At 42.7% G+C, this 142165-nt stretch overlaps 5 protein-coding genes across 14 annotated transcripts in view; 1 reads left to right on the forward strand and 4 right to left on the reverse strand.

Moving 5' to 3' along the window:
- Window positions 1–6200: 6200 nt before the first annotated feature.
- Window positions 6201–22389, forward strand: LOC110978120 (phosphatidylinositol transfer protein alpha isoform-like). 2 transcript variants are annotated; one of them, XM_022232855.2, is made up of 10 exons: window positions 6201–6360; window positions 7477–7507; window positions 8769–8917; window positions 10609–10708; window positions 13213–13293; window positions 15467–15550; window positions 16335–16406; window positions 18823–18915; window positions 20313–20435; window positions 21197–22389. In XM_022232855.2, exons 1-10 carry the CDS (start codon window positions 6287–6289, stop codon window positions 21236–21238), a joined length of 849 nt encoding a protein of 282 aa, XP_022088547.2. In that variant the 5' UTR covers window positions 6201–6286; the 3' UTR covers window positions 21239–22389. The 2 variants fall into 2 exon arrangements, with proteins under 2 accessions (XP_022088547.2, XP_022088548.2); XM_022232856.2 differs by lacking the exon at window positions 18823–18915.
- LOC110978119 (uncharacterized) lies at window positions 20043–29141 on the reverse strand. Its single transcript, XM_022232854.2, has 4 exons — window positions 26322–29141; window positions 25076–25255; window positions 24554–24775; window positions 20043–23536 (listed from the first exon to the last, which is right to left on the reverse strand). The coding sequence occupies exons 1-4, from the start codon at window positions 28328–28330 to the stop codon at window positions 23011–23013; spliced, it is 2937 nt and encodes a 978-aa protein (XP_022088546.2). The 5' UTR covers window positions 28331–29141; the 3' UTR covers window positions 20043–23010.
- Window positions 29142–30258: 1117 nt separating this feature from the next.
- On the reverse strand, window positions 30259–67565 carry LOC110978099 (glucose-6-phosphate exchanger SLC37A2-like). Of its 6 annotated transcripts, XR_002598019.2 has the most exons (19): window positions 67016–67166; window positions 65548–65749; window positions 59428–59509; window positions 55065–55170; window positions 53712–53790; window positions 50837–50972; window positions 49921–49997; window positions 47642–47808; window positions 46106–46149; window positions 45798–45911; window positions 44789–44879; window positions 44246–44394; window positions 43666–43714; window positions 42233–42306; window positions 40965–41150; window positions 39344–39444; window positions 35892–35944; window positions 35513–35555; window positions 30259–33945 (listed from the first exon to the last, which is right to left on the reverse strand). XR_002598019.2 is itself a non-coding variant. In XM_022232805.2 (18 exons), the coding sequence occupies exons 2-17, from the start codon at window positions 65613–65615 to the stop codon at window positions 35905–35907; spliced, it is 1563 nt and encodes a 520-aa protein (XP_022088497.2). In that variant the 5' UTR covers window positions 65616–65749; window positions 67412–67565; the 3' UTR covers window positions 30259–33945; window positions 35892–35904. The 6 variants fall into 6 exon arrangements, 5 of the variants coding, with proteins under 5 accessions (XP_022088497.2, XP_022088500.2, XP_022088495.2 ...); XM_022232805.2 differs by lacking the exons at window positions 35513–35555; window positions 67016–67166 and adding an exon at window positions 67412–67565; XM_022232808.2 differs by lacking the exon at window positions 35892–35944.
- A 6267-nt stretch (window positions 67566–73832) lies between these two features.
- On the reverse strand, window positions 73833–101286 carry LOC110978098 (sodium-dependent phosphate transporter 1-B-like). 4 transcript variants are annotated; one of them, XM_022232801.2, is made up of 11 exons: window positions 101185–101286; window positions 96847–97278; window positions 90070–90210; window positions 89486–89571; window positions 87304–87400; window positions 84959–85078; window positions 83921–84025; window positions 83171–83299; window positions 81120–81435; window positions 80237–80422; window positions 73833–78875 (listed from the first exon to the last, which is right to left on the reverse strand). In XM_022232801.2, the coding sequence occupies exons 2-11, from the start codon at window positions 97214–97216 to the stop codon at window positions 78638–78640; spliced, it is 1788 nt and encodes a 595-aa protein (XP_022088493.2). In that variant the 5' UTR covers window positions 97217–97278; window positions 101185–101286; the 3' UTR covers window positions 73833–78637. The 4 variants fall into 4 exon arrangements, with proteins under 4 accessions (XP_022088493.2, XP_022088492.2, XP_022088494.2 ...); XM_022232800.2 differs by lacking the exon at window positions 101185–101286 and adding an exon at window positions 100878–101173; XM_022232802.2 differs by lacking the exon at window positions 101185–101286 and adding an exon at window positions 100878–101172 and having other exon boundaries at window positions 81120–81432.
- Window positions 101287–127813: 26527 nt separating this feature from the next.
- Window positions 127814–142165, reverse strand: part of LOC147797740 (dynein beta chain, ciliary-like) — a 57890-nt gene continuing 43538 nt past the window's right edge. Inside the window, exon 41 of the mRNA XM_087142477.1 lies at window positions 127814–128185. Coding sequence (XP_086998603.1) covers window positions 127814–128185 — 372 coding nt within the window. The remainder of the gene's footprint in view (window positions 128186–142165) is intronic.

A 142165-nucleotide genomic window follows, 5' to 3' on the forward strand; every position in this document is an offset into this window, starting at 1 on the left:
GTTACATTGCGTTTCGTTGAATGGGATCCTATTGAAAAAGCAGTTGTATACAACTAGTGCAGCTTTCATGTTTTATTAAACAATGAACGTCTACACTTACATAAAAAGGCTTCTCACTTAAATCGCTAGTTGCCGAAATTGCCTTGTCCTCCGTTGTAAGGAAAAATAGCCGACGTGAAGGCACTGGTTTGATACTTATTAATAAACTCTGGCATGCTTGGCCTCGGCTCACCTGCACATGAATGACTAGTTTCCCATTGGCCCTATACACAGGCAATGAGAAGGTCATAAATAAACGGGAGGCGTTGTATCTTCGAAAGATACCACGTTGGAATCGTCGAGCCCAGGTCTATTTTATCTTTTTGAGCGACCGTTTAATCTCCGTCAGTCTTAATTCCTTGCAAGGGTTAGTGGTTTTATTTTTTTTTGGTCACGTTTTAGTTGGATTTTACCCTAGCAGATTTGGATTGCACGAAACAGCCGTCGACTTCCCCGAAAAACGAAGACACGTCGCATAGCTACTTCTTCCAACCAAAACGCCCCATTAACAGGAGACACTACATGATTATATGGCATTATCCAACGTGCCGATGAGATCAAGAACTGTACATTGCTGGTGAGTTCCTGGGCTGCGATCCCCGAAACGTGTTTGGGAATCAGTGCGCTAGAAGGCTCTCAACTTTTTATTGGGCATCCATTCTCAACTGGCGTTTCGCCAAATGTATTACCGAGAGAGAGAGACACTGGAAATAACCATCCATGTGGCTCGTTCATAACAATGCAGTTAAGATTTTTCCAAATTGCTGGATTGAACAAGAACCCATCTGGGGGTTGAGACGTTACTAGGTTTCTGGGTTGCGTCGTCACTCGTCCGAATGGGTGTATTGTTTAACATCTGAAGAAGATACTTTCCTGTCAAAGGCATCACGTGACTGGGCATGGACATCCTCAGCTTCGATTTTGCCTACTTTAGGTGTTTCTTGATCAAAACTTATATACCCAAGGGGCATAAGATATAAACAATTTCTCAATAGACCGTACGGGGATTCCAGGGTCTGTTCCCTGAATGTATCATATTCAATTTAATCTGTTATGTCAAGAGGTTCTGGACGATAAAAATTGGCATTAATTTGTCAGATTTTTTTCATCACTGCTGTCTCTATTGACAGATGACCCCGCGGGATAGCATTACATTAATTTCAGTTTAATTTAAGATTCAGTTTAAGACTTAAGATGACACTTCAATGAAGTCTGCAGGATAGGAACGCGTATACAATGACACAAACCTAACAGTAATGTGGACTCTTCCAAGATATTTGGATGAACCGATATACGTTTGAGCGTTTGTAAGTATGTAGTAACTTTCAGTTTTGTGCTTTTAAAGTATCACATAGATTTGGATAATTCACAGCTAAGTAAAACAACTTTCGCTTACCTTTTCGCCTACCTTCCATTTGAAACACACGCAGTGTATAAATCCGAAGGAGGTCGGGTAAAAGGCATACTTCCGATGATAATAAAGCAATACAATTATATCAAGATTGAGTACAAAAAGAGGAAGTAACCAAACAACTAATCACACCAGACACACTTTATACATGCTTGTGATTGTAACTGTCAGAGCCCTTGGAGTAATATCTCGATCACGTGTTAATCACTTACGCGTGTATCTTGATAATTTCTTCCAGGGTTACCTGTAACGGTGTGTATGTTTGATCTTGATTCATTGTAAGGAACAGAGGATTCTAATTATTTGTTGAAAAAAAACATTACATTAGATTACATTACATTACATTACATTACATTACATTACATTACATTACATTACATTACATTACATTACATTACATTACATTACATTACATTACATTACATTACATTACATTACATTATCTCATTCTGTCAGGCATCTGCTCAGTCCACATCCAGGTGTCCGTAAATGAATGGGATGCTGTTCAGCAGCCGGTCATGACGATTATATTCTGGCTTTTTCGCCGTGAGTTCTCCACGCCATAGCAAGCTAAACAGCATGCACTCACGGTGTTGATACAAGAGGACATCGTCCCTGAATGAAATTCACCTTTTGAACCTATGAAGGAAGTAGCCCTGCACAGATATGAAATGCATGATTTCCAGAAAAGAGAGAAAAAAAAACCAAAGAAAAAACACCAGACTTGTAGGCAAGTGGCAGATAACCTCGTTTAAAATATTATGGTGTTGTCATGTTTGTGCTTACACGCTACCTCCCAGCCACGCAGCCGAAAGAATAACCAGAAATGTGATCGGGGTTGGGTCGACGACTCTTCCAGAAACCAAGAACTCTCTGCACTGCCTGGGAATCTCAGCAGTACCCGAGACGTTTTGGAAGTGCATGAGAAGGATCAAAATGTCGACAACCACAACAGGTGGAATGGAAACGATTTGGGAGGCAGTCCCTCCATCTTCGTGCCTGTGCTACTAACATCCGCGATTACAAAGCTATGGGCCATAGCTTTGTACTCGCGGTGACTAACGATAATTAACATCAAGTTTATTTTTTCCTCCTGTTTGCTACCCAGATGTCTAAATGTCAGCGAATCTGCTTGCTCCATATAACATACTAACTCTTGAATTTTGACAGGCATTTCCCCGTGTCTACCATGCCTGCGGTCCTGGGTAACATTTATTTTCTTCTCTGTTTTGGATTTTTGACTTTTATGAAAAACGAGTCTAACGTCTTTGATACCCCAGCAATGGATCAGTCAGGACTGCTTCATTTTGGAAATCTACCCCTGGCTCATTAAGCGTCGACTGATACTCTGCCTTCAGTCAACACTGCTGGGCTATAGTTATGCTAAGCACATGAAAAACGAAATCTACCACATGACAAAGAAGGGGAGGGTAAAACTATAAAAGTCAAGTGCTAACGTTACCCTGCCATTTTGAGCCTAGAAATTTTTATTATTGTGGGTATGGGCTTGTCATACCAGGCGACAAAATATCAGATCAGTGAAGAACAAAGATAAAAACGGTTTGCTATCAGTGATACTAAATGGAATGGTCCAGATTCAAACAAAGCCCATTAGGCAAGTATGCAGTTTACACATTTCATTGTGCACTGCAAAACTGTGGTGTTAATTTTTAACACCAGTCTTTTTTATTCTTTTGGAATGAAACTTGGTGTTACGGAGGGGTTAAATATTTCCTTAGGCACTGAAATTGAAAAGAGCAACCGGTGTTACTTGATACTGGTGTTGCACTTGTCTCACAGCGCATGCGTCTTTGAAAACAAACCTTCTGATGGGTCGATATAAAATTATGGGATGGTAGCTTGACCATTATGCGCCTGACACCTTGCATTGATTGTTATCCAACTTTAATATTTCACAAATGTGTGACGAAATTTTGCTAAGATGCCCATTGCAGGAGTGGGAGAAATATCAGGACGTTCAAGGGCGACTTTGCAGGAGTTGTGGAACTTGGTAAGTATGAATGATTGATGTTGACTTGAACCGTCCTTCACAAAGTTCAATCCGTCGAACAACAGAAGGTCCTGCAGAAGGTACGCGTTGACATGTGCATGTGTATTGTTATACTGGGGATGAAAATCAAGCGAAACCTGAAATGGAATGAACAGAATACCGGTAGTAGAAGACGCCATAACGGTTGGGCAGGCTACGCATGCAGCAGGACAATAGTTACTCGAACGGGATATACCAAACAGGTGTGAGTTTGGGGCGCTCAGTATTCGACCAATCGACATCTACAGGGTGTCCCAGAAAACCCAAACCCTGAGGAAAGGGGTTAATATGCCCAAACCATGAGATATGATTGTTATGTATAAGGATCTCCGAAAAGTAGAAGCAGTATTCTTTCTAATGATACCTTGATGGTATCCCTCCTGTCATGCATGACTGAACACCATCGTCTTGAAAATGGGACATCAGAACTCAGTTGTAACACTTTGGATAAACTAGTGAATGAGGTTGTCCTCTGTCATGCTTGTCCTGGTTGAAAGTGACAGCAAAAGGTCATGGTAATGAGGGAAGATTGCCTTTTGTCACATTCAAGTTATGCAATAATCTGGTTTAAATGTGTTGACTTGCCTCGAGGTAGGCCAGTGCAGTGTTGAAAAGTGTTCGAAGCGGGACAAGAAGTCTGCAACATGGTGTAACTTACCAAAGAGCAAAGAGTGTTTGTCATGACGAAGTTTCTTGGAAACAAGAGCTTTCAAGCCACCCAAGTTGCATTTAGGGAAGCCTTTCCATTGGGCAATACCCATTTATACACGCCAATGCGCCTGGAGGTTGCGATAGGGGTTGGGGTGATTTTTACCAAGTCAAACCTATGTCAGAAGACAGGATTTTTTGGCGTAAAAACTCCTCCAAAGTACGCAAGCTCGTGTTAATAGCATTAAAAGAGACATGCTTAGGTCAGGAAACCGGATTAAACAAATTGAAATATCCCATGGAATAGTGACGTCATGATTCAGAAAAAATTGCTTTAACAGTAACCGGATTTCGGTGTTTTTCGTTTCATTAATCCTTCCGCCATAGCACTCTGGCACTCTAGTAAGAATGATTGCCCTGAAACTTTGCATATATTGTACTTTAGACCACCACCGAAGGATGGTCCTAAAAGATATTCGTCATGATGACGTCATCACTTGCCACGTGGCAAACCTACGAGGTTGAATTCTTTTCGGACAGGTTTCTCTGAAACCATTTGTCATAGTGATTTGAAATTTTGCACAAAAACAAATGCAAATGTGTTCGGGTTACATCATGATGATGTCACCACCTTATTTTTTGACGACTTTTAAATTTCTGTCATCTTGACATTCATTTTGACCTCTCTCCTGAACAAAACCATTTTCTTTTTCAAAATTCTTTTGGCTAGACCTCCAGCATGTCTGTTAAATATCCATTTGTTTGAAAATCTTGCTACGTCATGATGACGTCACCATAATATACGATCTTTAATTCTGCATATTAGGCAATGTCTGATTATTGCAAAATTCACTCAGTACATTAACAGTCGATCCCTGACTGCATTTTTAAAGTGACCTAATGACGACCTTATACATGGGTTTCTTATTAGTTATTCTCGATTTATATGTATGCAAATTTGCATGCATATTACTACTATCTTTCTGACATAATTTCTAGAGTTTAATCAAGTCCAATTCCTTCAGAATTCTGCAGAAAAACCGTAAATTTCAATTCACCAATTCCAGATGTTTGTGCAGATTAGCAAGTTTTGTATTTAAGAGCCAAGTAGCACCATTTACTAGTTAGATCGTCTGATATAATTTGTGTACACGGTGATCTTTTCCTTAGATTTGGTGCATACTACGCATTCATACACAGACCTATTTACCTTAATTACCTAGTGTGGACATTCCTTTCTTTTCATACAGTTCAGAAAACTCAGTGAAAATACTCATTTTTCTTGAACTGGGGACACGATTTTCAGCTTGATTTTTGTACAAGGTTTCCTTTACTATTCTTCTTCCTTTTACGACACATGACCCCTACCCCCAAATGCCTCTAAACTTGCTTTTCAGAGAAGGAGGAAACGTCCACAACACGTATTCCTTTCCTGCATCGTGTGGACATCTTTTGTTCACAAATCCACACCAGGAATGCACTTTTGGCTGCTACCGGGGCACAAGCGAGGATATGCTCTGTGCCGTGCAGTTCGTGCTCGTTCGAGAATCTGCGATCCAAGAAAAAAGCAAGGACTTTCTAAAAGATTTTTCTTCTCGGAATTAAAATAGCTCACAAAATAGACGAATTATGCTTAGAAAAGGCTCTGAATCCGAAGCAGCTCTGTTGTTTTTCACAACCACACTCCTCTACTTTAATAGATACTGCCTCTATGTAGTTTTCAATGAGTAGGCGGAGGAGGTCTCACAACCGCTAAACCACAAAGGTTACTGGACCATGCAGCTGTTTGACTATGCAGCGTGTGAGACAGCATTCCAGCCTCGACGACTCTGATCTGCCTGAGATTTTTACTTTCAATGGGTTCGTTGTCCCGAACATACTTTTACTTTTTTGTAAGTTCGGTAGTTTCGGTGGGTACTCAACGCTTCAGCTTTTGTGATGGTAATTTGGTCAAGGCTGATTGTCGCGAACTACGTTCATTGTAGTTTTTCTGTAGCACTGCTTTTATGCTGGTTCTCACATTCTGATGGACAAGTAGCTCGTGTGTGGTTCCCCAGTCAGCAGTGGTTTTTGCCCGTCTTCGCACTCACCGCGTACCTGTTTGACACAAGTCAGGTTTTCTGAACCACCTCAGCAAGATGCACTTCAAATTACTGATGTGGTTGGTTGCCATGTGTTTGCCGGGAGGAAACGCCATCATTTTTAAAGAATAGTAAGTACAAAACGACATTCAGTGTATCTGTCGGGGACTGTCACTAGTTAGCACAGGACTATGGCACATCACTGTAGTAATGTATGTCACCGAGAAAGTAGAGAGAATGACTCAACAATGGGCAATACTCCAGGTTGGGTGATGGTTAATGACTCAATTCAGTAGGAGCTCTGCTGACAACTTTGTCTTCTCCGAATTCAATTTATAACGTTACTTCCTGTTGTGCAAAGATCAATTAACGACAAGCCCCAGGGGCCTGAACACGGGCTCCATAAGATTGTTCATAGACCAGGCAAAGTGTCCCCTACCTGCAACTCATCAGCAATTCCAATATATTGTGTACAAAACTGAGAAAAAATTCTCAGAGTCGGTAATTCGATGGTTGATCATCCATTAGTAGGGGACGAGGCAACCAACATCCTCGTGTAAGGGTGTAACGTGTAAATTCCAGCAGTAAATCCGCCTTGAGCAGAAGTATCCCCTCATTTGGTTGACAGGGCCAAACTGGTTGGGAGTGTTCGTTTTGTTGGTAGTGACACACACGCAACACATGTATCTCGTGGTCGTTTGGGAACCAGCGACGTGAAATTCCCACCAAAGGAACTTCCGTTGCTAGGTTAAAGTGTGTCATGTCTTGGTCCAGCTCTGGGCCTGTATCATTGGGGGACCACTTTGTACCAAATCAGTTATCGACTTGGCGCCAAGTCTTATACAGAATAGTGCACTCAACAACCTCAGCATTGGCGAAGCAAATATAACAGTTTGCGACTTGACCTGACTAGGACAAAGAGACTTGTGACTTTCGTTGTTTCTGGACAAAAACGATTTTTTTTTACTTGACTCGTCTTGTGACCAAAATTCTGACTTGTGAAATGAATTGAGTTTAGATTAAATGAAGTGTGAGTTTCATAATCATATTATGTTTCTTTACATGCCAATTGATAAACCTTGTTTTGGCTCAAGAATACCATTTTGACGGCCTTCCTTTTTACATGTTTTACTGCGCTTGTGGAAATCCTGTCGTAGATTCGAACACCATCCACTCGTAGTAGAGATATGTGTCTGTGCTCTGTTCCGTTTCATCATTGGATGCTTTCAATTTTATTTTATTTTCAGTCGTATCCCGCTGCCCTTTTCGCGCGAAGAGGTATTTGTTTGAATTTCTGTATTTCTAATGAATCTTTGGTTTTGTTTTTCTTTGTTTTAGTTGGAACTGTTCGTCTTTTTGTGGCTTACTGATTTAATATAATTTCATTTCGTTACATTCCTTTTCCTTACTTTCAAATTTATTTTTACTTCATTTCATTCTTTTTCATTTCATTTACAGTTCACTTTTATTTCATTTCTTTCTGATTTTGTTTCATTTCATTTCGTTTTGTTTCGTTTTATTGTGTTTCGTTTTATTCCATTTTATTTCGTTTCGTTTCAGTTCTGATGAGTTCAGTTCAGGGGGAGGGAGATCATAGCCCCCAATGTTCCCCTCCACATTTGGCAACATGTGTTCGTCCGTGAAAAATTTGTCATTTCCAAAATTCAAATGAATTTGGAGAGGGCGGGTGAGACAGAAGTGAAATGGGAGGAGATGGGAAATGGAATACGCACATGTTATGTACGGGCACATAATAGAATTTTCGTCCAGGTGGATATTTTATTTTCCAATTGCTTGGTTTCACCCACACACACACACACAAATATTCCAAATTTCTTTTATTGGGATTAGGTTTGCTTAGCCTCGAATGACGTTTTGCATTCCAAAGCCCACTCCCTATTCAAGCATCTACTGAAATAAGGCAACTACGTGTTGCGGCGTGTTCCGCAGAAATTGGGTCAAATCTTCACCCCTTTTCATGACAAGTCACACGTGAATATTTAAGAAAAACTGGTTTTCGAGAAGTCGCCAGAGACAATATTTTTTCAAGTGAAAAAGTTTATTAATTACAAACCCTCATATGATTCTTTGAGAGGTAAAATTTTACCTAACCAAATAATTAAAACAAACACAGCTGTAATCAATAAGTAAAGATGCGCGTCCGTTAGTGAAATCGAAATATCATGTTTTCCTACTTAGGGACCCTTGTGTGCAATGTATTTTTTTTCCATAGGGAAGCTTAAAGGGCACACTTGCACACGCGCGCGTCACAATAAGTGTACAAAACCCATGGAACCCAGTCACTGCAGGCAACAATGGTTTTGTTATACCATGGTCGTAGGTTTCACTGTAACGCTCTCATATCTGTAATATGCATATTTTGTTGCAAGATAAATTAAAACACCGACAAGTAGATGGACGCACAAAACATTGTTCAATAGGTTTGTCTTGTGCAGAAATTGATCAGACTACATGCACAGGTCGGGTGAACCGTTTCTGTTAAGCTTTCACTGCTATTTTGTATTTCAAATCACTATAGTATCGGATTGCTCATCTGTGGTCCACGGCAGAATGGAGCCTTCTAAATACGGGAGGTGGAGACGGAGTTGAAATCATCGTAAATGAAGAGAGGGCGTTTGACAACGGCAAAACGGGTCAATACACGGACAAAATCTTCCATGTTACCAGGTAAACAAGACTGCGGATTATTTTTGGACGCGCAGGGGTGAAACTTTCAGGTGAACATTTGATTGAGGTGGGGTGGATAGGGCTACACCTTCGAGGTGCGGTCTAAAGTTTTGGAACGCCTTCTTAGTGGAGTTAAGAAAATTTGCAGTGATCTACTTACCCAATGATGTTTTCTTCCCCCGCTTTCTAAGAACAAAATTGGTTATCGCTGTTCTGAGTTAGTGGAACAAAATTACTCTGACGGATCTAGCCATTACACAATGTGTTTGTGTGTGTGGGGGGGGGGGAAACTAGTGGAGGTGAGCCAAAAGGAGCAAACAATAGACGGTTTCGGCAAACACATGATGCTCGCCTATCCATACCATTCTTTCGCTAACGACGTCATCACTTTATGCTATCTTGGTACGGAACAGTAGGTGTAACATTTTGGGTTCGTAAACCACATGAGTGTCAAATTGTATTCTGGAAAACAATCTCTCACTTGCAAGACGCTTGGTGTCTCGTTTGTTCGAATGGCAATGCCTTTGCGTTAAGTTGGGGGTGCGTAACTTTTCTTTTGAACAAATGAGCGCCACCAATGTTGCTAGGTTACTGCATCATACGCCAGGGTCAAGCCTAAACTATAAATGTTTTGCAACCTCTATATGTACATTTATACGTGTTGTGTCATGCGGGTACGCGTAGGAACCCAGACCAATAACTTGTACGATGAAACTGCCTCGTGAGAAACAAAAACAAAACAAAACAAAAACCAAACACAGTGGTTGTAAGTTATGCCAACTTCTGCATCGGCACTGGAATACTGTGCAAACTCTTTAGAAGCCCCTTTATACTTTTTTACACGGGTAAACGCATCTTTTACAAAGTTACATTTCATAATTTGCAGTTACCAAAAACGTAAATAATGAAATTATTCTTGAAAGTTACGCTTACCGGGGAATTGTTTGGTTTAAGAGATGATTATGGCGCTGAAGTGACTGTGAAATTTTTCCTTCTGGCAAGTTGCCATTTTGAAGAAAAAAAATGATACTAGATAATTCCCAATGATGCGTGTCAAGATGCATTTTGTTTGGTGGGAAAATGACATTAAAAGCACACGAGGGCGTCGACGCGACAAAGACACACGTACTGTTACTGCAATTCATCTGCGAGACATCGTGTTGCCGCTTTCCAATGAACGCTGATTCAGGCACAATTCAAGACATGACTCAGCAACGTTTGATCTGAAATAAAAATCCTATCATTGGGTCTGTTGTTTTTCTGAAGATTTATGTTCACTGAGTTGAAATTTCTGTGAAGTTCACATATGTATTCCTAAGAAACAATAGGCCTGGCCTAACTTTTTTAATTTGTCGAAGGCGTTGGAATGGAAAACCTGTGGTGTTAAAATCAGCACTTTTTTTCGTGTAATCAGATGACCACACCATAGGGTTTCCCCTAACACCGCTGGTGTTACTTTGCACACCTATAAGTGTTATAGTGCACTGGAGGGTTTTAAAAGTGACACCAAATAAAACCAAATTCTTAACACCAGTGAAAAGTGTTGGTCCTCTGATAACACCAGGGGTGTTAAATTTAACACCCCAGTGTTTGCTGTGTATGAATTGCAAGAGACTGGCAAAGCGAGAGGGGTTGGAACATTTCAAGGAGTAAAAACTGTCAGGTAACATTTTGTGTATCACCTTTTCCAGTAAAGTCCCGCGCATTATTAGGGCTCTTTCACCGAGGGGAAGTTTGGAGGTTCGGGAAATATCAAAGAATGCGTTTACCGAAGTGGAGACGGTGTTAAGCGTGAGTATAGTCAACCCTGTCATCCCGCATTGGTCAAGAGTGGGGAGTTGTTTATTCTGTTTATGTAGTCATTTTTGGTATTGTTTTATGGGGACATTCCTGGGTACTTTGTTTTAATTAAAAGCCGTTCTCCTTGTAATAATTTCCTCCCCTTTTGCTTTTTGTTTTTGTATTTTGTTTTAGTTTTGTTTCGGTTGGTTGGTTGGTTGGTTGGTTGGTCGGTTGGTTGGTTGGTCGGTCGGTTGGTTGGTTGCTTGCTTGCTTGCGTGCTTGTGTGCTTGCGTCCATGCTTGCGTGCTTGCGTGCGTGCTTGCGTGCGTGTGTGCGTGCTTGCTTGCTTGCTTGCTTGCTTGCTTGCCTGCCTGCCTGCCTGCTTGCTTGCTTGCTTGCTTGCTTGCTTGCGTGCGTGCGTGCTTGCTTGCGTGCTTGCTTGCTTGCTTGCTTGCTTGCTTTCTTGCTTGCTTGTGCTGCAATTTCTGTCAAAATTCTATACTACGAGTAACCTAAAAAAATTATTTTGAAAAACTTTGCATTCGATAGAGTTTCTTTTAGCGTTCTTAGCGTTTCTTAGCGTTCGCTGCTCATTGTCATGTTACATTTCGCAGATCAAGAGTGAATTACTTCAGTTTGTATGATCATAAGGTTAACACGTAGGAACGTTTTACTTCTGAAATTCTGTAGTTGCCCTGACGTATAAAGGTGAATTTCATTCCGTTTGCTCTATGGTTTTGCTAATAACGTCTAGTTAAAGGGGATCTGGGGATGTATTGGCGACCATAAAACAGTCGGACTGGTTCAGGCATGACCGGGAACTGACTGGAGATAAGAATCTCCAAGGGGTGACAACACCCTTCGTTTTGGGGGCATCCGGGCTGCCCCGAGGGTTCTTAATCATCTGTTGCTCCAACCAATGACTAGACCTTTACACTTCCCTAATGCACTGCTTCCACAGGGGAGTTTAAAATACGCAATAATGGATAGAGTCCATTCTAGTTGGGAAAAAATAAATGCAAGTCAATTTTACTTGCACCATCAAAGTATGACGTCATTATGGTCGGGAAGGAATTTCTTCGCCAAATGAAAAACAAACAGTTTTCCGAGTGAACGTGATATTGACTTCAAACTGCACATAGTCCTTGAGCCTGTTTGTTTCACAATGATCTGGATCACGATTTCTGATCTGTCGTTGGTTTCCGGACACCAAACCTAGCCTAACAGACGGTGCGAACCAGCGATGGAATCACTGATCGAACTTGCACGAGATCTAGATCTGCGTAAAACAAACTGGCCTCTAGAAGTTATCTGCAAATGAAAAACCAGACCCAAAATCGTACGAAGACTTCATCACAGACCTATAATGGCCGACACGTACTTTATGAATAGACTGTAAATTAGGAGAGTTCCACGTTATAATTCCAACCTTAACATTGCCGACAAGTTCAATCAGACTAAAAAGATAAATATCCAAAAATCCATCGTTCAGAAGTTATTTTCGTGACGTCAACAATATCAGAGGAATTAACGTTTGATCTTGTTCAGTAAGGTCCAGTTTCGCATTGTTAATGATGTCATGATGAATCTCAAAAAAATATGCGATAGTGTTTGTGATAAACCATAATTAACCACAACCATCAGAATAACAGGTTTGCTTCTACAAGCTTTCGCACGGTGGAAATACTGTAGGGAATAATGACGGTGGGGGGGGGGAGTCATGCAATCATAAAAGAAAATAATGAATCATGATGACGTCACCTAAATCACTATATCAAGTTCTGTCTTTATGGGTACAACATTTGAACATAATCGAACCTGGATTTCAGTTTAGCATATGACCTTGGAAATTGTTTATTCGAGAGGGTGTAACACGGACCTCGATGACATCATTGTTTCTTCATCATCTGACATACATCTTTCTGCACTGTAATGTCCTTGGTATAGTGACGAAAAGCTATGTACAACGTTCGAGGGCTCAAGGGATAAAAACTCAAACACGTATACACCAAAACATACAAACACCAACAGACAAACAATAAAAAAATAATAATGTTAACAAGCATGAACTCACCGTAAGACCAGTACAATGTATTGCCCACATATATGGAATAATGCCTCGAATGCAGCAAGACCTAGCATAACCCTAATGACTTAAGGAAAGAACAATAATTGGCCTCGAGCGGGAACAAGAGAGGGCGCTGTTTTCGTAGCGACAGCAGATCCTTTGGTTGCAATTGAACTTCGCTGGTTCACGAACGACTAGGACATGCACACGTCACGGTTGCACCGCTACCAACAAATTGAATACTTCCGACCAAGGCCGTCCTTTTAAACCGATGAGGGGGTGCTTCTCCTCGAGGCGGGTCAGATCAAACGTTACGACACCACGATTATTTTCTCTCTCTCCTAATGGACTCTCTTTGGGAGGTTCTCTCTTGTTTCCTTATGAGGTGTTATAAACTGGCTTATCCGAGTTAACTCTTCTCTTCCATTATTTTCTTTTCGTCTAGAGTCCCCTCTACATGAAAGACAACTTTCACCTTACAACCTACACACGGCTTAAGGAGGCTGATAACTGCCAACAGGACGACGTAAGAACTTGAACTCTCTGCTTCACCACTTAAAAAGAAGACTAATTCCATGCATAAATTTATTGTCAAAGAGCTTGTGGTATAACTTATGTCATGTGGACACCAAAAGATGTAACTGGATGCCTCAATTGGACTCCAAAGAGCAAGAATGACCACGTGGACAAAATTTGAGTTTTTGCAAACAGCTGCCACATTGGGATTTAAAATGACAACTCATGTGAAACCTTTGTAAGTCATCTTAGTGCACGCGCCCCTAGAGCTCAAAGGGCGTGTATAGAATTTGCAAGATCTCAAAACGCAACTGTCAAATTATCTTGAAATGCCTTACTGTAAAGTAACTACATGATAGTGTCAATCTGTAAAATCTTACTGCTAGAAATGCAGTCATTTTCGAGAGAACACAGATTTTATGTTATTTCCAAAGATCGTCCAGACAGTTGGCTCATATTTCACAACCGTTAAGTTAACAGGCGCAGCGAAAACGTGTCTAAAGCATTGAGTCTATATGAACGGGTAATATACAAACTGCCAATACGCCTCCGGTAAGCCTGAACTCATGATTAAGTGTACAAAAAGATACATAACCATAACTAACACGCAAAAGGAGAATTTGGACTGGTTTAAAATTAAAGTTTCTTTATGAAGTGTGGAGGTTTACCCCATGTGAATATAATCATCTCGCTATCACCCGTCAGATAATGGTTTGGTCCAATATCGGAGCTCCCTACCGAAGCCTGGTTTTCTCGGACAAAATCTCCTATTTGGGAACATTTAGCTTTCTGTTTTTGTCCAATAACAGTAACTCCCATGCCCAAAATGCAAGGATCGTTTCCATATCTGTTTATTAATGAAGTCTTTATGATGGGCCGGGCACTGAGGTGTGTGGACGGTTGTTACCGACGTATACGTGTGGAGAGCAAACAATGATTGTGTGGTCGATCGTGCACATGTACATGTAGCCTACATGTGCAGTATGTGTGGTCGCGGTGAGTGCAATCACTTTATCTACAGGTGAAACGTTGTATATTCGATAGATTCTCAGCGTTGCATGGTTAAAGAGAAAACACAAACTCGAATGTAAATTTGCCAACAACTAATACTACGCAAAGCTATGGGAAAAATGCATTTTTGAGGGCCATAATCGGTCTGCAGATCGACCTGGCCTGTGCATTGAACACGCACTCAGAAACGTCTCCCGTGGATTTTTGCGAGACAAGTTACACCAGCTGCGCTTCGAGAGTTAAAAATAAACTGCGTTTTCTTCGATTTTTTCAAAGTAGTGATCTAAAAAAATTGATTAAGCTGGGGAATAGTAGACAAAGTAAATCACAAGCCCCAAATTGGCTAATGTTGACAAATTGCAGTAAATAAAAATCCTATACGCTAAACGAGCGCGTTAGTGTAAGTCCACTGCTGCAAGGGCATCTCTTCGTAAACTAGTCCAGTATCAAAGTAAAGGTTTGCGTAATACATGTTACAAATAATGTGTATCCTGGAATGCAGTGGTGAGGCAAGTTTCCTGAGGTGACAGATGAAATGTTCCATCCCTCGAGGCAAACCTGAGTGGAATGAAACTTTTCATATGTTCCCTCATGAATATATGCTAACCATTGCATGAATATGAAACATCCATTGTTGTTTATAAATGTAAATCTCCGTCGTCATTCCCACTTCTTGTCTGAAGTCCAAACGAGCCTACCGTAATAACATCCGCCATGTAGCGAAAAAGATTCGTGCCCGACGCATGGCCACCTCTCGCCAACTGAGAGTACTGTGCTATGTTAGACTGGTTCATGTCCCCACATTATTTTTCTCTTTCTTTACTGTGTATAATTTTGACTTGGGGCAGGAATTAGTCCGGCAAAGTGAGGTTCTTTTCAATAGGTACTGTTGTATAGTACGAGCAGTTTAATAATATGTGACCAATGCTCCACCAATCAGGTGGCGAGAATTCTTGCAGGTATTGTACGAAGTACATGAAGGCACTGGTTGCGTAGCAACGTGGAAGTGTGTGTGGTAGCACCCCCTTCCCCTTGACGACCAGTTAGAGCAGTTCCCGTAAATATCAAGCACACACGCCGAGTCACGCTTCTGATCATTTGTTATCTATCATTGACCACGCTCATGTTAAATTTCACAATCGATGTACCTGTTTTCTTCTCTCATTTGGTAGGTATTCAACGACATTTATTACGAAGCTAATTACATGCACAGGGAGGTGATCAACATAGACATCACAAGGGACATAGACCCCAGGGTAAGCTGAAACTTTGTCTCCCACGGGGGGTCTTTGCCTAAGCTCCCCGTGGTGACAGTTGGCGTGTCCACATTATTGGAGAGGACGAGGGCTTTTCCTGGTCAATACAACGACGCCTGGTTATTGACTAGCCCCCCCCCAAAAAAATAGATCACGCCTCTGTTGCCCTGAAAATGGTACCCCAATAGTTTTGCATCATGGGGGGCCTCTTGCTGGCACCAAGGATTAGACAGATTGCGTCTTTGCTCTACGGTGTACAATAAACTAACTTTATTTGGTTTTATTTATGTTATCTTTGATGAGGGTAAGCTCTGATCAGTGTCAGTACTGTTGTCCAAAGAGGCCCTCAGATTTACAACGCGAGTCGCAGGCTTAGAAGGCGCCTCAGGTAGCCGCCAAACAGCCCACATCTGTATAAAGAGGGGATGATGAGAAGCAGTTACGGTGTTAGAGGTGGGAGGAAAACCCCAGAGGAATAGTCTGGGTAAAACCCACGGAATCGGGTAGGGACTGAAAATTCAACCCCCAAACCACTACCCCAAACTGGCTCCCAAAACTGTATTTTTTGTGTGTGAATTGCTGTTAGCTAGTGCCTTGCTCGTGACATCTTGATGGATGGGCGAAGAACCAGCGTTAAGAGTTGAACGTTACTGTGTGGTTGAATGTCTTTCTTTAAAAGTATGACAGTTATGTTAAAATCACAGCTAGTGTAATGCTCACGGTGTCTTCAGTCACTGTATCTATTTTTTGGTTTTACTTTCCTTTTGCGTTGTTTATGTTACAGGACTACAAGGAGGACGAGGATCCTACAAAATGTTTCACTTCAGAGAGATTGAATCTCACTCCTGACTGGCAGGTAACGCAATTACGGCCTTTGCACGCTCTGATTTCTTTTGATTAGCCTCATGATTTGAAAGTTCCAGCTACGGTCGGCAGCGAACTAAACTTTGTTTTTAAACTGATCTTTTTTTTTTCTTTTCCTTTTTTGAGGGAATCATTGATAGAATAATATAGAGTAAAGGATAAAAACTTCTGTGTATCACCCGAGGTTTCTGTTGTGGTCAAGCCCCTAGGCCCTACATGGTCTACCACGTTATATAGTTTAAACCATCAGCTCTTTGAACTCTGACAAAATACATTATTTCTTATGGAAGAGCACTGACGAATGAAAATGACGACTACACGAGACAAGACTTCCATTTTTTTCTTGATTGGATACCCATGGACCCCAAAGGTAGTTCTTAAATTCGTACCTTGCAGTTCTAATGAACCAGTTCGATTATGCAATAGCCCATTCGCCCGTAAATGAAGCGTGCCCGTACGCGAGGTCATGAGACGTGCGTGTAGGGTTTGCCACACGTGTGTTCGTGCCCCTCATTTAGTTTGTGTGCATGCGTACTAAACTCCTACCACAGCTACATGCCAGTAAAATGGCTCTTGACTCGGATCGGAGAGGTGGACCCCAAAAGAAATCGATCGACATCAAGCTAAGATGAAGCTGTTTGCCCCTCATTTCCATACTGATTAAAATTTAAACACTCAAAGTCCCTATTGCTAACTTGCGCACTAATAAATAACCATTTTCTCACGTAAACAGAGTCAGAAGTTGGAAGTGAAGTCAACATTTTAGAGGGGATTTTTTTTTCGTTTTACCGGGTTTCCTGGACATTTTTGTACTTGTGAATGGTGAGGAATATCATGCACGCTCCATTGAGAAAGCATCATGCAAGAAGAAAACCGTATGAACGAGAACGGAAAGGTTTTGTTTGTGCCTTTTAGTTGGGCAATTTGAAGTCGTTGTACGTATTAGTGCAATGCAGTAAAAGTTGACTCGTACCGAAACGTACTCGTATCCAGGGGGTGTGCGTGTACGTGTATGCCTTGCCCAAAATCTGGACATCTCATTTTTGACCGCTGTCGGACTAGCTGCGCAAATTTGAATCCGCATGAAAAACGTACCGCATGTCAGACAAACGGCTCCTGATGTTGATGAAATAAACTGATGGATACAAACGATTTATTGGTCTTCCAGAGAGTAACACTGGCGATCTGAGGATAATTTGACAAAAGTGTGAAATTGGGCACTACGTAAGGTGCAAAACACAAAAAATGACGAAAAATAAACGGTCCCAATGAAATACGAAGTGAATTTCCAAAAAGGTTTTCTTCCTAGAGGTAATGAACTTTTTTAATAAGAGTTACTATTCTTCGATGTGGCATAATTGCAATTAGACACAAAATTAGGTTTAAAAAATGATGTTTTTTCATAATTATCCTTAGCCGGAGATCTTTCTTACCAGAAGCATTTGAATATCACCCTTCGATAGACTCTTGTCAATTTATTCACACACGAGGTCTTCAAGGGAAATGGCCGCGCAAATCCCTCACATGGGTCACCACCGATATGCGTCGTCTGCTGGAAAAATCATCAGGCAGACGACCATAATACATATTATGTCACGGTTGCGCATGCGCGGATGCCCAAACTAAATGCACGTGCAGTCTATGGGAACCGAACATACGTGCCCCTATCACTGAGCACGGCCCCTACATGGACTCCAGTGTGAGCTTTGTTTCCAAACGGTTGTGCTTTTTTGAAATACCAAGTTGGCTCATTAGCTGTTGCATCGTCGACCGCTTTCGCAACCTAGTGGTCACCATCAATGGAGTAAATTTGTACTGGGAATTGGGGGTGGGGATGGCGAAAGGTGGGGGGATGACTTGCCCGGTGATGAAATTTGAAAAGCGGGGAACGGGACACCATTTTGACTCTATATAGGTCGATGTCTACGATATTAATGTATATCTGTAATCATGGTTTCAGAGGGGCATATTTATGGATTTGTTTTTGTTTTTCCTTTTGAGTAGTATTAATTACATGCATTTTTCGTTGGAAGTCAGAAAAATTCTTCAAATCCTCTTTAATGTTTTGCTCCCCGTAAAAGAACAAATAAAGGGGGTGAACCAAAAGCCCTTCCCAACTCAAAAGGTTGGGGTGATTTATGTATCCCCCCCCCTGGATTTACGCCCATGGTCACAACATCAAATGCTGTATGTTTCAGATTTCAGGGAAATCCAGAAATCCTTCACAATCCGCTTTAAATTTGTTTGCTCATCATAACACAGTGGGTGGGTGGGGGAAATGATTCAATAGGTGTGGGTATATGCCCCCTCCCCTGGGATTGATGCCCATGATTATAGCTCTAACTACGGCTGAACTAATCCTGGTAATACATTTTGGTCACTGATCGTCGTGTTGTGGTTTCATACAGACCCAAGCTACTCCAATGTGTGTCTACAAGCTGGTGGTGACGGAGTTCAAATGGTGGGGTTTGTCTGAGAAAGTAGAGAAAATGCTGGTCAAGGTGATCAATTTCACTCTAAATCTTTTAAGATAAAGCCTGCGAAATATTTCGGTCCTACGTTGTCTCCGTTCACGATATCAGAAAGGATCTCGTGTAGTGTTCGGGTTACCCCAGCTGGCAAACACTTTAGCTTAATATTATTCCCTGTATCCTTTTGGGTTTGCTCTGCAACGATATTATCAATTTTATTACAGTCTCAAAATAATTTCACAATTTTTATAAAATTATTAGGTCCAACGCCATTTTGCTCCTTGAAAAACCTTAGGCCGTGTCCAAAACGGGCTTCAAGAGCTACGGCTAGGTCTATTGTCTACGCGTCTCCACGCATTTCCAATGGGACGAAAACTTAGACCTAGCTCCAGACAAGATATTCGGGTGCAGCCTTAGTTACATTACCTTTAACAACACTGTATCAAAAATAATGCTGTGAATGTGTTCATTGTGGACGTAAAAATAATGAAATTGATATGGGTTACCTCGAAAAGCGTACCCCACATTTATGACTGGGTCTTAAGTTTTAATTTAAAAAAAAACCATAATTATGCACGAAGGTAATTAATTGGCCATGACAGCGAAAAGCTAGGGCGGCCCAGTAAGGCAGGTGTACAATTTCAATCCGCTTCTCTAGGTTTTCACTAAAGACACATCTCTGGACAATTTCGTAAGATATTCTGGTCCTAAAGTGTTTTGGAGTACAAAAGATAGACTTCCATATTTTGTTTCATCCGAAGCGCGTAAAGTCTACAGAAATTAACAGGGCTCCCTGTTCCCATGGGCTTAAAATAAACGGTGAGATAAGGGGAACGATGCATCATCCTCTAGCCAGCCCACTCTCGGACTCATAGCGTTCGTTGCTCTCGCTGGTTTTTACTCTATCGCCTAAAATGGTTACGCCCAGTAAAGAGTACCATTAGGCCTATATTTTCGTCCCATAAGAAAGCTTATTTTCATTAACCTTCAACGGCATATGTCTACAAGCAGTTTGCATGTCTGAGATGAATTCTGCTACGGCGGTGAGGCTGCCCTGACGTTGGTCTTTCGCGCATGCACAAAAAGTTAACTATGTGTGGTCCATGAAAACCTGAATAACAAATATCACTTACTGGACACGCTCGAAAAAGAGCAGGTTTAACTTCTTTCCACTCAGGGGAGCAAATTTTTATTTTGTGCATCACAATACCATCTTATACACCACACAATTGTCGTGTAGAGGATGGTGATAATTTAGGGTTTCTTGAAGACAAAAATAAATAAACAATCTCAAAAATCCGAGGATTCTCAGAGAAAATGACCATCAAGTTTGCACTGCTATACATCTGCAATGGATAGGTTATGTTCAAAATTGTTCATGTTCAAAACGTATTAGTAAAACGTCTATTGAATATGTCTCTTTCCAGGCTGCTAGGAGATATTTCATGCAGCTACATCGTCAGATGTATTGCTGGGCTGACCAGTGGTTTGACTTCACAATTGAGGATATCCGCGAGATGGAAGAAGAAATGGAGGTTCGCCTGGATAAGGTAAATCACACGACGGCGCATTTGGCTGGATGCATGTGTTGGCCATCTCGAAAGTTAGGTAGAACTTTTTTCATTATTGAAACGAAATAATTGATATAAATTCAATTTCTGAAGAATTTAGTATCTGCAATATATTTGTATTCTCAAAATGTTTTGGCCACATTAAAAATGTGAGGTTTTGAAGTCAAATTAGCCTTGCATCATCCCATTTAATAGATTACATTAGGGAACACAAATTAAATATGGCTTCCCCGTGAATTAGGTTGACTACAGTGGGAATCCTTGGATAATTATAGTGATTATAGGAGGCCTGAGGTGTACCAAAAGCGGGCGCACTATTCCTAGAAACGGAAACTGGAAAGCGCATTTCGCTGGTTCACAAACGACTATGAAATGCATCCGTTAAGGTCACGTCACTGCCAAAGAAATGAACACTTCCTACCGGCATGGCTCTCTTCAGCCGATGAGGGGGTGCTTCTGCTCGAGGCAGACAGCCCTGTTTAGGCTATTGAAATATAGGGCATTTTGTCCAAATGCTAGTGATGCGTTTGTCATGCCAAAACGTGCTCGGTAAAGTTGCGGGGGAAAATCGAGCGCCTATCTTGTGTCAGAGTTCTACACTTGAAGAGCCAAAGTGGCTAGCTTTGTCCCCGCGGGCTGTTGTCAGAGTGTACATAATTATGATCCAAAATGGACTGGAAGCCCAGTTGATCAATCGCTTCCTACGACTGACTGTTTAGTATCGCTGATCCCGTTGACAGAAAAGACACCAAGGGCAAGTGACTGGAATGAGTGAGAATTAGTGAGAATAAAGACGTGTAAATACTCAGCAGTCGGCAGCGGATGCAACAGGATGTCCAGAATTGGCAGACACCTGCACTACCCCTGACTGTGCTTCGACTCTACGCATGACACCATCTTGGTTAGAGAAAATGGTGATGGTAAAGACATGATTTGCTTATATCACAATTTTTGTTCAATTAGCGCGAGATTGCCTTCGGGATTATGATTGATTAGTTCGTTGGTTTTTTTTCTTTCTTTGGGGCTCATGTTTATAATTACACTTTGGGTCTAGTATAAGTAGTTCTAGGTAAAGGGATATTTCCAACTTTTTTTTCTTATACTCATGTAAAGCTTTTGCATTTATAACTATTGAAGAATGATGCTTAATTAATTACAAGATGAAGTTGAGTACATCATTTAGATTTTTAGTTAAGGGCAAAAGTGTACTTTAAAGAAGCCTGTTGTAACTTTAAAGGGTCTGTGTGATAAATATTCTAGAACAGCTCTTGACACATACCCATACGTGTCTCAGTCAACATTATATTTCTTGTTTTCGCTATTAATAAAGTCGCTGTGATGCCTCTTAAGCTATAATGCTAATCGGATTTCCTTATCCATGAAAACACTGTGACGTTCACATTTTGCTGGCTTAAAGTGCCTTTGTTTCCCAGATTTTTTTTTTGCGTAGGTACATGTACCTAGCAAATGAGCAAGCTCTCCTAAGACATGTTTGATTACCAAATTCGTTTTAGTTATTTCAACAGAAAGCACAAACCCCTATAAACAGTGACTAACCCGACTGACACCACGATCCAAAAAGCATGGTCAAGTAACATTCTTTTACATTTCACTTTTGAACACACGTAACCCAAACGGTTGTCAAATAGTGTTCTTTGAAAGTATAGACGAGTTATGTAGTTTCATTTGTAGCTTTGCATTTGTCAGAAAGTTGTACAATTTCATTTTACGCGTGTATTCATGAGGACGTTTCTGCACAGTTACTGTAGAAGATGTTGAGTTTTTTTTCCGTCAGCGTACACCTGTTACATCTACCCAACAACTAGCCTAATATCCAAATCTGGGTCCAAACTGTTGCAAAACGTTTAGCATTGCAGGAAATTATTTAGAGATTGCTGTTGAAATAAATGGTGAATGTGTGTCGTTAACTGCACTACTCTAAGCATCACGTTGTCCTCGTTTTTCAATACTATCGTCAACCGGAGTAACTTTGGCAGGTTACAAGCCTGATCGTTTATGCTTCTCAAAAAAATCATTGTATATTGCTTTTTTGTTACATGAAGCCTTACGTCTTATCTGGTAGCAGCAAACATCCATCCACTTCTTTTACTTACCATATGGTTTGGGGCAACGTTGGCAGGTTCCTGGAATTTAATTGTTTGAAAAGCATTAAAAAGGATTATAACAAAGTTTTACACATGAAAAACCTTTCAGACCAAGCCTTCAACAGTATATTTTATGATAAAATTACTTTCATGGAATCAATTGAGAGAATCTTCTCTCATTCATGTAACGCGTTGCCAATAGGTATGACGACTACAACCAAGGGGTGTGATTTGTGTAATACCAAAACTTTCCTCCCTACTCAGGTATTATTCGACAAAAAAAAGCCGTCGGGGGGATGCTCCAATTCCCACCACCACCCCGCTCGAAACCCCGCTGGTCTCCTTGTATGTGCATTTCTTACGAGAGTGGAAGCCTGCATGCAAACCCTTAACCTTTCTTCAAATCTGATGTTTTGTCAGGGAATTTGGTGTTTGTTGTGTGGATTTCATTAGCTGGCGGTAAAGTAACTGTATTTAACCAGGTGCTTTCCAGTCGGGTTGAAAGCAGCGAAGCATCTGTCCCCAGTCACGGCCAGTCTTGTGTACGTGTGGCGCGTCTGAAACTCCTTCACGACCGAAACCCCATCGCTCTGGGGAGTGAACGCCAGGACCAGGAGCCTTCCCTCTACGCTGACGATGAGGACGCCCTCTGGTGCTGACACTGCGGCCAGTTGAGCGGTTGTGGCGGGAGAGTCAATCTTGCTGACCAGAGCCCCGTTGATGGTGTACCTTAGGATGTGATACGGCTCAGAATGCATGACCACAATGATGCTGCTCTCCTCGTGAGAGCGGTCGAGGCAGACGTTGTGCGCTCCGACGGCCAATGATCCTTTCGGCAGCTCAATGCGAGCAAAGATTTCCCCCTTGTTTTGATGGACGTAGAGCCTCTGTGAATGGCTATCTCCGATGATCACGTGGTCTGTTGGAGTGAGGATGATGCTGACAGGTTTGATGTTGTCCTCAGTACAAGACCACCTGTTTGGATTACATAATAATACAATAATAACTGGTTTTATTTATACAGGGTAACCTTATTAGGAAACTGCTTTGCATAAATGGCACTGATCCAATTTGAAACATACATTGATTAATATACGGTAATCTAATATTATAAAAATAGTAAAATAAATAAAACGGGTAAAGTTTAAAATAAGAGGAATAAACACTGTAAAGCACAGGGCACAACTAAATCTAGCAAGTAAAATGTTAAAGGCAATACATTAAAATGAAGTAAAATGGAATAAAAGTGGGTTAACAATATGGAGTAAGACCTGGAAATCAAAAACGAAAGTTTCTCACTGAAGAAAAAAACAGTAAATATCTTCAAATACCACGTGACGAAAATAACTCAGAAGAAACTGTTAAATATGTCAGAACTCAATGAAATAACGGCCAGATCACGTCACAACTTGACATTTTACGTTGAAGTGGGAAGGTGCAGGATTTCGAAGAACACCGCAAAACCCCGTTTTCATAGACATTTTCTGGGTAGTATCTTCAACGTGATTAGACCAAGGCATAAATAAATATTCCTCAAGAGTAACTCCAAGATATTTATACAAATAAACTCGTTCAATGGGCGTGTTACCTAAGACAACCTGCACGTGGGAAAATGTTGGTAATCTTGGACGAGAAACAAAAGTCATAAATTTAGCAAACTTGTTACTTGTAGCACATTCATAAGACATTGACTATTGACATTTTACCTGTATGATGTTAAAAGGGCTCAAATTTGTACTGTGGTTGCTTCATTGCGTACGCGGCAGCATTCGAAAAGCAGTAAATAAACCAACCAACTGTGGCGAGTGAAAAGCAAGGTCCCTAGATACACAGGGGGCGCTGCACGGAATCTTGTCCCACGCTGTGGTTTCACCACGAAGTGACGTGTCGTGGAATGCTGCCGCACCACGGGCTGACGTATCGTGGGTACAAACTCCATGGACGGTACGTCACTTCATGGTGAACCCGACACTTTGAGCGATGTGCGCTTACCTGTCTTCCAACTTCCCGTGGGCGTCGCAGGTTACCACGCGTTTGTAGTACGGCACCAGCACCGCCAGCTTTCCTTCCTTCGTCACCGCCATCTCCAGAACCATCTTCTTGCGCAGTTGAAGGTCCAGATCGAGCGATCTTACTAACTCAAAGTTACCGTCGGGCTCCAGCCGATAAACTTGGCATCCTAGCCGTCCACAGTCGGCAACCAAGATGGAGTTGCTGTATTCGAAAGAGGGCCTGCAAAATCAGTTCGGAGCTGAGACTTTCCAGAAATATATATGAAAGTCGTTGAAAGTGAATGCAAGAAGTGGGTTTCTTGATGTGGGTGGTAGAGGTGGTGGTTGTTGTTGTGGTGGTGGAAAATTAACAGTTTCGATCCACGGTGCTGGTTTTTTGTTATTATTATTATTTATTTATTTGTTCTGGGGGAGTACAATTTTTTTTTTAAAAAATCAGGAAATTGCTGAGTACTCCTCCCACCCAAAACGTTACTGATGAAGAGATTAGACATGTACGTACCGGTGCGATATGTCTACGGCCATTCCAGAAGGGGCCTTGTACCCACCCGGTGGATCTTCAAATGGTAGGCTCTCCTGGACTGATATCACCAGCGGCATAGCAGCCTTCATCGGGATGCCGCAGATTTTGATCCTGACGTGGTGGCACTTGGCTACACGGGGTTTAATCGTTACCGTGTAACTGGGAAAAAATGTGATGATTTGGATTTGTTTAACAAATTTAAAAGCGAACACAAATTTGAAGGCATGGCAAAGAAGGGTATCGCCTTCATTTTAAATTCCTTCAAAGTCCGAGGACAAAATTCAGTACTTAGTCACTGAGTGGGGAGTGTATGTGCTTGCCACGTGTTTGTTGGTGTTGAAAGATTCATGTAGATTTTCAAACGACAAAATTGGGCTTTTGACAGTTCAGCAATTGGTGTCAATCATAATCACGAGTGACGTAAATCTGTGTCTAAGGTTATGGGTGGATGACGTCGAAAATGCCGAGATTGAATGTCTAAAAGCAGCCGAGTGGTGCTCTCTAAGTCCCAGAGATTAAAACTAGGGACAAAGACGTTTTAAAATGAAAATCGTTCTCAATTTAGATTGAAATACTCTGTCAAAATAATCTCTTCAGTCGGAGTTCGAGTGAAAACTGGATCTCATCGATTGAAGAAATACGTCTGGTCCCCAGTTCCCGACTGAATTTTCGATCAAAAAGTTTTAGTTTTCACTCTTTTGAATACGAACGATTCACAATAGTGCGCCACCAAGAGTTTGCAACGCACTGGCCAATCAGAACGCGCGAAATTTGTCGACCCTTTCCAAACGCGCAATGGGTCGACAAATTCCGCGCATTGTGATTAGCCAACGCGTTGCAAACTCTTGGTGGCGCACTAGTGTGAAACGGCCGTATTAAGAGAGTGGCTGTGGGACAACATACATGTATAACATTTTGCAAGGCTTATTATGCTATGTATTGTATGCTTTCATGCTTCATGGAAGACACAATACGTGAAATTTATGTCCAAACGGTGCATTTACAGTTCATAGTTTTCATTTTTTTTCAAAGTGTGCCCAGAATGACCTACCCAGTCAAAAGGGTGGGGGTTATAATATTAAGCCCCTTGCTTGGGAGTTTACGCTCCTGAATCACAGTGTTAAGCGGGGTATTGAATTAGCCTGAGTAAGCCCACTTGTACAAGAGGGAACGATTGCAGAAATACCGGTGAGACTTATGCTTCCTTTAAATGACCAACTCTCACCTGCCGTCCTGGTTATCTTCGACGTCGTATGTTCTCAGTAATTCGCTGGAGCTCGATAATTGAACTTCAGCTGTAACACTATAGCCTCCGGAAGTCAGTGGTTTCCCAAGATGATCATGGGTTTTTAGGTTAAGCGCATACGGCATGTCCAGGACTGCGGTGTTTAGAGGGCACTTCCCCAAGCTACGCGTTGAAACAACCGTGGAGTCTGGATGTAAGGGGTCGACCTTGATGACGAAGGGGCTGTTGGGGATGGGAACCCCGTCCGTGAAGACCGACATATTCAGCTTCCCTGCAAATGGGGGAGTGTAGACGATCCGAAAGGACCCATTCTCGTCAATTGGCGTCACCTGTGCTTCCGTGGACGGGAGTTGTTTTGCCTCGTCTGTGGAGGTCCTAGGGTCATGGGTTGCTCGGGAACTATCGCCCATGGAAAACAGCGCAGTCACAACAGGCGGGGCTGGAAGACTCCCAAGGCCAGATAGTTTGACGACGACGTCGTGTTCACATTTGGCAAATGCGTCCTTCCACGTCACGTCGGTAACCAGTTTGGTATCACTCTGAGGAGGGTCATCACGGGTGACGGTCGACATCAAGGGTGGACTTTCTTCGATATTGACTGGAAAGGGACTACCTTTAATGGGCACTCCAGAGATGCTGATGTTCAGCTGATGAAGTCCCGCCTTCAAAGTTCGGAACTCGAACTCGTAAGAGCCACCACACTTCTGGCCACCCGTGCACTCGGTGGTACTTCCGTCTGGTAATCGAAGGTATGCAAGCAGACAGTCAAATGAGCACGCAGGATCGCCTGACGAAAGACGGACTTTATGTGTGGCATTGGCGGGCAAGGGTGATGACCCCACTCTCCCGGGGAAATCCAGCTTAAATGGCAACGCAGCGTCATCAGAGCGTTCCTTGAGCCACCTAAGGCGCAACAGGAGATCATTGAAGTCGGACACGATCTGATGACGGTCTTCGCCGAAGGACAGAAAGGTGTCGCTCGCCGACTGGAAAGGCAGGTAACTGTTGACATCTATAGCGTCGAGCTCGCGGAGCCGTGCAACAGTCTGTCCGCTGGCCTTCACGAGGTTGACAGGGTGGCCAATTTTGCAGGCTGTCTCAGCTAACTTGCAGGCCGAGTCGAATTGGGCGGCTAGTGACTCAGCACGGTCGGCAAGATGCTTCAGATAGCCCATCCTGCCGACACACATGACCTTCATTTCTGCAATGACCGCGCTCTGTCTATTCTGAAGCAGTTTGTTGAGGCTGCCGAAGAGTGCCAACGCCTCGGCGGATCTCTCTTCAAACAGATCATTCGTTCGGCCGATCTCGGTTTGGATTTGTCCGGAGATAAGACACACAGGAGCTCGTTTACCCCGGACAGCAGAAGCAAGACTCTGCAACTCGGCTTTCACATCAGATAAGGTCTTCTCCAGATCGACGACATTATGAGAGGAGTGGTTAGGACCTAAGCAAGACGAGCAGACCTCCTGGCACTTTTCTCCCTCCAGGGACAGACTTTCCTGCCCGTGTTTCTCCGTCCGCTTCTGCAGGTCTTCCATGGACCAAACGATATGGTCCTTGAATTTACGCATCTTACGATGTGCCTCATCGCACACCTGGCAAAGGAAGCAAAGGCAGTCGGCATCTGAGCAGAAACTGATGGCGGGGCCTTCGTCTGCGATGCACGAACCGCAGTAAAGGTCACTAGACCCGGTCAGATCCACATTCGGACAATTTTCCGTCAGCGTCTTCGCGGTGAAGTTGTCTGGCAGACCATGCACGCCACCCGCCGGGAGATGAGTCGTCAGCCGACAGACAGGGCATTTCAACTCAGGCGAGTTCCGCACCAACTCGGCCAGACACCCAAGGCAGAACCCGTGCAGGCACGTGAGCAATTTTGCTCTCCTCTCAGACTCGCCATATCTCTTCAAGCAACGCGGACACGTCAGTTGGTCAACCAGCGGTTGTCTTGTCACTTCTGACAACAAACGGTTCTCGGCAGCCATGCTAAACGAAAATTAGCTACCCCAGTAGGCTGGCTCACACAATATTATGCTCGAATAGTCGCGACTACGAACCTATAAATAAACAACTGAGATTTTGAGCAGTGCACTTAAATGGGTACATGTTCTTTCCCTGATAAAAACGACCTTCAAAGTATCGTACACATTCCAAAACTCAATGTTCATTTAAAAACCATTCAACAGCTTGTTGACAAAATAAGCAAGCTGACCTCAGGTCAGCGATGAATACCCAACACCGGGTGCAGTCGTCACTTCTTCTGGACTTTATAACAATAGGTTTAAAAATAGCAATGTACTTTCCTCGGGCACGTAGGTCTACCAATGCTATATAATGCAGCCTTTGCGGAACTACTGTGAATTAAGGCTAGCCAAAACTTCAACTGCGACTGGAAAAGAGCTGGCCGTCACCTATCACATCTTTGTTCACGTCATCTATACCTTGCAACTTCTCCACGCACCGAATCAAAATTAGCATGGTAATCCAGCACAAACTATGGTGTTTCTAATGTATAGTTTGGAAAGACCAGCGTATTCAAGACAGCACGCAAGTGTGACATTATAACTTATAACATTTACATTAAAGCACCGGCTCCTGGCCTTGTCAGTTGTTTGCGGGAGTAATGGTTGGACCAAAATAAATCTAGGCCCTTTTCCAATACTTGACTTGGGCTCCGTCTCAGGCTTCGTTCCCAAAACCAATCCCCGATTGTGGGCCTGAAGCGTTTGAATTAAATTGGATTACTGTAATTTCTGAATTTCTTACATCTTATTTGATGTTTTGTGGCACTATTAGACTAATTACTGCGCTTACAGCTTCAACGTCAGCTAGTTAAACAACAGTTGAAGCCTGACACGGAGCCGAAGTTGAGTATTAGAAAACGGCCCTTATTTCCCCAAGGCAGAAAGTGAGAAGATGCAAATGCTTGAAAAACGCCTATCCGTACAGTATCTACTCCGAGAGTGAACAAGAGAGGGCGTCACCTGCATTGAAACGACTGTCCTTTGATTGGGGTGGGAACTCACTGCGTTTGCGAAAGTTTATGTACGGTTTGCTAAACCATGGATATTGGAATTAAAAATAAAGTACACTCGATCGCTGGCTTGTGCCGACGCACGGGTTTTGCCTTCATGAAAGCCCCCAAAGATCATGTGCTGGGAGAAAAAATTGAAATAATGCACGTCGTGACTTCACGAACAGAACGCATAGCTTGCACATACATTTTTTTTCACTGCATGAGCTAATGTGAACGATATCGCATTGCACCCTTTAGACATCATCCGATATTTAATTTGAGAAGAGATGCAAAATGATTCGTAGTTGCCTGCTGCGAAAATAACACCTCGAAACAAGAGTTTTTGGGACCAACTTCCCTTTTAATATGCAATTATGCATCTGGAGAGTGATTCTTTAATATCAATTTAAAAAAATTAGGAAAGTGAGTTGTTATGCAAGATATTCTTGAGATATGATAATCATATGCTTACAGGCCGGCAGGTGAAGCATCTGGTCAGGCATCGCTCTGTAAAAATGCAGCACTTAAAATGATTTATAACGCGTACACTCGATACAAGTGCACTGAATGCTTATTTCATTTTCCCTGCTGCGTGGATTCTCACGGCCTTAAGAGGTCAGAAAAATGGCTCAAATTCACGGTACTGTGGTACTGTGAAGTGGAACGTCCGAACGCGCTGACAATCTAGTCTTTTCTTTCCAATGGGCACAACCCAGAACCAACGGCTTCCGCGTGAGCGCACGTGTGCACCAAGCCAATTTTAAGAAACCTGCCAGTCCTTTGCCGGTGAAGGCACACTTCAACTCTGGCCGTTAAAAAGAATAGCAAACAGCACGCCAACAGGCTCTTAATAAAACACTATAATTCTAGAATAACATATTCTGAGACTATTGGCCATATTTGACAAGAGTAAAAAGTGTATTTATTTGACTTTTTCCGTACTTTCAAAATTAATATTAAAAAATACCCCGTCTAAAACTGTTGCCCCACTGGTGGATTACAAATGATTTCATTCAGATATATAAATCTGAAAAGAATAATTTGAACAAAGAACACGTTCTACACGATAGCAAACCTTGGCATGGGTACTGCAATAAATCTTCAGAAGTCTCCTCGTGTCTATTCAGTTTATCACACCTTTCCTCCAGCCATTGGGGCAAGACCAACTCGACACGACATTATTAGTACATTTAAACTGGGGGAAACACTTGTCGGGAATCGTGTCATGTTTGTTATTACACAGCAACATCTGAACGCATTGGTGGTTCTAACAGAATACAGGTCATACGGTGCAACATTTTAAGATTACCAATGAGAAATTTTAGTATGAGAGAATAAGACAAAGCTTGGATATTTATCCTCTTTTCTTTTGGTGTTTCATCGTAAAATCGGGAATTTTAAAGGAATGATGTGTGCACATCAAAAGTAGTCGATTTCGACTTTCGAATGAACGCACGAGGGTGAATGTACCCGACGTCTACGGAGAAACAGTGGTTACCAAAATTAATCAACAATTTTTCCCATGAACCACTAACAAGATAAAAATAAGTTTTCCGAAAGTAAACTTCTGCATGTTGTACTCAGGAACTTCGGTATATAGACGCAGACATATAAACACATAGACGGGCAGCTCCTATCCAAAGCAACGGTGGGGTAATGTAGCCAAGACGACAACCGACCAAATCCAAAAGCGTGGGCAAATTTACACCTCGGTATATAGGGAATTTACAGATGAAGAATTCCAGCCCCAAAATTCTACGAAACCATTTTCCGATTGTGAAAAAATCCTCTGTTTACTTCATCTGGTCCATGCAGATTCGAAACAGTGCGGCTGTAACATCTGAACAGAAGAGATAGCAGTACAAACGAGCAAAAAAGAGATTGTCTCTTTAGAGCCAATTTAAACAAAATATGCATTTCTAGCACGTCATGTGCAAATCGCAATGAACGCACTGCCATTCGTCGTTTCGCCCATTGTTTGTTCACGCTTTTTTAAATCACGGTTATACGCACAAGACTAGTGGTCTATGTGTTTATGTCTGTGGATATCCGGTTCGTAAGTGACTTCGTCACAATGGCGGACGCGCCACAATTTGCAGGCTCTCATTGGACAATCGCTGAAGTTGCGCGTTAACTTCCGGTTCCATGGCTCCACGTAAGCGGTGATCAATGCATGTAACCCTATGTGCAGTGCACGTGTGCGGTGAATTTGGTTTAAACTGGACTGACGTCACTTACGAACCGGATAGATTACCGAAGTGAATACGTCACGCCCAGTTATATGTGTAAAATGTATTACAGTGAGAACCAGCGCGTGAACCAACACGCGCCCGTTCTCCATTCGTTCGCACTACACTTTCCGGTTCACGGTGACGTCACACCTCGGTACTCTATAGAGAACCGAAGTGAATACGTCACTCGCACAATTAGTGTGTAAAAGGCATGACCGCGTGAACCAACACGCGCGCGTACTCCATTCGTTTGCATTGCACTTTCTGGTTCACAGTGACGTCACACTTCGGTACTCTATACTGTATGATCGAGGTTATCAAGTTTTAGATGCGCGTGTGCAAATAGGATACTGTCGGTGATAGTAAACTGCAAGTAGTCGAAATACTCCAGCGTTTAATACCAGTTTATACTTCACGCAATTCAACATTTGCCAGAAAGAGTAGGATTTGTTCAACGTGGGCGCAAGTAGACACGCAGAACGAGCAAAATCTGGAGTGCCTTCATTTTCCTCTTCGTTAAATTCTAAACTTCCCTTTTCCCACAATATTATTTCTGGATGAATATTTAAAGTCTGTTAAATGAGTTTTGGACTTTTTAAACATGTAAAAATAAAAAATACATTCGTTTTTTCCAAATTAAAAAAAAAATAAAATCTGTACAGCAGATTACAGTAATCAACCTTTGGAAACTGATCATGTTGTGGTAACAATGTATGCTATGGCTCCAAATTCAATAGGGAAATACATATAAATGTACATAGACATCGTACTGTTGCATCCCAACTAAAGCGCTGGTCCCTACTGTAGATGGGGTGCCCCAATAACAGTGCTGTGGTTGGCCTGGCCCGTGTCAGCAAAGTATCTACAGAAAATCCATTAAGCTTCTCCACGTTTTTGCAGCTTGCACCAGAGGGAATTCCTGAAATCGTTATCCATTTTATGAACCAATAAAAACTAAAACTCTCCAGGCATTTGTTATAGAAATGAACATGTATACATATTAACAGGGACACTTGTTACGGACCATGTAATTATTAACACACTGGTCAGCAAGCAGTGTTGTATTTGAGTCCATCACAAGGTGTCCTTTCACAAAGCCAGTCATAAGTAACCGAGTGAACAATGACAAAAGAATGCTTTTGTCACTGCTCATTTGAATAGCTTGTGAACTGGGGTAAGGCTGAATGACTTGTGATATGGACTTACAGGGACATTTTATGCGCGGTATGTAGCAAAGGGGACCCCTCTATTGTGTCGTCTTTTGTGTTCATGGAATCTTTGGAAACCCTTTCAGATTTTCAGGGGGGTTGTAGGCACAATAGCTTGAGCGTCACATGGGGGGGTCCCTCTTTGCCACATGCTGGACTCTTAATACAAACACTGCTAGGCAGGCCCGACTACTGCACAAAGAATCATCGTTGAGATGGTCCAAACTGTACATGTAGTTGGCACAGATCCTATAGCTTAGGTGCAACAGTACAAATTTCAGGCAACCAACGAAAACGAGCATTCCCTAAGGGTGTCACAGAAAAATAATGAATTGAACACAAGAGAACAAAACAAGAGGAGAACACCAAAATAGAAAACAATTTTTGGCAGATATGTATTACAAAGAGGCAGCATGACATGATATGCTAAACGTCCTTTCACGTTTTAGCTAAAACCAGAGTTAAAATCTAGTCACTTGATGAGCCAGTATTCGGTCAAATCAAAGGGCAGGTCACATGAAAACTGAAATGTTACACAGTTGGTGACACCTCCAAGAGATATGCCTTTTCCCTCCCATTTTGTGTTCGACTGAACAACCGAAGTGCTATACGATATCATTTTGAGATGAAATCCTTCACTTTCTTCAGTGTGCAATTTTGTGTTCCGGTCGACCTAATATAATTTCAAAGCTTTGTTTGCCAAAGTATGCCTTGCCGCTTTTTAGGCTGAGCAAATTTCTGCATATTCATGAGCAAAACTGTGATGTCATTCCAGGAAGAAAAACCGAATGTCACACTGATTCCTTTACAGGAGACTACTGCATTTTTGGATACTACCCTGTTCTAAATTTTCTTTCATTTCAATGTCAACAACTGGTCGCATCGCCCGTGGCACAGGGTCACCCTTGAATGACTTGATTGCAACTCTGTCCAAACTGCTTCCGTTTCAGCCTGGCAGACTCGGCTGGGTTTTTGTCCTGCATCGATGGCAGGCTCCCACTCAGCTGGCATCATGAGAGGTTTAAACAAAAGTCAGTTTGAGCCGCCGCACAGCAGCGTCTCTCCAAGGAGGCATTTCAGAGGTCAACGTGACATGTCCGTAGCTGACAACCTCCGACTGAGATGGATGGCTTCCTGTCTATTTCCTGGAAAGAAAAGGCGGCAGATTAATCATGGACAAAAGCTCCAGACACGAGGCAAAATGCAGCCTGGTTGCCTTCATCAGTGGTGAACAGAGCTCTGCTCTTTCTCATTTTTTTCTCAGTCTTTCCTTGAAGTTGGAAGGCACGTTTTGTGACAACTGGACAAATCTGTGGACGGACATATAAACCGAACTGTTATCTAGAATGCTGGTAGCAACTTCTCCAGCTACCCAGGGGGTATATTGGAGCATTTTGAAGTTACATGGCCTTAGCAGGCAATCTTTCGGACAAACTGGTATCATCAATAAATGTTGCTGAAACCTTGTGTTTTGGGCACCGGTGTCCCACCAATGAACAAAAGACTGTTCACAGATTGTGGCTGGTAAATTTGATTTGATGTCTTCGGACAATTCCATAAAAACTTAAAATGATTATTTCTTGACATACCACAAAGAGCTTTCCATCAAATTGCCCCAAAAATACATGTAGTTCGGTAATGTTGCGTTGTGATCTTTGCTTTTTATTAATTCACATGTTGCAAGAAAAAAACCCCTTTCTGCAAGACATCATACTGAACAAATTCTAAAAAGTCTGAAACAGTCTAGAACAACCAAGATTAAAATTGCAGTTTGGCAACTCTGACTAGTCTGAGGGACCCTTATGAATATGCAAAATTATTGCACTTTAGTTATGCATCCAACTTCAAGGAAGGGCCAATACACACGGTTCAACTTTTGAACGCAATCAAAATTTCAAATTCTTGAGACTCGACGGATAGTTTTGTGGTTAAAGAATGATTCACCAAAGCAGGGAAATAGCCCATCCCACTTCTGACACTAAATTCTGGATCCTGTGGGAACATGACCTCACTCTTGTCCCCACAAGGCAATCTTTGCTTGACACGTTCCTGGGTGCCATTTAAATCATGTCCGACATGATGATTAATAATAAAACCCCATTCAGCAAAACTTTCAAAGTCGGCCATAACATGTAGGAAGCCAGCTAATAACAAAATCAAAGCGTGCACAGAGAAGGAAAGCACATGAGCAAGGTAGCTTGCGAATGGGCATGTAACCATGCTGGTGGACCGGGCAGGCAACCATGCAATAAAAAATGCATGCAGCTATGTGTTTTCACAAGTGATGCATGGAAATGACCTGTGACCTAGACTCGCTACTGAAATCGTCTAAATGAAAGGCGTGCATGGCCCTGTAACTTTTGTGTAATCTACATGTAGCATGCATATATTAATGTAGTTTTTTGCCACAAGCCAGTGTGGTCCATCAGAGAGTGGAAATGACAGTGACCTAGACTCGCTACTGAAATTTTCTGAATGAAAGGCGTGCATGACCCCGTAACTATTGTGTAATCTACATGTAGCATGCATATATTAATGTAGTTTTTGCCACAAGCCAGGGTGGTCCATCAGAGTTGCATTTATGCCATGCGTAAGTGGCAAGAAATGACAGCCAAAAAAAGGTCTGGTTCCATGCCGATTTGAATGCCTTCCACCACCAAAGGTTTTGATCACAAGTCCCCTTTTTATACCGTGTCTCTCTAACTGCTTTACCTAGTGCAGTGGAGTTCATATGAAGGATAGTGGCAGATGGTCTCTGTTAATATGGCAGAACGAACACAAAATAAAGTGGGATTTAAAAAAGCAATAACGCCTGTTAGGCTGGTTACTTCGTTTCATGAATCCAAGATAAAATGACCAACTTGTCAAAGCAGGGCATTGTACATGTGTCATGAACCTATGGGGTTGCATGTTTGTCCGATGTCAGAAACATTTATCTATGCCAGATGTACCATGAGTGAGTCTGATTGTGCATGACAATCAAATAATGACTACATAAAGTAAAAGACGTGCCTCTGGCCCGCAGTCACTGTCACGACTGTGGCACTAGGGAGCGCACTGGTTTTTTTCTGTTGGAATTTCCTTGGCTTACCATTCAACATCTCTCACTCACGGAATGGTACTTCGGTAGGGTATGTGTGTACACTGTGAAGCAAGTCCAAATGACAGGAAAAAAATGGGTAAAATGTTGAGGGCCACAAAACAAAAAGCAAAAAAAAAAAACAAAAAAACACACACAGACACTTTCTGCAGCTTTTAAGAAGGACCATTTTTCAAGTTGTGGTCAAAAATGCACACATATGAGACTGAAGGTCCCAGGAATTTCATAGCACATTTAAGTTTGCGAGGAATGCTTACTTCGTGACTTTCAATTCATTCTCAGTCCTCTAAGTACAACGTTACATGTATTCTCCCTTCTGGTAGGACAGACTTTTCTGCACTCGTCAACATTCTGTGTATTGACAGACGTTCACCGTTTCTTTACGTATTCTTTACAGTTGGAATTTCACTTAATCGTTTCTGTGCATTCTGCTGCTGCAGGAAATTCCGGCATTCAGGTCTGTTTGAAATCGTAAATGTGTCAGGTTGGGGGGGGGGGTTGTCTAACACCCAACTCCATCCGTGTCTCACTCTTCATCTCTGAAATCAATACCCACTTTTAGGATAGCAGCGCTCAAGTCAAACAGAACACGTCAATACAGGTAAGTTGGGTCACTAACATACAAAGCTTGACATGCAGAGCTCTGATTTATTATTGAAATAACGACTGCAAAGCCTGGGGATTTAAGATCAGAAAAAGCCTGAGACAGAGACGAAGCCGAGTAGCCTACTGGAGAACTCTCATGTACATGAAAATACCAAAGGGCATACAAGCAACAAGTACAGTGTTAATGGAAGATCAGACAAGAGTCAAAGCTTCAGATAGGGAGTGTATCAAAATAAACGCAACAATATATCTGTTACATTTTTGGGAGATTGTGTTGGTTTTACACCAACATGTCTAGTAGCACCTTTCAAACCAGGGATCCCCTCTTTTCAATGATATGCTACTTATTCACACAGAGTCTTGGCTGAACAATCATTCTTTATGGACAATGAGACAAAGATGGCTTGGGACCTAATTTCAGTTGAAACGCCATTTCTCCCTCTCTCCTGTGAAACGTTCGTAATGAACGGGCCAGGTGTGTTCACAACGCTAGTCAGGTGTATTATTTCATAATATCTAAAAGGCTGGCTGGAGGACCGTGGTCAGGTTTTCTTTCTTGTAATAATTCTTGCGCTATCTTAAATTGTATTGGGTATGAGCATACTCAGTCACCACGAAGACGCTCTTCTCTGTACTCAACCAAACCATCTTGGACAATGATGGTATTACACTACATGAGCTTTTTGTGACCTAACTAACCTATGCAAAGTAAAATAAATCATTGCAACCATTATAGATACATAATGTTTCACCTGACTGCATTGTGAACACATCTGGCCTATTCATTACAAACATTTTACAGGAGAGAGAGGGAGAACTGAATAGGCTTTAGGTTTCAAATGAAGCTTGGCCCCAAGCCCTCTTTGTCTGATTGTCCAAAATGAATGATTGTTCAGCCATCCATGGCCGTGTACGAATAAATAACACATCATTGGAAAGAGGAAATCTGTGGCTTTCAGGTGCTTTCAGGTACCAGGCACTTTAGTGTAAAACTAACAATTTCCAGAAAAAATCAAAAGACATTCCACTGTGTTTTTTCATACGACCTGTATAGAGCATAGTACTAGCTTCAGATTTTGGAAAGAAATGACTGTTCAGCGCACATATCTGTACAGTAGAGTCTGCAGCTATTGTATACTAACTGTTGGCGTCAACTGGCACATACACCTGCCAGCTTGTTTCCAACAACAACGATGCTGCTCTCTCTATCTTTATAAAAGGCTCAGACACGAGTGAGTGAACTCCCATACACTTGCACACAGCTCACCCACCACCACAGGTGATGCATGTACATGTTCAAATACCATTCCGCATGGCACACATGTTTGTGTTGAAGACTACAGGCTTCGTGCCAGACGTAATGCAGTGCACCGCCCATGTCCAAGCATGCTACTACCCGTGTGGGCTCGGGAACAGAAAATGTCCGCACAAGGCAAGAAGCAAATATACTGTGAGGACTTGGCCACAAGTATCCCCCCCCCCCATAAAAAAAAAGGTTTTACAGATAATTCACTGTCGGGACTGTCCGTCAAGAGAAAGATGAACAGTCAAGGAAGTCATCAACAAAAAATAAAACAGCTGAGAAAAGTTCACAGTTCAGACAGTTTTTGAGAAAAATGAGTATTTTCACTATAAACTTTTCTAGACTACACGCAACACGCAGGAATGTCCATACTACAATGTAGCTATCCAACCCAAACGTGTGTGATTTCGCCCCGGGCATGAAGTAAAGCGAGCTTTGTGTTAGTTTGCCAACCACACTGGAGTTTGGTTATTGCAGACAGGTATTTTTCAGCACAGGACAATTATTGTACCGAACTCTACATTTATATTTCAATTACCCTAGGTCAATTGCATGCTGCATGGAAACCAAGGAGGGAAGACGTTTCTACATAACATATACTTCATAAAGATAAAGCGACAACATCTTGTTTTGTGGAAAATGTTCGCGTCCGTTATCTTGATCTTTAAGTCTTTGGTAAATCCGTCCCACGGTGCACTGCCAGACTGAAAAGAAGATTGCGCGTGTGTCTTCATGACAGATACACTCCTACCCTGACAAGTGTGATTTTTGCCGACCTTCTGTTATGTAAAAATAATTTTACAAAACTTTAAATTGTCTCCGGCTTTGTAAGCCATATCTCTACTTTTTGCAGTTGTTCAAAAATCAAAATCTCAAGAGTTTTTCCGTGTGTTCCTATAAAACCCTGACGAGGAGGTGGTGTGTGATCCTGTTCTGGGAACAGTGTTCTTGAGTCGTGTTCCCACCGTTCGAGCGCGAGAACACTAACCCCGTGTCAAGAGCAGGCCACCTGAACTCGACCTACATGTATGTTTGCATGCAGCATGGCTTTCTTTATTGATCCAGGGTAATCAAAAACATTCAAATCAATGACAATAATTGCTCCCAAAAATTGTCACAAGCACGTTCGGCCCAAAACAAAATGAGATAGGGCGTTTACAGCCTTTTCACAAAACAATAAGTATCACGGCCACTTCAGGATACCCTCTGCCCTGATGACCTTTCATCAAATGAAATAGGAATGCGCTGTTATGCCGCAATCTAAAGCTAACAGAATGTAAACTGTAGTGGTTTGGAAATTCAAACAAAACAAATCAAAACCAACAAAAAATGCAAAATTGCAGATTCAAAGACATGCTGGATCGGACGCAACTTTTTGTTCACTTAGAATGACATATGGTGGACAGCTGCAGTAGTGGGTAATTGTTCATAATGCGCTGGCTCAGGGGCCAACCCGACCAGCCGATTAGCTAATGCTTCAGGGTACGGCACTTGTACATGTATCTCAGTGTGAATTTGTTAATAGCGCTCTCACCCAACTTCGCCTTCGGCTCTTGGGCCGGTACCCGAGATTAGCTGGTAATCGCTCTGACAGCAGGCTTTCTTCATCTCCTTAAACACCAGCCTAAGTAAACACTGCAAGTAAAAACAAAACGGTTTATGAATACATACTAGTATTTACAGAAAAAAGAACCTAAAAGAGATCTAAGTCTCAGCTGAACAGAAATCTCAACCTGTATAGGATCTGCTACTGGTATTTCCACTGTATGTCAGTGTCATAGTTCTCTCCATAAGTGGGTGGTAAAACTACTTCTGGCCATCAGTACAAAGTAAATGTTTAAAAAAAATCACTTAGCAATAAAATGCCAAACAATACAATGCACCTGCACACGTACTACTGATTACTACACACATGTACATACATGCTTCTATAAAGGTAAAGGGACAAATCTACAGTTTTATGTAAAACCTTACATCAACCAAGGCTGCTTCTTGTATTCTGTCAAGTTTGGCTGCCCACAGGAATGGTAGGCAATATGACAGTATTCTGGGTTTACTCTACTATTGTCACTGGCAGAGATCCAGTCTGCGCTTTCTCAAATCTGAATTTCTATGGAAGCTTTGGGAAAAAGTTAAAATTTTTTCAAACAGGTCAGTGAAATAATGCTCCAACGACAAAGGACGCAAGATGCAAATTTGTTTGAACACTGGGCTGGTAATTCTGTGGCTATTTTGAAGAAGGCACGGCACTTCGCATCATCTCCTCAACTAGCTGACTGTCGCAGGTTAGGCTTGTCAACCATGAGCTGCTTTGATCAAAATCAAACGGTCACACCCTGGTCATTTACGCCATAGCATCCCTGGACAGTCCATCACATCACACAAAGTGTTGCAAGGTAGAAACCGATAAATGATGTTTGTTTGGTTTTTTTTGCAAAAAAATGAACTTGAAACAGAAAAGCCACTTTTTTATGCACATGCTTTGTGCTCATTTATGGCAACTGTCCATTCCATCATGGGAGTACATGTACCTTGAGACCTGTTGAAAATTTTTAGTCCAAAATCAACAGAAATTCTTCTCTAAAAATTTAACTCAAACAGGTTGTCCCTTTTCTTGTAAAACTGGGTACACGTGTAAACTCTTCAAATTTCCCTGAGTCTAACCCTTAACCATTAAAATGAAGAGGATTCAGGCCTGTTACTAGGGTCAACTTTCAAGGAAATGGAGATTCCTTTCAAATAAACACGTCCAGAGTTTGGACTTCCTTCGTCCGATACAAAAACCTCCCAATTTTCTTGCAGAGTTTCAAGGAATACAGAGAGTTGGAGATTACGATGGCTTAGGCTTTATATTTTTTAATGAATTGCAGGGATCAGAGTGGGGGATGAAGCAGAACCTGCGAAATATCCGGCGGATAGGTGGAAACAAATAAAAAACATCACGTGGACCTTCCACTCTTTTAATAGCTACAAAAGGCCTGAGTTCCCTCCCCATATAGTCATGGCGTGAATCTTGGGCCTACCTTTTCGTCCAGAAGACAAAAATGAGCAAACTTACCCTCTATAATTCCAGAATTTGGGGTTAAAATCCTGAAATTCACAAGACAAAAAACCCTGAGAAACCGTGCCCCTTGAGCCCGGCGCATCATCCTTACCAAAGCAGAGGCAACCTCCGCCCCGGCCAGCATGAGGAAGACGTCACTCCAGCCGTGACTGTTTGTTGGATTGATGATACCTGTCAAGAGAGGGCCGATGGCAGCGCCAATGGTGCCCGTCCCGTCGATGATGGCGGACACCGTCGCCAAGGCTTTGGCATTACCGTGGAGGGTCGGGTGGGTACCCTGTGGGAAAAGAGTGGGAAAATCCAGACACAAATATGAAAAGCACTGACAATACAAAGTCACGTTTAAATTGCGGGGACAATCGTACATGTAGGTCCTACGTCTTCTGTTTTCTTTGTTTTCTGTTACTGACAATAAGAGGTACCCAAACTAGGTAATTTGGAAATTCCAAAGGACCTTGATATAACAGTCTTTACATGTACATATACTCCTTGTAATATGTCAACCAACTCTCCCAATCAAAAAATTTTAATGTCACACAATGACACTGCAGGAGTTGTCTGCAGTAGGAATACAGATCCAAGAACAGGTTCACTGATTAAGCTTTCACTGTTTCTGATCCCACACTTTTGGACGATATTTCACTCTTTACAAAAGCAGCCGAAAACGTTTAATTTAATTGTGGTTTATTCTCCTTTGACTCTGCTATCTATTGTTCTTAGGCGCCATAATCTGCATGATTTGTTGTTGTTGTTGTTGTTGATGGAACGGCACCATGAGAATCCCGCAAGCTTTACTTTTTATTTGGACAAAATCAGCAGAGACCACGTCGAAGGTGATGTATATCAAGTGGCAGTTCAGCCAAACGCCCTGTTTTTGCTGGGCATTTTTTTTTTCAGTGTTTAGATGAATTCTGCCCTCAGCTGCTCTCCTGCTTACTGCTGCCCTTTCCTTTCACATTCTGAGAGAAGGTATTATTTCAGCCGGCTACATGTAAAAACAGATTTGGGGAAGACATGATCACTTCATCTTGGAGTCGACACCCCCCCCCCCAAAAAAGCCTGCTAGTTCTCTGCCCATCTAACCAGTGGTTAACCAAACTTCAACCTTTGATTCTCGGTTGATCGGAACAGTGGCATTCCATAGGCGTAACGGACATCTGAAAAACGCCCAACCAATGACTGAAACGATCAAACGCACTCCAGGTGATATTGTCAAGCTCTGAGGGATCTGACTCCCCGCCCCCCGCTTCTTCATTTCTCTCGGGGGGGGGGGGACTTTTACGCAGAAGCAGTTACGTGCACATAGCGGTTTTTCGGGGCCATCAAGAAGTCCGAAGGTCGTCTGAAATGCCTACTCACCAAATCAGCAGACACGGCAGTGGTAATGAGAGCATAGGGGGCATTGGTGAAAAACGCTGTCAGCATCATCAGACCTGGGCAAGTTACAAAGACAGAGAGCGGGAATATCAGCACTGAAGTGTGTCGTCTTCACAGGTTAATAGAGCAACGGCAAGGGCAGCTGCAACCCTCGCATACCAAGAAACACAATTGATAAGTCACCGACACTGAGGCCTACTAACAAAATAACCCACTCAGGTCTTTGGTTTTAATACTATTTCCACACATCACCCACAGATTCTGATCTTGATAGGCAAAGAGCTGGTATGTATAGCTTTTCAAGGCCAAAAGAACCGTATCTACAGCAACCAAAATATCTGTAGCAACCAAAGGGACCATATGCTTGACCACCAGCATGGTATTTAAGAAAGAATGCTAATGTGCATGCTGTGCATATTTTGAAATGCTACTCTTACAGAGTTGGATTCAAGCATTTCATGACAAGGGTGAAATGAATATTGACAGCGGCAGTCAATATTTGTATATTATATGCCAAAATATGGATGGAATATATTTGTCTTAACCCTTTGACAGCATTACTCTCCACAATGCATACATATACCAGGGTGTAAATTCATCTTTGCATGTCTATTTTGTGAGGACAAGACATGGAATGTTGATGACTTGCCACAATAACAACTGGTACGGCCCATGGCAAGAATTGACGGCACAAAAAATGTCTGTGCACTCTTTCACCAGCAGTCACTCTCTTTAAATTGTTTTGCCGGCTTCTTGGTTAGGGAGCAGACCATAATTAGAGCGCGACTTCACCACTGAAAAGCCTGCCTGGCTCTCCAATTCATCTCTATTTCCACTTTGCCTTCAAGCTCAAGGGTATCAAATAAAACAAAGTTTGGACTCGCCATGCCCTTAATAATCCACCCATGTAGGTCATAAAAGCGACCGGTGCCATCTAGGCCAAATACAAAGGAATATGAAGGACTGGTCATCATAGTTACCTAAATCACTTGTGACCAAAACAAGTTCACGACACGTGAGCCAATGATCACTTTGTACCGGTATTTGGCACGGTAAGATGGCCACTGGTGGCCTCAGTCAGTACAAGAGCATTGAGTCCACGCCTAAGCTTCTGAGGATTTGCCACATGACGACTAAAATGACCATCTAGCTCCTGATGTTTCTTTCATATGGCGCCATATTTATTTGTGAGACTGTGCTGGCGAGTCCACAACTTCAAACCTTATCCATGTGCATCTGCTGACAGGCCAGAACGACCTGTCTCAGTGGGGTATCCATGAAAATTTGCTCACTCTTAAAATCAATCGCAAGGAATACAATGGCATTCTATACGTTTTGAAGGTTCAGAATTCCAATGTGGTCCAGTTGTGTATAAAATGAGGCTTTTGAAACAAAGAAAAAACATGTCCTCTTACCTATACTTTTGGCTAGGCTGAGGTAGCCGTACGCATTGTAGATATACACCTGAGATGAATGGACAGAACAAACGATTCAAGGCGTGAAGGTCTACTGGCAGCCTGTTTGCGCTGTTATCGATAGATAAATACGTGTACCATAAACGGCAACACTGATTGGAAATAAGTGCGGCGCAGAAGACAAACTAATCGAAGTAACAAATCCTTGAATATTTCAGGACCTTGAAACAGCATGGAGAGTTCATTTGATGAAAACGAAAATTAGAAGACAATGCCATTCTGACAACGCATCAACACTCTTTGTGTGAATTTTACACTCGCACCATGCAACCCCCGTAGAAAAAGTCTTCAAAATTTTAGAAATGAAGTAGGCTTGGTTGGCCTATGGTATGTCCGTATGCTAACACTCATGGCCAAGGGTTTGTCTACCAGAAAGGCTTGACGACAGCAAACCTTGACCGTTAACAGAACAAGAGGAGGGCCTCTGCCGTTGCGACAGAGTTTTTGACTGAGAAAAGAGTGACCTCAACAGACTTTTCAGGGAGAGTACAAAGAGAGCCGACCTTAAGAGCCTGCTCACCAGAGGCGCAGACACGACTAGGGCCACAAACGACACCGTGGCACTGGCTCCGCTCAGGTCCGACAGGAGCCCTATGACGATGCCCCCCAGCACCCCGCCCACGTCAAAGAGGGTGGAGAAGTATGCAGACTGCTCGTCCGACAGTTTCGCTACAAAAATCATTATCAGAAAGACAAAGCGAAATGTTCGCCAGTATGCAAGGCACATGTAGCTTTCACATGTAGCACACGTAGCTTTCGATTTTAATCAAAGACAAGCTGCAATGAAGTTAACATTTGAATATTGCAATCTCTGGCAATTGAAGATTTGACATTTTCTGATAGACTGCCATCAACAAACAAGAGTGGAGGCCGACAGTGTGATACATTTGGACAAGAGTTAGGCCCAAATGTTCATGTACATGTCCATGGGTGGAACACAATCAAATAAATCAAAGAAATGAAAACCAAATCTAATACTACAACCTTGAGGCCAACCCTTCAGAGTAATCAACCCTTATGCAGAATGGACGAGAGGACGATCAAAACCTGCGCATGTACTCACTGGTGCGGCTGATGTAGTACGGAAGCCAAAAGAGGAATGTGTAGCTGACTAGCTTGCAGAAGAACAGGGAAAGGGAGAATTCGATGACACCCTGACAAACAAGGAGAGACGAAACAACTTGAAAACTCAGCAAGGGCCGTTTTCCGAATTCCAAGTCAGAAATTAGTCGGGCATGATCGAATTTTGCAGTCAGTCAAACTACACCAACTAATCATACTGTACAGTACGTGGATGTCAACATCCTCTGTTTTCAAAAAATGTTCACCCCGATCTTTCTGAAACTCTGCGTGCATGTGAAGACACTAACCCTAACACTCCTCAGTCCTCCAACAGGTGAAAGGTTGAGGAGTGTTAGGGTTATCTGTGAGTTCCACTAGGATTCAATTCAATCACTTCAATTTCCTGAGACCATGTCGGCCTGCTTCCTTTAAGCACACGCCAGTGGGAAAGGTTAACATGAAACAGATGTGTCTCAGAAAAATCACCATTTCTCAAGAACAGCACGTCTGAAATTAATGTCAAGAATGACCGTGACAAACCAATGATAATGAACAAAATGCCTCCGGGAGTGGTTATTAGGAGTCTTGACAACAACGTTACATTTCTCTCGGCTTTTCCTACAATTGTGGTCAAAAGGTCCTATAAAATTGTACTGAAAGTACAAATCATACAATTATTACGACTTCATTCCTGGTGACCAGATTATCTCCTCTAATAAATACATGTACTTCAGGTGCGACATATTTGCTAGGTGTCACCTTCCAGTACAAGCAAAACACTTGGCAACAACTGTGTAGAGAACCGAGGTGAGTATGTCACACACACACAATCATGAGTGTAAAAGGCATTAATGCGAGAACCAGCGCGCGAACCAACACGGGCGCGTACTTCATTCGTTTGCACTGAACTTCCAGGTTCAAAATGAGATCAACTTCTGTGCTGCATATCGTTCTCACTGACCACTGTCTGATGGGGGAGGGATGGGGGGAACATTATCATATTGACTCACCGGAATCATGAGGGCTCTCCATGTGGTGATGGCAGGCTGCTCAGATAGGACTTTCCTCTCACCAAAGTGCCCATTCTCGTCGTCTGAAAAGTTAACACCGACTGACTTTGTCTCCTGTGACCAAACACATGCAGGGAAAAATCAATCAACAAACGAGCAGATAGACCAGGTTCGAGAAACTAAATTAGCCAGCATGATGGACTGCATGTATATTCACTCCTGATACTGAGGATATCACATGATTTTTACATTGCAAGAAGACTGAGTACGCGTAATCATAGAAACTAACATTACTACAACAAGTTTACCTCTTCTTGATTTTTAGGTGGATCGCAGCCAACATCAGTTGGATCTGGAACACAAGGAAGAAACCTGGTTAATAGGGTACTGCATCTCTTTTACAATAAAAGTGTATCAACTCCGCTGCAGGGAGGGTTACAAAATTAAAATCATAATACGGCTGTCAAACATTCCACCCAACATGTACTCCGGTGATCTGGTGTGTAACACAACGCTGGCATTTCTGAGGGCCTAACAGTTTGCTCCTAGCCAGAGCCGTTTATAGAGAGAGTTGAGACATGAGTGTCTCAATGGTTGGAACCAAAATGGACAGCCATTTGGGTTCCAAAGTCTGCATAATGGACAGCCATTTGGACAGCCATTTGGACACATAATGGACAGCCATTTGGGTTCCAAAGTCTGCAGTTGGCGCAACTCTCCCTATATACAGCTCTGCTTGGAGCACACGCTTTTCCCAAATAAGTCTGTGGTTCAGTGAGGCTCCGCATGGCATGCACAACACTTGTCTACTCATGCTTTCGCTGTGACTAACTTTCCAGTGGCCGTGTACAGCATGCATGTATTTTCAAGATGTATTTTTGCGTTGGGGAGATGTTAATTTATATAACGGGTTTTGCCCTTACCCAACGTATATATTAATAAACATTGTATGCTCAGTGCTTGTCCGAGAGCTTGCGAAAAAAGTCACAAGCTTACTCAGGTGGGACTCGAACCCACGACCTCCTGCTTACTAGTGCAGGCGTCTTAACCACTCGACCACCGAGCTCGCCGGGGTCAGCTGGCCGGTCCGAGTCAGGTGAAGCAGCGGGTACTGCAAACTTTTTTCAAGATGTATTTTGCATTGGGGAGATGTTAATTTATATAACGGGTTTTGCCCTTACCCAACGAATATATATATATAAAAAAACATATCTTGAAAATACATTCATAAATACCTTAGTCTCCCTATTCAACAACTTGACCTTGAATAAACTTTTGATCATGCCCGATAAGAAATGATAATGCCCACTGCGTAAATCACGCGCCGGCACCTGGATACAAGTCGGTTTAATCGATTCTGATTGGTCAAGAGTCTGTGTGCATGTGGCTCGCCAAGCTCATGCCAATTAAACAATTTGCACAAGGAATATTCCATAAAATGGACGGGGGTGTTCGAAAAAATGAAAGCAAAAATCTAAAAGAAATCGCTAGAAATCCATCACACATGTATAATGACATCTTTTGACTCTGATGAATAAAAAGGTATTTACAAATGGGAATACATATGTGGAGATTGAACACTGATAATGCCTTTGACTGCGGCTCAGGCATTAATCAGTCACGTCCATTCTCTTGAGCTGGTCTTAAAAGCACATTTAAGACCGGCCAACCACATATTTATTCACTTATTCACTGTCAAAAAGCACTTCTCTGAGCTCTTAGCCCGTGTCCAAAACGGACTTCCAGAGCTACGGCTAGGTCTATTGTCTACACGTCTCCACACGTTTCCAATGGAGTGAAGACCTAGACCTAGCTCTAGGCAACAGATTCAGATCCAGCCTTACATTCAATGAGGAACAAGAGGACTATCACTCCCATGGACGCGATGATGCCTCCAGGGACGATGAACGACCACGCCCAATAGTAGTCGACAAACGCCCCTGCGATGACTGCACCTAGGATGTTGCCCAGGCTGGTGTGGGTGTTCCACACGCCCATGATAAGGCCACGCCTACAAGATACATGTAAGACAATTCCATGGGTTTAGTACAGCCATACGCGTACAATATGGCCATCAAAAATTATCAGGACCCAAATGAAATTGGGAAAAAACAGAACGTGGATGGTGCTTTTCAGAAGTCATGCACAGGTACATGCATGAGCACCAGGCATCAGAACTTCCATTTGGGACAGTTTGGTTGTATACAAGTAAAACATGGTTTGAGGTTGGACAGCTGATGTCAGTTCCCCTCGGTACTGGGAGTTGACAAACTAGGTCTAGTTCCTGAGGCCAAACCGAGGGAACTAGTGTGTCAACTCCCAAATACCGAGGGCAGCTAACATCGACTGTCCAACCCAAATAAACCATGTTATACCACGTACATATTTTATTTAATAACCTCTGAAAGTAAAAACATCATCGTTAATCTATTCCCACAAACTTTTATTTTGTTACCAAGACAAACATTAAATTTATTTTACACACAAGAATATCTGCAGATGAAACCAAGAGTAGACAGTACATCCACGCATTAGTTCCTGGATTTTCTGCTACTGCGCATTTGTTTTTAACTGTCACCAGGGTAAGCTGGAAGACAGTTAAAAACTTATGTGTATTTATGCATGAACGATCGCGTGTGCGCTTGGCAAACAGCAAAAAAGTGCGGCTGGCACGTGACCATGAATGCACCAATGAGAGTTTGGCGATCCGTCATGAATATGTATGAGGTACACTGATACAGGTCGAACATGTACACGGACCTATACACTACTGTGTGACCATACGATTCTCTGAGATTGGTTACCGATGCAATACGGGCAATTCACAGTAGTGCACCTCCCAGAGTTTGCAATGTGCAAACAGATTTCATGCATTGTGATTGGCCAACGCGTTCAAACTCTTGGAGGCGCACTATTGTGAGTCACCCGTATTGGCAACCAAAATATGATTGGCAAACCAATACTTCTTTCCAAAAAAAATATCTGTGATGTACCCACAAATACACCCTTCGTTAAACATCTATGTAATTAAAGCATTTCTGGGCACTGCAGAGCCAATAACGTTTTGGTACTCTGTTGTTTGTTGACAAGCAACAAAACGGACCAAGAGGACTGTGTCCGCCAGGGTGCCTTAAGAGTGGGCAAATTTATGATACTCTGTGCCGGCTGGACTACAACTGAACCATACAACATGAAAATGACCGCATTACAAACATTGCTTATCTGCTTCGCATGGAACGCAACAAGGCTCCTCTGGGTGGGAGCTCTCCTCGTGTGTGCACCTGCTTGTGCGTGCTTTTTTTGCAGGATACACTGAGCACTGGCGGCAAATCTATGCCGGAGAGTGCAGTCTCCAAGTGTGCACGGGGTACCCAGATGAAATGATTACCACAAACCAACATGTACGTGTATACATGTCAATCTTCTCTTTTGGTGGCATGGCACTTCATGTCCAGGCAGACAGTGAATCCCCAAACATGAAATGGGTCCCAAAGATGTGCATGGGGAGGTAACGGTGAACAATCGGTACATGTACGGTACATATCCGCCCCGAGCTGAAGTGCACCCCCAATCGGCAAAAAGAAAGTCAGGTGGTTACAAGCGGGTTCTTGCACGTGGTCTGCGTGCACGCAAAGATCATACACGCCGCAATAAATTACTTACGCGTACTCAGCGTGCTCCGAGTCAAATGCGCATATAATTGCACGCCTACGTGGTGAGTACCCCAAACCAAAAAAAATGCCCTCTTTTGTTCCGCTCGGAGCAGATACATGTACATGCAGTCGTAGGCAATATGAAGCAATAGACCCGGTGCTTCTATCTTCATGTATAGTCAGAGCGGGATACGGCATGCACAGTGTAAATTCACCTACATTCAACACACGAAGCCAATAATCTGCGCAACAGACGAGCACGTGTTGCTCTCTGGTTTATCATTACTGTGTGTCCATCCTTTCCTAGTGTCACTTGTTTCGATGTGGCCCCTTGTCAGAATCGGACCCTTCTACGCGCCGTCACCCCATGACTGACATTCGTTGAGTGCAGCGTTGTTGCACCTATGCTCTGCCCATCCCCCAAAAAACAAAACAAATGCCCAAAAATCTGACGGTTATTTTTGACTCACTTTCCTTTTCCGTACCAGTTGGCTACCACGGCAACCACTGCTGGCCAACCTGTTGCTTGGAAGAAACCCCCGACAATCTACGTGTAAGATTGAAAACGAAAAAGAAGCATCATGTTAGGAGGGCCTGGTGGAAAAATGGCACTAAAAGCTCCTTGACTCAAACTATTGCTGTCAACACGAAATAAGGTGTTTGGGTGAAATCTAAAAATATTGGCCGCTACAAAATAAATAAAACAGTCTAGATCATAGGCTGTTTCGATGAATATACATGTACATGTATCTTTCATACCTAGAGAGCCACCCAAACAGTGTTTTCAAAAATTATATTGCTGTCGTAGGGACTTTTTAGAACTCAGCCAACAAGATTGTCTTCACTGCTCCGACAAACAGAAGGAAAGACACACAGGGAATTGTACATATAAAAAAAGGACTGTTTTAAGCTACTCGCATCCTCCACACACACAGCAAGGGCGTTTTGGCGGATGCAACGCACAGTGATGGTGAAGGGGGGCACTGCCAAGCCGACATTTCACCTTAAAACAGCCAGGCAGAGTTGGATTACATGTATCTCCCCACAGCTGGGGAGGGGGAAAAGTTCACTGAAAAACCATCTGAAGGCTTAGTTTTCTGATAACAGACAAAATAAAATGTGAAGGGGGGGTACAATCCCTCCTGGTTCTTTCACGGTTTAAAACTCAAAAAAATATGAGGATTCCACCAATTCTTTGATTTGGGCTGTAAGACCAAATGAGCCCAAGTCATTCACCAAGAACCAGAATTAGGGGACATCATGGCTGCCCAACTTATTGGTCAAACAATCACTGCGTCAGTTCAGCGGTTACTCGACTGCAACACTGGTCAGACGTTGAGAACTCTTTTCAGGAAGCCTGGAGGTCTCCAGCATCTTAATACCTACCATCATTGTGATGAAGAAAGCATAGTTGTGAATCTGAAAGAACTGGGCCAGGCCCACCACGGCTGTGAAGAGACCGCTCAGGAACATGCCGCCGAACAGAAAGTAGCGTAGACTCATCCGCTCAGCAATGTGACCGCTGCGATGTGAACAAACACATTTTTAAAAAGTCGGTCAAACCACTTTTAAGGATCTTTTGGGAAATGTGATGTACCACGATAAAAATGGTGTGGTCTACAATTTAAAGAAAGTTGAACAAATGAAATGACGACACATTTCACAAAAGTTACAAACTATGTAAGTCCCCAACTTGCATGACAAGGTTCTGAACTAATTACATGTAGAGGGCAAAAGCTGTGCCAAACAAATCCGAGATAAATACTCATCTAACTAATTAAGTTGGGTTAAGGCACTTACTGTATGCTTATTAAACCTAATTTTATATGAGAAATGAACAGCTTTGCTTTTGGGAGAAATGAAACGCTAGTTAGGCTGAGAGAAACATCAAGATTTCTGCCTCGTTCCGATGAGGAAAAGAGCTTTCATTCTTGTTTGTGTTTTGTTAAATGGTGGGCAAAGCCATAAATCTAAAGACTCGTTAATTATTGATGTACAAGTAACACTTAATCAGCCCTGATAAAAACCACAGTCAGCCTTACCAAAGACATTTAACAAAATTTGAATATTGCGCAAATGTGCAACAGAACAGTATGCCGCATGGTGTGAAGTTATGCCACGTTCTGTAAAATCTGCTGCGAGGACTATCGTGGAGGTTCCACGCTCTTCATTGCCTTTTCCTGCACCAACTCCTTTCATGCAAGTATTTTAAATGTTGGAATGCTACACATGTATACATGTAAATCAAGACACATTAATGATTACAAGACACTGGTTCCATGTACTAGTATGCTCAGGATGTCATCATTTTGACACAACATGTACATGTACACATGTATCTCACATGTCTCATGTTGAAGAACATGAACTAAGAATCAAGTGCACTTTACATACCGGTAGATCATTGGCCACAGGCAGAGATTAGCATAGACTTATCCGATAAGACACCCTACATGTAACTGCGGTGGCGCCGCACTCACACGCACATTCTTCAGCTTGACGCGGCGCGTGCACATGTATTTGGCAAATCACGACACCCTATTGGTCGAAGAGGCATGTAAAGCGCGAGTGTATGTACCACCTGTCCACTGGCCTTGTGCCACCGCAGTAATGGCTTCTAATTCTGCTGGTCGAATTAGAGTATAGAGGCAAGTAACGGTAGTTCAAAGCTTTTTTCCAAATTTCAGAGACACAGAGATGTACATGTATGCAAGCATCATCGCACAAACTGGTTCTCATCTTATTCAATTACAGTGCCGTGCCAGATGTTGCAGATTTATGTAAATTTTCCAAATTTATGTACATGTACCGGTATGAATCCTGCCGGTACATGAATATTTCAAACCTTGAGTTAATCTCCGCTCCAATCAAATCAAGGTCAGATAAATCACCATTTGAAAATGACACAAAGTACCAGTCAATGGGAGACTTTTGGGTGCTGGTGGCAGGAGACACACCGGTCCTTCACAGTATAGTGCATGCTCAGGGCTGTACACGCCAGCTCAGAACAACGCACGCATGCTCAGGACTGGTAAAAAAGGGCCGGTATGTTTGCTGCCACCAAGGGTCTCAAAGTCTCCCACTGGCAGGGAAATAAAGACTTGTCCATCCGATAATACGTTTTTCCCTCATAATGAATGAAATGTGTAAACCCAAGATCCCGACACCTATAGTCTTCGTGCACTGCGTTCTTCATTTTCTGTTAACTGCCTGCGTGTATATATTTGGTATACAATCAGCCAAATGGTACAGGGGTATGCTGCAAGCATCGCTTGGACTATTTTTATGACTGAGCACTCAGCACATACATGTAGTGAAGGCACCTGCATAAAACAGTGGCGGCCAAGCGCACAGATGTTCATCCTTAAAGTAACATTTAAAAAAGAGACAATAAAATAAGGGGAGGGGGAAGAGATGGGGGAGGCACACCATCTAACACGGCATTTCATTAGCTACACGTATCTTCAGTCAGTCATAAATCAGTCTCTGTGTTTGATGTTTCCTTCATTCTTGCTACATGTACACTCTATGTAAGTTAGGGCTGTGCTGAATATCCAAATAACTGAATATTCGATCGAGTATTCGAATATTATTCTCTGAATTTGAATATTTGAATGCAGAATTCATGAAAAGGAAGGGAACATTTTCTTTTGTTTTAAATGAGAAAAATTGCACTATGGAGGCTTGTTTCAAGCAGATTTAAATGAAGTGACAGAAATCTTTCAACGCTTCATATTTAAAGTAAATTATTCATTAAACAATTTAAAAAGAAGTCATTCAAATTACCAGCACAGATGTTGTTTTGGCTTTTTTTCCAAAGCAACTTCTGAGATTTAAAACATTTTTGGACACACCATAATTTGACCAAACAGAGGTGGACTAAACATCAATAGATATTTGGAAAGAAGAAATGTACTTTTTTTCCAAAGCAACTTCTGAGATTTAAAACATTTTTGGACAAACTACAATTTGACCAAACAGAGGTGGACTAAACATCAATAGATATTTGGAAAGAAGAAATGTACAGGTTGTATAATTTTAGCCCTTTTCAACCTGGAACAAAAAAGCTGCACAAGTACAGTGTACGTGTAATTTATGTATGGTTGATTGTAATGTGCTCAAATGCCCATGAATGTGACTTCAGAACGACTTGCAATTTGGCAGAAATGTGTCACGTGCTCACTAAGGTGCTCTGTCGGTAGACCCACAAACTTGGTGGACGAGAAGGGGGAAAAACGTAACATTTGTGCGAGTCATTCACCTGAAAAACATTCCTACTGCATAGGCAAATAGATACCCGGTGTCTAGCCATCCTAGCAGGACCTCAGCATCAGAGGTGTCTACAAAACATGAACGGAAGAAATGGCATTATCAGAACAGGAAAAAGTAGAACATTTCCAACAAAAAAGAAAAAGAAAACACAGAAAAACTACCATGCAGAACACAGTGTTTCCTTACATGTAAATCCATTTGAAAATCCAGACAATTTTGCCAGGAGTCTCAATCAATCCTCTTAAAATTCCTGAAATATTACTTGCATTCGCCCAACTGGCACATTCTTTATTGTATTTGAAAGCACTTCTTTAAAAGACCTTTTTCTTGTGCTCCTGTAAAAACACTGTAATGTTAAACTCAGGATTTTCCAGATTTTAAAGGAGACTTTTTTTAAAAGATCCTGAAATCAGAAAAACTCTGGACAAATTTCACCTCTGGTTCACTCAGCGTGCTCAATCAAGAGAAAACGTCTTTTTTTTAATTTTTCACAAAACCCTAGGAAAACCCTTTATCAGGGCAAAAAAGATGGGACTTATCTAGTTCTCATTACATTGCTTTGTTTAGAGTCTGCAAATCTGTAATCCTACAAACCCTGGCAAAGCAATTGCTGGCATGGAAGATTTACATGTATGTTACCAGTATGCCCTAAGACAGAATGCGTACATCCCAAGGAAATCAAAAGTGAAACCTAGACAAAGAAAGCTAGCCATGGAGGCATTTCCTGTTTTTCTGTCTCATCAATTGGAACTGTTGACAGCATGTACACACGTAAGGAATGTTTACTTTTGGGTCATTCCATGAGGTTGGGGCACAATCTGTGACGGTGTCAATTGTTACATGGGTTCCGTGAAAATGAACAGCTATTTCCCTGCATGTGGATTCCAAATTGACAGTGTGATACATCTTGTAAGGCTGAATACAGGGGCGTGTGTTATTTTTACAGAGTAAATGACCTACTCTACTGGTCATGACAGCAGGATTCTAGCCATGGTGGACCACCCCGTACTACAAATTTCCGCCGGCACTCAGGGTTGAAATTGGCTGTGCCACCCAGCACGGATTTTCCAAAAAATGAACTGAAATATTACTGAAAAGCATCAGAAAGCATTAAGAACTGCGCTCACTATGCTTTGTAATCCAAAAAATTACCCGGCACTAAAATGGTCCTAGCTACTGTAGAACACTGCATGACAGGTGTTAAAAGTTACCCACATAACACGGACACAGTCACAAATTGCACCCAACCTCACGGAATGACCCTTTTACACAAAATTACAGGTATTTGATTCTTTGGGGCATTTTGGCTGTGTTTTGTTTGTATTTTTTGGAAGTAACTTACCAAAAGGTTTCCAGTCACACCAGTTGGGGTTTCCGGCGTCGGAAATATTGAAAATGGGGAACTGAAGGTCATTGATGGGTATGGAGCAGTTACGGTGCCACACACCCTAAAAATGAAACAGGAACTTATTAATTTCATTATGATGCAAATTATGCAAATAAATTTGTCGGTTTGTCGCTAGACTTGACTCAAGTCACAATCTCTGTGATGTCTTCTTTTCTGCTTTGGCTAAACACAGAATTGAGACCGCCATTTTGCTTCGTACCCTCTTGTGTCATATTACAATGATTCAGTTCAGAAATCCCAACTTGACGAATCTGCCAACCATTTGTACACAGTGAATGGGCTCATGAAATCTATCGAAAGTGGTAGCAGCCAATCACATTGCTGGGCTTGTTTTTACGTCATTCATACCTGCATTATAATGAACGAGTCTACAAGTCTGACTGCTTTGATTGGTGGAAATTCCATACATTATGCAAGATCATGTCGTTCATATGCAATTATGAATAACTACACACATGTATATCACCGCAGCGGGTCCGATAGGTCCAGTCAGTATGGTAAGTCGGACTTACTGACTGGTGACATACATATATGACACACATTGTACTGTACAATAAAGGCTATCAAATGAGGGCGCCTTATAAGGGTTACGCAAGATGCCGGGCCGAGCGCGACGGCTGTGTAGTGCGTACTGGCGCGGCTGAAGGGATGGCTGACTAGGAAAGAGCAACCTATGTCTGACTTGATTCAAGTCTAGTTTGTCATAAACACCACGCTATACTGTGCAAAGACTGGCTACATGTACTTGTAATGCCTTGTCAACCTGTTTTTCACCTGCCCTCTGTTTGCTCTATGGTCCATGTCGATCCCAACACACTGCCCCCAGAAACCTCTGGTAACATACCAAAATATTTTTTATATTTTAAAAATTTCTTTGATTTCTTTTTGGTTTCGTTTTCTATCCGTCTGTTTGTGTACAGCATGAGAGAGTTTGCACGTGCTCAAATAAATTTGCATTTAAATTATGGACATCTGTTGAGCTAATGAAGATCCACGGTTGACAAGCTCGCATGTGAAACAGAATGGTAATCTCCCCCAAAAAGGTCAATGCAATGCAACCAGTCCAGCCACCGGCACGCTCACAGTGCAGCTGCGTGTATACGGCCAGGAATTTCCTGACAATAATTTACAAAACTTAACTTTATCAGGGCACATACAATTAAAAGCAAAGTAAGCTCCTAATCTGTTCACACTACGGTACACAGATCAGCATCTACGGCAGTCTGCCGGTAATGCATTTAATTTCATTTTTGAGTAACAGCAGGCTTTCACTCAGACACCTGTCAACATGTACACTTGTACCAGTAGGTCGGGGTGAAAGTGGCAAAAAGGATATTTTTTTCTGAAAAAAAAGTTGAGCAATTTGTTTTATCCATTAAAGGTTCCTGACTCCTTCATTCCTCAAAGCAAGATGGCACATGTACCGTAGATGCATATTGTACATACATGTTCATGCTGCACTGTACAAGGTATATAGAATAATGCAGTATTTATCGCCAGACAAGTGCTGTGAAAGAGTGGACTTTTTATTTTATTATTTTTATATTTTTCTTGGGGGTTGGAGGGGATGGTACATGTACATGTATCTGATTCTGGTATGTCGTATTATTAGTGTGAAATGTGTTAAATGGAACGCATTGTTTGGTTTAGTCCGGGAAAACAGCATTCGGGTACAGCAGCATGATGGTGCAGGCAGATAATGCAAAGTGGATAATGTACAGTACATGTATTCTTTTATGGCGGCATACCTGTACATGTCGGCCGGAAAGATGAATTTACGGTGCAATGAAACCAGTCAGCCATTTAAGCAACAGTGCAGTGGCAATATGGTCGAGCTATTACCATAAAATAAAAACCCTCCTTTTGCTCTAATAGTCACAGACAGTCAAAAAAATACCCTCCACTTGATCTGACCCAGCATACAGACACACAGGGGTAATTGGGACTGATTTTGACTGACAGAGATAGGACAACTTTGTCAAGAATGAAGTTGCATATCTTTATAAACGTAGGAGGGTTAATGACAAAAGATTTGTGACTAAATCTCATCTTATGATAACCATTTCTTACAGCGCATGTGCAGGTACCGATATGCTGTAAAGGTTTCCCTTCGGCCATGTTGGATGTGATTGTAACTGTCTTGTTAAAACCTAAGGTGTTGCAAATAGGTTTTGACATATGGCACCATTCTCAAGCAATGGTGCTCAGTGAAGCACGGCGGAATTCAATCGCTGTGTCATTTGAAAACATTTCTCTCCCACTTTATACAATAATATGATTTACACATGTACATACATGTACATACATGTACATGTAGTCCTACAACACACAACCCGGTCAAATCAACCCTTTATTTCAGAATTTGTTTTTCCTGGGGCACCCTACATGTACATGTATTCTGTCCACAGATGCTGTAGTTAAAAATGGAGCAACATGTACCGGTACATGTATAAGGTATAAATACCAGGGCACATGCATATTCACCGTGCAATACATGTATAGAGCATGTACATGTATTGGTCCTCAAGTCATGTACTGGTCCCTAAGTACCGGTACATGTACAATCGTGTATGTTTAGGCAATGAAAGTCCAACAGACATGACAGAAGTCAGTTGCCTGTGTTCACCTAAACAGTAATTACAACGTAACCTGGCTTCCACATGTACCAGGTATAAATGTGACAAACAATGACCGAAGAGCTTGCCCAACTCTGACTGGAGCCATTATTAATGAGCCATTCATTACATGTACATAGTCAGCGGGTCAGGGGAGTGAGTGACCACTTAAAATTAGAGCTGAAAAACAGCTGGCCAGATGCCGAAGCGTAAAAAGTTCCCATACTTTTGTGCACACCGGGCGTACAAAAAAGCTGCAATTCGGGGTCGACATCCAAACAAAAAAAGGTGAAATCAAAAAAGGCTGAATGCTCACACCCCTGATAGTACATGGGTGAATGAAGGCCTGACCTTCAGGGTGCTGCTCTGCCATCAGAGCACTGCAGGGCCTTACAAAGCTACAATGTACATGTACATACATGTATCAACATGTACTATATACGCACTGTGGAGGCATCCTGATCATGCCCATGGATAGCGGCTGAGCAGTACCAGCTGAAATAAAGTACATGTACATGTACATGTTGTTTTCAGCATTGCTCATGGTGGAATACTACATGTACACGCCTAGTTTGTTATGAATTAAAGAGATCCTCCACTTTCATTTTTAGGACCTTAAAGTACCTGTATATTTGCACATATGCAAGTACATATACAATGTACACCGGTCCTTGTCATACATTCGGGGTCCAAAAGAGTGACACCTTCGTATCCCTGTTACACCCGACTTGTGTGATTTGACATGGCAATATCACTGACAATGATTTCAACCTATTTCTATCTGTTTGGCAGGAAACGTGCATTAATTCACCACTCTTGGGAATTAAAAAGTGTGTTCTGTGCTTACAAAATCATACGTCAGATGTGACAGGGACACACACCAAAACTTGGACAGTCCCAGAATGGCCGACATGCACGCACATGGTACATGTACATTACATGTATCAGTACCGGAACATGAAGAGAACTTTCTATGAATTGTTGAGTTGATCAGAACGGAACATGGACAAAGTCTGTGTTTAATTTTATATTCTCCATTAACGTTTGTCATGTACAACGCTGAAAACGAAGAATTGTTTAGTGTAAAAAGGCCAACACCAACAAACGTGAGAAAGAGTCATCAGCTAATTGAAATTATTTTCCTCTCTATCCGGATAAACTCACAAGTACTGCACTAGTGTACAGCATGTACACATACACGTATTGTGCAATCAGTCAAGTCAGAAGAACACTGTACCCCCTGGTACAAGTAACTACATGTATTGGGCATGATCGACCCATCTGGACATCCGTCTGATCACTCTGCACTAATGGTCAATCCCGTACGAAATCGTCTAATTACGTCTTGTTTTCAAACAATTTTCCACAACCACAAACTACAAAGAGACAATTGGCCAATGGCCAAATTATTGGCAAATCGTGGGCAAATCGACAAAGATCACATAAAGATCAAGTGAAAGCACAGATAGATTGCGGCCAATGTAACCACAGGACAACTACGCACACACACGTACACGTATATAACTACCGGTACATGTATGTATGTCGGATGAAATATCTGGGGCACATGTACATGTAGTGCACACATTTATTCATTTCGCCAATTTTTTAGTAAAACTGAATCGTGGTTAAAAACACTAGCAAAGGGATCGGGGTGAGGACATTAGGCTCCGCCCACTTACCTTGGCAATGCTGATTGGCCTTCTAGACAAATGGTAGGTCATGTAGGTGAAGAAAGTGATTATTAACACCAAGATCTTGTGGCTGCAGGTTTACAAAGAAAAAAGGAAAGTATCGTAAGAATAACAAAATGAATGCACGTACATCTACCGCAATATCACAATTACATTTGTAAAGAGCGGACAAAAAAGTGAATCATTGCCTACACACGTGCACATCATTAGGGCTGAGTTATATCAAGTAAATTTTTCTCACAATTTGAATATTTGACCTTCAATTTGATCGAATATCCGAATATTCGGTTGTACCCATTGGCAGATTGTTGATGAACAAACCACATACAAAATCAGTTGTAATAATGCACACTTGTACATTATGATCAATATAACATGTTGCACCTCTGGGAGTAGAGATCTCCAGCCACGATTTGTAAAGCAAGATTTTAGAGACGAGCGATAGTTCTTGCCCTGTTGAAAATTTCTATTCCTTTAAGTTGGTTAATGAATAATTTACTTTTTCTATCATAACATGAATGAATCTGCATTGAAACAAGCCTCCATAGTGCAATTTTTCTCATTTAAAACAAAAGAAGATTTCCCCTCCCTTTTCATGAATTTTGCATTTGAATATTCAAATTCGGAAAATAATATTTGAATATTTGATCAAATATTTGGTTATTCGGATATTCGGCACAACCCTATACCCATGTACATGTAAATGTACCCTACATAAAAACAATGTGTCAATCTGGGTATATTTATGATACGCTCTACTGCACTGTCCATGAGACCAGGACACATGTGCACCGTTGACAGCCATTTTTTAACACTTTTGTTTGTGTGTCGACAATTTCCTTCCTTACAGCATAAAATTACACTGGAAAAAATAATGGATTCCAGACTGTTCGTGTAACTTCACAGATGTTTTGCAATGATTGTGTATAATGTCCATGTCACCCACGTCCCTTCAGCGTAATGTCCATGATGCTCGTTTGTAATTCAACTACTTCATTAAAACCCTAACACTCCTCAGTCCTCCAACAGGTGAAGGATTGAGGAGGGTTAGGGTTAAGTGATTACCATTTATCAGTTTATTTCAATGCATAGTGCTGGTATACATCATGTGAGGTACTGCATCAAACAAACAAATGGGTACTTCTAAGTTTCGGTAGCTAAAACAATTTCAAAACCAGGATTGGTCCTCAAATGTCTGTACATGTATGTAATGCCCATGATGGTGGAATTACCCAGTTATTATAGGAATGTGAACCAAACTTAAAGTTGCCTTGGAACCAATCACAGCTTAGGGAATGACCTTGAGCAGGCCACATCAGCAGAAGACCAGACAAACCGTGGACAAGAAAGAGACCTGCGTAGGGATGGCACCAGGAACAGGGGAAGGCAGCACATTAAGTCAGGGAAAAGAATTCCCTAAATTTACACGGATGCCACTTGACACCCTGTGCACGAACCCAACATGCAAGACTCAGGTCTAAGAATTCTTAAGTGTTTTCTAAGTAAATATCTCAATATGTTCACTGCTAACATGCCTAAATTTGACTTTCGAGGGCACTTTATTGCTTTCAGGTGGCTAATTAATACATACATGTACATGTACTTGTAGGCCACTGCAGGGAATGTTAGTGGTGTCCGTCAATGGAATTCTTTTCCAAGTTGGAGATGGGAAACCCACAAGTACTGGGGTCAATTCAAGTTTGGCACCAGTATAAGTAGGCCTACCGTACAACATAGCCAGACAGAGAGAAATGTGGTGCAGCCGTGCTTTCGGCCAGCAGTGGACCGACGATATATACATGTACATGGGTAATTCCCGAAATTAGCGGTCCATTTTTGGGATGTCCCTGTCACATCTGACATATGATTTTGTAAACTTGCTTAGAACACATTTTGCAATTTCCAAGAGTAATGAATTAATGCAAATTACCTGCCAAACAAATACTAATAGTTTGAAATAAATTCCGGTGATATTTCCATGTTAAATAACAAAGGTCAGATGAAACTGGGACACACTTTGGGACCCCAATTTCCGAAATTACGGCACCAACCTACCGGTACATGTACATAATGTAAACATGGTGTTTTTTGGAAGCCTCTGAAAAGGCGTAAAAAAAATCCAGAGGATATAGAGGACACTTTGGACTGGTTGCTGCCTCTTTCTACTGAACTCATCCGCAACTTTGGACAGGAAACCAAACCAGTCTGTACCTGCATGTAATAGATCTCAGACTTCATTTCCCTTTTTAAAAATTCTCTGCAGCAAAAATCTCCACTAAGAAAGAAACCAGAAAAGAAAAACTTACAGAAAAATAAAGAAAAGAGAGAACCTTAAAAAAAAATGACAGGATGGGGGTGGAATGATGAGTCACTGAAGGGGTTGAACCCAGGTCCACCTGCTGGCTTGACAACTTGAGAGTTAAATAAGCCAACAGAGAAATTGATGGCCAGATGGAATTTACAAGCATACAGGTTGATCTACATGTACATGTACAACAGCCCTTGTGATTTGGAAATTGCAGGCGTGTAAAAAAAACACTCCAGGCGTGCAATGTTTCTAGGCGTGTGATTTTGAAAAATGAATCAAAACCTTGAGTCAATCAAGAAATACATGTAGTAAAATAGAAAGATAAAATTGGGTCAACATTACATATAAACAATCAACAAAACCAACTAAAAAATGGTGCAACAGTTTCAGATCACACTGCTTACTTCAAGTAAACTCGAAGAGATATGTCCAATACATGTAAAAAGATTCAAAGTTTTATGACGGTCACAAAATCATGCCCTTTCCAAACTAGCAGCCTCGACGGACCATGCAGAACTCCTCTGAGTCACAAGTTCACTCCAATTCTCCATTAAATTTTTCAAATAAATCTTCCGCTTTTCCAGAGGTTTCCCTTTGCCAGATCTCCTTCCTAGGAGTTATTTCCGTTCATAATGCTAAAAAAGTTTATTGGGCAACATCAGGTGCGATCCACACCGGCATGATCTCTCCATGGCTTTCATGCAGTAATTTGTGCATCATGATTGACTGGTCTGGTCCCAGTCTCGACTTCCAAGGAATTCGTTGTTTCACGGCGCATAGGGTGCGGGAGCCTGCAAGCATGTCGACTTCTGGAGATCGTTTTGTGCAGATGCGAGTAAAAGCCCAAATTTTTTTTTCCAAAAATGCCGTTGTTGTGATCAGAACAACTTACAGGACAGACACCTCCACGAAAAACTTGGGATAATCAGGGAATTCGTTGGGAAAATTTGACTGAAAAGTGGTGTGATCTCGTGGCACTGCATTTGACGTGTAGAAGCATGTAAAGCCATGTACATGTACAGTCTGGTGCATGTACATGTAGCATTACGCATGTAGCAACGGTTGCTCAACTGTTTCGCAGGGAGAATAAAACATGATTAGTTATTACTAACTGTTAGGTACATGTAGGCCTACTGTTTGATTCTTTTCGTTTATACAGTATAATTATAAAGTAAACTCCTGCGGAGGAGTGCTGTATGGATGGTTTCAGAAATGCAATTATTTGCACTTCTCAGGAAGCTTTTAGGCATCTGATGGTACATGTACAAAGTATGCATGGGGTTGCATGACAGCTGTTGTACATAGCCACTACATCCTAGAAATTCAGATGGTGCGAACAGAAAAATATAAAAATTTCCACTTCAGATGGGGAAAAAAAATTGAAACGTACATGTACATGTACATGTACAGTATCAGGGATACAGTTGAACACAGACAAAGGTACATGTACATATGTAAGAAGAGTACATGTATTAATTACATGTACATGTACAGTACAAGGTCACATCTTTAACAAAGACAATTTTACATGTAGGTCCCAAGTCTTTGCTTTCCCATCACTGCTAATACAAGGTAACTACATGTACATGTACATGTACATGTTCATGAGTACAATGTACATGTACTACAGTACAAAAAGGTAATTTTTAAAGTCCCAAAGGTACATTTGTACATTGTAAATTTTAAAGTCCCAAGGATTCTGTTTCAACAGTGTTCCATTAAGCATGTATCTATTTAAATACAGTATACATGTACATGTAATGGACATGTACATACTGTAGTACAAGATGAGGTAATTAAACACATTAAAAATACATACATCCTCAAAACAAATCAATTTCATTTTATTGGAGGGATTACATGTATCTACATGTAGTTTTATTTTCTAATACTGTAGCTTACAGGACTATTTTTTTTCCTGAACCAAATCAGGCACTGGTATACGGGTAGGGCCTACAGGTACATATACATGTAGTATATGTATGAAGCATGTTCACGCACGTACCCCTACACCTGTACAGTGTATCTGTACATGTACCCAGTGTGCGCCTCTGGGTTGTGAAGGTAACTGCTGCAGAAATACCATTGCTGCAAGTCAATCCATGTTTGAGAGCATTTTATGTAGTTTCACTCTTACTGAAGTTACTCATTTCTACACAAACGTTTATACACACATACATGTACAGTATCTGCCGCAGGCCTCAGGCTCATAGTAGGGCATTTTTACAGCTCATGTGATCTTGCTAATCAGATAACACGTGATAATAACTGTCAGAGTACAATTTCCTGCCTTGTACACATAAACAGTTTCTCTTCCTGGTTTTGGGGAAATATATTCAGGAGGTGCTTGCTTTTTTATCACTTGACGAAGTTGACGTTCTTGACTCGTTTAACGCTGCTGTGGCTTCAGAAGTAAATGATCGCCAAAAAGCAGGGCATCATCAGGCCATTTAAAGTCAGTATTTATTTTGGGGGGTTCACATCACTCTGACTGGACCAAAATTGGACAAGAGGAGAATGTTCATTGTATATTTTATGAATTTGACATCTTCCCATCCAAAGTGAACTGAGGGTTGAGACGTCCAACAAATGGTACATTGTAGAACACGTACGGTAAAAGAGTCAGATACGACAAACAGGACAGATACCAACTGTCAGCTGCTTAATCTGTTAATTGACGTCAGATAGAGTTTTGAAAGGGTATCGAATGAACCTCATGGCAGACTGGAAGTAAGTTCATGGGAGACGGCATCATCCGAAGCCACAATGGCTATAGCGCACTACAAGTAGGGGCATGCACCACACACGTCAGTCTACTCCACATATGTATCTTAAGGCAAACTTGAATTTTCAATTCTGATTGGTTGATTCATGGCAACCAACATTGTGACATTTTTGCTGAGTCCATGTTAAACTAATGTCTGCATCACTCTACATGTAACTCAATGCACTGCACTATTTTTACACCAAAAGCAAACGCACTTCTGCGTGACTGTAAATTCAAAAGTGGCAAATTTAACAACTTCTATTCTTTGTGTTTATAAGCCCTGTTGTTATTGAAATAAACTAAAACATAAACAATTCCAATGCTCACGAGAGGAAATTGCAAAATTGTGGTACACCGGTGTTACTTCTTTTGCGGTGCGCGGGTATGGTACCCTTTTGTCTTCTACAGGTATTTTACGTAAAATGCACAAAGGGCCCCTTACCATCTTTACTGCGCGTCAAGTTTGCTTGAAGATAAATTCGTTATCACCACCGCGCTCACGGGAACACGGATTAATGCAGTGCGTCTGTGCTCCGCACACCACGAGGCTAAAGGTGGAGTGGTATATGGGACACAGATGCACAACGTGCACATCATTCCCGCCTCGTGGTATATCTGGGACATACACACGCTACATTATTCCATGTTCCAGTCCCGCTCGTATGATAAACTAATACATTTACATTTTTTTGTACACACAAAACGTTTTGCTGTTTGTGCCTGTTGATCCGGTGAGAAACTTTGTCCGGACAATACATTTTGAAGAAAAAGAACACAGATAAAGAAGTATAAAACTTAAAAGCAAAAATGGTGCGGGCGTGAAAATCAGGGCGAACCTAAAAATCAATTTCACTTTGCTTTTAAACTTTGAATAAGTCAAAATGGGTTACACATTTAATACACAAAAAGGGGAAAAAATTCAAAGGGGGTGCCAGGCAGGGAAAAGAAAGGGGTAGTAGAAAATTAATCCTTGCTTTCTTTTTTGAACCGGGCCCACAGTAACTGAGCCATCTCTCCCCATGTCTATACTTACAGTAATGTCCGGTACCTCCCACGAAAGCAGGCATTCAGCAGAGGGGTCATCAATGGGGTCCCCGCCATGGTCAGTATAGATAGCCTGGTGTTGGCTGCAGCCTGGTGGGCCAATGACTAGGAGAATACTTCACTGCTGCTGGATCTAAGCGCTTCTGTGCACACTTAAAAGTTCTAGGTATGATTTACTGTACCAACCAAACCTGAAAAGAAAGTTGAGAACAATACAATAATAGTACAAGGTCACGAGATAAATAGGACTAAGAACTCTACGTGTACATGCGCAATGTTTAGCACTTTGTACTTAGGTTAAGTGATTTCAAACACTTCAATTTTTTTTCCTCTTTGATTTTTTATTACAGGTAGAGGTATCAGAGTTCAGTTAGTGATGACCTGGTTAAAAGCCAAACCGTGTACTGTACACAAGCCAGTTTGACACCATAAAATAGTCACATGAAGAGAGTACTTTCAGAAATTTTTCTGAAGCATTTCTGGAGCACTTTAAAGTTGTCTTGGCTATGGCAGAAACGATGGCTTTCTTTTCCTCACACTTTTGAGAAAGGAACGTGGATACTGTTGCCTCGAGTCTCCTTTGCTGCTTACAGCTTTGTGTAGTGCATCTATGGATGACAAACCCAAGAGCTCTGTTACACCCAAACTAAAGCGTCTCTCCTAACTACAGTTGGGACAGTCCCAACTGTAGTGCTGCAGTTAGGCTGGCCCAACTTTGTTGACCAATTCCTTAAAAAATTCTCAACCTTCACCTAGTTTATGCATCTCACTCTTGATACAATTCATCTAAAATACGGCACATCGTCTGTGACATGACAACATGACATGTAAACAATATCCATTTGACTTGGCTCCACTGCAGAGTACCCCACCATTCCACACCCCACACGATCAAACCTCATAGCCAGGTACATGTACAGGTCAAAGTGTCACACTCTTCTCAAGGGATTTTCACCTTGTACCCACGTAAGCAGTCATTCCAGGGGTCAACTGGTCCCCTGTATTCAACAATCATTTACTGTATAAGGTAATCTAGAATTTGGCTTCATGTCACCCTACATGATCACCGATCACACTTTTTAACTACAAAAATGTAGGCCTTACGTTACTGCCATCGTGCCCAGCTACATCATACATGTACATGTATCTAACACTACTCGCAGAACTGTGACTTGTGAAGCATATAATCGTACACCATGGACACGGAGTGTGCCTCGCAGTTCTGGGTGTAGCTAAACCCAATCTCGTTTTCAAGGCAGTCGCTACCCCCCAGAGCGGAGTGTACGACAAACCACACACCGGCCACAGCGCGCGACGAACCCTATGATGTAGGCCCTGCATGGCCACTGTCGCCCGTCCGCTCGCGCTTTGTCAACCATAGTGAGATTTGTCACGTTTGTCTGCCACATTACAACCACTTTTTTGGACCTAAAATACACTCAATACAAAATAAATACCTCAATCGTTACGTCTGAAGCAAATCCATCTGTGGTTTATCAACAAAACAGCATTTTTTCAAAGTGAAAAGTAAGAGATCGGGAGGATAAACAACTGATGCCACTGCCTCTGGGTTTTATCAGATGCTACGCCATATGACAGGCTGCTCTCGTAATAATACACGTGGCATAGTCGACGTATAATCTGGGAACAAGACCTTTCACTGGAAGGTCCGGGCTGTGGCTGCGACTAGGCTGAAAGTGTAAGCTTTGATGAAACAGCTGCACCGGTCCGTAACGCGTAATGGTACCTCACATGCGGAACCCCCCTCCCCCGTAAGGCTCGGCCCACAGCCTGGGCGCAAAGTTTCGACCCAGAATACCTACCAGTTGCCTACCTAACTACCATTTGCTTACCACAATATGGAGGGCTTGTGCTGGTGTTACTTCTTGGCGGGACTCCTGTCGCCTGTGCAGTGTTCACCCTCATTCATGAAGTTTATGTACATGTACATAATATAGCCTACTCTTGCCGTTCAGCATCACATGATTGCCACGTGATGATCTCACCCGACCCATGGCCCACAGCGAAGTCCTGCTCATCAGGGCCTGTGGTGTCCATTGCCTGTGGCGTTATCTGAATTGTTACAGTACACAGAAGCACTGTGACATGTGAAGCAAATCACCCCTACGCCAATAGAGTCATTATGATACACGGTATAGGCAATGGAAAATGCGCTAGAAATATGTGTGCGTGATCACTCCCCCCCCCGGCCAAGCATCGCCAGACACTGCCCCCCCCCCATAAACCTTTTGAGGGGGACGGGCTGAAATACAAACACTCGTACTCAGTAGTGGTGGGAAAAAACATTCAAGCCATTGAACTTCTCAACAACCAAAATTTAATAGCACTTGGGACACTTGAAACGTTCAACCATTGAGGTATAAAACTCCATGGTTCAACAGAGCCACAATATGCCGTGCAGTGCACGAGGTTGTCCTCGGAGGGCAAGAGGGTTGTACCATCATGCGAGTAGCCTAAACCAAATTTTGTGCATTCATTGTAGCTAAATTGACATTAAAAACAGCCTCAGAGACACCATGACTCGAGACGGTACACCACCAACGCATAATCTCTATTCACATTGTACAGAACATCGCCGTCCCGGCCGAGTCGTACGTCTCTAGTGCATGGCCAGGGAATATGAACATGGGGGTGGGGGAAAGTTCCGGGCACGTGTCCCCCCCCCCCCCCGTTTTGTCATGGGAGTGGGCTTTTTAATCATCCTTCTCACCCACTGTTGGTGAGGAAAAAAAATAAAGTGAGAGTCAAGAAGTTTTCATACTCGGCAAACAAAATGTATTCAATACTACGGAGGCGTACAAGGACCACATATCTCGTTGCGGTGATCACTATGAAACTCGAGTTTTTTTGCAAATGGCCCTTATACGCTTCCGTATAATACCATTTACGGAGGGAAAATAAAAAAGGCCATGAATATGGCGTCCTGGTGTAAAAATCTGTATCTGTATTTTGAAATCGCCCCTTATTATGATGTCATAATGATGTACTCATTCTCCCATTTTCAAATTCCCCGGTGGCTGAGCAATTGCCTCCCACAATTCCACATCCCCCAACCCCACCCCAATTTCCGGTACAATTGACGACATTGTACCTTGTCTATGGTCATGATGGTCTACCAACCTGGTCCATAATTATGGCGTGAAATATGTGTGCAAAGTATTCTTCCTACAGTGCGGGGTGAGGGACCTCCAAATTAAACAGAAATTCGACTGGATGAACATTGGGTAGAAAGAGCGCCACCCTGTGACGCACTTGAACAGAGCGGCACTTAACGTGTGTTCATGATTTTATTATTTTTTTTTTTACAAAAGATAACCTAATCATTTTTATGCGCCGCCCTGCAACCCAATTCACCAGGAACATTTTTTCCCCTCAAAAATCCTTTGCCATGTTTTCTTTCGGGGATTTTTAAACCGTACACGTGCAGGTCTCTCACGGAGGGAACAGCAGTGATCTATTTACGCTCTCAACCTTCAAGATTGTTTGTGTGCAACACGCGCGACCGCCTTCACGCTTCCTGCTGCGGAGATAAGAGAGAACAGGGGGTCCAGATCACTTATTGTTAGAGCGCACTCGTTAACTTGCAGCTCGTCCAGGGAAAGAACTTCAGAAATCTGAACAGGCTGTAATCCCTGCAAATTGTTCTCTGTCAAATTCACGATCCTTATGCTTCCTGCGTCAGAAATGAGCTTAAAAAAGTGGCCCATTGTCACTATTTCTCTGACCACATTAACATAAATGGAATTCATTTTAAGGAATCAACGGGTTTTATTTTAGACGGAATACTGAATGGAGCGTTGTTAGTTATGAATAATTTATTAATCGCGTAGTATTTCTCTGATATAATTTCAAACAGTTGATCGAGGTGCTCACCCTCTAAACCACACGAAGACATATGCAATGACGTCAAAGACCTGAAAATATCTATGTTATAATCAAGAAGGGTCTCCCAGCTGATGCCGTTGATTGTTAGAGCTGCTTTGTACTTTGTAGCATTGAAAAAATCTTGCAACAGAGTCAAGTCGTCCACGTGTTGACATGCAGCCACCACAGTCTTTTCTTTAGGAATACTTTCAGGCCGGGAGCATGTCTGAACGAAATAGCGAGCAGCCCGAAGTTCTTCACCTTGGAGAATGTGAGGAAATTTGACTCTTCCTGCATCCACAAACTCTTCCACTGGTGCTTTTGACTGTACTTCAAACAGGAGGGTCATGACTATTCTCTGGAAGGATTCGCTCGCTTGATATTCCTCCTTAAGTTTTTCGCTGATCCTCTTGGCAACGCAATCATTCATTTCACAGCAAAAGCGTAGGACATACTCAACGCTTTCCACGTCACTCTGTAGAATCTTTGACAGGTCGCTGCTGAACTGATCTGGGATTTTAGGGAGTGAGTCCACCATGTGCGTAGCAGTGCAATACTCTTGGAATGTTTTGTGAAGAAATGAGAAGTATATCACTTCATCGAATCCTATTGTGGCCTTCCTTCGTGACAAGAAGCCCACGTCACATCCTCATCTGAAATACTCCAGGTATTCCTCATCGATCTCGTTCTTCCGGAAGTGGGGCTGCAAACCCTTCTGATCCAGTAGACCTTTGAGAGCCAACCGACCAAGAGGCGCAATGTAATTTTGGGATTCACAAGGCAAGGTGCCCTCGCTACCAGTCTGCTTGCTCATTTTGTGTTGATAAAGAACTTTGATGTTGTCACGAAACAGGTCTGTCATTCGATCTGGTAACTTGAACGGGTCTCTCTTTTGAACAGATGTCTCGTCTAAAGGGAACCCATATGTAGCTCATTATCCAGAGAAACGAGTATTTCTACCAGGCTAAGACCCTGGGGATTCGTTAATTTTCTCTAGAAACTCCTTTCGTTTTTGAGAGTCAAAGTTTATCATGTACTTCTCGACATACTCGTCCCTGTGTTTCTCATCAAAGCCAGCCACATTTACTTTGGTGTAGTACGCATACATGTTGAGTATTTTTTTAGCCACGTGTTGTCTGCTCGTCACAATCACCTTGCACGATTTGAGAGTTTTGTAGGACAAGACGTCGTGCAAGTTGATTTTGCCGCTTCGTTTTTTTTTCTCTCTAAATTCTGTAAATACATTTCATCCGCCCCACCCAGAAGAACGAGAACGTCATGTTGATTATCGCTGATGATTTTTTCTAAATTGCCCCTTTCGACTTCCAGCTGAGGTCCGTCAGGATCTGTGAAATAATGGCGTCAACAATGTCAGACTTTTGACCCATACGATTAACATCGAGTAGAAAGACGAGTTTGTAGCTCATCAGAATTGATTCAGACTCAAGCTCCGTTTCTTTAGCAGAGGATTCAGCTTTCCTTTTCAAATCAGCCCAATCATAAACGATCTTTTGCAGAAGTGTCGTTTTGCCGAAACCAGTCTCAGCCTTGATTAAAATCCGTTTTGTGTCTATCTTCAGCATTTCTCGATAAGAGCTGAGGGGGATCTTTTGGACAAGAACCTTGATCTCCTCCGTTTCAGATCCTGGTGAGGAAACATGCTCACGAATGTTTCCTGGCCGGCTTATTAAGTCCAGGTCATGGAATTCTAGGTATTGTGCGGGCTTTTTCCTAAACCTGAACGACTGGCCCCAGGACCTTTCTGGGACCGGCCACATGTTTTTGGATACAGATCAGGTTCTTGGGAGGATTTATCCTGGACCTGTGTCGTAGCAGCCGTGATTGTGTCTCTCTGGAGGAGGTTACCGGCTGTGGCAGGTTGGTTTCCTTTAGAAACTGAGGGTTGACGTAGAGTTGTTCCATCGTCGCAGACTTGTCCGCCTGTAGTGGGAGTGTGGTGACTTTAATAGTTTCCAGACAATGGGTTGCTAGTTCTCGGGCACATTCTTCAACATCAAAAATCTTTTCCGCAGAAGCCATGTAACCTGGGAAGAAAGTTAAGCTCTATTCAGCCAAGCCAGATTCAGTTACGCGTTGTGTTTCGTTGTGATATGCCGGGTTGGATACATTCAGAATGAGTTTGGACGTTTGACTGTGATTTTCACTGTTTCCCGTGATGATATTTAAGTTGTCCAGTTGTTCGCTCACTTTTCTTTCTCCTTTTCTGTTGCTATATTTAAAGAGTGTGGACGACTGCTCCTTAGACCTTACCCTCCCCAAAATCTGATCTTACGAGAGCGTCGAAGAAATGACTTGTTTTCAAAATGTTTGGAATGAGCCACACTGTGAGTTATAACAAAATGGGCTTTGGAGCTGAAAAGAGTACTTTTTTGATGTCTGGCTTTGCTGAAGTACGCCACCATACGATTCTGTCAGATAAATTCCTTGAACCTTTTTGTTTCCATCTTGCGTGTTACCTGAATTATCCAGGAGTCAGAGTTCTCGCTCTGCCGCGATAATTGCAAAACAAACCATCCGATGCACCGCCTAGCAAACCTCCAGCATGGAGTTCAATGTTCTGATGTTGTTTTATGCCATGATCGCCAACAGACAATAAGTCACAAAGCTGTCAAAGAACCCTGATGGGAAAAACACGTTAACTTGGTCAAACATTCCAGGATGCGAGCAGTAATGTTCCAAGCTGACATTAAACCCGCAGGCACTTTAACAATTCACAAATTGAAACGAAACAATAATTGAATTTGTTTTGGTGCAGTTTCATGAATTGACATGATAGAGTTGGGGCACATACCACTAATTTATTTGACCCCATCCTCACCTCACCCCAAATACTCTGGTCACGGAAACTTTGGTTTACAAAAGTCTAAAAACACGGTCATTTCTTTCTCTGAGAATTTGCACAACCAGTGGAGTATCCGGGGGACCCCCCCCCCGACGGAATTGTTTATTTTATTTTCTTATTTTTTATTTGGCAAATGATTCTTCTTAAGTGGGTAGGAAGGATGGTCATCATTATATCTATTTATTATTACATTAGCACCAAAACCCCAAGAAAACAACACCAGCAAATAGAAGCAAGGATGTCTGGACCGTGATGAAGGCTTTTGACTTTTTCCTTCCCCAACTTCATGTTGACTAAGCCCGAAGCCGCTTCGGAATCCCCCCCCCCCACCACCACCACCACCAAAAGCTGGATAAGCCAGTCGTGTACAACTTAATCTCAACTTTCCTTCACTAATTGTTTTCCCAAAGGACGACCCACCGAAACATTGTACATGGTCATAATATTTATAATAAGCCGATGAGGATTTTATACCAGAACGTTTCTCTCTGTGTAGAGATGCTGATCTCGAGGCTTTCGGTCCGACTCTGAATCAACTCCTTCAAGGTCGACATGGTCGTCTCTGGATCGAGTTGGGGACAGAGTCTTTGGTAGAAGCGAGCTGATGTATACGGGTGGTGTTAAGCTTTACCATTCAGTTTGCTACAGATACCTCTCCAATGTCAAGCTGCAAACCATCAACCGCCGAGTCACTTCGCAGTCGCAAGACTGGGGATAGGTCGGATTCAAATAACATTCTTTTTCTTACTGAAGAACCCTGTATCGCAACTTGAACGTGAATATCATGTGTACTCTTGTTTTTATCTAAATCTTCAGCAATCGAAAAATAAAACCCAAATGTCCAAATCCAACGCATGTAATTGCTACAAATGCTTAGCTATGTTCTCTGTACACACGGGGCGTTGCCTCCAGACCCTGAACCTTGAACTTGAATGCACAGCACATTCTTTTGTTGTTGGGTTAATTATTAAACTTGACGGTGTAAAGCGATGAGACAAGGTATTTGGCACATTCATACCGTACCAACCAGTCATGATGCACTTCCGACGGGCGCAGACACTCATGCCCAAGCAAATCTGCGTACATTTTGAAGAACAGTCTACACAGTTTGAGTTTTGAAGTCAGGATATACATGTACATGTACGTAGTTCTGAGGCCGTGTCCAAAACGGGCTTCCAGAGCTACGGCTAGGTATTTTGTCTGCGCGTCTCCACGTACTTTCAATGGAGTGAAGACCCAGACCTAGCTCTAGGCAACAGATTCGGAGGCAGCCTATGAGAGGTCCTTTCCTGACACGGCTAAGATCGACATGCTGATGTGACAGCCGCTCACAAGAAAGGTTGTACGTCTAATTAAGTCCACGAATACAGTTTAGCTCGCTCAGTTGTAAGTCCCAATCAAGTTTATATACATATAGTCAACAATGCCAATGAAGACCCATAATTATACAAAGGCTTGAACTATGGAATGCAGGTCACAAACGACATTCTAAAACTCGTTACAGAAACGCAGTCACAAGCAATGCCTGAGGTTCTTGCACACTTGTCAGATTTATTCTGCATCCATCATAGTTAACTTACGAAATGCTTTTTCAGAGTGAACAATTTACTGCTCGCTTTATGAGCTCGAACTTACTGGTTTTCAGCTTTGCCCAACAGAACACAAAACTCGATTTAGTACATTCTGATAACAAATTTAACCTACAAGTAGTTTTAAATTCCCAGGACCCATTGTGATTGCAAATTACAGATTACATTCCAAACAGGGAAATTCACCAGAGGGTGTGAATGCCACATTCAGCAATCATGTAAACAAGTACTTTTCTTTTTTTCAGCAGCAACACACTGTATGTACAGAACACACGACAATCTTGAGTAAGAGAGGAACTCCCTACTTTCGTAATGGAGGAGGCAATCCACACACCTTCCAACAAAATTTAGGCCGATACATGTAAAGCCCTTCCATAAACAGAATTAAGCATGGCCGAAAAACGGCTTTTCAGTACAAGCACAGGTATGTGCAGGATAAATTATTGGCAATAAAATTATCCAATTACTTTACTTGGCCAGTCACCTGCCATCAACCCTGAGATAAACCAAGGTGTCGCAAATCTGTTATTAACACACCTCATATCGAAAACAACATGAAACTTTACAATAAATTAGGGCAATTTATCAGAAATGACTCGGTCTGTCAATGTACATAAAAACCAATTTTACATGAACACACGACAGTCAATAGTCGGAGGGTCTGCTCGCGCCAACCGGCTCCGAGGCCCCCCCCCCCGACAAGGTACTGGAATGAGTTTTTAAATATTCTTCTTGTATAGCACGTTGCCAATAATTCAAACAAGTCCTCACTGAGTAGAAGTGACCCCAAACCAGGCTGAAGTAGGTAACGTCATAACCTCGAAGTAGTGGAAATTCAATTATTTATGATAATGAAGTTCCACGACTGTCACTGTCAAAGCTTTCTGCAGACCAGATTAAGACTTTGGATAGTGCTGAGAATCGTAAACCATTTATCCACTTCAACCTGGTTTTGCAAATTGTGGGTCACGTCTGATTAAAAGCCAACATTTCCATGCGTGCAAGGAACAGGACAGCTTACTGTGCACCCCACAGATGTAGATGCATTTATTACAGTAAACCAACTGTAATTTTTCGCCCCCTTTGTGAGAAAACCGATAAGCCCATCCCAGCACCCTGTACAGGAGACACGACAAGCCCGATCGCGAGGTTTTCCCTCCTGTGACCTCTCCCACAAAACCCAACTAAAACCAGGCGTACTCGATACATTGTATTTACAAGTTAATTAAAACACCACTAGAGGGTTCACGGCTGTACTTCACTCCACGCAAGGATTTCCTGCTCCTGGCAACATAGAATTTGTTCTTTGGTTTGTTCAGCACACTTCACTGATCAGGAAGAATTTCGAGCTTTTTTCGAATTTAGTGTCACGGCTACATGTGTATTTACGAGGGGATTTTCTGCTTCCAGTAACAGAAAATTTGTTCTTTCCCACTTTACCGGTCAGGAAGAATAAACTTGTATCCAATATAATATTTAATGTCCAACTAGTTTAGAATTCTGTGCTGAACTTGGTTTCGTTGCAGAAATTGTCAGGGTAAGTCGCAGTGTGTATAATACTACATGTGTGTAGCAAATGACCAATGGTCTAACCACAGTTTGGGCACCAACGTGCCCGTTGTGAATTGCAACAACAGAATACTCGGAACACTAGAGCCAGAAAATTCTTCCCTGGTGTGCTGTAACAAATAACTGTAACTGTTACTTTGTTATCAAAAGTAACAAATTTGCCACCATTAGCAATCAATAATTCTTTGCAACATCATTCTTTCAAAACAATTTATACCGTGGCCTGTTTTTAATGTCACCCAGGATTGTCGCAATGACAATTTTTCATTGTTTATTTTGATTTTCTTGGTGGTTTGTTTTTTTAATTGGGTTTTGATCTTTTTATATACATGTAGTGCTAAGCCCAGATATCCACAGGGAAGACATTTCGTCACTTCGATCTTCTCCAAATCCCTTCTTTTTCTAGTATATTTCTGCTCACGTATGTACACAATGATGTGGACATATGGGTAACGGTCAACAGAAAAATGGTAATAACCATTTTCATTTGGTTTTTGTTTAGTTCTTTCTAATTTCGTTTTTCTCTTTCTATAGTACAAAGCCCAAAACATCCACAAAGAAGTCTTTTTTATTACTTTGATCTTCTCTGAACCACTTTTTCCAATGACAATTTTTGCTGCTCACGTATGAACACAACAATGTTGACTTTCATGGGTAGCTTTTAGAAATTGGTATTTTACATGAACTGACACTCACCACAAGGGGTCAATCAGTTCTTAAAAATCAATTTTCAAGAGTAAACCAGATACACTACACCCCTCCCCCTCAAAAACGACTGCCACAAAATTTGCGATGACCTCAGGTTTCAGTTGAAGACAAGCGAACAGGCAGTATAAAGCCTTCCCTTGGCGTGCATCTTGTAATCTTGAGGGAAAATGTCGGGGAAGGAAAACGCCCAGAACAACCTATTTACATGTTTTGGCACCTTTGCTTTGGGAGGACTTACCACTATGACTTATTCTGTAGACAGTAAGCAAACTCCTGGTTCCAATAAGCCTGCAAGTTATACCTGAATCCGATCAAATTGACAGGGATTTGATATGCAGTTCGATATTGCTCCTGAGCAATAGTCTAGTTCAGTAATAACAGGTGGGCCAATTTATTGTTCGCAACTCAGTTGCATCCTCAGATGCAATTTTTTTTTTTACTTTAAATTTAAAGTTTTTTTTTTTTTTTTTTTTTATTTTGTATCCTTTTAACCCAAAGCATATATATAATGCTTGCAATGATTTCTCATATCCCCATTTATTTTCTTTCACCAAAATGCAACTCGGTCTTTGGGCTGAAGAGTTGTGAAGGATTATTTTATCAATAAAGTGCAATACGTGTTGACCCATTATTCCCAGAAAGGTGGAGAAAACTACCAGTTTTATTCCAAAGCAGGTGTGTACACTACATCGTAGGTAAGACGGTCAAACAATTGAAGAGTACTTTCAAGATGAACAATTGCATTTCAAGGTGTGTTCATTCAAGCCGCACAAAATGCAAGCATGGTGCATGTACATGTACAATGTATGTACATCATTGAACTGTATCTGACTGAGTGAATACATGTACTTGGCTGCGGCTGGTAAGTCCACAGGCCCATGTGTTATTTCCAGCCGTAGCCATGTCATTTGGACCAAGTCTCAGTTTGTTTCGTGACTTCGGCACTGCATGTACATACCCCTTTTTTGCATTCTATGGACATAACTATAAATGCAGAATACGTGTACATGTGCACTGATATCGTACACCTCGGTGTACCACACACATTCTACACCGCTACGGGGACTGTCAATCGTTCCTTGTCAAGTTAAGCACCGGTGCAAGTTTTATAGTTTCATTAGGACTTTGTACCCCATTTCCAGGGTGTCCTGGGGGAAAAAAAGGAAACCTGGCGAGATTTCCAGGTGAACTGTTCAGTACCTAATGAACATTTTCCAAACGTTTACAATTTGTTGGAAAGGTCCTTGGCCCTCTTCCAATTTGAAACCAGAAAAATGATGCTGCAGTCGCCACGGCTGATCACAGAAAGGCCGAGTTAGTGGTGCCCAAACTTGCTTTGAGCACGGGATGGGTCGGCTGTGTTGCACACTCTAACGCTAATTCAAGGGAAGGTCTTTGACTTGGCCAATTGTTTCTGATCAGTCACACCTGAGCCAAATGCCATTTTGCTGGTATCAAACAAAAGAGGAACTTTCAAAGTATAAACACTTAGAAACCTTCATCGGTTCCCGAGTTCATCCCAAAATCAAGGTTTCCTTTGTTTTTTTAGGACAGCCTGTAAAGAAACGGCTGCTAGGCAAAGCACCTTATATCTTAACCGATACCAGGAACTGACATTCAGTCGTGCTCAGTGTGCTCATTTCCGCGCATTTTAGAGAATCAATTTATTTTTGTTTCCATGTACTGACAACCAGTACAGTGCGTCGCTTTTAGCTGGTACTCCGTGCATTTTTGTCTTCACAGACTGAAATTGATCTTAATTCCACCAATCAAGACGACTGAACTAAAGTTTTGTGTGAGACATCAAGTCTACGGATGGATGAAATTCATGTCGAACCTTTCAAAGCACCTTTCTCTGTCCTGTTTTGCCAAAGCAAATAGTGAAAACAAAAGTGTCAGTTCATGAAAACAAATGTCAGTCTATTTCGCATCGGTGCCCGATGCGCGCCTGTTCGTCAAACCGAAGTCGACGATTATGCATTTTTCACAACCTGGCAACCACTTGCCACTGAGTGTCAGTTCGTGGAATCGGTGGCGATATCGTCCGGTCAGCTGCAGTTGGCCTGGTCGGCATGCATTTGTCTACTCAGAGCCAGCACGGCTGACCCCATCACAGACTTCCAATAACTACGGGTAGACTATAGAATACAAAGTAAGGATTGCAAGGTTCTGCGGTCACACATAACTCAAGCTTGCCTTCCACCTTAGTTTATTGGTGTTATGGACTAGCCAAGGGTTATAATAACCAGTCTGTTGTCACCCCGAGGTAGACATTGTTTAGACTTGTGAATACCGCCCCAACGGGTTGCGCACACAGCAAATAATAGCAATATCACATAATGTACAAATATTTCATTGAAATAATACAGTACTTACAGGTACGTTCTCCATTTCAAGAAACTTTATAAAATAAAAAAACAGAAATCTGCCGGACCAATTTGAAGTTAAAAGAAAAGGGGCCTTCATCATACAACGTTCTGCAGTATCAACATGATTATTGCGCTGATGCCGCCGGTGATGGGCAGCGTGACAACCCAGGCCAGGATGATGTTGCGGAAGACCTTCCACTCCAGCGAGGCGCGGGAGCGCACCAGGCCCAGCATGAAGACCGAGCCCACCTTGCAGTGGGTGGTACTGATGGGGATGCCCAGCTTGGAGGCAGCCAGCACGGTGGTGGCCGCGCCCAGCTCCATGGTGAAACCGCTGCAGGCGGGCAAACGGGGGGGGGGGAGAAGAAATATCGACAAGGTTAGCATGACGGTGGCAAAAGGAAACTTGTACGCAGGCTTCGGAAAGTTAAGTTGTGCGGAGAAAAAACTGAGAAGCAAGAGGGACTGGAGAACAGTGAACAAACAAATCTACTTGGTTACCAGCAAAATGCAACTTGCGACTTGCATATGGAGCTAAACAGAAGAGGCAGAAGATTGGGGAAGGAGGAACATGCGGTGCATGAACACTTCTTCAAAAGCCACTTTTCAGAAGCGTATTTCCACCACTGTGGTTGCAAAAATCATCACACAGTGCAAAATGGGCCCAAAGTCTGATGTCGATATGTGTGCGTTACACACCAAACAGATCAACTCAATAAAGGCAAATCGCAGGCACTGTGTATGGCTTGCCAGGAAAATCAGTTAAAGGCAAAAGAATGAAAGAACCTTTTGAGGTGCAAGCAACTGCATGGACAGTCTGGGAGAGGCTCTGATGTTTGCTCAGGGTGGGGGCTATATTAATGCAAATCTCAACAGTTTAACAGACCCGTGTACTGAGGTCGACACGTTTTGATTAAACGAACACTTTTCCTTTGAAGCTCGGTATCTATCATCCTCTCCTGGCTCTCGTAAGTAAAGCCCTCACATAAACAGAGGTAATGTCATCAGTGCAGTGTCTCGTTTCCATAGAGAAACTGCCACAGAAATGAATAAAACCTAGACCAGACTGGTCTTTACAAAGGTGAGAGAAGCCACTTCTGTGCAAAGACTCCAATAATAGACACTTGTGGTCAAAGTTTCATACGTTTGGACTGTCAGTGTTCAGTTACAAATTTTAAGGCTTTATTCCTAGTAACCGTTCTTCATCTGTAGCTGACCACAAAGTGCATCTACAGTTTTGCAATTCAATACTTTATTTTCAGGCTCGTGTACGAGTAAATGAAGTGGTTGAGCTGGCTGATCAGCTGGGCCCATTTGTCAAAAAAGAGAAAGTCATTTGATAACAGACCACACACGAGTTGGTGTATAGCCAAGCTGATGAGGCAGACCTCGCGCAAGTGTACCGTTGTTCCCAGATGACCTCTGACATGTTTCAATCGGGCCATTTTGGAATGTTAAACTGGCTCACTGTTACCACAAATCTGTCTGGGAAATGTTACCAAACACCTCCAGTCAAAGTGAACGTAAAACGACTCTAACTGTACAGGTCCACGCCACGTCTAGTTTGTTGGGTCCATGCAGACACACTCCTGGAGAATGTGAATCACACGCAAAGCAGGCCTCACCTTTGCTTGCAAGCAAGGAAGTGGGAGAGTGTCTAGCCTAGGTTTTCAACAGGATGTCTAAGGAACCCACCTTGAAGGAGTGATAGGGGTCAACCTGTTGCCAACTGTCTCGATGACGCGGCGTCCCAGCACCCACAGCCCGACCGTGATGCCCAGCCCGCCGTAGAACAGGATCCACACTGGCGTGCTCTGCTTCTGGCCCACTCCGCCAGTTTGGTAGATGGACCACAGCGCTACCAGGGGGCCGACGGCATTACTGCAAGATGACAGATTGCAAAATGCACCAATATCCCGAACGATCACCCAAGTTTAAATACAGAACATCAGAAACTAATGCATGCTCTACCTTCCAACGTGCTTTGCAAATTTTCTGATGTCCTGTGAGCGAGATTTACGCGTAATTTCTGAACGATGGCGTCATTTCACGGTGAGACAAAAAACGGTACTTGCAAAATTTGTGAAAGCTGGGATGATGATCTGAACGAAGACAAGGATGGATGATGATTTTGGATAAATAACGAAATCGTTACCAGGGGCGAGATTGGAGGAAAACTAAAAATCCTCGAAATAACTGCCACATGTTTTCAGGGCCCCGGGGCAGTGTGGGGTCTACGGTACACGTATAAAGTTGCCTTTACCTAAAGGCAACCCTTCAAATACCCATTTCTTATGTTCTATATAAACTCTTATACGTAAAAAGAGTACGATGGGAAACTTGAAAGAAAACCTGAAATCAGGAAAATCCGTATGAAAAAATCCTGACAAATATCACCTCTGGTTACATACCAGAATTACACAATATTGACTTTTTCCACACAAAGCATTGTACATCTTTAGATTTGAGCCTACTCACGACGGTTCAGTGAAACTTATCGAAAAGAGGCAACTTTAAGTTGAACAAACAACTGACATGCATGCTAGCATAGACAATTGGGACTGATATCAATGCTCACCACACATCATTTCCGCCGTGGGCAAACGAGGCGAAGACGGCAGACAGAATCTGCAGAGGCCCGCACAGCTTGGCCACCTCGGGCGGGTCCACCACACTCTGCCAAGCTTCCAGGTTCCTCCGCGGGGTGCCGGCGCTGTCGGAGGAGCGCAGCGAGTCCGGCGTGGCACTGCCGGGCGTGGCGCTGCTGGGCGTGGTGTGGCCGCTCTCCATCCTGCGCCAGCCTGCGCGCATCAGGAGGCGCTGGAAGATGTTCAGGTCCGACGTGGACTGGACGGAGGTATCGGCAGTATCGCAGGAGACGTCCAGCTTGTCTGCTTTCACGGATAAGACGAAGAAAGAGATTCCAGAATGATTCTTCAGAGTGCTTGAACACCCCCTACAAGTACAAGTACATGGTGCAATTTGTACAAAATAAAAACACTATGCAGCTTGTTTTAGGGGTCGGCGGAGTTGTAATGTCTCGAGTCAATGTTTGAAATCAGATTCAACTTGAGTCACTATTTTTTGCAACTAAGCTTGAGCCCCAACAAATAACTGACTCACCTTGACTCAATTTACTGTGAGCAATGAGTCAAGCCGAGTCTCCTATCAGAAGGTTCCACTCAACTCAAGTCACTTCGAGAGAAATTAACTCAAGTCACGCAGAGACTCCTTACAACACTGAGTGCATGAGAATGCACGCACAGTAGCAAAATAAAAACCACTCTATTATTCTAATGAAAATTAACACATGCAAATTTTCCTTCAAACATGTAGATGCATGTACATGTCTCCAGGCTACTGAATGACAAAGTTGGTAACCACTGGACAAGAACAAGTCTACTCTTCAAAGTGAAATCAATTGGCTTTCGCTGTAAGGTGCAAAATCTTGGAACACCACTTCTTTGCAATCAGGGAGACACTGAAGAACGAGCCAAAGTTTGGTAGGCCGTGTTTCTTTCACACAGATCTGAATCAGGATCAGGGATCCGTCGGTGGTTATGTGGATACAAAACTGGCCCAATGGATGGTGCCAACCAGCGTAATGATCATTAACTGAGATCCAAATCAATGTGAAACAAACAGGCCAAAAGTCAAACGGTCCATATTAGGGCTGTGCCAAATATCTGAATAACTGAATATTTGATCGATTGTTGAATATTCAAAATTATTTTTTTAATTTGAATATTTGAAGGCAAAATTCATTAAAAGGATTAAAATGTCTTTTGTTTTAACCCTTTTGCGCCAGTAATTCTGTTGACGGTGACTGCTGGGCTGAGGCATGCCCTGAATGGAGGGCTTTGTCCAGCAGCAGGCCCCATTGAACCAGCAGCTGCATGGTGAATAGACTGTACGTGAGGTATGCACTAATCCTCACACAAAGCCACGGCTCTTGCTGTCTCCCGGAGCGAAGGGGTTAAATGAGAAAAACTGCACTATGGAGGCTTGTTTCCAGCAGATTCAAATGAAAAGCGTCAGAAATCATACAGCAATTGAAAAAGTAATCAATTCATTACACAATTTAAAGGGATAGAAATTTTCAACAGGGCAAGAAGTATTGTTTATCTCTTAAATCTTGCTAAATCATGGCCGCAGATACTCCTAGATGTGGGAAGCGATTATATTGATCATAATGTACAACTGTGTGTGTTATTGCAACTGATTTTGTACATGGTTTGTTCATCAACAATCTGGCAGTGGTACGACCGAACATTCGGATATTCGATCAAATTGAAGGTCGAATATGTGAATAGTGAATCATTCGAATTGACTCAGCCCTAGTCCATATGGTTCACCTAATTTAAAGAGTTACCTTGGGCTGCCCGGGTGCAGCTACACACACGAGCAAGGTCTCGCCTATCAGAGCGGCCATACACCATCTTGCATACGTGGTTTGCTCTCCAATGACACCACCTTTCGAAATGCGGACCTGGCTCACAGTTTTCAGGTGTGAGGTGATCAAAGACAGCCTGATTTTGGTCTGCCGGTTTTTCTGCCCGCGAAGTACTGGTCTCAGTATAGGGATGAGCTTCATCAGAAAGTAAAAAACCAACACACAGTGAGACTTACTCATAATCATCATGGGTTCTTTCTCCCTGGTCTCAGCAGCAGTCTTCTCAATATCCTGGACTCGCAGCTTCTGGTCGAGTTCAGCAATATCCCTCTTCTCCGAGGTGACAGATTCATCCAGGGATTTTTCTTGCGTGAGTAAATGACAAGGGAGAAATGAAGACATGAAGTCAGAGATGACGATCCTTTTTCAAAGAACGTAAGGCATAACATGCAATAAAGGGAAAAAGTGGCATTAAAGGCATTTCTACAATGAGAAATGTTTGCCAGTGTCCTATCGCCCCACGACAAGTTTTACACAATTGTCAGAATGCGTTGGGGAGTGCTCGAGACTAAAATGTAAAACCACTCATGGCTTCAGTCCCTGTGTTAAACAAGGACTATGCATGGTACATCTTGGGACTTTGGCTTCCAAATATTAGCAAAACCTCCTAGTGAAAACTCTTGCAGTTCCTGCTTGACTCCTACAGTGGCCACGACTTCTTCCGCTGAGACTTGCCCAAACGAACTTCCCGGAGCCAGAAGCAGCACGCACGTCTGTGGGACGTGACTGCAGCTGCTTAAGGCCTGTGGTTCTCACATCAGACAGGCTTTTTCTCGTAAGCCAAAGCCACAGCCACAGGACTCTTCAGTCGCAGCCTGACTAGATACCTGCCCTAATAAGCTTTGGTGCCGCCTGCAAAAGAAAGAGCCCGACGACCTGGCTCTGCATCGTTTGTGAAATGACAACCTCTCTCGGAGATTTATTACCTTTATCGATGTTGCTCTCTCTCATGTCGATGGTTACATCAGCCGGCTCGATTTTCCCATCATCCTCGCCAACAGTTGGCAGCGCAGAGAAGCTCTTGTCACCCTCTGGCAGGTTTAGGAAAAGAGGACCACTGATTTCTGAGAAATGGACTTTATGCCAAGCCGTCTATGAGCTGTGCAGCCAATGGAATATCTCTGAGCTCTTCGATTCCTAAGCCTTGCCCTAGCCTCTGGCACTTCAATGCTGTTCTACTCATCAGGGAACAGGGGTTACTATCAAAAATGGACAATCGTGTACCCAATTGCAAATCACTGCTAGAGCATGTCGGAAGGAGCATCAGAATTTGTCTGCTGGTCAGGGATTAAATTAATGGAGATTTCTCTCATTCACTCACAATCACAGTTTCAACAAAATGCCATTTGTTCATCCTAAAACTCCTCAGTCTTGTAATTTTGAAAAAAGTTCTTTGGGCACCCTGCGTGTTAGGATTAAATTGCTTATGGATGGAATTATTCCACAGTGAACACCTCCCGGGGACAGAATTAATCTTAGCTGAAAATATCAACTTCTTAAAACTACAAGTTATCAGAGAGCATAGTCTTTCACAAAACTGAGCTTCAGAAATGACAACCCCAGGTGGTCAAGATTCGTGAGACATTTTATATCTTGTGAAACTCTGAGGCAATGTTGCAGAGCGATATTTGCGACATCACCCAGCATAGGCACATGGACACATCAGAGTTTGACGCACTTGACTCAACCTCAATCACTGAGCTGTTTAGTGCAAAGACTATGGCAATTACTCAAGCATGGGGACAAGGATAACACAGACATCACCCTGCAGTACATGGAGAATTTGCCGGTATGTGTTTAAACATCCTCCGCGTTTCAGGCAAAAAGAGTCCTTATGTGCCAGCATGTCCTTTGAAGCAGAGTGGTTAATGTGACAGTTGTTTCTTTCTTGAATTTTCTTTTTCAAAGAATCATTCTGAATGTCATTTGGATATTTCACACAGAGGCTCTTTCTCTGCACCAACCTTTTAACTTCCTCCGCAGTCGAGGGACAACCAGGAACCACACAGTCAGACCAGTGATGAGACCAACGCCCAGACTGATGATGACTGTTCCCCACACAGGAACTTTATTCAACCCCAACACTGCAGGTGAAATAAAGAGCGGGAAAACTTGAAATATCTACTTCATAGATATGCGGTCAGTTTGGCTAGGAAGAGCGTGGTGTGTAGAGGGGTTACAAATTGAAGTTGTTTAAAAGTGGCAACTCAAATTGACTCAATGGTTTGGAAGGATTTGGAAAGGCTGATCTGGGTTTGAGTTGGGTGATGTTGGGTTACAAAATGCAGTTGTGGGGGGGAGGGTCTGGATTTGGTTTAGTAGTATTGGAGGGTACCAGTAAGGCTGATCTGGGTTTGGGTTGGGTGGTGTTGGGTTACAAGATGGAGTTGTTTGGGGGAGGGGCTGGGTTTGGTTTAGTAGTATTGGTGGGTATCAGTAAGGCTGATCTGGGTTTGGGTTGGGTGGTGTTGGGTTACAAAATGCAGTTGTTTGGGGGGCTGGATTTGGTTTAGTAGTATTGGTGGGTATCAGTAAGGCTGATTTGGGTTTGGTTTGGGTGGTGTTGGGTTACAGAATGCAGTTGTTTAGGGGGCTGGATTTGGTTTAGTAGTATTGGTGGGTATCAGTATGGCTGATCTGGGTTTGGTTTGGGTATTGTAGGGTTACAAAATTTAGTTGTTTGTGTGTGTAGATTGGGTTTAGTAGGATTGGTGGTTATCAGTTTGGTTGATCTGGGTTTGGGATGGGTGGTGTTGGGTTACAAAATGCAGTTGTTTGGGGGGCTAGATTTGGTTTAGTAGTATTGGTGGGTATCAAAAAGGCTGATCTGGGTTTGGGTGGTGTTGGGTGACAAAATGAAGTCAATCAGTGGGGGTTGGATTTGTTCCAGTGGTAACACTGGCTTCGGGTAAGCTGATCTGGGCTTGGGTTGGGTGGCACGGTTATGTACAAAATGCAGGTTCCTGCATGTAGGTGGGAGTTGGTATGGGTTATAAAAATGTGTGGATGTACATGTTTTGAGCATGTTGGGCGAGGCTGATCTGGGCTAGGGTTGGGTCAGGGTTGTAGGGGAGGGGCTGGGTTTGCACTGATCAGGTTTGGTTAGGCGAGATGCCTGGAGATGAGCCCATAATATGCAATATTACATGGGGAAAGGCTGGGTTAGCAGTGCGTGAACATAAGCAAGAAAAAGTAGGGCAGAAACCGATGTACATGTGCATTGTACATGTAGTACAAAGGAGCAATTTCATGGAGCTGCTTAAGCACAGAATTTGCTTAAGCACAAAAAAACCTTGCTTAATAAGCAAAGGTTACCAGCTCAAACTCTATTTGATTGTCATGCTAACCCAAACCACAGGTATGCTAACCAAAGGTATTAAAATATCATTCCAAAAATATACATCACAAGAAGGTTTGGCTGGTAACCTGATGTTTGCCAAGCATGGTTTTTTCATGCTTACAAAAATTTTTCGCTCACATGTAAGCAGCGCTATGAAATTGGCCCCCGTTTTGTTCTGTTGTCAGCTATCAATCAAGCATACCGGTGACAAGAACGCACTCTCATGCAAGTCGTCATCAGGCACAGAAGTCAAACCACCAACAGTGTTCTGCTTTCGGGACTTTTACATTTGGTTCAATCTATGAATTTAGGGTGACCCAAGAGTGACCTTTTTTCGTCCCTGTTACCTCTGACATGTACATGTACATGTATACTATCTGACATGTTTGACGAGGGATGTATCACTGAAATTGATTTCAAACTATTTTAATCACCTTAACAGGTAATTTGCAGTACTTATTCAGTCTTGGAAAATAAACAATTGAGTTCTAAACATTAAAAACCAAATGCCAGACGTGACAGGGACGGGAAAAAATTGGACCCCAAATTTATAGAATGACCCATTTCCTTGGGAAATTCACGTTTTGTCCAGCCACATCTATTTCTGGTCCAACGCCAGAAGTGGTCGAAGAATGACTTACACGTAGGCATGTCAAACTGAAATGCCACGCTCTAAGTTAGGATGGGTTGGGCTGGGCAGGACGATTGGAAATGGTTGGGTTGGAATAGGGTCAGGCAGATTGCATGCAGGTCTGTAGCCTCGAGTAAACATACATGTACAATGCATGTATTCAGTCAGTTATGGTGGTCAAGCTCCTTGGGTACACAAATTTCCATTTAGTGTGAATAAATGTGGACAGCAGCTTCACTACTAATCAGCAAACTACGCGTGAATGCACGGGAACAGATCACGAAGGTCGAATGCCCGGGGCGGGGGGACTAACACTGAGACGTTGTTTTCCTACTCACACTCGGGTCCATCAAAGGTGATGGAAATCATGTTGACCAGCATCACCAGTGTGTAGCAAATGGGAAGAACCTTCAGACCTGGCTCCAAGGGCTCGTCCTACATGCAAGCAGAAAAATAAACTTTTAGCATCGTTGCCGTCGTGCAGTGATCCAAATACATGTAATTCATTTCACATGATCTGCCTTTCCCCAATCAGATGAGAAGATTGTATTCATGACATTTTTAAATCTGTGCATTGGTACAGAAACTCCCCAAAATGACTAATTCCGAAACAGTTAAACATGAGTACAGGCACATATACATGGGCAAGCCCTATCAATGCCTCTACCAATGTGGGAAACCCCTCCAAAAAGTGCAAACATATCGGGGAATGAAAGACAACTTGTTCATCTAGTTCCCTTCCCTTCCAAGGCATTCAAAAAGCGCGGAATGTAGCCCCACCCGTCAGAAAGGCCAAATAAGGTATAACAAAAATTATTCGAATTTTGGCCCCCTCAAAACAATTTTGGCCCTGCCCCCCCCAAAAAAACAATCTGGTTCCGGCTATACCCTTATGAGTTGATACAAGCTGTGACACCTCACTCTGTGCAGCATTAACATCAATACTGACTACCACCGAAATAACCCTGAAATTCCAATTCACAGCAGTTTTAATTAATTTTATAGCTCTGGCAACTACAAACATCATTGGATTTGCAAAACTGTCCGTGAGGACCAGTAAACGTGGCCACTTGACAATTGTTGTGTGTGTGGTTTGGGGGGGGGTGGCTTTTTTTGCTGACATACATTAAACCAAACTGTATAAATGCACAAGCGAATACTTTTGACTTTTTCACTTTATTGTTGCCTGAACCTGAACAGATGCTCAGGAAAAAAAATCCCAAACTGTGAAGGCAACGACGCCAAACAAAACTTGGAAGCATACATGTACATGTACCAGCAAATGTGTCAACTATAAAAATTACAATGGCATGTTGAGGACATCTCCATGTTTTATGTGCCGTCACCAACAAAATGCACATGCCAATTTTTCTAAACAAGCACTCCGTACGGACAGCATCTTTGTCGCATCCTTACTAGTAGGTTTTGTTAAAGATGGAGCCAGCTAATGGGGAACAAACGCACATGCATTCTAAGAAACTCCAAGTCCGGTTATCTGAAATAACCATGAGGCAATATTGATTGGTTGAAATGTGGCACCTCAGGCTAATTAACTTGGGAACACTGAACCCCCAACGAGTGTGTGTTGGTGATTGACAAGTACATGATGCCCAGCTCAGTGTACATACATGTATACATGCAGGCTGCGGCTGGACCCCATGTCCATGCGTACATTTGAAGTACATGTAGGAATGCCAGCATCTACCACGAACTCTGACTGAACTGCACGTGCAAACACGTTCGGGTCCATAATGAAAATCTACATCCATGTATGTACAGTGCACTCAATCACCCCATCACATGTATGTACAGTGCACTCAATCACCCCATCACATGTACAGTGCATGTTCGTGCTCTGTACGGTACATGTCCCGGGCGAGACACACTGAACATTCCGTGACCTTGATTTGTACACGTGGCTTTTTGCCACTTTGATTTCTTGAACTTGTTGCGGGGCATGAGCTACAGCTGTAGAAAGAGATTTGTGGATATTGGACGGTGCTGGCACACAGGCCTGCAACACCACGGATGGGTGGTCACGGCATCACTTTACCCTGCTCTTTTGCCTAGACGTCCCTCATATGCACAAGTCAGTCACAGTGTATTTTCCAATAGATGTGCTTGCTTGTTTACCCTTTAAGAATGTGACTTTTGGGGGGTACTGCCAAGAACATTAATGTCATAAAAAAATATTTAATACACACATCCAAACTAAGGAAAGTAAGAAATTAAGTCATATATTTCATTTTGCCAATGAGAAAGATTCAGCTAGGATCAAAGCATCACAGCTCTTACGTTATTGCTTTGAATATTTCAGGTCTAAGCACAGGAAGCAAGCTGCTCGCAGCAGTTCGTATTTAAATTTTCAATTGCAAAATTTTTTTTTCCAAAATTTAAGAGACAGGCCCCTCCTTTCAACTCATGTAGTGGTATTACTTTGTCACAGACCGAAGGAAATAATGAAAAGAAAACCATTTCTACGTCTACGGTGCTAGACTAGCCCTGAAAAAAAGAAATTACCTTGTTCAAAACAAACTTCTTGTAGAGAAGGAAAATGATGGCCGACATGACTCCAGACAGCAGCGGAGAGATGAACCAAGACGCAACTACAAATTAAAAATGGACAGAGTTTCAAAGTAAATCAACGACTACACAGTTCAGGGCACGTGAACGTGGGTTCACCTTGCACGCATTGAACACATGATCCATGGTGGACGATGGATGCCGTTCTTGCAGGACAAGATTTGAAGATAGTGTGAACGCTCCAAAGCAGTGTATTGCACTACTCGGAGAGAGTGCCAATCAATCAGATGCTATATGTTAAATTTGTCTGGACTTTTGCTACAGCCCAACGAAATCGCAGAGCAGCACTTCTGGCTGAATGTTCTCTTAACAGTTGACCTCAACCTCAAATAGTGTACATACATGTAAAATGTGACCGCGCTTAGCATATCTGAAGTCAAAGCTCACAATTCCTTCTTTTATGATTGATTCTGACGGATGACTTCTTATCTTTCTGAATTGCAGCTCAGTTTTCTTAACCCTAACAGTCCTCAACCCTACAATTTCAATATGATTTCACATACACCCCGTAAAGAACTTACTGATGAGTCCAAACTTGGTCCAATTCACTCCTTCCGTCTGAAACACAACCAGATGAAAGCCGATCATCGCCCCCACAATGCTGTGCGTTCCCGAAACAGGCAGCCTGAAATACGTTGCCACCAGCAACCACACACATGCGCCTAGAGAGAAAAAGGGGGGGGGCAGAACAATAAAACAAACAACGTTTAATGGATGAATGTTAAATCATATATTTCCGGTGATGAACGCAAGGTTACCTCGAAAGTGATCACTGTCACCAGTAAGCCTAAAGAAACCCGTAGAGAGGAGACAACGAGAACTACGATTGTCAGAGGTGGGAGAAAAATCGCAGGAGAATGGTTCTGGGCCAAATCCAAGGAGTCGGGTAGTGACTGCAAAAACCCAAGCCGCGTGGACCAAGCCAGGAATCGAACCTGGGCCGCAGAGGTAAGAATTGCAAGGAAGGAGCCACTAAGCCAACTTCCAAATTTTTTTAGACATTTTAATGACAATGTAGTTGTGGAACCCTCAAATTGTTTTTCCTGCACTGAAGTTGAGGGGTTGATTTATCCTCAAATTGTCGGTTGACTTTTGACTCTATGCACTGGAGAGAGTTGGCGAACAGATGTGTTTTGAGTTGACATTTAAATCATTCCAGAAAAGGGCAGTTTTTGATGTGGTATGGAAGACTGCTCCGAGGTTCAGGTGCAAAGAACTGGAAGGCACCCTATGATTTGGTGACTACTGGACATGAAGTCAGTGAGAAGATGTTTACTGCTTGAGCAAAAGTTCTTGATGATTAAAATTTGGTAATTAATTCTGGCGATAAACCAAGGCCGTTGCATGTGTGCATCTGTGTATCAAAACCAAGGTTCAGAAAAGTCATTGCATACATGTACTAACGAAGGAAATACGACGTCTCTTTTTTTATGTGTGGACTGTGCAACGTTTTTCCCACGGCCTTTTATTGCTTGTCTGCACGTCTTTGTACACGTGCACCTGAGACAAGTGCACAACAAATAAATTTACTACACGTGACGAGTGGCAACCAGTTGCCCACAATGCTCTTCGGGGTTAGTCTGGCTGAAGTACATCCAACCCATGTCGGCCTGGGCAGGGTTTGGACCCAGGCCTCAGGGTGAGAAAAGCAACCTAACCATGATCACCCTGGGCAGGGTTTGGACCCAGGCCTCAGGGTGAGAGGTGAGGAGAGCAACATCACCCACCATGCCAACTTGGCTCCTAGCCCTCACGTGTAGACACCCAGCTCTTCCACTGCTACATGTCGCTTCCATGAAAGCCCCCTCCCCTCCGAATCACGGGCCATAGTTTTGAAAGTCAACTGGCGGCACAGTTGGGAACAAAAGTGTTGGATTTTGCAAGAAGTCCTTCGAGTTTCTGGCGAGGACTGTGCGGCTTTTCATACTGCACCACCATTTTCAAGAAGAGAAACTTTGGCCCTAAATCATGATTTTTTCAAACTTCTGTTTTTTGGCAAAATTAAAAAGGCTCTGTAATACCTACAATTTGGTGTAATTATATTTTACCACGTCTACTGAAATCAGCAAAATCACGAAGATCTACATGTACCTAGGGTGAATTTCAACTACCAAACTGCATTTTGTGTTTAAAATTTTCACAAAGAGGTAAGTTTGTTTTCCATAAATCGACAAGTAGAATTAGCAATAAAGGGCAAATTCATGGGCAAACTTGTTTTACTGTTTTCAGGAAGAGGCAAATTTGATGCTGGAAATGTATACAAATGTAACAATTTTGCACCCGGCAAGTGCTCCAGCAAAAAAGCATGTGTTTTCACAAATTGACAAAAGTCGCCTGAATAGCGTTTTTCCAAAGAGGCAAATTTGTTTGTTTACAAAATAAACAATTATTTATTGACTTCTACATGTACACGCATTCTTTTTCAGTTCTGTGTCATTTAAGATTCCCTCTTCCATGCAGTAGCATTGGTTGAAGTCAAAAACATCTTAATACTGGGGGAATATACATTTACATGTGAGCGTTTGCAAAAAGAAATCAAGTTCAGATGCGATTTTCTCAAAACCTAAATGTAGGTTTTACAATCCGGTGAGACATTCGCCTCTTCGTGAAAACGTTCACGACTGTTGCCCAGTCCACTTTGCAAGTGTGAGGAGTACCATGCAAGTTTTGTGCATTTCCATGAACACAACTACAAGGTAGAGCTTACAGGTTGCAAGTAAATCTGGAATCAGTCATTCGATATCTTTCCCACATCAATATCAGACCAATACACCTTTTTAACGAGTCCTTTGACAGACTGCATGTGTGATCACGGGCACACGATCACTCGGTGAACATGTGACAGTCATGTGCAGGGCTGAGCATGTACATGTAGTACTGCAGCACCTGTGGCCATCCACACTTTGCACATGTACCATGCCATTGGCACAGCCCCATTCCCACTTACCTACAGGTGCACATGTAAAAATTCACATTTCTGACCATCTGGTGAAAAGGGTCAACTGTCAACACTTTGTATTTGTTTGCGAGTAAATATTTTGCTGTTCAGTGACGTCCCAAAATGACATTTACGGAAAATATGGTACATGTACATGTAATTTTCCTGTTCAGTGATGTCCAAAGATAACCTGCAAAAAAACAGATCAGTTCGGCAACCACACACATGTACTGGACAGAAGTCCAGCCTTCGGAATATTAACCTGTTTTCTGGAATGGTTAAATATTTAGATAATGTACATGTACACAGACCAACCGCTATTCAGGTTCAGATTGCTGGGTTATAAAACACGTGTCAGAAAATGACTGTAAGGACTACACACTCTGGCAAGGTTGAGCCAGCTAATGCACATAGCCGGCCCAGCCTTGCCAGCTACTTTTTCTTGTTTTCTTGCCCTGTCTGTTTTTTCCTTTCTTTTTTTTTTGTCAATGTTGTTTTATTCGTTCAATATTATATCAATATTCAATATTGAGTGAAAATGATGTTCTTTTGCCGCCTCGTGGTTGGCCCGAATCACGGTTTTTGGACACAGCCTCATGCGTATGGTATTTTGCTTTTTGAAAACACATACAGTAGACACGAGGTCAAGTTCTGCGAATTAACTTGCAGAAACCTTCTTGTAACATTGATTTTTTTTTCAAGTTCAACATGCAGTTGTTGAACTGCCCGGGCTAATTTAAATGACAGTTTTCTTTTCCTTTTAAGGTTGGAAATTACGTTTAATCAGAAAACTTTCCCATACCATTTTAATCAAATGATTAAATGTTTTGCTAACCCTTTACAGAGGCTGCCACTGCCAATCTCGGTGTTTTTTGCATAATTACACGTACATGTATATAATTTAACAACGCACACAGTCAAACCTATCTAAAAATGTACAAATGTAGATTGATGTTGGGGTACTTAACAAAACAAGCAATGTTTAGTGTTTTGGAATTCACTTTTTTTCTCCAAAAGTACACGGATGCTGAAAGGGAAAAGGTGTACCGAAAATTGGATCCCATTTACAGGCATTGTTTACGATAAAAATGAATGCCAGATTCCATCAATCAAAACGTCAAACCTCTGGAAGGGTCAGGTCAACCATTTGGAAGAATGTGTAAACATATTTGGAACTTTTATTAATTTAAACGTGTACATGTAGACGTTTCACCCTTTAATATTCACTAGTAGTAGAAAACCATTTTTTGTCCCCCCCTTCATAGATTCCCTGAGCAGAGAGCGGAATGCTCAGAAAACAGGAAATGTGCCCCTCAGCTGACTTGGCCAGCTCAAGGTTGCAGGAGATGAAAGGGAGACGCGATCAGGCGCTAATGTAGTGCGAGTGTATGCCTATCAGTGATGATCAGTGTGCGGTTTGTGAAGAAAATTGCAATCATTACACCTGAGTTATCCCCAAATGTCCTGAAGGTACCACCAGGCACACATACATGTCCATACCGTATATACGCCGACAAACACTTTTTTGGTTTTTTTTTTGCATCATTACAGGCACTGGAAGAAAATCTCACTGAAAGAAAATCCAGACAAATGCGATGCATGCACGAGCATGAATCAGTTGTGTCCCTCGGAGACACGAGTATCGATCTCCAGAATACACATTACTGTACAAGCATTAATTTATAAAATGCACATTGCAAATGGTGGAAAAATGTCCCTGTACAAAACGACGCACGATATCAGTAAAACATTTTGTAGAAGAAACACACATATGAGGGTGATTCTATAAATCAGGGGTCCAACTTGGGGACAGTTTGGTGTCCTGTTACATGTGAAGTCGTTCAACTTTTCTTCATGTAAAATTGTAACCACATTATCAAATAATTAGCAGATTGAACTGTATGTTTGATCTACAGAATGTGAACAGTACTAATATTAGTTCCATCCTGAAAAGCTGAATGGTTTCACCCGTAACCGAACACCAAAATGTCTCCAAGGTGGACCTCTAATCTACATGATCACCCGTAAGTGTTCAATCAGTCTTTTTTTTAATGAGAATAGTCTTTCAATTTATTTTATTTCACCCCTTAACTTGGAGTTTTTAGTTATTTTACATTGGTTTTCTCTCTTTACAAAGGAACCATGGTACATGTTCATGTGCCTTTAAAAGGGCATCAGAATAATTTTGCTAAGTTTTTTTTTTCTTTTTTTCTGGGATGTGACCGTGAATTATTTCATCCAAGAGAAAATAAGAAAAAGAGAGAAAACCATGGTTGTGGACAACCACGGAGCTGCTTCAGTTTCAAAGGGTTTTCAAAAAAATCATTGAATAAACTTGTTAGATAATGGCCAGAAGTGGAAATACAGCAATAGAAAGTTTATTACCCATGTCATCTTGCTACATGTCACATGAGTTGTCATGTGACAATACCAGCATCAGGTAAAATCAATTTCCATCACGAACCCTTCCCTTTCTACATATAGCTATAGATCTGCGAAGTTCAATCCGACGAGACATGTACTTCACTGGTATCAGGCTTTAAAAATTGCACTTTTAATGTCATGTGACTTGTCACCCGAGGATATCATTATCACATCAGGTCAATTTTGGTCTGAAACCCTTCCCCTTTGAGTTATACACAAAATTTCAACCCAGTCGGACATGTACATGTACTTCACAAGATATACAGTGTAGTACTTTCAAGAGTGCTCTTTAAATGTCACGTGACTAGTTACAAGATGACATTAAAATCACATGAGGTCAATTTGGATCTAAAACGCTTCCCCTTCGAACTATACACAACATGTACTTCACGAGATATAGTGCTTTGAAGAGTGTCTCTTTGATGTCACGTGACTTGGCAGCTGATGTCATAATGAGAACTTGTACAGGAACCTTTTCTAGCTTGTGGCCTTATTGTGTGCCCCTAACACGAACTCAGTCAATCGATAATGGTGCAAAAGCAGTCTTCCTGTTGAAAAACATGTAAAAAAAACCTATACATACACGTATCTGGGGCAAATTAAATACTCAAAATTAAAAAAAAAATCAAGTGATGACGTCCTCATGACAATTATGGTGTTCGACTATTTGTAAGTAACTGTCAGAAGGTTTGCTAAGTATGAAGTCAATCAGATTGTTTAAAAAGATACCAAATTCAAGTACCTCGATGATTTAGTAGAAAGACATGTACAAACCCTATGGAAAAAAACTGAATACATCAAAATTCAAAAATAAATCACGTGATGACGTCATCATCACAAATTTCTTTTAGGACCTGTACATGTACCTGACATGATTATCTAAATATCTACCAAGATTGAAATTAAACAGATAAATAAAACCATCAAAGTCCCCCATCACAAAACAGAGTCAGAAAAAGGAAAAGAAAAAAAAAATAAACAACAAAAGAAAAAGCAAAGCAGTAGCTGCTTCGGCAGTACACCTAAGCAGCTTAAAAACAAAAAAAAAGTTGACTTTTTACTGAAAAAACAAATTTGAGTTTAGGCAGTGAGGGATTTCATTCCAAAATTTTTCCAACAAATTTGCTACACAATTGGGGACTGGGCATATTGGCGGGTCAGGTAGCGCAAGACAATCGTGGGACAATCAACAATTTTCTTTTATGCGGCCTAAGAATTAAAGAGAAGTACCGGTACGTGTACATACAGCCAGAAGCTGACCAAATCCGGTGACCTTCCAACAAATTTGCTACACAATTTTCTTTTTGTACACGTATAGTAAAAAATTGATTTCATGCAGCATTCAGTCAGTTATACGAAACAGATGCATAAAATGTAAAAACAGGGGAATGGGCATATTGGCGGGTCAGGTGGCGCAAGACAATCGTGGGACAATAAACAATTTTCTTTTATGCGGCCTAAGAATTAAAAAGAAGTACCGGTACGCGTACATACAGCCAGAAGCTGACCAAATCCGGTGACCTTCACCGTACGTGTACATGTATGTATGGCCTTAAATTAAAATACCCATATTTGTGTTTTGTACGGGGGTGTGAGTGGCCATTTCAAATTAAACCTGAAAACAGCAAATACATGTAGCTAAAATGTAACAAGTCCCATAAGTTTGTACACAGTAGGTACACAAACAAAACTGAAATTGAGGGTGAACATCAGAAACAAATCAGCTGAAATCAGTTAAAAAGCTGAATGTTCACACCTCTCTTTGTATCAACTTTTATCAGCAAACCCACCAGAATGGAGATCTCAGCATTTTCCTAATTGCTTGAGGAATCCTGAAAACCTGAAAAATCCTGACTAAAAAGATCCCGAAATCAGGAGAAATCCTGACAAAATCACACTCCCGCAATTTTAAAAAAAAAGGACAGGAACCTCTCACCTCCTAATGCAGCTATCTGGCCCACGATCAAAATCTCGGTCATGCCCTCGTAGAGAGTCACGTCAAAGATGCCTTTGCGGATGGTGTCCGACACCTTGGCCCCCAGCAGCACCGCCCCTGCCGTCTCAAAGAACGAGGCCAGGATGCAGGCCATGCGCAGGGTCAGCACCCGTGCCCCTACTGAGGTGGCGAAGGAGTTGGCCACGTCGTTGGCGCCCAGGCCGAAGGCCAGGACAAAGGAGATGGCGAAGCCCACCACCAGCGTCCAGACGTAGGGGCTCATGTCCATCGGGGCCATGGTTCCAGTGCCTGTCGGAAACCAGTCAGAGGTCGCCCAAGAGGGAGTGGGGATGGCCGTCGAGAAATCCATCGTCACTTGCAGATTAATAGCTACTAAGAGAGCAACTACCTCTTGACTTTAACGAGTATGATCTAAAACAGAAACACAAACAAAAAGTGTACCATACATTGTTTGTATTTGAGTCAATGCATGGTGAAGCTGGCTACATGTGCATCTAGAGAGAAAGAATCGCTTGCTTCCAATACTGGCATCTGGCTCACGACTAACGGACTACACAGCTAAGCAGAGTTCCACTCACTTTAAGAACTTAAATTGCTTTACAAAGTGCAGTCTTGTAATTCATACTTTGCACCCCAGACATTTGTTAACACGAACAGCATCTTTGAAATCGAAACGTCATCTTGCCCTTAGGATTAGCAAATATTCTTATCAGAGAAATGTCTGACAAAAGCTGCGTGGTCACGTTGCTGCTTTTTTAGTTTTACATCTTATTGTTACTGTTTGTCAAATGTGGGTCAGAGGAGAATTGATTATGGTTTACACAGTATGTACATGTGCATTGTAAGAACCTAGTTTACAAGCATGACTTTGGCCTTGGCCGAGTGTTTACAGGTACATGCAACATGCTTTAAAATGACAGAATTTAAAGAATCACTACAGACAAGTTTTGTCTCCCCTTATGAAATAACAGATCCCCACCTGTAGCTTGGTGCTGCCTACAGACCTACATGTGCATGTGTAAAGTACAATGACGTAACGCAAAGTATTGTGGGTGAAAAAAGGAGACAGAAATCAATTGAAGATGGAAACGCTCGTCAGTCAGGCGAGCCTTTGTGCGACTTTAGACGGAGCGAACTTGCAGTCTTCGTGAAAGATTGAAAACAACAATGCTAATCTGGCATTTGTCGTGTGCTTGATGCACGCAATGGCACACAACAGTTAACACGAACCATTTTGGAAAATATACGTGTAGGCCTTCTCAATCTCAGGATCTTTTGGACACTTTTCCATGCACATGAAGTTCTAAAAACAGCACACTTGCTGTCGTCCCCTACCTTTCACCCACAATGCACCACGGTAAACATCGCGTTACATCATGTTTTAAGCCAATTGTATGTCAGTGCACTGGACCATAGAATGACAATCTTTTCTTCTGGGACACATCCCTACAGTACAATGTTTTAATACACTTTTTTTGACTTCTTATGAGGTGTTAATATTCTAAAATTACGTTTGCATCCCTGGGAATTCAAGTCTTCCTTCAACACAATTGAACCCCCCTCCCCGACATCAAACCCTGGGCAACCCTTGAGGGCAGGGGATCTTAATGTACGGACATGACTGACTATGTGCTACACGTAGGTTAATTAGAACTTTAGGCTTAGCAAAAAATGTACTAGGGTGTTTCCTTGAAATAAGGTGCTAATGTGCGACACTGAAGGCAAATTTTCAACTGAAATAAACTTAAATAATAAACCTGAAAATGTTACTCTTGGAAAGTCTCATACATGTATGTTTATTTTGTAGAAATGAATAGAAATACATGTAGACTGTTTTCCAGGAGTATGCATAATCAAGTAACAGTTGGCATTTCTCCAGTCAAGTTGAGCGAGGCCAACATGTCCAGATGGCTGATACTATTTCAAGCAGAAAGGATTTTTGGCAATGCCAAAAGGAATCCACATGTAACTCCATAGTAAAATGTTGATATTGAAAAATGTAACACAAAAAGTCATATCCTTGAGAGATTTGGCAGTCGCAAGGTTGGGCTTACGGATCATACATGTACAAGGCATTAATGCCCCAACAACATCAACTCTGCAAATTGGATGCTCTCAAATACCAGTAGCTGCCTACACATTATTGCTTGATAGCAAAATGTGGCATGGTTATATTGAAAAATGGATGAACCCCTCCTCAAAACATTGTAATTTACATGTACACAATGTGCCGGTAGTTGAAAAGAAAAGTTGTCATGAATGCAATCAGTTGATTTATTAGGCCATGAGAATGATTATCCAGGATTTCCGTCCTCTGCCCGCATACCGCTGAAACAGCCGCCCAAAAATATCATTATTTTCCAGAAGTTATTATTTCAGAAAAAATGTTGTTTTCCCCGTCGGGAATAGCTGAAAAAGGGCTGCCAAGACAAATCAGGAGTTTGTAGAAAGCTCGCGTACAAATGGCGTGATGCAAGACGGACTGAGAGCTAGTCTTCTTGTCAAGGTTGGTTCCCTTTGCACGGACGCGTACTGGCTATCGACGTGCGGTATGTATACCAACTAATGAATAATGAAAAAAAAAGCCTGATGGGTTTTCAAAATCCGGGATGTTCATTCTCATGGCCCTCCAAAAGCCCAGACCTTGATTTTCCTTGAAAACAAAAACTCAAGATGAAAAGTGCTGAATGAGTGGGTAATTCCTCGATATCCTGCATACAACATACACTCATACAGGTGTACACCAGTAGCTGGGCCTGCTGTGTTCGTTTGGAAATCCTGCCAGACTGCAATGTTATAATGCCTTTTGTAATCACTCGGATTACAGGTTGTGATAGTGAGGTAACAACTACTGTATTTCGAGTGTGATTCAAACACCTTTGCTAAAAACTAAACACCTGGCACAGTGGCAGCAAACTATTGGAACAAGGCTTTTTCTGGGCCAAGCAGTTTCTTGGCTCTTAAAATGAACTGATTTCAGAATTCCAAACCCTGTGCTTCTGTAGTTGAGGGTGAATTGTAAACCTTGTCTGCACTCTGCAGTGCTTTCTTTTGAGGTTCATTTATCATTTTTAATTTCCCTTCTTAAATTCTGAACACAAATCTTTCAGTAACTCATTAAGCAGCTGACCAATGACCAAGTCAATTTCATTTACATTTGCTGTGTACATGTACACTGATGCCACAGCCCTCAACATGCTCAATTCACCTGAGAAGTTGAATTTAGGCCTAAAGAATATAAATATAAAATATGAAATCCCCTCTCAATGGATTTTATTTCAGTCTGAGTAATTTATAGCCTATACAAGTACAATGTTCTATTTTGTTAGCCAGGGCGCAAGGCTTAGGCCTAATTTTAGAGTGGATATTGCAGGAGGGAGCTTGGGGGCCCATTTTCTGGAGGACACGTTTAAATAGGCCTAGGCATGCTAGGGGCCGGCTAGTACTAATATTAATAGTAGTAGGCCTAGGCCTACTTGGTATCTTAAGTTCTTAACGACATCCGGAGTTAAAGGTGGAACACTGACTGATCAAGAGTAAAGACACCACATTTTTTGGTTTCTTCTCTAACGGGTTATTTTCCGAATGGGACAGGGAAACAAAGAAGGCATAGCCGCAGACCTGAGCGGAGACTGTGCCCCCATTTAGCCATCTTCTAGGCCTATGCCCCACTTTGTACCTGCACCACTTCGCTGCTGAGGCCCTTCTCAGCTCAGGCTTCTTTGGAAAAAAACAACAAAACAAAACAAGCAAACAAACCTAGCCTAATAAACCTCCACCACACTGGCCTACATGCAGATGTCTCCCCAAGACAGCACACTTAAGTTAAACTAAAGCGAGGTAGGCCAAGTTCATCAGGTTTTTTCTCCGGATCAGAATTCTCCTGTCACAGTTGGAAATCAGAATTTGCTGGTTATTTTTGATGTTGATTAATTACCCCTCCACTTTCGACCCAAAATTTAGAGGGAAAAAATGTACACCCAGCCCAAATTCACAAACATAACGCTTACCTGCACGACCAGATTTTCACAAGGAAGAGCGGCAACAATGATGGGGGTGAAACTCAGCGAAAAATGGATTCAAAGTGGTAAAATTGAACACAAATGTCCCACGTGGAAAAATTATCCTGATCGAAGAAACTGACCACACGTACACATGTACACTAATGGACCGCGAGACTGCACCGGAGCCAGGTTGGCGCGAATTCACATTTCGAGCGCCGAAATTACGCGCGAAAATTCCACAAATTCTTTCCCTTCTGGCTGCATTTTTACTACCCAGAAACAGTTGTTTCGTCCGTTTGTAGACAAATTTTACCTCCTGAGGCATTAAATGTCAATGTTGCCCGGGTTTCGACGGAAAATGGAAGCTGTGAGTTCTATTTCCTCGTATTTTTTCCCGTTTGCTTTCAGGCAGAAAAGGAAACCCCTACGATTCAGAAATGGACGTGTCCATTTTCACTTATGAATGGAATGAAGGTGTGCATGTGATCACCATGTGCCCATCTTGTGTACATGTTCGTCGTGGCCTGATCGCCGGCCTCGTCGAGGAAGAGGGGACCAAAATAAATTTATGTTACCAGGAAAGGCAGCGAACAGTTTTGTTTCAATCTATTCCTCCCTTGCAAGGTTAGGAATATGCACTAAAAGTATTATATTTTAAAAATCAGTTCAATGTTTTTTTCAAAAACTGCACACAGTATTTTTAAGTGGACACAATTGAAGCCACAAGAATATACAAATGTATCCCAATATTGTGTCTTGATAACAAGACTTTTTAAATTTGTTTCATCAAAATCACTTTCTCGCAGCGCTGCGTGAAGGCTTCGTGAGGTGACGAGGTTGAGATTAGAAGATGGTTGCCTCGTTCCAGTCTCGGCCAAGACGTTAACAATATAATATCAAATCAGTGCTCTGAAATATGTGATTGCCGAGCTTTTGGTTACTCAGTTACCGAAAGCTCGGCAATCACATATTTCAGAAAACTGATTTGGTATTATATTCTTGTCGTTATTCTGACCACGGTGCTACGCAGCCCTTCCATATTTCTCGGTCAAGACATTGTTGTGTTGTTGATACGCGAGAGGGCGCTCACAAGACGACTACCTGGAACCACAGATAAACACGTAGACCACCAGTCTTGCGCTTGATTTTAAATAGCGTGGGCAAGCAGAGAGCGAAACGCGACGGTGAATGGCAGTGAGTTCAGATCAGTGCGAATTAATTGCGCGTACGTGACGCACTTAGATGCATGCACAGTACATGTATTTTTCTATGTGTGCTCTAAAATGACGCTCCTTTTTTTACTCTTTTGTACTGCTTAACTGAACAGATTGACTGAACACAGAGCGGAGGATTTTTTTCACAATCGGGAAATGGCTTCATAGTATTTTATGGCTGGAATTCTTCAACTGTGTGTAAATTCCCTATACCGTGGGGTGAATTTGCCCACGCTTTTGGATTTAATCAGGTGGCTTCTCGGCTACAGTACCCTGCCGTTGTTTCGAATAGGAGCTGCCCTTCTATGTGTTTATATGTCTGTGGCTGGAACGCACGAACCACAACTAGCCACGCCAGCAACAATGTCTTGGGAAGTTGTTCAAACCCCCCCCCCCGAAATGGGAAAAACTCAGTGCACATGCGTTACTTACTTGCGAATTCAGGCGTGTCCCTTTTTTTGTTCGCGCACGTGCATTGAATTGGACTGACTTATACACACACTACTGTTTCATTCCGAAGAATTATTTACTTTCTTAATTTATTTATCTGCTCCATATTTATAATGAGCTAATGCTACTAGTAAGGCTGGATATTACTCAAGTACTGCTCGTCCAAGTCTGAGCTAAGTTTATTTGGGAGTGATAGAAAGGTTGTTCATATCGGAGCTATACACTCACGAACGGTCAGGGAAGTATTTCTCCAAAGCTGCCCACTTGGGAAGCTGGACGGTTAATATAGACTTTTGGGGCCGCGCCTTAGCCAATGGGAGCGCTGGATTGGTGGTTATGAATAATTCATACATATAGAAAATCTATGATAGAAAAGTCTATGGGGATTTTGTACAGTTTCTTGAGAGCGATAAGGTCCTAGAGGTTTGGGAGCTTAGGGTGAAAGGCTGTTCTTGAATGAGCTACGGGAGAATTGGTCCACGAGGGAAAGGAAAGGGTGAGCCTTTCTCGGTGCATTGGTTTGTGTACGACACTTATCTCGGGATGGCTAGGAAATCAACGGGTAATTCTTACGGAGTAAAACTTAGGGTGAGCGGAGGTAATTGACCTCGCTGTGCCGTGAGCGGACACGGGCTTTCGGTGTGTAGTTTGGCGGGACACATACGGTATGAGTTGGGGGTCTGTGTGGATCGAATGTACGGGTTATATGTGCGACTGAAAGTAGGATCGACTCCGACGTAAGATTTGGGGGAAAATGACTAAGTTGGAAGTGTGCTTCGGAGTTGCGGTTCAAGAGCGTGTTGCAGCATAGAGCAACGGGGTCGCGCGTGGAATGCAATAGATGGTTTCACATTAGCGCCTCTGCGCATATCCGCATCGAAACCGAGGCTCTCTGTGTTGAACTTTGTCGCGCGCGCCCGCGGAGTCGACACAGTACATGCAGTATCCGGTTCATGCATAAGTGTGGTGCCACTTCAGTTTAAACCACGCCCACTGCACAAGATAAATGACCATCGCAGGTATGAGTTCGCGGTAAATTGCCATTATTTTTTCTTTTGATTACACGTGTCGAGTCATCCTGAAAAGACTCTTCCACAAAAGTTTGCAGCCTGAAAAGTCTGAATTTAACATACCTTTATGTATTTTGTGTCTTGACTCCTTAATTTCACTCGTCTGATCGAATTAAGAATTAAAGCGGACACATACAGCCTCGTTTTCAAACGCAGAAGTGCGCAGATCGACGCTAAAAGCGTCGTGTTGGGATCCCTCCATTGGTGCGTGACTTCAAAGCTGTCGACGATTTCATGGCGCCAATTTCATGGCGCCGCCTGGCAAGCAATTTAGGCTAATAAGCTCCGTGTATTTCATGAAGAGCGTAAGCTGCAATCCCAGCAAAGGGTACGCTATAACCTCCCAGGAAAAAAGACGGTGACAAGACGGTGAAAATCTCTATTCGCGCGCAATCATGAGCAAACTGGGCCTAAATGGCATAACGGTCCCACACCCAACCAAAGATGCAGAGGACTCCATCACAGTATATTTCCACTGATTTGCTATGTCTGTCATTTTCCCCCAACGTGTGGCCTGTTAAATAAAAAATAAGTCGTGACTCCTTTTCACTGCAATACTGGACTGCTTGTTTTCAGATTATTCGAAATATTGTAGTGTACTAACTCAATATTATGACAACTCCAAAAAGACTTGTATTGATTCGATACCTTGTTCTTCATTCATAACATTAGAATAGAGAAAGAAATACAGGGTCAAACATGGCTAATATTAGTCTTTTTGCAGTCTGCATACTTAAGTGTGTAATTGTCGTTATATATCGACAAAAGATACAATACCTCTCGGGCTGGCTCGGCTTTTTTTGATGTAAATCTAAGAGATACTTCACAAAAGCAAAGGACTAAAGGTCAGCTCCTTTATTTTGATACATCACGTTTTGGACTAGCTCGGCCTGATGGAGGTATCACGTATGTTCGGTCTCCGTAGACTGTGCGTGCATTTAGTTTGCGTACTGGCGCGTGCGCAATAGTGACATATGGTCGTCGGCCTGACAAAATTATTCGAGCAGACGACGCATATCGGTGGTGACCCCTGTGAGGGATTTGTACTGCCATTTCCCTTGAAGACCTCGTGTGTGAATCAACTGACAAGAACCTATCAAATGGTGATATTCAAAGCTTCTAGTAAAAAAACATCTCCTAAAAATAACCAAAGAGGTCAAATATCGATTCTACGTTATAGGTTCGTGATGAAAAAATATCGTTTTTACCTTACCTTCAAATAACTTTGATGCCGCATGAAAGGTTATTAACTCTTATGAATAAAAAAAGCTCTAGGTAGAAAACCTTTTTTTAAATTCACTTCGTTTTTCATTGGGAACCAATTTTCGTCATTCTCCGCATTTTTTCACCGTACTTAGTGCCCAAGTCTGACAGTTCCCTCAGATCATTGGTGATACTCTCTGGAAGACTGATGAATCGTTTGTATCGATCAGTTCATTTCTTCGAGATCGAGAGCCGTTTGTCAGAAATGAGGTTTGTTTTTCGTGCGGATTCAAATCTCCGCACTGAGTCCTGCAGCGGTCAAACTTTGAAAATGAGATGTCTGGATTTGGGGCATGGTATACACGCACACACACTTGGAGACGAGTGAATCGGGGTACGAGTTGACTTTTACTACATTGCACTGGTACGTGAGAATGCCCGAATAAAAGGCATAAACATAAACCTTTATTTAAGGAAAGGAAAATTCTCACCCATGCAGTCTCCTTCTTGCATGATACTTTCTCATCAGCGCGTTCATGGTATTCCTCACCATTCACAAGCACAGAAATGTCAGAGAAAACCCGGCAAAACTGGGAAAAAAATCCCCCCTAAAATGTTGGCTTCACTTCCAACGTCTGCCTCTGTTACTTTGGAGATACGTGACAAAGACGGGCCAAAAATTGGCAGAAAGTGGATATGTATGGTGTGCCGAGTTAGCAAAAGGAACTTTGAGTGTTTAAATTCGAATCGGTGTGGAAATGAGGGGTAAACAACTTTATCTGACCTTGATTACTTTGGTGTCCACCTGCCACAGTCAAGAGCCATTTTACTGGCTTCTGGCGCTGGACTGGGATTCATTGCGCATGCGCACTAACTAAGTGAGGGTATGAATATTATACGTGAGGTGTAGACCTAATATAGATGCGTAACATAGAACGGCAAAGGGCTTAAATTGGCTCCTTTGTTTTTGTGTTACAGAGACGTGGCAAAGATTGGTACAATTAGGCCCTAACCAAGATTGTCTATTCAGCAACAACTTGTTTTCCCCAAGTCAAGACACGCATTGTTTCGGAATGACAATGAATCTCATTGTCCAAAATAAAGAAGATATCGCCGTTTATTTCACCGTTTGCTGAACCATAATTTTGATAACACCCCTCCGTTTGTTTTGACGATCCCTAGCGGAAATAGCATATTTAGGCCACATTTCAACTGCCCAACAACAACAAAATAGCGACGGAAAGGACAAAAGAGCAGGAAAGGACAAAGGTTCCGTTTGTAGTTAAGTCTGGCCTCCGAAATCAAGCATATCGGGAAGAGTACCGGTCGCCCTTCCCACTTTTCCCGAGTTCCATGGCCGGATGATTTAGGATTCCATCATCCCCCTTCCCCCAAATCACTGTCATGGAGTTGCAGCTCTGCTTCCATTCCCCTAGCGATCCTCCATTCGCCTCTAAAATAATGATCTCCAAACGAAAAATAATTTTAAGGGGGATAAAATAAAATGCCACTAAACCTTAAGTGTATCCAGCGATGGTCTAATTTATTGTTTGAAAATAATCAACGTGCGTGTAGAATTCGGTGATTCTCCACAACGTGTTGCGGCAAGAAGCTATTTAAAGCCGCTTTATCTACCTCACCCTTTGCAGTGTAGTCACCTGCTTAGACCGTTAAATGTCGTAGAGGAACTGACGTCACTTGTGAAAGCTGTTTGTGCTAATTACATGTACTTAGTTACTGAACTGTTGTCACATTTTTACGTCACTGTAAAAAGAAAAGAAAACATAGGATGCATTTTCGTACATGGACTCATGTTCCTTTCCAATATCTTTCTTTGGAAAACCTTTCGCAAAGAACTTGCTATAAGTACTCATATTTTCCATAATTATCGTTATTATATATTATAGACTTCATTGAAGAGACCCCATATTTACTCCAGTCGCACTTCAATTATACGCGCGTCCCTAAGCTTGACCTCCGCGTACATTTTGACAAATCAGAAGACCCGTACCACCAAGAGCTTTCAATGGAGAGAGTTGGGACATGAGTGTCCTAATTGTTGAAACCGAAATCTGTCAGTGCGCACAGAAAATTAACAAATAATTGCTGCACTGCACACATAACAAATAGCCATTTTGGTTCCAAAGTCTGAAGCTGGCGTTTCACTGTCTTTATACAACTCCGGTACCACCTGTCTGCGGGACGGGCATTGCGCCACCGCAAGGATGACTTCTTCTTCGAAACGTATTGGCTGTGGTAATGTATGCGTAGCGCCCTCTCTAGACATACCTTAATTAAGTTGATTCCCCTTGGCCGTATTGCGTTTGAGCTGGTTACTCGACTCGTGGAAGTATCCCACAGTGCGGTGTCATCACGTTGCAGCTTAATACCAGACCGATGCGAAGCAAGGTTATGCCCTTGTAGTAAAATGTTTCGGGGAAAGAATGTTGCATGTAGAGGCAAATGAGCTCTAGTCAAGCAAATTTTATGAAGGCCAGACGTGTGTGTGGATAGAACTTGCTTTCGACATTTCGAATTATTCATGTTGCAAATGCAATCTCTGCATGACTCCATGCATGGGGTACCCAATAACCCAAGATCGTTTGTCTATTGCCTGTTAGTCTATCCATGTGACGACACCATGGACCATGGATATGAAGTGGGGCAGAAACGCGCTGCAAATATTTGACGGCAGGTTTTCGTCGACCGCAAAAATAGAACCGGAAATTCTGCTAGGATGCCTCCACTGTGAGTTAGGGGCAGGTGTCATAATTGAGAGTTGGGATTACTGTGCAAACAAAACTAAAAAACCAAAACAAATAAAGGAAAGAAAAACTAAGGAACTCTTTTCGAATCTGTGGTGCATGTTGAGGAATGTAAAGAGAAAGCATTTATACACGATCCTGAGATATCACGAATGTTGACGGCACTGCCCAAGAAATATACGAAAGTTTCGGAAAAGCTAGGCAGATTTAGGGGTAGTGTTAGAAACCGAACGAATTCCTCCTGTTTTGTCAGAAGATCTTGGCGGCTACCGGCACCGAATCTGAAGATCTCTCATCGCAGTCGGAATCTTTTGGTATAGGAACCAGACTCGCAGTCCAGGCCAGGAAGGTGGTAGTCTGCTACGATCTAGACTGGTTTGAAGTATATTCATGTTGAAGTCACGTGATTAATCATTTCCCCATTTCCATCAAAATTCCAAACCTATAGCCAAAGTTTTCCGAACCAGTTCTGTATAATGTCGCCGGTATCGGTGAATGTTAATATTTTGTAAATTGCTTATCTTTGTATTTCACTCAAGCATTACAATTTGTAAAACTTCCTTTAGTTGTCTTGTTTTTTTGTGGTTTTTTTTTGGATACTTATCTCTCCGTGATTGTCCCAAAACTATGACGGACCTGTGCGCGCTGTAGGCCTACTTGGACATCCTTATTCAACGTACAGAAGACCCTTTTTCACCCACGTGACTGGATTGCGCTAATTGTAAACAATACTACCACGTGCGAAACGCCTTCGCCATGGTGATTGCATATATTCCTACGGGCAGCTTCAACCACGTGCAAGCGCATGTGCAGACGCTGCATGCTTGACTAGTTTATCTTAAGTAGATTACTATCACAACACTATGCACTTATTACCATCACGACACATAGAGGTTCAGCACGATTGTGACATCACAGGGAAAAGGTTTGTAGGCCCTTTTCGATCGAGTCAATTTGAATAAAATCTGGTTCACTGAGTTTTCTGCTTGTGCACGAACGTAGCAATTTGAATTACCCAGACTAAAGACACTGTTGCCATACCTCGTGATTCGGGGCAAGCTTTTGCATAGCGACCACCATCTCCGGAACTGACTGGATGCCCTTCTAATCCATTGACAACAGCGTATTTGGTGCCTGGCGTCTCTTAGGCCTATGTATCTAAGCGAAAGCTTGCCCCAAATCACGAGGTAAGTCAACAGTGCCTTTAGTTTGGAGAATGTAACTTGTTATGTTCACGTGAATTGAAAACACTCAGTGTACCAGATATTTAGTCACAAAAGGCTTAGTATGGAAGCTTAAAATCTATCTTCTTCTTGGACATCTTCCTGTCGTCATTATTTTCACTACGGAAAGGAGCCAACCTTGCAAGGCAGTTGGCCTTTGCACGCGGGCCGAACCACACACACCGTGACCGTATGACTCATGATCTCAACAATTATTTTAGAGATAACCCGCACTGACGTCGATCATTAAAAACGGGAAGTAAAGAGCATAGTGAGCGATGAGGTGTGATCTCACCATGACATTTAGTTTACTGCCTGTCATACGGTGGAAGCGCAGTCACTGTTCCTGTATTCATTGTCCGAAAAAAAAATAAAATTTTCATTTCGTTCACTCCCAAACTGTTACATAATTCACAAGCTGACATCGATTCATAAGTCCCAGTCTAGTGTATCCCTCATATGTTGCAGTGCAGATCGTTTAGCTGGTGTCCGCGACGCTCCGCAGGCCTACACCTTTCGCTGATCCCGAGAGCAAGCGGGCCTACCCGAGCGACGTGGTATGTGGCAGGCGAGTGATGCGTTGCCATGGCAACCACTGCATCCGTTCTCAACATCTCCATCCCCGTGCTTCATATGAGTCGAGGTCTTCTAATGTTGGAGTCTGCGGACAATATATATGTATATGGGCACTTTATCATGGTCTGATATTAATCTACATCTTGCTGGAGGCTAGCAGGGTTGGACCTTTGGGCTGTTCTACGCGTGTACCGGCAGTCGGGGGAATTGTATTGGCTTGAAATTGCTTTGTACCGCGCTACAGTCATGCCTCGTTTTATTAGCCAAGCGTGGTTGCTGCAGACATCCACGATGCTCTGGCGTGCGAGATGCACTGAAGTTAAATGCCAGTGAGATCATGCCTGTGGACACGCAAATTACTATCAACGACCACAGGTCTTAACGACGAGCGATGGTTCACTGGCCGTCATTACGTGCAACGTGAACTGTGTTGCCTCAGTCAGAGTGTGACGATGTGTGTCACGTTATACATAGGCTAGCTCTCGCCCGCTTTGGGGGATATTGGCCGATTCCAAAGGGGGCCTTTGCAACGAGAGACAGCAATGCGTGAATGGTGGCCGCCGTTATCTTTCACGATTCACCAAAACGAGACCACCTCCGTCTTGGGGAGGCGAAGAGGTGAGAGGCCGACCAATCCGGCTTCGGCCGGCAATCTCGTGGCTCTACCGATCCTGCTGCTGGTCCTGGGCATGCCGTCCCACCACCGCGAGGGATACCTGTGGCTGTGCGCTGCGGGCACGGTGAGCGAGTACCTCCAGGAGAACTCCACCCGGGGGAGCGAGCTGGACGGTTACGCCCCACCGCCCCAAGTCGCCACCAGCAGGGGCAGGCTTCTCCCGACCAATTTGGTAGGGGATGTTTCCAAGGTGCCTTCGGTACGCGACTCCAACAGTGCGATTTACCATAACGCTGATAATATGCAAGACGCCTTACGGGGCAGCAGCGCGCGACACGGCGCTAATGACGGTTCAAAGATACATATTTTCAGGAGAAAATCTCCAAGTAAGACACGGAGGAATCGCAGAGGGGCGGCCGACCCCGCTATGCCCACAGTATCACCCACCTATTGGACAGCACAGCCCACACAAGTTTCTTCGGAGCAAAGTCTGTTTTTCCGAACCGTTGATTCTTTCACCCTTGTGCCTGATGCACGCAAGGCAAGTATGCAGTTTCATTCCGATTCCGGAACAAGTTATGCAAGAACTAGCGGCAGTCTACCGCCGACTACGCCCATCCTCGAGGAAGCCACATCACACCCATGGCAGGGGGGTCTTTCTAGCCGGCCAAATTATTCCGCCTCCCCTTCCCTCCCAGCCGGCATGTCCTCTGCACACCCATCAAAACCCAGCCATACCCCTACGCGTTGGTCAACCCCAGCCACCCTGCCGACCCCGGCGACGGATCTCGCCGACGTCACGCCAGCTCCCCAGGAGACCATGGAGGAGACGACCGTCGCTACTCAGCATGACTCGAAAATGCCGGGAACGAGTACATCAAGCCCGTTGTCCACGGTCGGAAATGTCGTCTCGGGCTCTTTTCAGCCCGGGACGAACCTCACCAGAGCTCCCGCGACCCAGGGGGAATTGTCAGCGGAAACGCAAGCTACAATGACTCCGCACGCGCCTTCCACCGAGGTGCTTTTTAACAACTCCGTTACATCAACGACACGAGCGGGAGTCGACCTCGAGGGTCCTCAAGGAGGTAAGTACGCAATATTTTCATCTTTGTCAAAAGGATGCATGAACGTCACAAAGATAATTCCCTGAGCTACGTAATATGTCACCCACTGTGTGTTTCAGTAAATTATGAATATGCCACCCGCTTTGAAGAAATTCAGTGGTTGGTTGCCCTTCGCTGAGACAGGCAGGTACTAAAGCTGCGAGTCTAGTCGTGGTCAAAAGTTGTAAGGACGCTGAAATTGTTTTGATGCTACATAACTCACTGGTTTTTAAATGCATAAAGATCTGCCAAATCTATCTTGTATACTTTTAAATACTGTGTATTGTAGATAATATGTACATGTATTATTTTGTGCAAAATCCCTCACGAGGTTTTCGTGAGATTCATACTTTTGAAGTGTAACATAAACATTTGCTATTCTCGCCATAACGCCGGATTTCCCAAATCTGAAATGCTCTCCATTCACAAACAGGTAAAAAGAAATAATTCATGATTGGTGATGAAAACTTCCAAAGACTACAAAATGATGTTTCTTGTTTGCACAATCAGAATCTGGATAATTTTTTTCGTTTTACCGCGTTTCCCTCGGGTGCAATTTCGATGAACGCTCTCCGCACCTTGAGAACACGGACAAGAAATGCGTTAATGGCAAGGCAGTTTAGTTCATTATGTTACAGCCGTGTAAGGGCGGACCAGTTGAAAGATGGTAGGGGAATTAAAGAGCGATTACATGGGGGGAGGCAGGGAGGAAACATTTGGTGGGGGACTTCCTAGAATGTCTAGCAGAACGTTTATGAACGTAGATTAATGCCCAACAGGCTGTGTTTTTAAGGTTTTTGCGCCGATTTGGTATCGCACAAGATTTACTTTGTTCTGCACAGTTGCTTGTGTCGAATTTCTAAGGCAGGAGGAATGAAGAGCAACAGCCAGATTTTGGTGTTTTATTTTTCTGGAAAGGTCCAGATGTGAACAGCGACCTTGTGCTTTTTTGTTGTCAACCACCCTACGTCTTGTTCCGTTGGATGATAAAACGTGTACACTGCAGAAACTCGGGTGTTATCACCCCCCATATCATCGGAGGACTAACATCAACATTTTTCACCGTTGTTAAAATGCTGGTGTACACTGCAAAAACTCGGGTGTTATCACCCCCGATGTTATTAGAGGAATTACACCAACATTTTTAACTGTTGCTAAAATTTGTGTGTTATTTGGTGCTAACCTTTAACACCTTCCAGTGCATTGTAACACTTATAAGTGTGCAAAGTAACACCAGTGGTGTTAAAGGAGCACCCTGTTGTGTTTTCATCCGATAGCTCCAAAAAGTGTTGATTTAATACTACAGTTTTTGCAGCGTAGGCTGTGTTTGAAGACATCAGACTCAACCTACATCATATATGAAACGCAACCTAGGAGGAATTCACAAAATCCACAAGTTGTTTGAGGGACGGAGGTCAAAAAAAAACTATTTGAGGGGCCAGAAAAGCATGGGAAAATTATCTTGCAAATCTGTTATGGCATTTCTTCGGGATTGGGCCTTTTTACACAATATATCGAAATCCGAAAGTCCCCCAAATCACTTTTCTCGCATTATTTTTTCCGACTGAAGTGCCACCTCCTCCCCCTTTGTAGGAATGGGACATGACCTCAGATGCCCCCCCAGCCCTGCCAGTGAGGACAACAGACATGTAGCTCTCCACTGCATTTGAAATTTCCTTCAAACTATAACGCAGGATGCTGTGCAGAATCACGTTGCTTGGCAACGTGATTGATGTACACGTACATCTCATAATCAATTAGCTTCTCGTTTTCTCTCGAGGTCACCAGGCCACAACCTTTCTCAACGAATCAAGGTTTGTCATCCTTGAGTAACTGTATGATATAAGCCTTGTCTCCCTCGTTTCTGACGAGAAGAAAGTATCCGAGTTTGGATTCTTGTCGGGAAACGTTTTGTGGAAAATTAGGCAAAATATTTGGCATTTTGATTGGAGAACAGCATTGTTCCAGTTCCATGTGAACCGAGGTACAGCGAGGATAGTATAGCCCAGCGGCCTCTGAGAAACGGAAGGTTTTGTTTGAGCGTTCTTGAAATAGCAAGTGGACAAAGTCGCATTACTTGGTCCAAAATTTATTGTCACAGAGGCTGTAGTGAACCCCCATCTATACATCGTATACTGGTATGCTTTGGGCGATCCGGAAAGGGTATAACTACAAGGGGCTGATGGGCTCTGCGTCCCCCCCCCCTTTTGGAAATTTTATTTCCATTCTTTCCCAAAGTGTGAAAAGACAGTCTAATTTTACCTGAACCCTAAGATCATGTGAAGGAATTTTTCCAGTATTTGACCCGACCCCCCCCCCAAAAAAGGGTTATGGATCCGCCCTTGTCTGCAGGCATCCTCTGCAGTTATTCCAGCAGCGCGGAGAGCGATACTCAAAATTTATGCCAAACCCACGAGTAATTGCCTCCTTTCTGATACCCCCCCCAAAAAATAGATAAATAAATAAAGAAGAAGAGAGTCAGTGTGGACATTCTAATGCTGCTTTGTCACCACGGAGTCGCATTGCCGGTTTGTCTGAGATGTGCGATGATTTCCCTCACAGTTTGAATGTCTGCACTTTAACTGGAACTGTGAAAGATATACCGTTACGTGGCTACAGTTTTGAGCTCTCGGGATAATCTTTTCCTCAAAGAATTCACCAACGCAGTTAGGTTTAGGCATGAAAAGTGGACAGCAATAAAAAGGCAATTTCACCTGGCCAGACCTTCCATATATTTTTTCGTGTTGCCTTTATTTCAGTATTAGTCGAGTCGGATCGGGTCAGATTTGGGGGGCTGAGATCGGTTTGGAGTTGGCTTTGGATTTGTAATCCGTAATGTTTTGGGTCGGTCTGGCCTGTTGAACTCAACCCAATACACAGCATTAGTCCACTACGGATCAAACGATTCTGAAATAACGGAGCGGGGAGCAGCTCCTTATTGGTGTGTTCAAAAGGTGCAGCTCGTGTAAGCCGTACAGGTGTGATAATGGCGAGACCACTTGGTGGCCACCGTGTGTTTTGATCTGGTGATCGCCAATTATATAGGCGCGGCCGAACGGCGTAAAAGCTCCTTAGCAGCGCTCGAGAAAGTAGCGAGCGCTTCAGGGAAACCTTGTAAAAACGAGCAAATGATGGCTCATGAACGGCTCGTATAATGCCGCTGGTGGCTCTTAAGTGTGGCGTTTTGAGTCATTTGATGCCTGGAATAATACAGCCTTTTTATTGCCATTATCGATCGTGTGGTGCGCGGTGTACATAGGAGCAATGCTGTTTTATACTAGACGAGTTCGCCGTCGTCTCTTGGCCTCGCATGTGAACGGGGCAGGTGTTGCAAAACCTTTTTCGTTTCCCTAGCGCGAGGACACATTTCTGAAAGCGGATCCTCACAATTCACACGCGCGCATTTATTTTTACACTTACAGTAACGTCATAAATGGTGAGTGCGTCAAGAATGTCAGCCGTACAATGACCAGATAAGAGATGGGCGTATATGGGGCGACTTCTTCATGAATCCATGTCTTGCAATCCTCTACACGCCCCAGAAAGACTAACTCTTTGTATGAGCTATACCAATTCAGTTTTTCCTGAAGTGATGACGCCTGACAAAAGACGTCTCGTTTCCAACGTTTGAGCAATGTTCTGTTCAAGTTGAAGCATTGGTCGTGCATTCTATTAATACCATGGTAGTGTTAAATGCCGTCATCATTTCATTACATATATCGTCGTCATAGCAACACCAGCCTCCTTTAGTCACAGTGACCGCTCTAAGTCACCAGCATCCTCAACACGCGTTCATTGCACGGTAAAATGTTTTCGCCAACAAAATCCTGATAACCACTGTCATCGCCAATAATAACATCTATATGTTCCACCTTTTTGGAGAAAAGGGGGAAGGGAACTATGTAACTGGTGCATCTATGTTACTGATGCTTCTAATTTCGTTTCCACTCACTCGTTCCATTTAAATGAACGGAAATGAAATAATGAGATAAAGGCATTTGTGCGCATTATTTCCTTTTCTTCTATATGCGTGTAAAAGAGAAATAAATTTTGTTTCAACCCCCAGGAAGTCCGGTAAATGTTATACATAATATCAAACTTTATCCCCCCCACCGAAAACTTGTTCTGGATCCGCCTTGCCGTGGTACCCATAACATTGGGGTTTGAGCCCTCAAACCACAGCAGACGTGGATAGGGCACGCGAACCACTGGATCACGGCGATTTATATTCGTTTTTCTCTGTTCCATCAACTTTACTTACCCATGTTTCGTCTAGTTTCATTTTGTTTCATTTATTTGTATTTCGTTGGACATAAATCTAAACGTTATTAGTTTTATTCTTACATGTAGGTAACACCCTTTTCGTGAAATCGCAAAAATTCTAAAAGAAAGCAAATATTAGGGTCTGGCACACCATAGCACATTTTCCGCCCAGAATGTTTTAGGTGTTGGAGAAATCAAAAAGTTGGTTCTGTTGCTTAATGATTGCTGGTCGGCCATCGTTTGAAAGCGTTTCGTTAAAATACCACATTTTTTCCCAAAAGAGTTAACTCAAAACAGTAATGGAATGAATACTGCAGTAAATATGTAGACCTCTAAATCTTGTAAATCTTGTAAACTTGCAACTAATTGTGCCACCGACCTACAAACGGCAGTCTTTCCAGCAAATAAAGTCCAGTTCGGATTGTGAATCCGAGCATGTTTTTCCTGTTATTTGCGGCATGCAACCATTAATTTTTTACAAGGACAAGTCTGCGGCGAAATGTCATCTTCCCCCAACCAAAACAATCCCAAAACTCCAAGCTCGATAATGTCAGGAGGCAACAATCTATTAAGGATTGCACGTCGATTTTAAATATGGTCAAAGGTTACGCAACTAATTGGATCAACCTTCTTACTATGGAGAAATGATGGTTTCAAGGGTTTAAATGATACTGAGTAGAATGCACCTACACACAATTATTGCACTCACCCTCCGTATACTGATTAATTGGCGCTTATAGGGCCACTGTAATTAGTTTTGCCTGCTTGTTGCCTTCGAGGTTATCAGATGATGAACCACTGCTATCAATTCTGTCATGATTTATTCTGGTGTTAACCTATTGGTTTCATCTGAATCTGATTTCGAAGCTGAGACTGTCACTCTTTTCACAAGTTCGCTTTTCGGTGCGTTTGGTATACCTGCATCGAATTTTCACGTTTTCTCCTGTACAATTTCAATGCACACGATCCTCAACCTACACATAAAGACACGACGTGCACGGATGACGTATTTGTGGAAAGGTGCATTTAATCACCCTTAATGAGGGCGAATGCGACGTTGACTTATACAGCCTATTTTAAAGATTCGTCTATTGTATATGCAACCTCTGGTGCTGAAAATGATCACGCTATTCATTTACATGACTTGAAGGTAGCTTTACATAATGCTTTCAAACTCCTGGTTCATTCTTACCCGGAATGCAGGTCCTGTGAATCCAAATCCCTTTCAGGGTCAAAAGGGATACTTTTCTGAGTTGGCGATGGCATATTATGTGCTACGGGTGTTCAGTTTGAAAGTCGGTTTGATTTTGCCAAATAAAATCAAAGCTTAATTCTCATCAGTTTTGTCTGCGTTTGTCCTTATAAATGTATATGCTCTGGTCACATACATTGTGTATAAGGGGAAATTCTCTAACCCCTTTTCCCATTGAAGCGGGGACAGATCGAGGTTCTTGTTAATCAACACCAAAAAGAGGTCAGTATCGGGAATTCCGCGAGGCTTTACATTTGCCATGGTCCTATTTGAGACAAAATATCAATCTTATGCCCAGACATTCTCACTCCTGGCCCAGCGCCAATCCCGCTTCCTTGCCATTGCGTGAGTAGGCACTCCACAAATACAAAACAAAACCACCAAATATCAGTTTCAAATATCAGTTTCGTGAAATTCTTGTGGGGTACCAATTTTGGTACCCCACAAGGTAAAAACTGGCCTTGTGGGGTACTTCCCATTGTTCCGGTTCACAAGGCCCCACGTATGAGCCCATCCAAATGTGTATTTGCCTGCAACCGGGGACCCCCTATTGTTCCTCTTTTGTTTGTACTTTAACTTTTTAGATGTTTTGTACACAGTTGTCAATCGGGGACCCTCTGTCAATCAGGGACCTTCTTGTCCTCTATTGTTCAGGGTACCCAATTGAATGCAGAAACAAACTCACCCACACAAGTGTGTATTTGCCTGCAACTGGGGACCCCCTATTGTTCCTCTTTTGTTTGTACCTCTACTTTTTTACAAGACCACCCATATGTTTTGTACACAGTTGTCAATCGGGGACCCTCTGTCAATCGGGGACCTTATTTTCCTCTATTGTTCAGGGTCCCCAGTTGAATGCAGAAACAAACTCACACCCACACACACTCGTTGCAATATATGGGTCGTCGGTTGTCATGAGTGTGCTTTCGAATGTTGAACACGTCTCCTCGAAAGTGGCCAAGCAGACACGCACTAATTTCATTTCCTTCAGCAGGGGCAGTCATTGTGAACGGGCACATTTCTCACTGGCGGAAAAACACACATTATTGCAATATCGGTCCTCACCATTATCCATTTTGTAGGTTAAATGGATAAAAGCATGTCTGGTTGGAGCAGACGTGGCTCAACGTGGTTAAAGTTTAAACTGAAAGAGGCTCCTGGTAATGCTCTCAATTTGTTATTTTGAACTGAACAACGTGCTGCAGGAGTACTTTTTTCCGTTTGCTTTGCTCTGCTTTGGTTTGGTCTCTGCTTTGCTAAACTTTGCTGTGCTGGGCTGTGCTCTGTTATACTGTGCTTGTTTTTCTGTTTTGGAGGGAGGGGGGGTTGATGTTGGTTTGGTTTGGTGTTACAAAAATGTTTCATATCTGAGATTTGAAAGAGCGCTGGCACAGTCTTTCACCACTAATCAGAGTCGTTGCAAAGGTTAAGTGTCCTCATTGTTGGAAACGAACCGGCATGGTGTACTATACACATAATGAACGGGCGTTTTGTTTTCAAAATCTGAAGCTGACACTTCTCCCACAATACACAGCTCCGCCACTGCTCACACCACCAGGGACCCAGGTTCGAATCCCATCAAGTGGGACATTCTTTTTACCAAATTTGAAGAGGCTCCATCACTCAGGAATTTTCCACCCACCCAGGAAAGTGGCAGCTGTCAAAAAGATCCGGCGTAGTGGCCTATCGGTACACCCAGACAGTTCCATTACTGAACCTGAATTATAGAAACGAATAAATGACGGGAGAGCCGTGGGCTGGGCCACACGCACGCACGGATCACGTAACGAGTCTGAGGCCGTGTCCGAAACGGGCTTCCAGAGTTACGGCTTGGTCTATTGTCTACGCATCTCCGCACATTTCCAATGGAGGGAAGACCCAGACCTAGCTCTAGACAACAGATTCGGATGCAGCCTGTAAACGTAAACTTGGACAATTTCACAGAGCTGCAAAACGCATGTACTCGAATAGCAGAGACAATGTTTCCACATCAAAAAAGGTTACCAACCAACAGTTAGGTTTTCAGCTAGCGTGATCGGCACGCATATTTGCATTTCCCGACAAGTATTGTCCGCAGTAAAAACAGCCCAATAATTCATACAGCTGCTGGGGAAAAAACCGTAGCCCGGCAAAGTTTATCTGATTAGTAAAAATAGCCTACAAGCAGTCAGAGGCAAAAGCATGCATAACATGACATGGCGCTTTGGCTGGTAACCGGTTATTGCTGTGCAAATATTTTTACTTGCTTTGCAAATATCCGAGCTTACACCTTGTCCGAATTACTTGGCTGCAGCGAGACATTACGCAAGAGTCCATCACTGTAACTGCAGCCACCGACCGCTCCGAGCGGGAACAAAAGAGGGCGTGTTTCTAAACGAAATTGACAGTCCTTTGGTACGAACTCACAGCATAGGCGTGCAAGTGTGTTTGACGCGGAGCACGCTGAGTACGCGCAACGATTTTTTGTTTCTTGAAAGTATGGTCTTCGCGTGCACGCCGAACGAGAACAAGACCACGGTTGGAAACTTACGTACCAGTCAGTCTTTCTGTCGCTGGTGAGGGTGCATTTCAACTTGGGGTGGATACATTAGCCCCTGTCTGGTGGGTGACCAGCTTTTACAGTGATTCATGCAACACTCTCGCCCTGCGCACGCACGCGTCGAATTTACTTTTGACCAATGGGATGCCGTGGCTTGCCACCGTGCACGCGTGCCGGAAGTTCTAACGGGTAGTACAACAGCAAACACAGGTGACAAAACCGATTTCGCGAGAGTGCATGATTTCTGGGCAAATGAGCTATGAAAGTCTACTCATTTCTTTCGAAGTCGGTGCTCTGGACTCCCGAATTACAGGAATGTGTCGACTTCTCAATACAGAAAGCACAACCGAAATTGTGAAGACTTTCAATAACGGATAAGATAATTATAGGAATCATTTCAAAACAGCATGTCCGTGTGACCTGGGTTGCCGTGAGATGAGCCAAATCAAGCTGTGGTTCCACTCATTTTCCTGGACAATGCCAAACGATCTTCGTCTCGCCGGTAACAACAAAGGGCACAGCTCTCTTTCTCGCAAGGCCGTGGGAATGCATGAAGGAAAGACCCTGGAGTTGCTAATGCGTTCCCGCCCCGATGGTTACCCGTATTTCCATCCGGCTCGAGTGCGTCCACTTTGGAACACGGCTGCACTGCCGTCCCTTTTTTCTCGCTAATGGGGTAAAATGAGTGCGATAAATCATCAGTTTCTGAAGCGGAATCGCCTTGGTGCATACAGGTGTTTGTGTCTTGAAAACACTCACCCCTAAAGCGGGGGGGTCTTAGACGCGGGCGTTCTCTGACTCCATTAATTCCGCTTCACTGACCCTCTCCCTCAAAACGATGGGTTACAAGCTTCCAGACAACCTCCAAGGACTCGATCAGACTGGTATGGTATGCATTTGAATGTATTTTAGCTGCTTTTTTCCTCTGCCCAGGTTCGTAACTCGATAACCTTAATTTTGCCCGAAAGATTCTAACCGAACGGATTAAATAATAAACTCAATAAATTATACGTCCGCATATTGTTTGCCATATTTCACCATGATTTCGAAGTCTTGGGCAAAACACTTCAGTAACTACCCCCTCCCTTTAGTTGATCGTGTATGCAGCATAAAATATTCCGAAAAGACCTCACCATGTCATGAAATTGGGAAATTTTGTTCCCTGGTTGAAATGTCTATTGATTTTCAATACACTTTATCACTTAAAAAATGTCATTTTTTTATAGTGGAGAGAGATATATATTCGTTTTAAAGTTGCGATTATGAATGACCGAAATTACAATATAATTAAGCAAATCGACTTAAATGCTTTAGATGTGTAAAGCTGCATTCAGTCCCAATCTAGATACCGTCTTCTATATAACTGGAAATCGAGACACAAAGATCCTGACAATCGCCTCCAAGGAGATTTATAAACAAGGTTTCAAAAAAAAACGGGCGAAAACAAACAAAACTCAGTAATACACGGTTCTTCATAGTTGGAAAACCAATGTGTATCAATGCACATTTGGGGGTCTCTTTGAAACAGGTCTGACACAAAATAGGGAAAAGTACGTTTATATTACACTTGTATGGAAGATATGTTTTGATTTTGTTGGTCCGCTCAAAAAAAAATACCAATTGCCCCTGTCTGCATATGTTTCACTTGTGTTGTGAAATTCCTGTACATTGAAATACACGCATCCTTCTCATTCTATTTATTTTCTGAATCAAGTAAAAAAGTGGGTGGTTAATCATTGCTGTGACAAACATTGGTGTATATAACGGGCCGAATAAAAATAAGTGACATATGGACATTGTCTAGACACCACAACGTACCGGGGTCGTGTGCCATAACAGTATTGTATGTCTGTGGCAATTATTTCGAGGCCGAAGCTTAAGAATATTCGGGACCATTCTAGGTTGGGCATTTCGTACAAGCTTTGACGTCCTCGCTGTACTGTGTTCTTTTAAATAGACTGATTGCGCCCGTTAATTTATCCATAGTGAATATATATCAACAAACGCGGTGCTCACTAAAAGCAAACGTTTTCATAAGTAACATTTACCAAAAATAAAGCAGACGGCAGGGTACCGTACTCTGACTACATTTACTGATTTGCTAGGTACCACACCCTAAATCGGCATTACTGTTTGTAGACAACACTCAAAATTCACGTTGCCGTAGGAGTGATACCCATGATAGGTCACGCGATTTAGTGGGCGCAAGCAATCTGTTGAAGACTGACTCTCACAAAGATTTTTCGAGTACGGTTATCCGGTTGTGAGAGAATCAAGTATTTTGTGACGATGGCTGTTTCAGCGACACGCCTTGGTGATCAGCCTATTCCGGCCTTGTTTCCCACACAGCCTACAGTGTACCGAACTGAATGCGTCACGTGCACAATTATGAGCTATTTCGGTAATTCAACAGGGCATGCTCATTACGAGGCTATTCGAAAACAGCTGCGCACGCGCGATAGTCTGTCCTATCGGGCCAGCCACACGCTGACTCTCTCGCGAAAGAACTTGCCTTTTGACATACCGAACTGACTCATTACCTGTGCAAAAAGCAATAGCTCGAGAACCAGCGAATGAACCAACACGCGTGTGTACTCCATCGTCCGTACTTCACTTCCTGGTTCTAAATTACGTCACACTTCGGTAACCTACAGCGGACGAATATTGGTCTCGTTCACAAGCAGGCATTTTTGAATTGAAAGTGAGGCGATCCCTGCAACGAAAAAAGGGTATATTTGACTTCGATGAATAATGTAAAGCCATCGACAAAATATCTGCCACATTTTAGACGCTAATGAAGTATTTAGACGAAAATTGAAACAATATTAATAGACAATAATAAACTGGTTACTTTCGATTCAAGAGCGTGTAATCAATAAAACGGCTTCGAGGAATACGCTCTTAATGGTCATATTGTGAACGAGGTCCATTTAACTCGGCAGTATATCGATGTAACGCCCCAACAATTATGGTCTGATGGCATTGGTCCGTTCCTAGGAGACTTCTGATTACTTCGTTATAATACTGTTGCAGTCCCATAGGCCCTTACTGAACTATCTGGCTGTAAAACAAGGTTAGACTTGAACAAGTCTGTCGGTATTAAAGTGAACGTTATGAAATAAAATTCCAGTGTCGGAACGTGCACCTGTCCCTGTTTTTTGGCTCAGTATAAAATTAATCGCCAAGAACGACTACTGAAACAAGACACAAGAGACAAGATGTCAGGTACAGTCACACCACACAGCTCCTGCAAAACTAAAACACGATTTTTTTGTTTTAGTTATAGCTTCTAATTGTGTACTGTACTTACAGTGTATTTACGAGTGTATATCCTATCCATACTTGCTTTTCAGTATCAGATGAAATGCCACGAAATGCACATAAGTAATGAAGAAAAGAGACGCTTCCGATATTAGACTACTTCAAAAGATATTAACTGCGGTGAAAGTGTACTCATATACGTGCGACGCTCATGATTGACGCGCGCGTGCATACTAGCAAATCACTATTGATCCCTGTTGATCGGAGAGGCATGTAACGCGCGCGTACCACCTGTCCAGGAGCGTTGTGCCACCGCAGTAATGGCTCCTGGGACAGGTTGTCGAATTACACTGTAGGAACTGTCACCTTTAGAACTGTGTAGTACACACACACAATCGAGTTGACCCTTTTGAGCGCCAAAGCAAAGTCCTGAGTTATTATTCTTTTTACCTGTTCTTGTTAATCCTTTATAAGCTTGTCTTTGGACTTTGGCTCGCTTAAACAAATGTCATTTAAAGTGCAGAAACATAGCTACATATTCCTTAATTGATACTACAAGAGAAAGCTGTAGGTACGTATGTACAACCGTAACAGGCCTAGCTGTGTTCTAAGTGTGGCGTCACCAGGACAGATCGAGGTATACCAGGCAAGATATGGGACGGTGGAGAACCCCCCTTACCTGTCGAAACCCGGTACACACTCTAGACTATTGTTACCTAACACATCCCCCCTAGAAATCTGTAAAGAATTCCTGAGAATCCGATCAAACAATGACCAACACAAAGGTGGGGGGGGTTCTCTCCGTCCCATATCTTGCCCCAAATGGATCGAGGCCCCCTGTGAAAGATCGATATCGGCGTAACGTTAGTAAATTCAAATCCGCCTTTGCCAGAATGGAAATTATTTCTACAAATGACAGTCCAGATGTTTATACTCTCAGAAGAATTCTCACTCCTGTAGCCTCCCCATGGCCGAGATGGATGGTCTCCCCGTTTCTAACATTCTCGCGCTTTTACGTAGCTCGTGCAGCTCGATGACAATCAGTCCAGGGTTTCATGGTTAAATGGGCGTCGAATATGAAGCCTTCAATTACGGGCTTTTCAATTGCCAGAATGGCTAGAACAGACTCGACTAATTAATATACAAGTTCACGGAAAGTTCTCAACGTCCACCGCATTCATTTTCACGGAGGCCAGCTAGCGCCACGCTGTCGCACCCGCTATGAAAGATAAGGGCGTTTGTTCTCGTTCACACGTCCCCTCGTCCCATATGTTCTGGCCACGAATGGACCCCTCGCGCCGTGTGGTATGTCAAGATTGTTCCTTCACAAGTCGAGAGCATTGTTTTCTTTTCGTTCTCTCCACTCTCATGTTGAAACATAATGGGTCTGATGGAGCTGGCATTGCAGTGGGTGCCGCTCATACGGCAGCGAAGTCTTACTGTTTAAGGTCAGCATAATATTAATTGCAGTCAATTGTTCCAGTCTGATTGAAAAAAGTACTCTGTTACGTATGGTCCAGTACCGCGGACACTGCCGTAAATTGCGAGTCCCTAATGAATGAACGTTATTAATGCTCGGGTGGATGCGGCCGTGGAAAGCAGTTACTTGTCTGCGATTCAGTCGAACCTCGTGAAGAATTATTTATACGTGCAAAACGACCAGACTGTGGACACGGCGCACTTTGTTTGACGTCTGGACTTTTTGCTGTCTGGCAATTCGCAGGTCTTTATGTCCTCAGTGTCAAGCTTACAAGCAGCCACTCTTCCTATAGGTGTATTTCGATTAATGATTCACACACAACTGCATATTATTACAAAGCCAAACTGCACGTTTTCCTCTCGTGCCATAATTTCCATATTTGTTTTACGTTGTGTGCTCTTTGCCAAATACACCCATTCAATTAAAACCAGTTTCGCTTTTGGTATTGAAACGAAAGTCTCGTTATTTTCATCTTTTGCCGTGCAGCTGGTAAGGGAGTCCTTGTCTGTATTTTGTTTCGTTTTGTTTTGTTTTAATAATGCCGCTTGTTAATATGTGTTGAAGAAATGAAAGAGGTTTGCTGTATTGGCTGTGCAGTCTATCTTGGAAAGGCCTCTACACAGTCGTAACATGGCTACCCATGTTTCAAGGATATGTCAATTGGAATTCTTTGCTTTACATCGCATAAGCAAAATTCGAAATATGTTTGGATCCCAGCACTACCGAACGACTTGTTCACGCTTTGATTACATCACGGTTAGATTACTGCAGTAGTCGTCTTCGCGGTCTTCCTGATAACTTGATTCACAGTTTAGAATTGTTACAAAATTCGGTTGCTCGCCTTGTTACTCGAACGAGAAAACACGAGCACCATTACTCCCGTTCTACGTCGTCTTCATGGGATTCCTGTCGCTCAGCATTTTGAGTTTAAGATTTTGCTTTTTGTTTACAATATATTACACGAGGAAGCAGCTGTCTTTCCACCAGATCTTTTGGTGGTTTCACAAAATACCATAGTCACACGCTCGTCAGTCAAAACGCCCAGTCGAGCATCGATATGTTAGATCAATCCGAATCATCACGGCAGGTGTGCCTTCTCTGTATCAACACCTCGCCTTTGGAATTGACTACCATCATGTTTACAATTCATTCTCACTTCTTTCCACTTTTAAGGCAGCCCTGAAAACATATTTTTTGTCGACAGGCTCGGTAGTGATCGTTCTCTAATCATTTATGTTAAGTGTAACAAATTTATGTTTTACCAGTCTTGGTTTGTTGTGCTCTGTTATGTTTTGATATAGTTTTTACTCCTTGTGTGCATTGAACTCTGAAAACTTTCGTGGTGAAGGTAGCAAATTAGTTATAGCGGATTGCTGTAGCAAAATGCAAGGATATCTCTTCCTGAGCAAGGGACCTGCACATGCTCAGGAAGATATATCCTTGCATGGTGCCACAGGAAACCTCTATACCTTATGAATTTGTGATGCATTTTGTATTTTTAATTTTTTAATTGTATAATATTTTATGGAATCGTTTCCTGCTGTTTTAATCTGTAAAGTGCATTGAGACGTTGCTTTTGTAATTAAATGCAATGGGCTATGAATTATATTTACAAATAGGTCACTTGGGAGACATGCTGTGGTCATTTTTTCAACATTAGGGAGACATCGGTCGTTAGGGAGACATTTCAATGTCTCCCTAATGATCCAACTACCAAAAGGAGGAAAATTATTACCGTCCACATTTTGAGAGATGATAGACTAGGTCTGAAAGGAAAACATGCAAAATTTGGTTAAGATCGGATTAGGGAATGTTGAAAAAAAAAATGTACACGTTCCTATAGGAACGTCTCCCAAGTGAGCCATTTTCGGTAATTATTATTATTATTATTACTACAATGAATACCTCACTCAAGAGCAACCTGTTCTGACAAATAGGATCTTATACCATGAGGCTCAAATCTTCCGTCAAGTTGTAGAGCTCTGGAAGTGTTTATCGCCTTGTTGAGATCTTGAGTCAGACACATATCTTAGGACAACACGTCACCATCATCCTGGGGATCATGGGATGACGGCATCCTGAAAAAAAGTGTCGTCATTCTGTGGTAAATTAACTCCAGTGGTAAATGAATGTTGTCATCATCACCCTTAATATCAAATTGGATGGTCCTTTAGTCGTGACGTATAGAAAATAAACTCCAAACTACAGACTTCCAGAGCTCTGCCTGCAAAATGGAGGGGACAACGTTGAAGTTGTATCATTCAGGGCACTTTGAAGGGACAGCGTGGGAAGGAAAGACCCAAACTGAGGTGGATAGATGGGATTAATGGTTGCAGTGGCTTGTCTCATAACGAAAGCTTCACCTCGGGATAACAGATGGAATTGTCGTGAAAAAGCCTCACCGCGTAGCTAATTGCTGAGGGTCGGTCATAACTCACATGACGATAACGCTGCACGACATGCGCTGGCTTATTGGATGTTTCAAAAGGCGTGCTGCGGCCATCAATCTTCTCGAGATACCGTTGTGTTTGCCTCGTGCACCCCACAGGCCTCCGCACATTAGGGGCTGACATACGGCCGGCATCGTGCCGCACGTGGTCCGTTCCCTCCGAAGCCTGCTGGATGATGTGAACCTGAAGAGAGTTCGTTGGCACACTGCATACATATCGATATGACCTAATCTCAGTGACGCAAGGTGTAACTATCAAATTAACAGCATCAGCGAATGTACAGTGTCATAGGGTCGATTAGACAGAGAGTGTGAAGCAAAGCACAATGCGGTAGGCAAACTAGATCTTTTCATTCAGTGTGCATGTGTCGTAGTGATGTGAGGAAATACTTCAGTATATATATTGGCATGACGCTTGCTTACTCTGTGGACTGTATTTTGGAAGTGATTACTTCACTGACGTTTGCCTTAACCGTTGTGCAAGTCATGAAGTACTCGAAAGTCATCGGCATACAGAAGAGAGGGCGTCTGGCAGTACCGCAAGCGGTCGCTGGACGGCTCCAATGAAAGGATGCGCGCACAGCACTGTGGGAATTAAAGAGGTCGACATCACTCGGCGCCATTGCTCAGCAGTCACGCACAACTCCCAAATCGAACCTAGGCCAATTGTCCACGATTTCTATACAGATTTGTCTAACTCCCGTATCTTGTCTCGCCCTGGTATTAGGCAGTCCTTCAAATATTTCTTCCGTTTGTTCATTTGCATTAATTTCTATCGCCGGATGTCCACAATCTTCCGATCGTGCCTGTATAGCGTCGGATAATGGTTACCGATCGCCTGAAAGAAACATTTTTGGAGACAAAGGATCGGAGCGATTTCAAGACATGAGCTGTCTCAAAAGCCCGACCCCCGTGGCTGAATATGACTGAAAGCGAGTCCTGGCGGATCGGCTAGGTTGTTAAAACTAAAGTTTCTTAACTGCTCTCGCTGAGCAGAATTCTTTCAGCTATCGCCAATGTTAAATATATATGTCTGTGTTTGCTCTACCAATCTGAGCTCCTTCAGTCTCGGGCATGACCAAAAATTTTAAACCAGCCCCCTGCATCAGGAACTGCCCCAAAAGCCCTTTATGTGTCATGTAAAATGAAGCCCACAACTTCTCGTACGGCCATATTAGGATTACCACATCCGAAAAATCAACAATTAACATATTTACCTGATTGCGCTAAACATGATCGGAAATGTGGACACTGGTGTTAATGAATATTCATTTACACAAAAACATGCCCTTCTGGTGACACCTGGCGAATAATTGCTAACCTGTTTGTATTGTTGATTGCATAACTGTCGGGGGCTTGCTTGGTGTTGCAGTGGATAAAGGAAGGTTACTTGGTGTTGCTGTGGATGAAGGAAGAATGCTCAGTGTTGCTTGATGAAAGAATATTGCTTGGTGTTGCTGTGGATGAAGAAAGGTTGCTTAGTCTTGTTGTGGATGAAGGGAGGTTGCTTCTTGTTGCTGTGGATGAAAGAAGGTTGTCTTGGTGTTGCTGTGGTGGAAGGAAGGTTGCTTGGTGTTGCTGTGGTGGAAGGAAGGTTGCTTAGTCTTGTTGTGGATGAAGGGAGGTTGCTTCTTGTTGCTGTGGATGAAAGAAGGTTGTCTTGGTGTTGCTGTGGTGGAAGGAAGGTTGCTTGGTGTTGCTGTGGTGGAAGGAAGGTTGCTTGGTGTTGCTGTGGATGAAGGAAGGTTGCTTAGTCTTGTTGTGGATGAATGGAGATTGCTTGTTGTTGGTGTGGATGAAAGAAGGTTGTCTTGGTGTTGCTGTGGTGGAAGGAAGGTTGCTTGGTTTTGCTGTGGATGAAAAAAGGTTGCTTAGTCTTGTTGTGGATGAAAGAAGGTTGGTTGTTTTTGCTTTGGATGAAGGAAGGTTGTCTTGGTGTTGGTGTGGATGAAAAAGGTTGTCTTGGTGTTGCTGTGGTTAAAGGAAGGTTACTTGGTGTTCCTTTCAATGTTGGAAGATTGCTTGGTGTTACTGTGGATGAACGAAGATATCTTGTTGTTGCTGTGGATGACATGACTCGATTGTCTATCCGTTCCTCTGGATTGCGCTTCAGAAACTGCGGTGTGTAGCTATATAACACCCGCAGTATATTGAACATCTCCAGTCCGATGTCGTCCTGTGTTTCCGTTCAGCAGAAATGAAGCCGCCCAGTTTTGGAGTAGATACAAAAAAACCTAACCAGGTAACCGTCTTGTCATTGTTGCTTTTTAAATGTCAAGGTGACCTACAGGTTGCAAAATGCTTTGCCGTTCATTCGCAGTGTTGTCTGGATTTCTGTGTGTCTCAGTTGCCTCTACTCTGTAGTGTTTGCGTCCTTCCCATTTCGCCGAAGAATGGTTGTCCCTGGGCCAGCCTCCCACTCAGTTCGCATTTCCTAAATTTGCCCATTACCAAGTGCAGTGATGCAATATATGTAGGTTTTCAATGTCAACAGTGAGATCGTGCAATCAGAACCAGCACTAATTAATGAAAGAGGTCATGATAAACCTGTAGAATAGAGCCTGCTTCACTTTAACAATGAAAAAATAGGTCTCCAATGCAATTTTGTGACTCGTGGGATACGATTAATCGTGTTGAATCTCTTGACTAATGACTGCAGTACAAAGCCTATATATACGCAGCGGTGTAGCCAGACTCTTCGGGGGGGGTGGGAGCGTGGCTATTTTTAAGGGGGAGGGGGGGAATTCTGATTTGAGCTAGGGCCTTAAAATATAGGTCTCTATACAATACCTACATAAGTCCCCGTCATCTGATTGGTGCATTGATGATCACTTGTTAGGGAATTTATTCTTTCTGTTCCGCAGCACCCGTTGAATGGAACTCCATTTCGCCTGACTGCAGGGTTGTAGCCCCCATTTCATTCCCATTGAGAAAGGGGAAAATAATGTACGGAAAGGAACCAGTCACATCATACTAACAGTGAGTGACACTGCAGACACAAATCTGTTGCAAACAGATGTTAATACGTACGTGCTCCGAACAGAAGAGGGTTTTTGCAGGTATTGTATAAAACACATTTAATGTTCACATTCGTGCACTACATTTGTAAGAATAATTTCACTGGCTGACAGATGACTTCTTCAATTCCACGACTTTTTTTTATAAACATTCATCATTTGTGCAATGCCCACACTAAAAGTAATGCATATCTAGACTAGAGTGCTTGCCTTATGAGGATCAGTCTACTCCGGGAATGCGACGACTGTTAAGAAATCTCTCCAGTTAAGGTTTACCAGTTTCATTGTTTATTAAACCGTGAAATTGGAATAAGATCTCTGCCTTTCCACCAAAACTGAAAGACCTCAGTAACCAATCACACTGGAAGAAGACCTCCGGTATATCGGTAATGAGAGATTTGAGGTGTGTGATGTTTGGTAGCAGGTCACACTATTGTCGATTAACGTAGGGGTACGTCGTAGGTATATGTATAACTGGTTTTGTAGTGACAAGTAGCACAAAGGTGGTTCGTTGCCTTCAGTCCCAGTGGCTTATATTAGCTCCAGGAGCTGGGAGAGGGGAATTGTGAGTTTGTTTCTGCATTCAATTGGGGACCCTGAACAATAGAGGACAATAAGGTCCCCAATTGACAGAGGGTCCCCGATTGACAACTGTGTACAAAACATATGGGTGGTCTTCTAAAAAAGTTAAAGTACAAACAAAAGAGGAACAATAGGGGGTCCCCAGTTGCAGGCAAATACACACTTGTGTGTGTGTGGGGGGGGGGGTACGATGACTTGCCTGGCCAATGACATTTGAAAAGCGGTGGGCGGGGGACGCTTACACCATGTAACACTAGGAGGCTATGTGCATGATACAGAAGTACATCTGTAATGCCAATGGCATTACTGGGGAACCTTACATATATCAAATCGGTGTTTTCATGGTTTTGTTTCATTGTTCTCCCTTTTTGAGTGCTTTTTAATACCCGAGGGTAAAATTCTTCACAGTCCACCTTAAGTTGATTTTTTTCTCAAAAGGAAAAACTAGAGGATGATCAGTAAGGAGTGATATCACGTATGGGCAGAGTGACCTTTCACCGTGCCCTTACTGAATATGTGGTCATTGCCAAACTACAGTAATTATTTTAACTTCAACGTTATATATCTAAAGCTGGCAACGAGGAATTTCTTATTGCATCAGTACAAACGTATTTTAGAACATAGAGATGATGTTTGTAGTGGTCCTTTGTGTGCACAGTCAATCACAATGTCATGTTGCAACTGCAGTGGACATTTTCGGTGGGTGATCTTAGATCCATATACTCCAACGTTTGAGAAAGGCACTTTGGGTCATAGAAACTCCTACAATCCTTTGTGGGCTGTTGGAACAGACCTTGTAATTGGTCGGATTGCGGGACGTATAGCCTGTCCAAATAGAGCATTACTCAGGACTGATGATTAGATAGCCCACCTCCGTCAAAAAGTGGGGGGATATATATTCCCATCCGCTGGGATTTACGCCTACAATGAGTGCGATCTTCCTTCTTGCTGGCCCGCATTAAATCATCCGTGTAGACCACATGGACCAGTGCCTAGTGTAGGACCGGCCGTCCCCGCCTACGGTGCTTAATCGCACCACTGAGCTCCATGATCGCACCAATTTCGCGGAGGTGTTAACATACTAGGGCCCTGCATTTCACGCTGATGCGAAGATGCGGCGCAACAGGACTACAGGATTTAGTAACTAGCCTGAGGCTTTCCCAAAGTCGAAAACTCAAGAGAGCTCGTGGTTGTGAGCATGATGGGTGTGACAGTTTTGTAGCGATTTGTGGTGGTATTTTCGTGGGCCCTCGTTTTTTTTGGAGCATGGAAACGTTGGGTCAATTTTGTTTTTCTGGACTACAAAAGTAAAAGGGGACTTCATTGTTTTATTGAAAATTGATACGGGCTAGTATCAATTTTCGGGCTAGGTATACTTCTCTTTGAACACCCAGGATGTTAAATTAACACCAACTTATCACCACAGTTTTGCAGTGTAATTCTCACACTGCACTCATAAAACTTAATCAAATTTCGTACACTTATCAGCAGCCAGGAGACCTTTTTTGTCGTTATAATAAGATTACACTGAACGAAGGTGAGGCCGCTTTTTATTCATCGACGTTAAACCCTTCACTCTCGAAACAAACCCATTTTCACAGCTGCTGCGTTGCTGTACAAAATGCTCGGCAGACGCCGTTAATTACATGAGTTCCGGCTGAACGACCCCGTCTGTGGCACGGGGTCGGACAAGGAAGATACACTCCAACAGTTTCCATACTTGGCGGGCAAAGCTCAGAGCTTGAAAAGCGCAGGTGGCTTTGCATTTTTTGTCACGGTATCATATTTCTCTACAGTGGCCATCAATCATCTTCAATTGCACAGCAGGAAAAATTATGTATCCACGAACCCTGTGAGAATTCACTTGTGTGTGTATTTTGCTGAATACTTAATTGCATTTCATTGGTTTTTGGAATCTTACAAAGGGGTAGTGGAAATATGTATGGCTGAAGTGGTCGAGAGTAACGTAGCCGTTGTTGGACGAAAATAGTACATTGGTATAAACTTTGCGCAGGTTCATGACGTCATCCATCCAGAGAATGCAACACAAGAAAAGCTCTGTTATCATAACAACATCTTCAGATTATAATTATGCATCGTATGCAGCGCGACCTACCCGTGGTTACTGCATATAAATATTATAGCCACAACCATCGTCCAATAGCCAAGCATGCCAGCACACTCGAGCGCTAGTACAACAAAGGCACAATCTACCGGTAACGTCAGAAGCGAGGATTAAGGGGCGAATGCCGACAACAAGACACTCGGTTTTCTACTACGCCAGTAATGCCGGGCGGGAGACACGAGACAATTGCTCCCGTGGAAACGGTATTCCCACTAGCTATGCAAAGACAAGGAACTATAACGTGGACTTCCAATGAGCGTGATCTCGGGTTTTGTTATATAAAGCCGGTCAATTAATTAACGAGAGAGTGATTTAGCAGAGCACTTTATAAGTCTTTGAGAATTAATGAAGTGGTCAACAACTTCATTTCTGAAATTGATAAGGAGACTCCTAGTGAGTACGCCACAATACGCACCGACCGGCATCGTAGTCTCCTTTGGGTGGTGTTTAGTTTTTTTCCAAACTCTTGATGCTTTGGTGTTCATTCGGTCGTCAGACAACAACTGAAGGCTTAAAGCAGTTCTTTCAACCAGCACTCCTGTCTAGGTGTGTCCTATAACCAGCACAACCTAGGAATGCCAAAGCAGTGTTGCGAAAACGAGGAAACAGCAGAGTTCTGCTTTAAAAAGCACTGGGAAAACACGTTACACAATACGCATAAATGTCTTTGCTATTGTGGTAAGACGCCCCTAAACATATAAGGGCAGAAAACCAATGGCCTGTGACTAGTCTGCTGTACGCGCAGGACCGCGCGGCGTCGCATAGTCTGCCGTGAAGTTGCGTCACTAGCCCCGTCACGGATTTTTCCAACCACTCAAGTCGCTACTTGCAATCTCATTTTCAGGATGACTTCATCGCAGGCGATATCTTAAGTGTCCACTGTGATTGGTCTTGATCAAACATGACTTCCAAATGCAGTCGCCCTTTCTCACAATATTCCAACAAGAAAAAAAATGCACCGGCCGCAGACCTCGTCGCGGGGCGGGTCGTTAACGGGCGCATTCCCAGGGGTGCACGGGCTCGATCGCGCTTAATTTCCCCCGGGAGATAGATGAATTCTGTCCCGTTGGGTTTGCGGTTTCAGCCAGTCAAACCATCCAGTGACGTTACATTCTCTGGCGGCACTGTACCAACGGGGTCATATCACGGAGGAATAAAACACACACCCTCCATGGTTACACATAGGCGCGATTGGTGGACCATTTGCAGGTTGACGTTATTGTCTGTTCTTACCGACGCAAAACGTCAGAACGACACAGGCCAATCTATTAAACAAAACGTAGCATTTTGGGGGGGTTACCGGTGAAGATAAATGAAACAAGCCTGAATTTATCCACCACAAACTCATTCAAAATGTCAGTGTCGAACATGACCTGTTATCTTTGATTGCGACACTTGGTGGCAGCAGATGCATCCAAACTCTCTTCTGTATTGTTCATAACATTATGAAGCTGTCAAACATAGTATGCCTGACTCCAAACATCGAAACCTCGATCTCAAGTTTAACTGCACAGCCATAATCACAGGGCTTATCCTGTCTCCCCTCCACTATATTATGTCGTGACGCTCTCTTTATCGAACGTCCAACAATTACCAAAGGCTGCTTTCAACTTGCTACTTTTCCTGATCAATGGTAGTTACTTTAATGGCGCTATTTTCTTGAATTCGTTGATGTATTTTATAATCAAGAAATTGCGGGACAGGATGCACAATGCAGTATGTTACAGTACAGACCTTCCACGATCAAAATGCAAAGCAGAGTTGAAATCATATTTCCATTATCTCGGCTGACTTATCTGTGAAGCAGCTCGTCCCTTCAAAGTGAGTTCAACCCCACAAAAGAGATGTTTTGAATCCAGCAAGGCTCCATTATAACACACATAATTGATCCCAAATTGGGATATCTCTGTCTCAAAATATAGAAATGAAAACAAAATACATGTACCGCGGGATTTTATTTTCCTTTTCAATGTTACCACGTCCGCAATAGATAGCTATAAAAATACCTCAATCAAATGCTGAATCTGGACAACAATTATATTCACCATTTTGAGTCATTCCAATTAGAGCGGTTCGGAGTGTAGATGACCTTGCTACGAATACAGAAAGGACTACCGAGTGCGTACAATGTACATCGCGCTGTTAGCGAGACAATTAAGGTACCACGTTGTGGACTGCACCGTTACCACAGGAAACCAATGTTTATTTACTGAGAGTCGTTGGTTAATTCATGAGATATTCGATACACTATTGGGACATGTCAGTGGCATAATATTGCTCAGCAGCCCGATTTCTTGTCTCTTCTGGGGAGGTTCAAACATTCTTCTTGCTGAACGGGGCATGCCTGTCTCCTCGTGAAAAGATGAAAAACATTTCACGCTTGACCTTTGGGGTAAATGCTTTCGAGAAAAGTAGTAGAATATTGAACTATCTTTTAAAAGGTCGGTGTGAAATGGGGTGGGGATTGAATATGACATATAGCACTCGGTATCCGTACTGAAAGGTAGACACAAGCCGAATCACAAGCTCTTGACTCACAGTCACAGTGGGTGTCAGACACCATGAAACATGACGTCCTTCCAACGCTAAGTGTGTTTTTAGTTTTCGTTATCAAAAAACGAAGCCCGGTTTTCGGTATAATACTCAGCACATACCGACCGTTGGCTTTACTTTTGGTAAATTACACATATGACGCTTGTTGCTATGAGATTACGCCATGTTTGTTGATATTTGATACCCACAATACATGTAGGTCACATGGCTAATTAGTGGGCGCAATCGGGGACTCTGTAGCTGATTTGGTCACCAAATGCGAAATGGTGCTTCCATCCGTCGCCGGGACTTTCATGGATGGATTGCACGTCACTACCGCGAGTGGATTCGCAGCTCGCGTTGGTGTTTTCACAGCAGGCGCTGAAAAGGGGCAAAATCAGTAGTTGGCGACGAGAGATAAAGAGGCAGCTTTAGTCGAGTCAAGGTTGGCAATATCCGGAGCAAGCTGTAGTGAATGGTAGCATGCCAGTGCAGACGTCTGCGATGCCAGAGGATAATTAAATGGAAACACCCGCATCTCATCGTTTCTTTTCTGCCCCATTTGATATATATAACAAAATGAAATGGGTCTCGAGTTTTTGCAGGCCACGATTATCGATTTTCTCATAGTATTTGCACCGTCGTGATTAGGATTCCCAGAATCGATTCTGCCTGGCCGGCGAGGTCTCCCTGTGAGGATCGGCGGTGAGCTGCGTCTTCGTTGTCTTTGCCCTTGCAACGACGTGGCCAGATCTGCAGATGCTTCATTTGTCGAGTATGGAGATAAACCATGAGGCCTTATTAACCGCAACATTGTGCGCGCTTGTACATGGTGCTTAGATGGGGTACCGGAACAATGGAAGGTACCCCACAAGTCCGGTTTTGATCCTTGTGGAGTGCTTAAGTGGTACCCCAGAAGAATTTCACGAAAAGGAGGAGTTTTCAAGTGCCATTCATTCGTCGCAAATTGAAGTGTTTTATGCAAGGGACATAGGGTCGAAATTTCAGCCCAGGAAACTGAATTTGGTTGAAATGGCAGTGATTTGAATTTTTTTCCTTGTTGTGCGGGAGTTTTGTACACGAGAACAAAGAAAATACCCCACAAGTATACATATGTAAGGGTGAGTTTGTTTCTGCATTCAATTGGGGACCCTGAAGAATAGAGGACAATAAGGTCCCCGATTGACACAGGTGTCCCCGATTGACAACTGTGTACAAAACATATGGGTGGTCTTCTAAAGGTACAAACAAACGAGGAACAATAGGTGGTCCTCAGTTGCAGGCAAATACACACTTGAGTGTGTGGGTCCGTGCAAAACAGTATGGAGCGAAAAGTACTCTGTGGCATGAAATACACGATTTAGGAAGAGACCCTTTTTTCTACAGTCTACCGCGAAGTGTGCCTAAACTACACGTTCCGTTTATCCTTTTGTTTTCCCTATGCGCAAGCATTCGAAAAATATAGGTTACTGTTAATGTATGCGTTATGGGTTGCTGTTACTATAACATGTAATCTCTCTCATACGATTTGTTGAGATGGTCATAAAGATATCTTGGGCGAAGTGTGGAAGTGGTTTTGCCATGCAGTGGCGTAGCTAGGATTTTACGGCGGGAGGGGCACGAAGGGGCACCAGCATCTTATGGGGGGGGGCCGGCTTCCAGTGGTGTGTTTTTGGGGCAAGTTTTTGTTTGCCTTGTTCGATATCCATTCCTCCGTTTTTTTTAAGGGGGGGCACCTTGGGGGCACCGGAAATTTGTGGGAGGGCACGTGCCCCCAGGCCCCCCTGTGGCTACGCCACAGTTGCTATGTCTAACGAGAAAGGAGATGCGAGGGTCCACCTTTTGAAGGCGTAGCATACGGAAAGAAAAATGCGCCATAAGAGCAACTGCTGCCCCCTTCAAATATGAAAACTGCAATTCTGTGTCTAGTCAGTGGGGAAAAAAAATGAACGTAATCGTTTGGAAAGCTGGCAAAGACGCAGAAATTTGGGCAACTAATGTTTGGTATTTCACTCACCTGACATCACTTCGAGCATTGCACACACTGGCATGCCCCCCCCCTGCCAAAGAGGGGGCAAAATGTTGTTTTAGTTGTTGAAAAATAATAAGAGTAAGGCGATGTTTGCTATTTCTTTTCAAAGGCGTTCAAAAAGCCTCACAATGCAGCCTCACCGCTCAGAAAGGCCATTAAAAATGTTACTTAAAACTTTCCATTTTTTGCCCCTCCCTCCTCGAAAATTTGCCCCGGAAAAGAATTCGTTCTGCATCCATCCTTGATTGCTCATAATGCGTATGTCACCACTTCATTGTTCAGTTGGAGTGTATAAACGTTTGCACAACTGAATTTTGAAAGAAAGGAATCGCCAAAAAGTCGGTTTTTTTCTTTTGAGTAAAGTTACTTTGCACTAGAATTTGCTTGTAAATCACACATTGCGTCGAACTGAAATGATTTCTGTAGTAGCTTACAGCCTTTTTATTTCCAAAACGTTTTATCAATTAATGAACCGTTTAGGATGTATTCAAAATTCCCCATGTCCCACGTCGATTGGCCAGTATACCGTAAGAACAGAATCCAAACGTGAGGAATTTCAGGTGGTCAGAAATGGTGTAGCAGTCCGGACTTACCACTATAATTTATATATATGAAAAGAAAGATTCCACGAACACCGTTACCCTTTTAAAATGACAACTAACAGATCATAAGAAGTCGGCTTGTCATTGTTGTTGCTGTTGATATTGTCTTTTTCGCCCTAATCGTTGACATTATTTGTTTTGAAGGCTTTTAATTTTTTTGTTCTTTATCGGTATCGTTGTCGTTTGTTGTTTGTTTGTTTGTTTGTTTGTTTGTTGGGGTGTTTGTTTGTTTGTTTGTTTGTTTGTTTGTTTGTTTTGGGGGCATTTGTTGGGTTGTTTGCTTCTTTGTTTCTTTGTTTATTTGCTGTATACTGTAATTGTTGTCATCGTCGTCATTGTCTTTTTGTTGTCGTTGCTGTTTGTGAACGCCGTAGGGAGTTGACAGCCTTCCCAAATAATTTGATACTTCCCAATAAAAAAAAACGTAGCCAAGTACCATCTAGTAGAAAGTTACTGGGCGAAGGCGCCGCAGAAGTTCATAAACTGCTAGTAACGTAGATGTTTTTTTTACAAACAAGCTCATCAGGGATGACAATTTGTGCTACGATGATTACTGGAGGACGCCAATTTGAGGAGGATTAATGTGATTGATATTGTGTGGTGTTGGTGGTGATTATACCCGACTGCAGGTAAAGCAAGGTGCGTCCCAGCCCCCGGGGCTGACAGGTGAACATGAAGGTTTGAATATAGAAAAGGATAATCCATCTTACTCATGTTACTCGGGTTTAACAGTGGCCGTCTGAAAAAGGCAAAGTCGGCTCCTCTTTGTCTGTATTATTATGTGTCCCAAACTAAGGTTTTGCATCCTCGTCAAAGACGTCAGTAACAACAAAGCTCTATTAATTTTTTCATTTTACTTTTCCAAACAAAAGGCACGTCATCTTTTATTTAGGAGAGAAAACAAACCGAACCTAAACACACAAGCAGAGAGTCTAATGTTGGAAGCGCACTCGACTAAAGTAATTATTCATTGACCAAATTTGTTTTATGAAAATACACTCAAGTTAAATTTCTCCCCCAGTCTCTCGGTCAACCAACTTCAACGCGCGCCTGAATCCAAACTGCCGCCTCAGTAATATGAATATTTGATGAAAAGAGCTAGAAACACCCCCCCCCAAAAAAAATTACATATCGTCGGCAGATCCAGTTGCTGGCGCCGAGCACGATTCCGGGCAAATTTAGTCACGCATCGCTCAGTTTCCAGCGACTCAGAATTTCAGGGACCGAATGGTTGATATTAAGAAGATACCAACGGCTGTTCTGTTGTTCTATCCATGCGTTTCAGAAAGGTGACCCTGAAGCATCATCGTCTTTGTGTATGTATGCGAGGCTTAGTCTCACTCGAGACTCTCTGCCGTTTACAATAACTCTGGCCTGCCGTCAGTGTGAGGACAACGGCAACAGTGACGATGAAGAGGAGAAGGGCAAACAGTGGCGATCTTTCTTTAGTCGTCGTTTGCAGTTGGCCGGTTTGTTCATGACTGTGGACACCTGAAACGGGAACGTTGGTCCGCGTGTTAATGCAGGAATCCGCCGTCTGGTGTATTTGATGCACTAATGAAACGCCGGTATCGTTGAGTGTGAGCGCTGGCTTTTTTTTATTATCATTGGTTTGACTTAACCTTAATGAAGGCCGCGCCAATTGACTGATGGCAAAAAAAGACGAAAGAAGTTATCAGCAAGAATTATCGCGCAGCGGTGAAATTTACTCAGAGTGAGATTTTTTCCCCCTATTTTCCCAACTGATTATCAGCAGATCATATTCTTGGCCATGCGTAGGGGGGATGCATCACCCCTTAGTGAAGGTCACCGTGGCCCGTGGAACCGTAGAACTGATTTAGCATTGATATGTGGTAATCATCAGAAACAAGTCCTGCGCAGTGTAACTAGTTACGCTCAGTTATAAAATGAACCGCTCTGTTTTGTAGTGCAAATTACACATGTGAGTTCATGGCTAATGAAAAATGCGCAAGAATACGCGCGGCAATTGTTTAAAATTGCGTTTCAACTTTTTTTTTTCTCCTAATTTCTGGAATGAACTAATCTTACTCAAAATCAACATCTGATGCCGTTGGACCGTTAAAAGTGTTGCTGTTTCTGAAGCGTCAGTCACCATAGCCAGCGAAGGTCATGTAATAATGTGCAAGAACAGCATGCTGCTGTCAAATGCTGTAATAGTGGAGAGCACGACTTCATAATTATTCGTTGTTAGAGCAAGTCTCAGATAACTCAGAGCCTTAGAACTGAAGATTTAATACGATCACCTCTTCGCTTCTGGTACACATTGGCAGGTTGAGAAATTAAGTCGTCGAGATGTTCTTATGCTTCTTGTTGTCAAGTTCGAGGCCTGAAGGGAATCCACGCCCTTTTTAATTAAAAACAATCATATTAGTCGATAAAGATAGACCTAACCGAGTATCCAATCCGGCTTAACGAGAATAAGTCGAAATTCCTCAGCCCGGCATTATGCCAACATTGTCGCTCAATTCTGGACGCTGTCACTCCGCACAAAAGTACATGAATGAGACAATCAGACCTGGTATAACACTGAATCTTGACCGAGGAATCATCAGCACTTGTTCCCCTGATTGATTACCTGCCAGAGACGGAAGTCTCCAAGGAGCAAAGAGTAATGTACTCCTTGCCAGAGCGATGTTAAAGTTTCACGCACGGTTACGGGCAGTTCTTTGGGAGGGCACACAGTAAAAACTCTGGTGTTAAATCAACACTGTTGGTGTTATCAGATGACCACACCATAGGATGTTACTTTAACACCGCTGGTGTTACTTTGCACACTGATAAGTGTTACAATGCACTGGAGGGTGTTAAAAGAAACACCTAACTTTTTAACACCAGTGAAAAGTGTTGGTGTAGTTCTCTGATAACACCAACGGTGTTAAATTTAACACCCCAGTATTTGTACTGTAAGTGTTCCGGGTCCCTGCACAGGGTGTCCCAGAAAAAACCAAACCCTGAGGAAAGGGGTTAATATGCCCAAACCATGAGATATGATCTCCGAAAAATAGAACATAATAACGTAATGCGTAAATAATCGGTGTGCCACTGATGTCTTATCCAGGGCACGCATGACAGAGGGCAACCTCATTCACTGGTTTATCCAAAGTGTTACAACTGAGTTCGGATGCCCCATTTTCAAGAGAATGGTGTTAAGTCATGCATGACAGGAGAGATACCATCAAGGTATCATTAGAAAGAATGCTGCTTCTACTTTTCGGAGATCCTTATAAATTATAATCATATCTCATGCTTTGGACACCCTGCATATTGGTTTCTTTCTCCTAACAACATGAACCGGTACCAAGCCATAACACAATTTCCATTTCATGTCTCAATCGATATCTTGTATTTAATTTATATCGTTACATGTTTGTGTATATGGATACGTTTGCTTACATATTGTCTTGTTTTGTTTTATCTCACTCTTGTTTTATTTAATATTCTTTGATAAACGGTGCTATAATTCAGCCCTTGGGCTGTTATTGCCATTTTTTTTAACCCTAACTATCCCAAATCAAAGTGGCAGTTTGATTTTACATACACCCTAGGGGGTTAGGGTTAATTAATAAACCGGCAATCATAATACGGCGATGCGTAGATTTAATTTCTGAACATGAAGGACCATGACTTGATAATTTTTCCAACTCGTTAACCCCCCCCCTCCAAACGGCTTGCGGTTAGAGACATCTGGGGTGCTTAGTTGCATTTAAGCGCCGACGAGGATTCTTTTCTACTTTTTACGTCATTTTGAACCTGCACACAGCAGCTCGAACATGACGCAAGTGTCAAGAGAGAGAGAAAAAACATATCCTGCTGTGTTTTCTTCACCAAGCATCTTAAATGTCTCCCAAGGTACTTTACGCAGCACACAGAAATTGTCGTTTGCCAGGCCTACTCTGCACGACTCTCCATTCACGGAACTTAACTCCAGACATTGTATGTCGCCCCCACAAACAGCTATCGCTTTAAGGCAGCATTGGCGAAATGCAAATCAACAGCAGACTTGGAACTTAGATATTCCCTCGCGAAAACTGAGGTTCGTGCTGATTTGGAGTGCACTTTTCATCTTAAATTTAGCCCCTAATTATCTTAGAAAGCATTTTTCCTAGGGTGTCAGTTATTTGTCTGTCCCGGTGTTGACACTCCACCTTGTGTACACACTTTTAGCGGCGGTTTTAATGAATGAGTCCACAGAGTGAATTTGCTCTCGACAGAGGGACGTGGGTTCAGTTATCAGAAAAAAAAGGTCGGGGACAAAACTTAACGCCGACCGTAGTCGGACGGTGTACTCGATCCGACTACTCACCGTTGGTGAGAAAGGCAACTTTCGCGGCAAAATGCCAGGTCACGAGTGTGTGTCGGTCATTTGACACGGATAAAGGGTTCAGTCAACAGAGACTCAGGACAGGGAATGAACCCAGTGCCGAGTGTAGTCGGAAGATGCATGAGATCCGACTCACACCCTAGATAAGCTGCAGGTTTCTCATTTCAATGGCAGGTTACAAGTGTGCTTGTAATAATTATGCATCAGAATTACTTAACGGCTTCAGACAGCGTTCAGTAATGTCGTGGAGACAAACTGAGAGAAAAGGGAAGTCCGTTGAGTTGCCTTGCAGGGAATTCGTATCTGTTTTTTCTTTGTTCCCGATCCCAATGTTCCCGATGTGGCGCTTATGGCCGCCTGGTTCATACTTTGCTCGAAAGCAAAGGCAAGTTCAAATATGTGGCGGGCAGATGAAATATTCGTGCTGCAAATTCGCAAAACTTGGACAAATCTTCAGCTAGAGCGACATTTCACTGCAAATCTTTGGTGGGGTCACATTCGCTTCGATTTCACTACGGACCATTCACCCAGGGATGTGCAACCGCGAGTGGCCCCAGTGCAAACACATGTGCGACCTTGGTTCCATGCGTGTTACGGA

Source organism: Acanthaster planci, linkage group LG10 (genome assembly GCF_054643075.1).
Source record: "Acanthaster planci isolate LZ-2023a linkage group LG10, COTS_SCS, whole genome shotgun sequence".
Classification (NCBI taxonomy): Eukaryota; Metazoa; Echinodermata; class Asteroidea; order Valvatida; family Acanthasteridae; genus Acanthaster; species Acanthaster planci.

What these genes read in the sequence shown, in the direction of transcription:
- LOC110978099 (XM_022232805.2), bottom strand. Translation starts at nt 65,615, where the DNA reads ATGGCGGGGACCCCATTGATGACCCCTCTGCTGAATGCCTGCTTTCGT. An exon ending in CCTCTTGTTCCTCATTGAAT is followed by an intron (nt 46,150 to 47,641) that starts GTAAGGCTGGAT and finishes CTTGTGTTCCAG; the next exon opens with ATCCAACTGATGTTGGCTGC. An exon ending in CACCTAAAAATCAAGAAGAG is followed by an intron (nt 45,912 to 46,105) that starts GTAAACTTGTTG and finishes GTTTGGTCACAG; the next exon opens with GAGACAAAGTCAGTCGGTGT.
- LOC110978119 (XM_022232854.2), bottom strand. Translation starts at nt 28,330, where the DNA reads ATGGCTGCCGAGAACCGTTTGTTGTCAGAAGTGACAAGACAACCGCTG. An exon ending in GCCGTAGACATATCGCACCG is followed by an intron (nt 24,776 to 25,075) that starts GTACGTACATGT and finishes TTTCGAATACAG; the next exon opens with CAACTCCATCTTGGTTGCCG. An exon ending in CACGGGAAGTTGGAAGACAG is followed by an intron (nt 23,537 to 24,553) that starts GTAAGCGCACAT and finishes TAATCCAAACAG; the next exon opens with GTGGTCTTGTACTGAGGACA.
- LOC110978120 (XM_022232855.2), top strand. Translation starts at nt 6,287, where the DNA reads ATGCACTTCAAATTACTGATGTGGTTGGTTGCCATGTGTTTGCCGGGA. An exon ending in CAAGGGACATAGACCCCAGG is followed by an intron (nt 15,551 to 16,334) that starts GTAAGCTGAAAC and finishes TTTATGTTACAG; the next exon opens with GACTACAAGGAGGACGAGGA. An exon ending in TGGAGGTTCGCCTGGATAAG is followed by an intron (nt 20,436 to 21,196) that starts GTAAATCACACG and finishes TCCCGTTGACAG; the next exon opens with AAAAGACACCAAGGGCAAGT.
- LOC110978098 (XM_022232801.2), bottom strand. Translation starts at nt 97,216, where the DNA reads ATGGATTTCTCGACGGCCATCCCCACTCCCTCTTGGGCGACCTCTGAC. An exon ending in AGAACCCATGATGATTATGA is followed by an intron (nt 81,436 to 83,170) that starts GTAAGTCTCACT and finishes TATCCGTGAAAG; the next exon opens with CAGACAAGCTGGACGTCTCC. An exon ending in ACCCCTATCACTCCTTCAAG is followed by an intron (nt 78,876 to 80,236) that starts GTGGGTTCCTTA and finishes GCCCGCCTGCAG; the next exon opens with CGGTTTCACCATGGAGCTGG.